The sequence below is a fragment of the Blastomyces gilchristii genome (assembly GCF_000003855.2).
Source record: "Blastomyces gilchristii SLH14081 genomic scaffold supercont1.33, whole genome shotgun sequence".
Taxonomy (NCBI): domain Eukaryota; kingdom Fungi; phylum Ascomycota; class Eurotiomycetes; order Onygenales; family Ajellomycetaceae; genus Blastomyces; species Blastomyces gilchristii.
In genome coordinates, this window is record NW_003101650.1 from 19,902 (window position 1) to 162,785 (window position 142,884).

The 142,884-nt window shown below is 37.2% G+C and overlaps 16 protein-coding genes, 2 non-coding genes and 1 pseudogene across 25 annotated transcripts; 6 read left to right on the forward strand and 13 right to left on the reverse strand.

Annotated features, from left to right (window-relative positions):
- Positions 1-6,636: 6,636 nt before the first annotated feature.
- On the reverse strand, positions 6,637-6,725 carry BDBG_17928. The gene has a single exon. It is a non-coding gene; the product is annotated as a tRNA-Asp (tRNA).
- A 1,743-nt stretch (positions 6,726-8,468) lies between these two features.
- BDBG_08997 (uncharacterized protein) lies at positions 8,469-12,490 on the forward strand. The gene has a single exon (XM_002620540.2). The coding sequence runs from the start codon at positions 9,366-9,368 to the stop codon at positions 11,637-11,639; it is 2,274 nt and encodes a 757-aa protein (XP_002620586.2). The 5' UTR covers positions 8,469-9,365; the 3' UTR covers positions 11,640-12,490.
- A 4-nt stretch (positions 12,491-12,494) lies between these two features.
- Positions 12,495-15,545, forward strand: BDBG_08998 (small COPII coat GTPase sar1). Its single transcript, XM_002620541.2, has 5 exons — positions 12,495-12,993; positions 13,249-13,352; positions 13,577-13,682; positions 13,801-14,100; positions 14,186-15,545. The coding sequence occupies exons 1-5, from the start codon at positions 12,975-12,977 to the stop codon at positions 14,224-14,226; spliced, it is 570 nt and encodes a 189-aa protein (XP_002620587.1). The 5' UTR covers positions 12,495-12,974; the 3' UTR covers positions 14,227-15,545.
- Positions 15,103-19,175, reverse strand: BDBG_08999. Of its 2 annotated transcripts, XM_031723826.1 has the most exons (6): positions 18,422-19,105; positions 17,916-18,287; positions 17,341-17,742; positions 16,915-17,214; positions 16,787-16,815; positions 15,192-16,684 (listed from the first exon to the last, which is right to left on the reverse strand). In XM_031723826.1, the coding sequence occupies exons 2-6, from the start codon at positions 18,093-18,095 to the stop codon at positions 16,669-16,671; spliced, it is 927 nt and encodes a 308-aa protein (XP_031581163.1). In that variant the 5' UTR covers positions 18,096-18,287; positions 18,422-19,105; the 3' UTR covers positions 15,192-16,668. The 2 variants fall into 2 exon arrangements, with proteins under 2 accessions (XP_002620588.1, XP_031581163.1); XM_002620542.2 differs by having other exon boundaries at positions 15,103-16,815; positions 18,422-19,175.
- Positions 19,176-19,857: 682 nt separating this feature from the next.
- Positions 19,858-19,928, reverse strand: BDBG_17929. Its single transcript has one exon. It is a non-coding gene; the product is annotated as a tRNA-His (tRNA).
- Positions 19,929-20,186: 258 nt separating this feature from the next.
- BDBG_09000 (leucine Rich Repeat domain-containing protein) lies at positions 20,187-26,852 on the reverse strand. The gene is made up of 2 exons (XM_002620543.2): positions 24,138-26,852; positions 20,187-24,041 (listed from the first exon to the last, which is right to left on the reverse strand). Exons 1-2 carry the CDS (start codon positions 24,177-24,179, stop codon positions 21,660-21,662), a joined length of 2,424 nt encoding a protein of 807 aa, XP_002620589.1. The 5' UTR covers positions 24,180-26,852; the 3' UTR covers positions 20,187-21,659.
- A 1,451-nt stretch (positions 26,853-28,303) lies between these two features.
- Positions 28,304-28,392, reverse strand: BDBG_17930 (annotated as a pseudogene). The gene has a single exon. The product of its transcript is annotated as a tRNA-OTHER (tRNA).
- Positions 28,393-28,656: 264 nt separating this feature from the next.
- On the reverse strand, positions 28,657-41,241 carry BDBG_09002. Of its 3 annotated transcripts, none has more exons than XM_031723829.1 (7): positions 40,026-41,241; positions 38,915-39,959; positions 37,993-38,860; positions 37,730-37,939; positions 32,034-37,668; positions 28,990-31,938; positions 28,657-28,928 (listed from the first exon to the last, which is right to left on the reverse strand). In XM_031723829.1, the coding sequence occupies exons 1-5, from the start codon at positions 40,313-40,315 to the stop codon at positions 36,800-36,802; spliced, it is 3,282 nt and encodes a 1,093-aa protein (XP_031581166.1). In that variant the 5' UTR covers positions 40,316-41,241; the 3' UTR covers positions 28,657-28,928; positions 28,990-31,938; positions 32,034-36,799. The 3 variants fall into 3 exon arrangements, with proteins under 3 accessions (XP_031581166.1, XP_031581165.1, XP_002620591.2); XM_031723828.1 differs by having other exon boundaries at positions 28,990-31,955; XM_002620545.2 differs by having other exon boundaries at positions 28,990-37,668.
- BDBG_09001 lies at positions 30,069-36,505 on the forward strand. 2 transcript variants are annotated; one of them, XM_031723827.1, is made up of 4 exons: positions 30,069-30,092; positions 30,216-31,911; positions 32,012-35,682; positions 35,742-36,504. In XM_031723827.1, exons 3-4 carry the CDS (start codon positions 34,261-34,263, stop codon positions 36,420-36,422), a joined length of 2,103 nt encoding a protein of 700 aa, XP_031581164.1. In that variant the 5' UTR covers positions 30,069-30,092; positions 30,216-31,911; positions 32,012-34,260; the 3' UTR covers positions 36,423-36,504. The 2 variants fall into 2 exon arrangements, with proteins under 2 accessions (XP_031581164.1, XP_002620590.1); XM_002620544.2 differs by having other exon boundaries at positions 30,160-35,682; positions 35,742-36,505.
- Positions 41,242-41,437: 196 nt separating the features above from the next.
- BDBG_09003 (uncharacterized protein) lies at positions 41,438-44,192 on the forward strand. The gene is made up of 2 exons (XM_002620546.2): positions 41,438-42,342; positions 42,410-44,192. Exons 1-2 carry the CDS (start codon positions 42,223-42,225, stop codon positions 43,484-43,486), a joined length of 1,197 nt encoding a protein of 398 aa, XP_002620592.1. The 5' UTR covers positions 41,438-42,222; the 3' UTR covers positions 43,487-44,192.
- Positions 44,193-44,333: 141 nt separating this feature from the next.
- Positions 44,334-47,955, forward strand: BDBG_09004 (protein vts1). The gene is made up of 3 exons (XM_002620547.2): positions 44,334-45,474; positions 45,535-46,844; positions 46,904-47,955. Exons 1-3 carry the CDS (start codon positions 44,979-44,981, stop codon positions 46,958-46,960), a joined length of 1,863 nt encoding a protein of 620 aa, XP_002620593.1. The 5' UTR covers positions 44,334-44,978; the 3' UTR covers positions 46,961-47,955.
- Positions 47,956-47,972: 17 nt separating this feature from the next.
- Positions 47,973-49,542, forward strand: BDBG_09005. 2 transcript variants are annotated; one of them, XM_031723830.1, is made up of 3 exons: positions 48,025-48,059; positions 48,130-48,399; positions 48,526-49,252. In XM_031723830.1, the coding sequence occupies exons 2-3, from the start codon at positions 48,325-48,327 to the stop codon at positions 48,880-48,882; spliced, it is 432 nt and encodes a 143-aa protein (XP_031581167.1). In that variant the 5' UTR covers positions 48,025-48,059; positions 48,130-48,324; the 3' UTR covers positions 48,883-49,252. The 2 variants fall into 2 exon arrangements, with proteins under 2 accessions (XP_002620594.1, XP_031581167.1); XM_002620548.2 differs by having other exon boundaries at positions 47,973-48,399; positions 48,526-49,542.
- BDBG_09006 (MFS multidrug transporter) lies at positions 49,517-52,125 on the reverse strand (the record flags this gene model as incomplete). Its single annotated transcript, XM_031723831.1, has 7 exons — positions 49,517-49,645; positions 49,761-50,419; positions 50,691-51,081; positions 51,163-51,198; positions 51,260-51,272; positions 51,340-51,679; positions 51,744-52,125. The coding sequence occupies 7 exons, from the start codon at positions 52,123-52,125 to the stop codon at positions 49,517-49,519; spliced, it is 1,950 nt and encodes a 649-aa protein (XP_031581168.1).
- A 4,056-nt stretch (positions 52,126-56,181) lies between these two features.
- On the reverse strand, positions 56,182-61,833 carry BDBG_09008 (SulP family sulfate permease). Its single transcript, XM_031723832.1, has 4 exons — positions 59,521-61,833; positions 59,309-59,454; positions 58,713-59,253; positions 56,182-58,606 (listed from the first exon to the last, which is right to left on the reverse strand). The coding sequence occupies exons 1-4, from the start codon at positions 59,822-59,824 to the stop codon at positions 57,045-57,047; spliced, it is 2,553 nt and encodes an 850-aa protein (XP_031581169.1). The 5' UTR covers positions 59,825-61,833; the 3' UTR covers positions 56,182-57,044.
- A 1,883-nt stretch (positions 61,834-63,716) lies between these two features.
- BDBG_09009 lies at positions 63,717-68,866 on the reverse strand. 2 transcript variants are annotated; one of them, XM_031723833.1, is made up of 6 exons: positions 68,087-68,866; positions 67,925-67,994; positions 67,031-67,846; positions 65,507-66,932; positions 64,811-65,437; positions 63,717-64,706 (listed from the first exon to the last, which is right to left on the reverse strand). In XM_031723833.1, exons 1-4 carry the CDS (start codon positions 68,120-68,122, stop codon positions 66,622-66,624), a joined length of 1,233 nt encoding a protein of 410 aa, XP_031581170.1. In that variant the 5' UTR covers positions 68,123-68,866; the 3' UTR covers positions 63,717-64,706; positions 64,811-65,437; positions 65,507-66,621. The 2 variants fall into 2 exon arrangements, with proteins under 2 accessions (XP_031581170.1, XP_002620598.1); XM_002620552.2 differs by having other exon boundaries at positions 63,717-64,712; positions 64,811-66,932; positions 68,087-68,755.
- An 11,943-nt stretch (positions 68,867-80,809) lies between these two features.
- On the reverse strand, positions 80,810-81,097 carry BDBG_17931 (uncharacterized protein; the record flags this gene model as incomplete). Its single annotated transcript, XM_031725546.1, has 1 exon — positions 80,810-81,097. The coding sequence occupies one exon, from the start codon at positions 81,095-81,097 to the stop codon at positions 80,810-80,812; it is 288 nt and encodes a 95-aa protein (XP_031581171.1).
- Positions 81,098-92,186: 11,089 nt separating this feature from the next.
- Positions 92,187-92,510, reverse strand: BDBG_09010 (uncharacterized protein; the record flags this gene model as incomplete). The annotated part of the gene is made up of 1 exon (XM_002620553.1): positions 92,187-92,510. The coding sequence occupies one exon, from the start codon at positions 92,508-92,510 to the stop codon at positions 92,187-92,189; it is 324 nt and encodes a 107-aa protein (XP_002620599.1).
- Positions 92,511-97,687: 5,177 nt separating this feature from the next.
- BDBG_09011 (uncharacterized protein) lies at positions 97,688-98,047 on the reverse strand (the record flags this gene model as incomplete). The annotated part of the gene is made up of 1 exon (XM_002620554.1): positions 97,688-98,047. One exon carries the CDS (start codon positions 98,045-98,047, stop codon positions 97,688-97,690), a length of 360 nt encoding a protein of 119 aa, XP_002620600.1.
- Positions 98,048-124,178: 26,131 nt separating this feature from the next.
- Positions 124,179-124,391, reverse strand: BDBG_17932 (uncharacterized protein; the record flags this gene model as incomplete). Its single annotated transcript, XM_031725547.1, has 1 exon — positions 124,179-124,391. One exon carries the CDS (start codon positions 124,389-124,391, stop codon positions 124,179-124,181), a length of 213 nt encoding a protein of 70 aa, XP_031581172.1.
- Positions 124,392-142,884: the final 18,493 nt, after the last annotated feature.

Sequence of the window (142,884 nt, forward strand, 5' to 3'; positions counted from 1 at the left end):
TTTAAGTTATATAAAATACTTAAATCACATTCTCTGAGAATATATGCATTGAAAGAATCAGAGAGATAGATCTTATATAACTTAATAAATAATTCATAACTTATAAAAGTAAAGATATAAGATCTGAGTAGATTATAATCATCTGCAGCACTATTATCAGTATTGAAAAAGAAGAGACTTATAATTAAAAAGTCTCATAAAGTAAGAGAAATCATAGATACTTACAAATCAGATAATCTCACTTATTTCAATCTTTTCACAATTATAAGAAAAGAATAAGAAGAAATGAAGAAATCAGATAAATATCACACTTTAATAAGTAATAAGACTGTAGCTGATCATATAATAATATGCTGCAGATAGTAAGTGTAACATAGTAAAGAGTAGTCTCAAAGTAACAGACTTACACATGAGTCAGATTACAGAAGAAAAAGAAATTCAGAGTTGAATTTAACTGTCTATATCAGTTCAATTACAGAGATAATAAAGGACAAAGTATCTGAAACATTCACAGACACATGAGATCAAGTCATCTCAATCTCTGAGAACACTCAGAGATCAGGTAAGATTAGTTTTAATAAGCTATTCACTGTAGTGATCTGAGTGAGTGAAGAGAGACAGTATAATATGTGAGATAGAATTATAAAAGATGAAAGCTGTTGAATCTAGTTACTGAATACTGTATTATATAGAGATTATGTAAGAGTAGTGACTAGCAGACAAAGAAAAAGTGTAAGAAAAGAGAAATGAATTGATCATCAACTGTAAGAATCAGCTGCAAAAAGATAAATGTTATTATATATATCTCATTTATTTTTATACATTACATATTTAATCTATTTTCAACATCATATCACTCAAAAAACATCAAAAATAAAGAAAATCTTAAAACTTAAGATCTGTAAGAAATTCAAGAGCTGTAAGCTACTCTTATAACAATGTTATATATATCTTCAATTTCTCTACTACTCTGTATATAACATTAATGTTATTTATCACAAGATTGACTGGAATATCAATATAGAAATGTGTATATAAATATATAGAAAAATTAAAGAAGAGTGTGAGACTCACAGAATCAGAAGTCAGAGCAGAAGAGATAAAGATGAAAGAAATGAAAGAAGAAGAAGATACAGAACTGAATAAATAACAGCAGAAGTCATCTAAGACTGAATACTTATAATCTGATATATACACAATCTTCTCTGCAGAGAAGAAAGAGAAAGTAATAAGAGAAGCTTAAGAGTGAAAGAGAGTAGTCTTGATAGTATTATTATCTTTGATTAGAATGATCTCTGATATCAGAGCAACTAAGAATCATTATTAGTATATAAAAACTACAAAATCAGAGATGAGAATAGTTACTGAATGAACACTCACTGATCTTAGAGTTATATACATAATTATAACATGTACAAGGCTTCTCAGAAAGAGAGAGAGAAACACAGAGAAATACAGAAAGCAGAATACAGTGTGTGAACAGCTCATTCTTATAATAATATTTCAGACAAGATGTACAAGTCTCATATCTGTGAGTGTAAAAGAGTATAATATTCACATTCTCATTCTCAAAAACACAGATATCTTTTATCTGCATTATGAAGTCAGACAACAGATATCAGAGAATAGACTAATACAGATTTATCATTTTAAAGAAATTCATTAGAGTAGATATTTCTGTGATATTAAACTTTATAGTTGTAAAAAGTTTCTTAGTGTCTGTGAATATGATGACTTTATATATAATAAAACTCATAATGATTTTCTCTAAGAACAGAAAAATCAGTATCAGAAAGAAAAGATGAAAAGAAAAAAGACTTACAATTTTAACACTGTTGAAGAGAGAAGTGATTCTCTGATATAAATGAATAATTATCTCATTATAAATATTTAAAATAAATGTAATAATCAGTATCTGTGACTGAGCTTTAGATAGTTGTGTTATACACTGTCTTTATATAATAAATCATTCTAGAGATTGATAAGAAGAGCAGAAGTGTATATACTGAGAAATGTGATTCACTGAGTCTATACAATATCTTCTTGAAATGAGAAGAGCTAGTAATGAAGACAGTAGTGAGAGCAGAAGTAGCAGGAGTAGAAGTCACAGAAACAGAGATAGCAGAAGCAGAAGAACCAGACACAGAGACAGATATAGAAGATTGAGAAGAAGTGACAGAGAAAGAAACAGTAGCAGAAGAGATAGAGAGAGATGCAGAAGACTCAGTTATATATAATACAGATAATTTCTTCATTATTACATTCTTTAAGTTCTTGATCAATGATTTAATATTGAGTTTACTATCATCAGTGAATATGAATCTATCAATGTATGAAAATTCTATATAAATAAAAACAAATATATCAGTATCTGCATTTATATAAATTGTGTTAGAAAACATGATCAGAAACTCACTGAGAAGAAAAACAGTTAAGAGTGTATAAGAAGATGAAGAAGATATATCATTTATGATAATATATTCTGATAATTGTTAGAAGATAAACAAGTTCTGATCATATTTCACAACATATTACACTTACTACTAACAAACTGCCTGATATAAGCACTATGATGACACCTGTTGTGGGAATGAGAGACCATTGTCAGAAACATATATAATGTAATAGATAAACAGATAGAAAGAGTTAAATAGAAGAAGAAGTAGAAATCTTGAATAATAATAGCATTCAATGATGATGATGATGAAGAAGATAATTGAAGAATAAGAAAAGTTAGTAAATGAGAGATATAATATAGTGAAAGTTTCTTTGTGAGAGTGTATGTAAGATGCTAGCTGAATCAGAGATAGATCACAAGATTGTAAATACTAGTGATGTGCTAATCCGCATAAAGCTAGAATGAATGTCATGATCACATAAGTGTGACTGAATCTGATGAGAGAGAATGTGATTTAAAAGAACATACAACTGTCAGATAATAACACAGTCACTTCTGAACTTACTTACAAGTGTAAAGAGGTTATAGCAGCTACTAATTAATTTAGTGTACAATATATAAGAAGCCGGCGTACGCCTGTAATTGTACACTGACTCAAGCAATCTTTGAATCACATTACTACTGATTTACATTTATTTAATTTAAAATAAGTTTTTAAAAAACTTATAGTATAGTTTTATACTCTTTCAGATATATAATATTAATCAAAAACTTTTATTTTTATTATTAATATATAGAAATTAATAAAGTAAGTTAAATAATAATAATATTAAATATTTAATAATTTCAACTGAGTGATTTATACAGAGAAAAATCTTACTCTTAATAAAAAAGTCTTTTTAATAAAAAATGGATAATTACAGTAAGTTTTTAATTAAGAGAGAAAATATTACAAATATAACTAGACTGACTGTGTGACCGTGTCTGAGACCAGAATTAGATTTTTTAATAGTTTCATTATCAATTCAACTGATCTCATTACATAGTTTTAACATTAGATAGTAGTTTCATACTGTCTCAGTGAGACTTACTGTCTACTCTTATCACATTTTTCAAATGAGATCATGATTTTCACTTCTCAATTTAAATTATTTTTATTACTTTAAATGACTTTAAATCTCATTTGAGCATTATCAAAAAGTGTTACTTTTTAAAAAATTAAAAATAGTTCAAAAAAAACCTTAAAATGTCTAAAAATAGTAACTTTATACTAAGAATGAGACTAAATGAAATCAAATGAAATCACTTTCTTATTTTTTTCAAGTCATGATTTCATTTTAAGATCTGATATATAGTCACTTTACATGTTTTTTTAATGACTAGTCTCAGCAGAATTCACATCAAGAAATGTATGAGATCAGATTAAATGAGATTAAATATGAAATTCATAGTCTCAGTAGCCAGTCTAAATATAACAGAGTAATAAAATTATTAAATTTTTCAAATTTATTATTAATACAGTTCTTTTCATCAGCAAAGATATAAATTATATATAAAAAAATAACAACTTTTAAAACTGTTAAAAAAATAAATAAACTTATAAGAAGAATATCAAGTTATAATATATTATTTTTAAAAAATAGAAAAAAACAGATATTATAAAAAAGAAAATAAAATAGAAAATAATTTATCAGATAATAAAATAGTAAAAAGATATAAATAAAACTATAAAAGCTATTTAATAGCAGATTGAAAAAAATTTAAAAATATAAGAAAGATTTAAGAGTAAAAAGAGAAAAAAAATAAACTGCTGTATAATAATAATCACAATTAAATAAGAAACAAATTAAAGAATTTAAAAATTATTTTTTTAATCAGAAAAATACACTCTTAATTTTATAAAAAGTGACTAAATTATATTTTCAGAGCTCTGTCAGAGTACTCACAGATTTATTATCAGAGAAATCTGATAATATTATAATTTTTACTGATTTAATAACTGCTTACTCACTGAATCTATTATCATTCAAAATTTCATATTTTAGATAAGTTGTTAAGTTAAATATCTACAGAATTAGCTGTATATTTTTATATGTAATTTTCTATATATATTTTCATTATATAATATATCATCTTAAAATCTAATTGTATTGTTGAGATATCATTGAAAATATTTCATCATAGTGATAGCGAAATGACAGGTGTTAAGTGTAAGTAAGTGTTGAGTGATTAATTATATTAACTGTACATATCTACTTTAATAACTGAATGATTAATATGATCACTCAGTAACATCTTAACATGAGAAATCAAAAACATGAAGGTTTAAAACTCACAGAGAATACATTAAATTTAGAACTCAAGACATCTCAGATTTCTAATAAATAAAAAAATGTACAAATTGCTTCAATTAATTGCTCTATGTTTCTAAGCTAAGAAGTTACTATTGCATGTATCTAGTTGTCACTTATTTATATTTTCTATGTTCTTATAAGTTATGTTATCTTAGCATAGTCTTAACATGTATTTTCTTCTGCATAATCAATTACAGAAATAGGTGTTGAGTGGTTGATCACATTAGTGCAGATAACAGATGCATTGAAAGTGGTTCTGAGACATATTTAATTAGAGAGAATAGAACGTTAAAAAAAAGTTTCCAGTTCATACCCTCTACATACTGAAAAATGAATAAACCAATCTACGTAAATCGAGGAAGTACGGGCCCAAACATTGATGGTTAGTGTTTACACCGCTAGACTGCCAGGCCATCATCGTCAGCGGCTTCAGGAGGCAGGTGCCTGGTTGGCTGGCTCAGAGATAGATGACATCATGGGCCGAGCAGCTTGTCTTCCCGGGCCAAACACATGGAGCAAGTTGGAAGTGTTTCCCCCGCCTTCTCTCGGGTTGTATATATACTGTAGATATACTTACCATGTGTGGGCTTGCTCGTAGTGGTGCGGCGGGAAAGAATCCGCAGTACAGTAAACAGAGAGGGCCCTTGAAAGGCACAGGGAAGAAATGAGACTAATTAATTAGAGGATATGTAGGATCCGCGATCGCGATATATAATCCGTAACTGAGTGGATGAGGGATCTGCCGGTTTTCAGACCCTTTTTTGCCTTGTAGATGTATTGAGGTTACCTATCCTGTAGCATGTTCGCTGGAGAAGCAGGAAGCTTCGTCTCAGATGTATGCTGCTCCTCGGACGAAAATAATACCATACCCACAGAACTAACATCACTGCCTGCACTCGTTAAGCCCTGAAAGGAGAGTAAGTAAAAATCCTCCCTCCACCTGTTGAAAATAACACAGTGATGCGGAGAGCGGCAGCTCTACCGCATTCAAGATATCCAGAGGCCCATGGTACTTACTGTACCTTGGAATTGCTCCTGACTGTGCCATGCTCAGCAAAACAACGAGTAGAAGAACGGACCACGTTTCATGACCATCACCAATTCTAGCTGCATGACTGGCATATGGCCGGGTTAAAACAAGAGATGGACCAGTTTGGTCATGCCATGGCAGTTGTCGTCATGGTCGCCCTGAAGGCCAATATCTTCGGTGGTGAATCGGGATGGTTAGAGTTTGTGTTTTTTTATGGGAGGTGGCTATCTAATTACTCCCCGCGGCCAGGGCTTTTTAACCACAAGCCACCAAGCCAACCCCGCGCTACAACAGTCGCGGGGTAGGTATGGTAAGGCAAAGGCAAGATTAGTTTCTCGTCAGAAACACTACTCCGTAACAGCTCGTGAACAAAAATCCCTCATACAAGAGCAACACTACCTAGGTATGGTATGGTATGAGACAACCTCTCCTTGCACGTGGTCCGATCTCAAACCAGCCCTGGGATAGTTATTCAATAGGCTCCAAATCCATAGTCTGGTACCGACACCCCACCCACACGATAACGGGACAGAAGAACAAACATCTCAAGCAATAATGTCGGTGAGAGTAGAATGGCAACAGCTAAGCAAGGCACAAGCAGAGCTCAGAATTTCTAGTCTCATTGTGAAAGAATTAATGTTGAAATATATGTGTTTGCTCCCGTATAATGCTCAATGGAGATAGGAGGAACTATGCTCTGTTGATTCTCTCTATACAATACCAAAATGAAAGAGTCTCATAGGTGGCTGGAGCTTGGTCTAGATTAATTGTCACTGAACTGAAAGTATCAACATGGAAAAATGAAAAGTGAAAAAGCAAAAGAAAAAAAAAAAAAAGAAACAATAGAGAAAGATCTCCCCGACAGGGAATCGAACCCTGGTCTCCCGCGCTTGGCAAATTTTCAAATGACAAGCGGAAATCATCACCACTAGACCATCGAGGATGAATTTCTGCTTTCCCAGCCCAGAGGCCAGTCTGTTAAGTCTGCTAAGTTACAAGCTTAATACAGCTTTGTAGTAAAAAGTCTGAATGAGTTGATTTGAAGTAGAGATAATATATATCTATCATCAGGCTGCGAATCAATGACTGTTTCAAAGGGATTGACTGAATATCAAGCCCAGTTTGATCTCAATGCTTTTGCTTTGCTTTTGTAATTAGTTTTATTCTCTAGTCTGGCTAATTTAGTACTTGCTTTCAAACTCGTTTCCTCTCTTTCTCTTTCTCTCTCTCCCCCTCTTTTATTTTTTATTTTATTTTTTGTCCAATTAAGGTTGTTTGTTTTGGCAAATGACCAGGAGGCTGTTGGGCATCAGTAGTGTTTTACCAATTATTGTCCACCTAAACGGGCCAACAAAACGACACCTGGACAAGCTACGGCTTAGCATTTTCGCCTTGCATACGTTTGATTGTTTGGGGGAAACAGCTTGCATATATGGATGATGCAAGTCATCACAACACTTCAAATAAAAAGAAGCTAAGATTACCAAGCTAGTTATTAAATCCTCGAATGGTGGTGTGTGGCCGCGAATCTGGTTGTAGTTTCGTTTCGTTTCGTGTCGTTTCCTTTCAAGTATATAAATGCGCATTTGTTCGCGGTTAGGGACAAGGGATAGATGTTTAAAGTCGACGTTATATTTCGAGCCTGTATGCTGGACGACTACCCTACCATTGAAAACGAATGCCTTGCTTTCTCTTTCAGAATAACTTGTGATCCAGCGTTGATTCCGAATTATTATTGCAACAGTACAGAGTAAGTACAGAGTATTCCCATTATTGGTTATGGAGGGTTATGCAGGCTTTCCGGCCATGTAGCGCCATGCAGCACCATGCTGATATGTGTGGTATTATGGATCACCAACCATGGTCGTCAAATTGACCTGCAACTGCACAGTCTGCACTGCACGTCGTTCAATTTCGCGTGTTCTCGTTGGGTGGGGTGTTGCACAGCAGCCGGGTTAACCCCCACCCAGCATATGAAATTCTTGGATTGCAGATAATTATGTCGAGCAACATTGGTGCAACGCGTGCGGCTTGCGCGGATCACTCCCGACAATTAACTGACTTATTAACGATCTTCCAGCCAAGTCACCAGGGCATGTGTACATGTAAATAATACCTAGGTAGGGGCAGTCGACTTGTGCTCGTTGCCCGACTTTCGAGGAGGTGTTGCTACAGGCTTTGTGAGCTTGAATCTCGATGGCTGCTCTTTGTTGATGGTAGCGGCTATGACGGAAACGACTCGTGATACATATAATAATTATTAAAGACTTGGTCTAATGGTTCGATCTACGCAGTATGCACCGGGAAATTGTTTTTTGCTTCGTTGTTAGGCCCCTTGTTCGCCTCGTAAATAGCAGGTTGTCGTGGTTGCTGTCGCTGTCGTTATGTGGATTAGTTCGCTGGCAAGACGGGGCCAACCTCCACCCGGTCTGGCTTCAACTGAGGGGTATTATTATTATTATTATTATTATTATATATTATAGTACGGAGTATGACAAAGCTAAACATCCTCCCTCCTATATATAAAATAAGAATCAAATCAATCCCAACTGTTGACTTATGGAATCAATATACTATGGTTCATAGGTAGGATTATTTATCGCTGCTGTGATTAGTTAGAGTTTGGCTGGGTATTTGTTGATACGCGGTAAGTTATCTATTATTATTAATACTGCGTATTATTATTACCGGATCAGGGCTTCAGGGCTCAGGCTCAGGGCGGCTTAGTCAACACGCCCCATCGAGTCCCCCCTTCAAGAACTTCTCGCTTTCTTCCTCTTCTCCTCCTCGCTCTCTCTCACATTCTCTCATCTCTCTTCTCCCATCCCATCCTAGGCTCGTTCTATCACCTATCTGCTTTCTTGTTTCCATCAATTCCATCGTCTATCTTTCCCTTCTGACTGAATACTCTGTGTTGGTGTCCACAACACCGTCACGCCCCGTTACTGTGACTTGGTTCCCGTGTTTGTTTGCCCAACCCTGCACCAGGAAAATCGCAACGCCCTGTGGCGACTTACCTCGGCTTGGCGATTTTTACCGCCATCGCCCTCTGTCCCTCTGTCCGCCAACACGCCTAGAAGCCACTTGATCTAGCTTTATTCTCCGCCGTCTATTATTACCTCCGCTGTGAAAATATACCTAGATAGTTATTATCGTGCGGTCTCTACTACGACAGCCATCGACCTTGCTTTGGCTTCGTGCCTCGTCTCCTCTCCCCTCCGGTAATTTTGTTGACATTCACGGCCTCTTCCGCGTCCTTCAGGTCAAGATGACGATTTACCTCTTATGACAATAACTTTTTGACGGGCATTTCCCTTGCTCCTCAATAGTCTTCCAGAGGACAACAAAGCATCAACTCGACATTGCCCGGTTTAACTTCACATTATCAGCAATCATCTAGGTCGCGCATCACTTTTCCTTATTGCAATCTGGGAGGCCTTTCGATTTTTTTTCTCGTCGTTTTTCTCACTACCATTTACGATACGCCCTACGTTGATTTGCTCTTGTTTCTTTAAATTGGGACTTGATTAAAATACTTCAGCATCCGATCGGAAGGAACCCGCGCCTCTTGTGGTAGTCAGCTATGATCGGTGCCCTAACCAAGATGTTGCGTTTATCCAACACACCGGGCGCTCCCACAAGCGATGGTGAGGAGATTTCTGCCGACGCAGACGAACCACCAGACGATCGAAAACTTAAACTGTACTCGAATTTGCAGAATAATGCATCTCAACCATATGCCAAGGCGAAACTTATCATTCCAGACGCAAAGAAAGAATCACTGCTTACCCGAGCTCTGCTCAGCAGTCCCGAACCTTCACCTATTGATTCCCCACATCAGGCTTCACATTCGAATGACTTGAATAGAAATTACCCGCCTTCGACCTATAGCAACATCAGCGGACCTTCGACGGCAGAATTGACCAGCGATGGGGAAACCAAAACACCACCTCGGCCTGAGTCACCAAGCCCACCCATTCCCTCCGCCTTTACCCATATGGCCCCCACAACCCAGGGGCGTTTGCAATTTAAGGCTCTTATAGCCCCTCCTACCGACACTCCCGGTTCGGAAATCGAAGCCAATCTCGGACGGAAGCGCCTGATAACATTTGCTTGTGGACAGAAATTTGACGAAGAGACGAAAGCTTCCAGCGAACCAGTGAAGGATACAAACCATGGGCCCAAACGTAAATCCATGCTGACTTTCGTTTGTCCTTCACGGCTGGCCGGCGATAGTGAGGGCAACCTTGAACGAACAAACCATCGCAAAGATTCTTTAAGCCAACGAAATGGAAACTCGCCTCTCTCTCTACGCAAGTTCAGTTCCGACTCCTCATCGTCGTCACAGGATAAGCCCGATAGAAGCGACCCTCCTTCAAAGAATGCACAGTGTGCTCCTCGTGTTGCGGGCCTTGGTGGGTTTGAACTTTCCGATGCTACTCGTTTTCACGAATTCGGGAGTTCTTTGGAAGACGATGATTGGGTAAACCAAAGGACGGATTATAAGGACAAAATGACGCTGAATGATTGCATGAAGAAGGAGCTTGCGATTAGAAAACTTGGCGAGGAAGCGGAAGAAGAAGCCCGACAAGACGAGGAGGATGCGGAAAATGACGAAGACGATGATGATGACGATGATGACGATGACGACGATGACGACGATAACGACGATGATGATGATGGGGACGATGGGGACGATGGGGACGATGGAGATGATTCTACACTACAGGATGGTTTTTCGGACGCTGGCAACGAGAGCGACAATGAGGCCGGGTTTGCAGACTCTGACGAAAGTGATAACGAATCGGAATACGAATTCTGGGCCCCGTCGATGGCAACCGCAGCTACAAGCGTTGACAACGTCGATTTCACTCGCCAAGATCCTGGACGACGAGGTTCACATTCTTCGATTGAGTCTTCAGAGGAACGTGAGAACGACCGCGAAAAAATGCCACCCCCTCCGCAACCCAGGCCCTGCCAAAGACGCCGTCGGTCGGGCAAACTCCAGAAGCATCGCCCTGGCACACCAAACCTTCCTGATAGCACCGACTTCGTATGCGGAACCTTTGACGAGGACCGTCCGTTGGAAGCGGCGTATATTTCCTGCATGGAAGAGCGTCGCCGGGCAAAACATATCCTTATTCCGCAGGACATTGACCCAAGTTTCCCCACCACAGACCCCGAGGATGAAGATGGAGACGATGATGACAATGACGATGACAATAATGACACCATCGAAAACCTAGATACGTATGACTCCGAAGGTCTTCGTGGAAGGCAGAAAGCCAGCAGCCGTAAGACCAGTCCAAGTCGCTCTCCAAAACGCCTTCAGTCGCCGCCTCCTCCTCGGCGAGTCTATGGGAATTCTCCGCGACGTCTACGATCGCCGCCGCCAACCATGAGATTGAAATCTCCTACCCTGTCGCGTCATCCTCCTCTCGCCACTGCAGCCCTCCACCCTGTCGGCATGAACATCACTGGCCTTTCACAGAGGACCAACCGGCGCCGTACCAGGTCGCTCCCTCGCACCCCGAATCCCTTCTTCGCTCGCCTAGAACGCCGTCGATTGTCGAAGGCAATGCATAATATAACCAGCACTAGTGATTCCAGCAGCCACGACATGCACACCCGCGGACCCATCGATATTGTTGTAGGTCTCGAAAAGAAACGCCAGAAGCGGAAAGAAAAATTCTGGCGCCAGCACTGCCGGAAAGCTGCAAAGGAAAGTCTTGAGCGCAGACCCTTACCCGGTAAAGGTGCCGAACGCATGAAAGAACTTGGACTCGAAGCCGCGGAACGCTTTAAGGCGTATGGCGTTGGCGTTGGACAAGGTGCTCATCTTGTGCTTTCGATATAAAATTTATCCATGCTGCATTCGTGTCGTTATTTTATTTTCCACCCAAAAAGCCCCTATTCAAGAGCATACTTTTTGATTTTGTATTTATGCTGTTTAAAGACAGTTTTCGTAAAATTTGTTTTTAGCTTTTCTTGCGTTACTCTTTCGTCTGTATATACCTTTATTTTATACTCACTACTGTTCTTTTTTATATATATCGTTTTCGATATCCCCTACATCCGGTACATATTTTACGAAAGATCATACTCGTTTACGATTTGATTTTTTTTCGAAACATGATTGATTCCCCTCACGCTATCATGTTTTTATTCTGCCTGGGAAGTACTCTTGTATACCTATTTCCATATCTCTAGCTTACTCTACAACTATTAGACTAGAAAGGGAAAGGCTTTCATTATTTCTGATGCATTTCGCGCGGCCATCTTAACTTCGTTTATTACGCCCCCTTTCTGTTGTTGTTATTGCGTAACGAGATCATGAACTTAGCTTTATCTTTGCATTTTTCATTCACTACGTTCGTTACGTTTTTTTTTATATATTTTCTTTTTATATGTTCATTTTCTACTTGTACTTGGCGGATGTACTCATTAAAGACTGTCTTCTTTTGAGTCGAAGAAAAGGCATCTGAAAGATTAAGGGTCAGGCACCTAAGAATATCAAATAATCGCTGATCAGGTGTTGCTTTTGACATCTATAGATATGAAATTTTCCAATATATAGTGTTTGGAAATGCATGCGCTTCATAAAGCCAAGACCAATCGTATATACTGCCAACATTCCCTGCTGCTCAATCCACACTAGCCCCAATAAGCATTTCAAGCGAGATCCGCGGCTCATGCAGTTATCACGTGTGTGCTGAGTCAGCATAAGGACACTTCTTTCTCTCTCATCGTTCAACATCAGAACGACGACGACGATGATGTTGATGTTGATGAAGAGAGACAGAATATAGCAACATCAGTACACACAATAATCGAGGGTCTCTCGCTATATATACCCACATATACCTTCGAGCAGCCACCAGCCAACAAGCTTCTAGCAAGCTTCCAACAAGCAAACCATCGCCTACCAACCTACCAAAAGCCGTGGATTCCCTCTCATAAGACCCTGTCCTTGTTCCAGGAAGCTCATCCAAACACAGATTACGCTTAGATAGAGGGAGAGCAGCTTCTCGATCCGTTGTCGATTCGATTTTCATACGGCTTGATATAATATAACTATTGAATCCGGAACCCCTCTACTCCACATTCGTCCTTCGATAGCTCCTTTTCATCCTGCCTTACCTCACCCTCACTCACCCTCATTCTCCGCCTCTTTCATTTGTCTGTTACCACGATGTGGATTGTTAACTGGTGTATGTATAACCCTTCACCATATCACTCGCCATGACCAAATGCGGAAATTTGGCCAACTGGGGCAGTTTCTCTTTTCTCCTAACGGCCAACTGCCCAATTGCCTCAAGCTCCATCCACCTCTTGCTTTTTTGGGCAAATAGTCAAAACAGAAGAGGAGAGGGGGCCGACGGTGGCACCCATACTGGCAAACTTACTTCTACGGATATGTATAATGGATGATGATGGATAGCTGACGTGATGGTATATCTATACAGTTTATGATATCCTCGCCTCCCTCGGGCTGCTGAACAAGCATGCAAAGCTCCTCTTCCTCGGTCTGGATAACGCGGGAAAAACTACGCTGCTGCATATGTTGAAGGTGGGTTGACATATATGCATTTTGGTTTTGTTTGGATTGGCAGGCCTCGTTTTTTGTGGTTATGCGTGTGGACGGAGCCCTTGAAGGGGGAAATGTGTCGAGAAGATTGATATATGTGCTGGCTACATGAGATATAGGGGGCGGGTGACTGCTCCGGGACTATTTGTGAAAGGTTGTCGTGTGGTGGAATAATTGCATTTCGCTAACATGTTACGTTTTCTTAGAATGATCGAGTGGCCATCCTCCAACCTACCGCACATCCCACATCCGAAGAACTAGCCATTGGTAACAACAGATTCACAACATTCGATCTAGGTGGTCACATGCAAGGTGAGAAACCATCGATTCCCTTTTGCTGTCTCTTCCTACAATACATATGATGAATGCATCTATCAGCAATTCTTCCCCCACAACCACTTACTAATATACCACGTCCGTTCCCTCACAGCCCGTCGTCTTTGGAAAGATTACTTCCCAGAAGTAAGCGGCATCGTCTTCCTCATCGATGCCAAGGACCCCGACCGTTTCCCCGAAGCTAGGGCCGAACTGAGCGCCCTCCTGGCCATGGAGGAGCTTGCCAAGGTTCCATTCCTCATCCTCGGCAATAAAATCGATCACCCGGGCGCCGTGCCTGAGGATGAGCTTCGGCACCAAATGGGCCTTTTCCAGACCACCGGCAAGGGCAAGGTGCCTTTGGAGGGTATCCGGCCTATTGAATTGTTCATGTGCAGCGTGGTTATGCGGCAAGGTATGTTTTGAAAGGAAACCCTCTCCAAAACGAAAAACATTTAGTTCCGTAGCTAAGCACCTTTTTTTTCCCTTCTCCCCAATAGGTTATGGTGAAGGTATCAGATGGATGTCTCAATATGTCTAAATTGCGTAGAAAAGCCTTCGCGTTTGCATTATAATCGTATTATCATGCCTTGTCTTGTCTTGTCTTGTCTTGTCCTGTCTTGTCTTGTCCTTTAACCAGGTTCATTTCTATGCCCGTCAAGTCTATGCAAATCTTGTTTTTTGTGTGTTCCACTCAGCCATCCAAAGCCACTTTTCCTTTTTATTTCATAACTCTCTATTTTAAGAAAAAAAGAGAGAGACCATCAGCTTCCTCCGTCTCTCTCTTCGCTCATGATTTGTTGAATATGAGGGAAAAAAGGATAAATTTCGGGAACTAAGTTCCTCCCTTTCCCCAACCCCCAGATCAATCAATCAGTCAGATCTATCATTGCATCAATCCATTCACATTTCCCTACTCTCATCCATTTTTGTTTGTTGCTGTTTAGGCGTCCAGTACAGAAAAAAAACACAGAAATCTTTTCTTCTTTCTCTCCATGATGTACAGAACTCTCATGACAAACAGCTCCTTTCCCATTTGTTCTCCCGGTTTTTTTTTTTTTTTTTTTTTTTTTTTTTTTGGTTCACACTCTTATTAGCTAGCCTACATTTATATTTCCTTCTTTCCGCCACTAATTATACAAGTCCACTCTCATCTACCTCAATGGCCGTCAGGAGAGGGAATAGTCTTTTATAGTCTTTTAGGTCCCCCCCCCCGGCCAAAAAATATAAAGTAATCAGGAAAAAAGATACAATTACAATTACGAATTCCCAGTCTCCGCTTTCGTTTATCGTTAACTTATTCTTACCCTCCTTCCCTCCCTCCCTATTTGTTACATGGGAGACAGACAGTTCATAAAGCATGGATAGACCTTTAGGAAGTTTCTCCGCCCTCCTCCTTCCACCCCTCCCCCCACTTACCACCCCCAGTCCGTTCCGCTCTGGCCCGCGGAATAGCGACCAAAGGCATATACATATACATATCATACAGGCGCACATGGAGGCTTAAAATGGGCGAATGCGATGGGCAACCCTCTGCTCACTGTCATATATATAATGTTTTTCATTCAGCTTGTAAAACTGCTCTTTTGCTTGCCTGCTGCTAGCTACAGTATCTCACTGAAAATGACCACTTGACACTTGAGCCAGAAAAATAAACACTTCATGAACCCTGAGAATACGAATGCTGTGTCTAACTATCATCTCCTCCCCCCCCCCCCGGGCTTTTACCTAAGTACGATACCTTCAACCTAATTGAGAAGCCCGATGTCCTACACTGCAAAGCCCGCTCTACCTGTCGTCATGTCCCCCTTGGAAGGAAATAAAAAGAGATTCCACAATCCCTCCCAAGTAAACCTTAACAGTGATTTTAATTTTATAATCCTTTTTTTTTTCTTTTTTTTTTCTTTTTCTTTTTCTTTTTCTTTAATGTTTCGCGCATCTTCCTACGGGTGACGGGCGAGGAATACAGGAATACAGGAATACAGGAATACAGGAATACAGTAGATGCCTAAGGAGGGGCAGGGGAAAAGGCAGGGAGAGAAGAAAAAGGAAAAGGAAACAAAACTTAATCGGATCTGGGAAGAGAAAATGGAAAGGAAACAAGAGACAGCAAGGAGAAACGCAGAGAGAAGAATACAATAAAAAAAATAAAAAGAAAAAAAGCATTTGTTAAGATTTTTTGCTCTTTCAAACGGAAACGGAATGCGACCTAAATCAACGATCACCCGCCATGCTCGTCTCTTCTCTCTTACTCTCTCTCTCTTCATATATATATATATATATATCTGTCGTGGGAAAACGAAAAAATAGAGGTGAACAGGAAACGCAGAAATGGAACAAATAGAGAACAGTCGTATCTGAAAAGAGAAGAGGGTGCGTGGCCGAAAGAGAGAAGGGGGCCAGAGAGAGCAGAGAGGGGGATGATAAAAGAAAGAGGGGCGGGATGACTAGATCGAGGAAGATTCTTCTTTCTCAAGACGACTACGACGACGATTGACGGGAGCATTGATTATTATCAGCTACAGTATACGTTTTAAAAAGAATGCGCAGAGAGCAGGAAAAAAGGTAATTGAAAATAACTAAAAAAAGGGAAAAAGCAAGTACCGAATAGTTAAGTCGAGACCTATTACTGAAAGATAAAAGAGAAAGAAAAACAACCGTAGGAGCGTACAAGAAAAAAAAGAAGGAAACGGCCCTTGCGAAGTTCCAATGCTCTGTTCCATGTCGGTTAAGCTGGCGATGAAGGGAGAAAAAATCGAGGTGAAAAGACAAAAAGGTGGCAGGGAAGGCGGCGGCGCATACAAGCTGATACTATTATTATTGGTGTCGCGGTGTGTCGTGTGTTGAGGTTGGGTGTGAGGGTGGGTTGGCTGGTTCGTTTTTTTGTCGTCCCCCCCCGCCAAGATTATCATCTATCTTTCTCTATCTCTCGCGCACGTGCGTGTTTTTGATATATCGTGGTCGGAAGTTTTGACTAGAGTTTTTATCTCCGCCCGAACCTACTACAAATGGGAAAGCTCGTATGATTTCTTGATCACTTCTTCTTTTGTTTCCTAGGAGGAGTGATGGGTCTGCCACTGCTCATGCCACCGTAGACGTACTTTTGTTTTTTTTCGGCTGGTTTCAGGATCTGCAGGTAGGAGTTGGTGTTAGTTATCTGTGCGTCCTGTATGGTATTTTATGGCACCAGCGGTGACACCGCGGAACAGAGCGGCCGGGGGCATCATACCTGGAATGAACATAATAGGCTCTCATCAACGCTCATCATGGCTCCAGCATTGTCGAACTCTCCGCAATAGTTGGGTGCGCTAAAGAGTGTGACCAGCTGCCGTTTCGAGAAGAATTCATAGCCATCCTCGACAACCTGATGTGCACGACATATAAGGTCCATATCGTGCTTTTGTAGGAATCGTGAAACAACGTCTGGTCCGAACGTGAATGACACGCCTCGATCGTTTTCGCTCCACCCTGTTATATCCTTGTCTGGATCGGACCACAGAAGATCGCAGAGTAGACCGCAGTCCGGAATCTATATTGGTCAGCGGATACTGAGCCTCGCGGAGCTCGGAGACTTTTCATCGTGAAAGAAGTCCCATGAATTACGGACGCTAAATTTAGCAAGAGCGAGAGGGCAACGAAAAATGCGAGCACTTACATCAGTAGGGCGCATTACACGACGGATCTGTTCCATAGAGTTTAAGTCGGGACTTAGACCACCATGCATGGTGAAAATTTTTTCGTCAATGATAGCGGCAATTGGCAAGCAGTTGAAGCAGTCGGTAAACGTCTTCCACAGCTTGATGTTATATCTCCGTTTGCACTCATCGTAGAAACCGTAGATACGGTTGATCGACGCGCACTCGTGGTTTCCGCGGAGGATGAAAAAATTCTCTGGATACTTGATTTTGTACGCCAACAGGAGACAGATTGTCTCAAGCGACTGCTTACCTCTATCTACATAGTCTCCAAGGAAGAGGTAGTTAGCCTCGGGAGGGAAGCCGCCGTATTCAAACAAACGCAGGAGATCATAGTATTGTCCATGAATATCGCCACATATCTAGTTGTCGTTCACGTTAAAAAATTAGCCATATGCGCTATTACGTCGCATGGTGAGGTATGAATTTAAACGATTGGTGTTCCCCAAAGGTTTATAGCCACCACATTGCCAAGTTTTGATAGGAGAAGGGTGGCAAAAAGAGAACGAAATAAATTGTAGTGTCAGAAACGAACCTTAATTGGCGCTTCGAGCTCGAGAAGTATAGGCTGAGAGATAAAGATCTCTCTTGCCTTGGTGCAGAGATGGCGAATCTCAGACTCGAGTAATTGAACTTGCTTTCCTGGTCGACTGCCCCTCACCTCCAACAGCCGGTCGATGATGGAATCGAGATCGATTTCATTCAGGTCAGCCATGTCTTGCTGCCGCTAGCAAGAAAGTTATCCGAAAAGAACGTAACGGATGCAGAAAAAGCGGAACGAGGAGGACGAAACGGCGAGAGAAAAATGCGAGGGAAAGGGGGTCGCGGCGGAGGAGGAGGGGGGAAAGGGAGGCGGGAAATTCGGGAGGCTTGGATGTATTGAGGAAGTTCACACAATCCTAGATATCTTAGAGAGAGTCAGTATACAAGTGCGACCCAAGATGGCTGTGTTAATGTTGGGTAGAGTTGGGATAAAGACGCGCCGGCGGCTTGGGGGTCGCAACATGCAGGGCGTTTAGCATGAAAAGGCGAGCGGCTTACGAAGAGGGAAAACCTAATATGGCAGGGAGAAAATACGGCCGTGAAGGACTGAGCCAACGTGCCTCCAATCCAGACTCCTCGCGCAGATACTGATTAACGGCCTAGATACTTATTCTGCGATGGCGGAGGGGATGGTGCGGGCTGCAGTCGAAGAGGGTTGTTGATGGAGCGAAGGGCTGAGTGAAAGGCCGTTCGTTGGTGTGTTAGATCAACGGATGAGGCTCTATCTGGGTTTTACCACAGCAGAATCCAGGCACGGTGTCGACAACAGCAAAGGCTCTGGCAATCTCTGGACCTTGCGATAAAAAAATAAAAAAATATGGTTGTAGTCGACGAGAAAATCCCTATCGGGAGCGTAGTCTAGCTGGAGGTTTTCAAGTTGTGGTTTTTTTTTTTTTTTTTTTTTTTTTTTTTTTTTTTCCGGGAGCGTTGGTGGATATAACGGTGGCGGTGGACGAAGGAATTGTTGCTAGAAAATTAGGGTGCAGAGCAGTCTGTTCTGGGTAGCCGGAAGAAGTCCAAAGGCAGTCTAAATCTTTAATAGCAGCAAGTCGACAACGAAGCAGGTCTTCAGCAGCGAAGAATAGCGATCGAGAGACACGGTTGGTTGGTGGTTGAGGCCAGAGGGGGAGATGGTTGCAGAAGGTTGTGGTTGACTTGGAATGGAGGAGGAGAGTTGAGACGAGTTTTGGCGGAAGAAGACTTGGGGGACGAATACATTATTACATACATACATACATACATACCTACATACATACATACATACACACGGCGGTACGGTACGCATCTATCACTAATACGCAGCCCAGAAACTATCTTGCTCTTATTATTATTCCAGTGATTATTTCTATATTTCTATATTATTATTATTATTATTCCTCTCCCTTCTACGAGCAAAATACTTATTATAATGATAACAATCCATCGCCTGGCTGCCCGATTCTGTGTATCAATGAGGCGGCTGCTGATGTTCTACCTGGGCGATATTAATACGGATTTTTTTGCCTTGTTTTGCCAATAAACTCGCTCTTGAGCAAATGATATATGGTTATGCGCCGGAATTTTATGAGAACAATTATATGTGCGATACAATGAAACTCCTGCAATCGTACAACCGGCCAATAGGAGCAAGGAATAGCTAAAAATAGAGATATTTTGTCTGCGTTACGAATAAAACTGATCGGACTACCGTTGTACTCTGTATGGAGTGAGTGATTGTAAGAATTCAATAGCAAGCGGGGGGGAATGCAGCTTCATTTTGCCACGGCTTCCAAGAAACAAAATGACAAAGATAAATCCCCCCCTTTCCTAGCGCCTCGCCTGACTTAATTTGTCTTGTTTTTTAAGAAAAGTTGAGACATCAGGGAACTGCATAAGTCTGCTGGGTGGAGAGGGAGGAAGAAGAAAAAAAAAACCACATAAAAATTAATTACTTCTGACGGTGCTGGGAATCGAACCCAGGCTGGCACGGCCACAACGTGACGTCTTACCACTCGACCACACCGTCTATTTGTTATACGGCGGCCAAGGCTTCCATTCATCCATCAAACTCATCGACCCTTGCCCCTTATCTACATTCCAATCCCTCTATGATTTTACAGAGTATGCTCGGAGTGATCTCCTTTTACTGATACTATTCTAATGTTTATAGTGGTGGTATGTATGTTATGCTCCTTGAACTCGAACCAAATATGTGAAAAAAAAAAAAAAAGAAAAAAAAGAAAAAAAAAAAAAAAAAAAAAAAAAGAAAAGAAAATCAAAATCAAAACCTCCATCTCCCTTTCCATACGTGCCCGGCCTATCAAGAGGGTAACGAGCTATATAGCTAATATTCACCACCAATGGGGCCTCATATGGGTATTTCGCACGGATGCATCAACGCAAAAGAATATATACACAAAATATATAACTATATATAAGCAAAAAAGGCAGCACCCCGGCCTTCGAAATTGCCTTGCCCGCACGCTTGGGAAGGTCTGCCTCTGAGCTCTGCCTGGCTGATGTAGGTGCATCCCTTAGTTGGATATCCCATATGACATCGAGTTCCGGATAGTGTTTTTAAACGGTAATAAGGATAGAGTTAGTGCAAGTGGGTGGTCCTCTTTGCCTACCCCCTTACACAAGGCCTCGATATACTACACCTCTATACGCTTACTATAATGACCGGAGGAGAGCAGTGAGAAAGAAAAAAGCATCACAGCGCGAGTATATTAATAAAATAGAGCATGATCTGAGAAAGTTGCATTTAGAGAAGAGAAAGAAAATAGCATATTTTAATGTTGTTAACCAAAGTCTGTTAACGCAAAACCTCCCGCCCGACACACATTGATTGGGAAATCAAGAAAAACATTATACAACGCTATTAGCGTTTTCTGTTCGCAGCACCAAAGACCCAACCAAAAAATCGGTACGAAAAAGAAGAAGGGAAAATAGCACAAAGAATAGAAATACTCGCTATGTGAAACGCCGGAGTGCTCGAAAATTTAGGGGAAAAAAGACGCAAAAACAAATAACCATGAAAAGGTAAAAACAAGCCGCCTCTCCAGTCCGTAAAAGTAGAGTACAAAAGCGGTCTAACAATATGAGCAAAAGGGAGGGATGATCCTCTCACTCATATACCTCCCTGGACGAGGCCTGAACTCACAGGGATAGGTAAACAACAACAGTGACAAAAGCGGAGACAGGAAGCCACCCAAAATCAGTTAGCGCCATACACATGCAAATAAAAGAACTAAAGCCCAAAAAAATTATCATACAGGCTGGAAACAACAGTGGTATATTTCATGCAAAAAGAAACGAACATGCAGACATATATCCCATTAGGGGAAAAGCACAAGGCTGCCTCGCAGAAGAAAGAAAGGGAGAAGAAAAGGGAAAATTTAAAGAGTTGAAAACGATCATGATGGGTTTCTGTGAAAATGGAAAAATCGCTCCTCAAAACACTTTTCTCTCTTTCTCTCACTTTTTGGTTTCTCAACTTTTTTGTGTGTAGAAGGGGGATGACAAGATATCTGCCCGCCGGGTTTTCGCAATTTATTTCCTCGCGATTTGGAAAATAGAGTCTATACCTCTCAAATCTTATATCGTATTTCGTGCAACAAGATCACATATGTGGTTTCGATTTTGGATTTTAGATCGGCGTTCTCGGGGGGTCTCGGGGGGCGAAGGGAGGTAATGTAGGAGAGAGGAGTGGAAAGAAGACATCCAACGTGAAGAAAAATATCGATTCGTCCGATATTTAGCCCAACATTCGACCTCCAGTGGCGATGGCTTGGCTACTAGTTCTAGCAATGAGCGCGGGTCGAAGTGACCCAACTGGATCGTATTCTGTTCCCCCCCCTGTATGAGAATTGATATTCTTTTGTGAAGTGTCCCAGGATTCATCGCCAAGCACTGTCAGCCAGTTTGTTCCAACTTCTTGCTTCAACGCTTCGAGTCGTTGACGATAGGAGTCCCCGTTGGCGCTCCAGTCGAGATTTTGGACAGCAGGAAGTAAGTGGGGATTCTTGGCGGATTCGAAGGCAGGACTGCTTTGCGATTCTTTTGGGGGTGGGATAGTAGCAATAGTGGTCTTCTGAAGCGGCTTGGGGTCAGAGATTCTGCTGTATATCCTATTTGAGCTTGGAGATTGCTCTGCTGTAGCTGCGGGGTTCGTAGCTGGGTGTTCGAGGATAGGTTGCTGGAAAACAGAACCGACGGTTTCCACGCCGCCAGTCACCATGTTAAAAGAAGGATCATCGTTGGAGAGCTCGACAATTTTTCGTCTGTGGACTTTTTTCCGCCTACTAGAGCCTATCGCATATTCTGCTTGAACAGGAGCGGCAGATGCTGATGTATCTGCACGAATTGCAGCGACTGACGAGGCAACTGAAATATCTTGGGTTTTATCCGCAAGTTCGTTACCAGGTTCTGGACGTCGAATAACAGGAGCCCCTTCCGGTTCTGCGACACGAGTCACAAGTTGTTTCTTTTCCGAATATCCGGGGCCCGTAGTATCAATAGTAATATCCTCAGAGAATCCTGGAGTTTGTCTGAATAGGTTGAATATGGAAACCCTGTATCCCGAAAATGTTTTGGTGAAAGGATTCCCAGACACCCAAATTTCGCGTAGGTATGGGATACCAGTGAGCCGGGCGATTTCGGTGGGATCACTTAGTTCATTGTCTCGTAAATCAAGGCGCTCTAAAGACAATAACCGTTCGATTCCTGCGAGTGATCGGAGACGGTTTCCTCGAAGATTAAGCGCAGTGATGGCAGGCAACGGGTTCCTAGAAAGAGAATGGAGAGAGTCTATCATGCAGTGAGATAGGTTTAAAGATCTCAAAGCTGTCAAGGATGCAAGGCTGTCGGGGACTTCGGTGAAAAGGTTCCAGGACAAATCCAATGAATGGAGAGTATTGGCAACAGGAGCAAGACTGGAGACACTGACACTAGTCATCGAGTTGTCTGTCAAGCTGAGGTGGCGCAGGAACCGCCATTTGGATGGAGGAAGGATGCCAGCAGCCAATAAATTCGACATGCTTCCATTCCTCTGGTGGGAGGAAGCCTCGCTAGAATTGGAACTCCCAGACCCAGATCTGCGTATTTTGGAAGACGTTCCTCTGCGATGAGACTGGTGTCTTGAACTAGTGGGGCGTGTGGGTGAAATGCTTTCTGTTCGAGCATGTCTTCTCCCACCCTCAGAGAAACCCCTGACCATGGAGGCGCTGCCTTTTGGGCTGGAACTTGTGCTTAAACTGGGCTCAGCTACTGGAGAACCAGGTGCCGACATGGATTTCGCCAGGTCTGGTTTATTGAATGTCTGGGGGTTGGAAGAAGCCCCGAGAACTGGAGATGATTGATATTTGGAGGATCTCCGTCTCCGTTTGTCAAGGTCATCCAGAACGATCCCGGTCAAGAGGTCCGTAGGGTCATCAATACTGGCACGTTTAAGAGTAAGGGATCTTAACTGTTCAGCTAGACGATCCCAGCCATAAAAGGAACGGAAATCTACATCGATAATCTCCAGGGCGCTGAGGTTTTTAAACGAATGGAGTGGGACAGCTGTGTCAAAGGGGAATTCCTCGTATCCACGAATAAGGCGAGCTCTGTGATCCGGGGCAAGTCTCAAACAGGGGATTTTAGTAAAGGCCGAATACAAATATTTTAGGTCATTTTCAATGGCTAGTTTGGCTTTTTCCGATTTGGAGACAGAGTCTTTGGATCCTAGGCCAAATGAGGACCAGAGCGAGCTCATACCGGACATGACACTACGCACACTGGATACAGAATGGATCGAGTCTCTGTCTCCCTTGGAGCGACGTGGTTTGCTTAAGAAAGACACATATGCAGACGAAGCCTCTGTATTGATGTTTTCCAAGCGGATGTTCATGGGCCCCACGGGAATGGATATGTCCTCAAACCGGGATAAAAGGTAGAAAAGATGATGGCTAGTCAGGGTGAGTTTTGCAGGTTTAATGTTGTGGGATGTGAAACTCAGTGTCCCCAAGGATAACGCAGCAGCTAGTGTAGAGGAAGTAGCGGAACGGGTGGAAGAGTCTGATGCTTTGGAGGGTTGACGCTTCATCTGCAAAGCGTTGGCGAGGGCCTTCTCATGAGTACGGACGAAGCTGGCCAGGTTCTAGCAAGCACGTTTAACAAGTTAGGCATGTAAATTAACCACTTGATGAGAGAACCCGCTGCAATAGAGGGTTTTGGCGAGAAATAGGGCACTTACTTTGATGAAGAGCTGGCCATCTTCAGTGTTGAGTTTCTCCATAATGACGAGGTCGCTGCCCAAGGAGTTCTGGGTCCAGTCTAAAGGAGAAAGCGGGACTTGTTCACTGACAGAACGAGACTATATATGGATGAGAGGACATTTTGAGCGCATCCAAGAAGATATAGGGCGTCGTGGTGGGAGGGTGGGCTGAGGAAGATGCGGATGTTGCGGTTGCGAGACGGAAAGGAGGGAGAAGGCTGCCACCAACACCGGAGATTGTTTTGATGACAACAGGAGGCTCAAAATGGACGCGCACACCACAACAGTGACTTTGAAGCTTGAGTGACTCAAAATGCCCGCACTTTCCAACAAGACACTCGGGGCAAGGGCTTAAAAGGAACGAGTCAAGAAAGAGTCAAGAACGAGGATTCTCTTAAGGAAAATCAAATTGACTGCACAGGAATATTACGAAGCCCGTGGCGAAGTGGTCAAAGGATCACGTCTTTTGGGTTCATGTGCACGGAGAGAACTGGGCGGGGGGGTTTTGGGTTTGGTCACCGGGACAGCCCCAAGGGAAAAAAAGGCAAAAAAGAAGGCAGAAACTAGAGACGGACTGTGGAAAACAGATACCCGTCTCCGACAAGAGAAGAATGAAAATCCACAATACAATACAAATAATCCCAACACGATGCTGCTGGGCTTTGGGGGAAGCGGGAGAGAGAAAAGACCGATGAGGTTCGTCGACTCAATTGGCCAGTCAACAGAAGGGAAGAGGGAGAGAGGGAGAGGGAGAGAGGGAGAGGGAGAGGGATAAGTGTTGGTCCTAGCACGATTCCTCCAACCGAGTTGTCCGCTGTTCAAAAAGAGACAGGGTAAAGGGAAAACAAAAGAGCAGAAGAGAAGAGAAGGGAGAAAGGAGGAAGACGAGAGGAAGAGGACGAGGAGGGAAAAATAAAGAGGTGGGTGTGCGGGATAGGAACCACAGGGAGGAGGAAACTACCCAGAGCGGAAAACACTGAAAGGGATGATGGGCTGGTCAAGAGCTGATATTTCTTACTGTGTATTTCTCCATACTACGTACATAATTCACCTCGCCGCCGCCTCTGATTGGGGAGGGGCAGTCAGCCAAGGGCAAGCCTGCACCGTGCATGGGACCGGACTGCCAGACGAGGGATTTGTAGTGGATGCAACAGACTGCATACGGGCATGATAGCGCCAGAGGACCGCCCCCTTCACACTAGCTGCTGCACGCTCCCAGTTAGTCTGCCTGCCCCGGTTTGCCCCTCGGAATCCCTGCTTCCTCAAATCTGTTCCCAGCCCATGCTTACTACTGTGTACAGGCTGTTATTTAACGACTGGCACTCGGCCCCCCTCACCCAGCGCAGTGTTACGGCGCGGACTTTGCTATCTTCGGAGCCATTCTCGGAGGGGCCCTCGTAGGCTGGTTAAGCCTATCTTGGGAAGGAAACAGCAAGCTGGCGGGGCTTGCTTGGCCTGTCTTGTCTGCCCTCGGGCCTGCGCGTGTGGTTGGTGGCTGGCGAGATTAAGAGTTCTTCGGCTGGCAGTTGAACGCCGCTGATGTACCGCGAGGTACCCATCATTATTTGACGGAATTCTTCCCTTCATGTGGCACAAATCACCCACATTCACGCGGCCAACCACTAAGAAGGTTCACGATGCAGATGATCACTCCATGGATTCAACATTCACCCAATTGTTCCTCACTTCAACTCCCCCTCGTTCCCACATGGCCTAGGAATGACGATATATATCATACATATTTAATCACCTGGCTCATGGGAAGCCCTGGAATAACCCTACAATGTGTTGATCTGTTGGCCACCCTTCTGTTTCCTGTCGTCATCCTCATCAGAGTCATCACCCCCCCTCAAAATCATTAGATGTGGTGGTTATTGACTGCGTAAAGAGCTGGCGAAACGACGGCTCTTTATCCTGGTCAGACAGTTTCGTTATTTTCCCCTGGCGCCGGAACTGTATACGGGATTACCCAATTTGGTCAGTCTGGGAGTTTACTTACGGTCATTCCCAGACTACCAGTAACTTTTCCTGTGAAACGGGTTTCGCCAATTCAGAATAAACATGCTCTCTTCCCAGTGGTTGACATTAAAAAATATCAATCCAACTCAAAGAGAGAGAAACAAAACAGCGAAGCTTCGTTCGAAACTTGTCCCACAAAACCGAGGCCGTACGAGGGTTGAGGTGAAAATTAAAAAAAATTGGGAAGCTGTCCCGTCAGTTTGGTTTCTTTCTATTCATGAAAAATGAATTGATGGACCTAACTAGCCAGTCCAGCACACCCATGCATCCATTGCCGGGCTGCCACTTCGACGTATTTTGAGTTGAGACCGTTCCGTGACTTGCGGAGGTGAAACGAGACTTCCATGGGACAAGATCATCCTGCACTCCCTGCACACTACGCTCAGGTGAAATTGATACTACTAGTCGTGCCTAGGGCTACATGGTTCGGTCTTCGAAGTCATCGAGCTGGTGAGTGGTGACACCTACAATGATGATACGATTTGATAAGGTTAAAATTTTTATAATGGATCCATGCTCCTCAATCGTTCAGGGAATAGATACTCCGTGAGAGAGTGGAGATTGCTGTTCATGATTTTCTTTTTCGGACTTCTGAGGACTATATTATTCTTGCCGAGTTGGTTTGTCTTCGCTTATCGGGTTCTTGCTTGAGGCGGCTGGCAGATACAATATTCGTAATCCTGTTTTCCAACTGTTCGACCTAAAAAGGAAAAAGAAAAAATATATTATCCGATGGACGGGACGGACGTAAGCATGTTTGAGTTCACCAAAGCTCTGGAGAGAGCCCTTGTTGCGAGCGGCTGTGGGCCCGCTAACTCTAAGCGCGCCTACACTTCAACCCACCTTTTGATGACGTTATTGGGGTTGGTTTTGCGGCTCAATCCTTCCCATCCCCGCTTAATCAATCAATGATGTTCCGATAAGAGCAACATATCATCCCGCCGGGACAAGTGGCATGTCTCCAATAAGTTTCGGTCAGAACAGAGGCGCCAATAATTAAGTTAGGGTAGAAAAGACCCAACAGACCAATTTTACACAATATGGGTTCCGGAAAGAGAGACAGGAATTTGTCTTAACCACATAACTTTCAGCAGAAATTTGGAGTTACATGGAGGTACATGTACAAGGGCCTCAGTAACAGCTTTCATCGCTCTGAGAGGAGATTCAGGATACACTCAAAACTAGGCATGTAAGAAATCATACTGGTTGTTTCCAACCCGTGGTGGTTTGACATCGATTGATTAATCCTGCAATATTCAGCTTACCTCGCGCATTCAACACAAACCCGCCCTCAAACCACCAGTGGTCCCTCTTTTGGGTGTCACAAGGCTACTTTTATGCTGCGACGATGAAGGGACCGGTGGCGAAATACTGTTCCTCAAACGTCATTCGTCGGCGGTGGTTGCTATTCTCGCTAAGGCTAACATGAGGATAGCTAGGTATCGCCGACGTTGGAATAAAGAACCATGACATTGGTTCATTTGATTGGGAACACTCCCAAGAGCCAAATACACGGTAAATTTATTCCATCAAGTTTGACAAGAGACGAAGAGAGTTGCAATAGTAATACTTTACCTAGGTATGTTGTCCGGTTAATAATACCAGAAGCACTAATATGATATCATGCCAGGAGATCGCTAATAAGCCGTCTACAAATTTTCGCAATTTTTTTCACGAGTCTCATGAATTATGCAACATGTCAGACAAGCCACAAGGCTAGGGCGCTTACACTGATTTAATTCGAGGCTGGGTAGCCAAAGCGCTCCCACTCACAGGCTGGTCGATCCCCGTAACTAGTGCATAAATTATCAGCACCTCATCGCCATATTGTGCCGCATATTATTATTATTATTATTATTATTCTTCCATTATACTCATATGCAAGCGGAGCTTATGATGAGTCCTTGCGTGATGTTAAATACAGGTCAAGTGTTGGTTATACAGGAGGAAATACAGGTGTTGAGACCACGCCAAGATAACAAGAACATAGGAAAATACAAAGGAGTGACAATTAGATACATGCGATAATAACTTCCCAGCCCAGGAACATAGAGCAATTCATTGGAGCGATTTGTACACCTCTGTATTTATTAGGAACCTGAGGTGCTTGAGTTCCGGATTTAATGTATCCCCTGCGGGTTTCGAACCCACGCGCCTTGGTTTCCCACGCCAAGGTGCTACCGGGTGGCCGCATTAACCATTCGGCCACCGGGGCATATTGTGCCGCATAAATACATACAACCGGAATTGATTCACAACTAATCGCAGTGAGAAAGTCATGTTGCGCTAATTTTACGTGCAGAATAACACCCCCGTCTGATAATTATAATAATTATAATAATAATACACAATACTAAATTCCGGCCCTTGATTGAGTCTGACATTTCTGCATATGCGGGCGGAATAGATATGATCCGCTGCGAATGGCAGTCCCGGTTCCCTTGTCCTCTTGTTCTACCGTTTTACCCCATTTGTCAAGGCGCAGCTGCGTCCGAGGGCAAGGCTGCGTGTCAATAATCAGAACATTAATAGATTGAAAATGCAGTAAGCAGATATCAAAAGCTCCCTTCTTTATTTCTTCACCGCTATTGCTCCGCACGGCGGTGCTGGTCTTCCACTTGCTGCGATTTGATGACCACACCCATCAAATTGTGCCCCTCTCTAACACATCCGACCCTTGTCTCCATGGATGCGGGATATCCCTCCAACAAAGACAATATTATTTAAGCTTTTGGTGCACACTGACATCGGCTAACTATAATGAGCAGTGCGTAAACGAAGGCAACGAAGGGGGTCCGAAATCGCTGCTCACTTTCCAGTACCCACACCCACAATGTCTAATTATAATTGGACTCGTCAAGCTAGTCTGGCGGTTGCATTTTCACAAAATGTTGTGATTTTCCAGAAATCTGGATGATCCGACAGCCAAGGTATATAATATTAATTTAATCAGATAATCCGTTTTGCACGGCTCTGTTATTAGTGATATTGGTTGATCAGGCCGTGCCATACCTTGGGATGGCAGGAAGAAATAAAAATAAAAAGAAAAAAGAAAAAAGAAAAATTGAAGGAACGAGAAGGAAAGTTCTCAAAAGCCAATATTGATAGTTAAATACCTAACTACCTTTTTGACTAGTGACAAACACACTCATGTGGATTATCAACAACCCAGTTCGCCAGAGCCACACACGGTTTCTGTTCCATGGCCTTATATCTTTCAAATCCCAGTTGGTTTCCGCTACCTCCAATAATTAATTAAATAATGGTTATCTCGCCACTTTAAATGATAGAGAAAGACGCCATAGACTCATCACCGTGCAATTTCTATCAAACTCTCCCAGGACAACTACTCCAAACCCGAGAAAATCCACCAGGGCCACCACACAACAATCGCAAACAATATGATCTCAAATAGTTAACCTATTGGCTAATTTATCTATTGTGGAGCACACCCATAAATAGCTTACAGCGCCAGGGAAGTTTCTTCGCCCTCTTGTTCATATATATCTACTACTCCGGTGTGGCTTATCTTCCGCCATTTTACTACACATGGCTTTGGTCCGTGCCATAGAACAGCGGGGAAGAATCAACAAGAAAAGGGCACAAGAAGGATTTTTCCTTTTGTTCCCCTTTTTCCTTCCCACCTTCTTCTCTTTTCACCAGAGCAGGAAACGTTTGGTCCTGAAATACGGAGAAAATACAGGATAATGCAACAGGGCTATATTCTGCGGTTACCGCGGCGCGCTAACCAATAGGTTGGTCACCCCTCATCCACACTCCCACACCCGAATTCCTTGCATTGTCCGTCGTGAGGGATCAAAACAGGGTCCTCTGATGATGTGACCGTGTGACATTTTCTTTTATGTATTTCCCTCCCACCAAGAAGGGAAAATATACAAAAGGAAGAAGCTAAAAGTAGGCCGAAAAAAGCGCTTCCACCGTTCAAACTAGATGAAATAAGCCCCACCCTAACCTTTTCAAGATTTTCGACACCAAATCCTGCGGTTCATCCTTGCTGATTTCTGCGCTATTGCTTAGTGCATACATCCACATCCACATGCACATACATATGTACTACTGCGCAGCAACCCGGCATTCGAATATCTTATCTCCTTGGTCGCGGGTTTCCTGTCGGCCCGCGTGGCCCGGAAATTAGCGCTAGCTCATCTGCCAATACGCCCCCCTGGGCAACTATAAAAGAACTTTCAAACCAGCACCTCCGCTCTCTGCACATAACGACATACCATTAACTCTGGGCAATAGTGGAACAAGCTATGAAGGGAGCTCGAGCCCTCCTAATCCTGCTATATACAGACAAACTGCCACTCAATTCATTGTACGGAGTAATGCAGCGCTGGTTGTTGAGAAGATCTAAGGTTGGATCGGGAATGTGTCTTGCAGGAACTTAAGGAGACAGCACGATTGTTGACCTAGGCATACTAGTGCTTCCAACATCCTCAGGAATATCACTAGCCTTCAAAATAATGATGTAGTATGAACACATGAAATGGCATATCGTTCCACAACATGGCTCATCATTTGGTTTTTGACTCGTTCTCACGCCCAATTATCGATTTCCGGACACATGTTTGCTCAATATATCCAATTCCGAAAAATTTCAGACACGAAATTTATGTCCATCCCAATATATCTAGACGATTTCCCCCAATCATCCCACGTGACAGCCATGCCAACTTCCAAGGTTTGACCACACGCCATGCTTGAATAGTTGGTGAAATTAGAATCCTGGCGCTCCATCCTTTACTCACGTGGAAGAAGGAAAAATATAAAATTTGAGAGAACTGTAACATGTGTGCGTACGCATTCGCACAATAAAACGTATCGGATTTTATGCAAGCAGTGGTTCAAACTGTTTTGCCTGAATGATCACGGTTGGAAATCCCTGACACCTTGGCTATTTTGGCCCCTGTTGCCTAATTTTTCCGAGCGGCCGCCCCCCCGCCCCCCCCCCCCGGTGCTGTGCTTAGCGTTGTCATCCTGCCTCTGTACATGATGCGCCCCTCTGGAAGTCTTCCCCGGCAATATAGCGTAGGTTGACGTTTTATCAGTCTTGGGAGTCTGAAATGCACTCCTTTCACCCCACCTACCCAAGATAGAGGCGAAGGGAGAGTCTTGTGTCCGTTCACCTGGGCGTGGAATTTCGGATTGTGCGAAGCCTAACCGGTGTTAGTTTGTGGGAAGAGGAAGTCTGACTGGTATCTGCCCTGAGACTGTGGTGGGATATCATGCTTATATTGGATTGAAGTAACCACCGAGCGAGCTGCCTTGGCACTTTCTAGTCAGGAGAGAAAATCGACGAAAAATAAAAATATGAAGACAAGGTACTGGTGAAGAAACTTCCCAATCATGAATTCAGGACTTTGTCATTTTCACTGGCAACGTTGCCCCAACCCCCCCCCTATCTTTGCCGATGATATTCGATTTTCCGCATTTTCATGCCCTTCTCCCCCGCTTCTCCTTCACTAGACTTGTGATGAGATGACCTGGGGGTCGTCTCCCCCCGGTCAACCAACCTTCTTCTCTAGTGTGGGGTCAATTTTCGTCCACCCACCCCGCTCAAAACGACAAGTGGTTGCTAGTTGGTTGATTGTGTTTCATTGCATGGAAATCATTGAGGCTAGTCACTAGTAACTAAGTGAGGAGGATGCAGCAGTAACTAATGCAAACCAGTTAACATTCCTTCTTCAGGAATCAGCACGGTGTGCTGCCCGGTGTGCGTTTGATGAGACTCCACTATTAACTAACGACGTTCGAAATCTCTCCAACGTTAGTCGGAGTTTAACTGGATTGAATCTTACTAAGTGTATATCCAGTTGAATATGATAAACAACCTACTTGATCTACCCCACATCATTCTTTGAATTCCGTGCTTTTGGCAGCTGGATGATCAGCTCTCAGAAACAACTTTCCGGTGGCATTGTGTGATATGGAAGTCTTTAAGGAATAGGGCAAAAGTTTGAATCTCGAATACATGGCCATTTCGTCTATCGCCGTTTCTGACTACCTACGGAGTACTTTATCGTTGAGATGGGGCCAACATTAGGGTTGGAGGGGTTGGCGTTAATCCTTGAACTTCGGAGAAAACATTTTGCCCCATCGCGAACTTCACCCTCTTTGACCTTGGCCCCCACGGGGAAGCAGATGCCAAGCCGACCCGTGTGTTAAAGGCTGACCACGCTTCGCACTCGAATTGCAGTCAGATTTTGTTGGAATGGTGGGGGGGGGGGGGGGGGTATGGGGGTATGCGAATGGCATGGATAGAGTGGTGGAAATATATTTATGGTTATTGGCAGGGTAGTTAGCCTCTAAAAGCGTCACGGCGAGAGGTTGTTGGCTAATCCTATGATTCATCGTGAGATTAAATTGATTGACATTGCCTTAGCCGGTAGTAAGGGTTTTGTTCATCATTTTAGCTCGTCGTTGGTAGTAAGTTATCGCGGATATTCGTCATGTGAGAATATCACCTTCGATCAGGACTATTGTGATAGGCCAAGTAATATATAGTTATGACGGTCACCATCCGACCTGAACCAAAGCTCTCCTTCACCTATCGCTTTGCGGCCTTCTAAGGCTATCTCTCAGAGATATTATGGACCAATTTATCGAAAAGTTTGCGGCTTCCCATTGATTAACGGTGAGCACTAAGCCCCATAAAATCTAAACCTGCGGGTATGAAAATATCGAAAACTTGTGCGAATCATGACGCTATCCCCGGATCACAAGTGTATCTCAACTGCGCGATGACGTCGCAAGCACATCTGTCAATGTCCCAATTGAGCAATTTGGCCATCTGGTATTTCGTATTAGGTAAAACCGGAGTGAATGCGGGCACATATATCGTTATTAAACATCTGCGGTTGGCAATATCCTCTTTCCATTGTGCGACACTCTTTTTCATCGGTAACTTAGCAAACAAACAGACGTTACCTAGTAGTGGATAAATACTATGCTTCCAATACTTGGGGCCTCAGCATACAATGGACCCGCAAGTACTAATTTTAAAAATTGTGAACTTGGATGAAAAGGAGTAAATATGCTTTTGGCACCGAACATTGTTGGACTGAATATAGGTGGCGCAAGGCTTAGCTGAGCTGTAGTTAGACTTTTCTCGCCGTCTGTCTTTTTATTCTTATTATTCGCTTCCATAGGGTATGATCATTTCTTCTCAAATGCATGTATCAAAAATGCAAGTATGCAGGCTCTGCCTCTCATATTTTGAAGGATGGTGATCTGGGAAGCTCGCAGGACAGGGACCTAGGTGGCTGGCTGTGTCCTCTGTCCCGATTTGAAAAATATTCCAGGCCGCACTTTATCCTCCCTTCATCTGTATTTTCTTTTTCTTTTCCTTCTTATAGTTTTTAAAGCTTTGCAATCAGCATTCATTTGTGATTGTAGTCCTTCTCTCATTTTTGACGCGACAGATATCTATTTCGCTGACATCATTGGCACGGAATACCCTGTGGAAAGCTAGCCACGGGCAGGTTAAACCTGCGACAGCGGAGCTTTGTTCACCGTCTTTTTATATCTTTGCCTGCATCTGCTCCCCGTTCATGTCGATAACTGAGTTTGATGTGTCACAGCTGTATATCAATGAATGTAGTGGACAGACCAGTGGCGATGACATCCTGAAATCGGTCAAATATGTAACATCTCTCTCGCCCAGGTTATGTATACGCAGCGTAAAGTATGAGCGGCTTTAATAGTTTCCTGTTGCAATTCGGTTTATACCACCTGTAATGGGATGCTCACAGCTAATAAGCTTCAACGAAGGGATTATAGGCCCATATTAACATTGGGGGGGATATGACAGAGGTCTCGGCCTTGATAATAAAGTTTCATAGAGCGGTAATAAACATTCGGGCTGCAGGCATGTCACGTGAGATATGTGGCTGAAATATGAAATGACGCTGAGCATACTCCGTTATGACTTGACGTGGCTGTGCACTTCAACCTCGATTTTGAGAAGCTATCAGCAGTTTTTGACGTTACGTTAGACCTGCAAAAATGGATTGATTCCATTTTGAGAAATAAATTTTGGATCGAGTGTACGTGCGAAAAAGGGATGGGTTCATCGCAGGAGGATGAGGAGACCTATGGGCTTCCCGACTTCAACAAGAGGTTCATCAAGGACGAGGAGCTCGAGCACTTCGAGAACGCCCTCAGCGCGCCGGAAGCTGCACCTCTCGTTGCGATTAATGACTGGCGCCCCATACATCAGAGAGTGCGGAAACCAGGACAGCGTCGCAAGGCCAACAGAACAGTTGACGAAACGAGGGAAGGGTATTTGTATACAATCCTAAAATGGCCCTTGCTTTCGCTCGCCTTGGGTTGGATTTCGGTTCTCAGCGTTCTCTACATTCTCACTCGGCTATATATTTACCTCTACGAGCATTTAATCACTTGGAGAGGAAAGAGGCAAACGTTGAGAAGGCAGATGAGAACTACAAGAAACTATGGCGAATGGAAGGAGGCAGCCAAGAAGCTGGACTCCTATTTGGGGAATGACAAATGGAAAGACGTGAACGAGTATGCATATTACGACCATGGAACCGTCAGTAGGGTCAAAAGCCAGCTGGAGGCGCTAAGGGCCAAGGTGGAACAATCGCAAACAAAGGGCGATGATTCTGTAAAGCTCGGCCCGTTGCTGGAAGACCTCCGTGTGTTGCTGGAAGGATGTGTCAAGCATAATTTCGCTGGTGTTGAGAACCCACGTCTGTACAGCGAGACATATTTTGGAACCAAGCACCTAGTTCAACAATTCATCGACGAAGTACATGCCTCGTTGCAGCTCATCCTTAGAACCAAAGATATCCCTCAGGAGACGAAGGAAGCTTTTTTCAAGCACCTGGAGACTAACTATGGTCGCACGGCGTTGTGTCTTTCTGGAGGAGCTACATTCTCATACTATCATTTTGGGGTCGCCAAAGCTCTCCTTGATAATGGTGTGCTCCCTGATATTATTTCGGGGACTTCTGGAGGGGCCCTTGTAGCCGCGCTGGTAGCAACTAGGACCGATGAGGAGCTTAAAAAGTTACTTGTACCAGAGCTGGCCTATAAGATTAAGGCCTGTGAAGACCCGTTACAAGTTTGGATACGGCGATGGTGGCGAACGGGAGCTAGGTTTGACACGCTCGACTGGGCTGAAAAATGCAGCTGGTTCTGCAGAGGCTCTACTACATTCTTGGAGGCGTATCAGCGCACCGGACGGATTTTAAACGTCTCATGCGTTCCGTCGGATCCTCACTCTCCTACAATTCTGGCAAACTATCTCACATCGCCCCATTGTGTCATATGGAGCGCAGTCATTGCCTCCGCAGCTGTTCCCGGTATACTAAATCCTGTCGTGCTGATGATGAAGAAGCCTGATGGAACGCTCGCCCCCTATTCCTTTGGCCATAAATGGAAAGACGGTAGTCTCCGGACTGACATACCGCTGAAGGCATTGGATATACATTTCAATGCCAACTTTCCTATCGTGTCTCAAGTAAGTATTTAATTTGCCCTTGGTGCCATGCTAGAATGCTGGGACTAATTTCATTCTAGGTTAATCCCCACATAAGTTTATTCTTTTTCAGTTCCAGGGGGAGCGTTGGCCGTCCTGTCACACATCGTAAAGGCCGTGGTTGGCGCGGGGGTTTCCTAGGATCGGCCACAGAACAATACATTAAATTGGACCTCAACAAATGGCTCAAAGTCCTCAGACATCTCGAACTTCTTCCTCGGCCACTGGGTCAGGACTGGAGTGAAATATGGCTGCAACGGTTCAGCGGAATTGTTACTATTTGGCCAAAAACTAGTCTCTCTGATCTATATTACATCCTGACTGACCCTACCCCGGATCGATTATCGCACATGATACAAGAAGGCCAACATAGCACCTTCCCGAAGATACAATTTATCAAGAACAGGATGAAGCTCGAGAAGGTGATCTCCGAGGCGCTGAAGCGCGATGGTCGTGCTTTTGCTCGCCATATTAATACGCCTTTGCCACCTGAAATTGACGCATCCGCCAACGACGGTGAATTGGACCAACAGGTTGGTAGCTATTTGCAGGAAGACTTGGATAAGTGGCAGGATGGGTATGGCGGCACAGGCAATGCACGAGTTCCAGAGTCAGATAATAGACCACATCTAAAACGTCGCAGCAGCGTTCTTGAAGAGATTCGACGGCAGTCAGCTGTTTTTTTCGATGACCTTGACGAGGCTGGGCCGAGTGAGGATTGAACAGCTGCTAAGAAGTCAAGAAAGAGGGATGAGAGTTGGATGATTGATTTTTTACATCCTGTGGGACTGTCTGAACTTTTTTTTTTTTTTTTTTTTTTTTTTTTTCCCAATGTCAGCAAGCTGGGCCAATTTGGAGAGCGATTCTAATGTCACAGTAGGTGTCGAATGTCTGGCATATACGCTTGATGCGGGATTGGACATTGATATTTAGCATACCTGTGCAGTCCGTTTTTGAGTATATCTATATACCCCACAAGTCTTCAGGCTATTTTGTTAACGAGTTAGAAGAGTAAGTCAAGAACAACTTATTCCATCGTGGCGTCATATATTCTGGCGCGTGAGATTCGTGTACCATATCATACAATGAGATGCTATATTCAAATGACAAGCCACCTATCGGTAATCTCCTTCGCCAGTTTTGTTTCGCCGTTGAATGAATAGAGGCATTGCAAAGCAAAGGAAGCTTCACGAGTAAAATCTTCCACCCAGACGCGCTCATCTGGACGCCCGCCGCCACCAACAACCGCCGGCATATTTTTCCGCTTCTTAAATTTCTCTCGCTCAGCCTCTATCTCCCCACTGAGCGCAAGACATCGCTGATAACCCTGTACAGCCAGATGCGTCAGACCCAGCATCTGCCAGACCCGCGCGAAATTGAATTCCACCTCCTGCCGCTCTTGTGGAATTGGGCTTGTTTCTCTCACACGTCGGTATTCTTGCATGAACGAGAGTCCTTGCATGATGAGATAGTGTCGGTTGTCAGATTGTCGCTTGAGAGAGTGGTGGATGTAACTCAGGCCGATAGATAAGAGTACGACGGGGTTTTCTGGTGCTAGCGCATATGCGCGGAAAAAGTAGTTGAGCGCGTTTGTGAAACTTGTCCCGGCGTAGAGTATATGTCCGTATAGCACTAGGAGTGGGACATCCATATCCTCTGCAGGAATGGGTTGACCAGATTCGTCTTTGGTGGTAAGAGTGGCACGCTCTTGGAAAACAGAAGCTCGGGTGCGGCGGGCTTGGGTAGGCCGCAGGGGGTCATCCGGGAGAGTATAGTCAATCGCTTTTATTTGGCGCAGCATGAATTTCATGCTGGGGGACGAATGAAAGAGGGATTTTCGCGGGTCACCACAAAGTCGGCTAAGTGTTGCGAACAGGCGGTATGTGTCAGTTACGAATTGGTACTCTTTCATGAACCAGCGGGAGATGTTGGAGAGCGTTTCTTCGTCCTTGAGCCGGAGCGCGCAAGCTGTTACTGGCAGTTAGAGTCATACGACATAAAGTTTGAGGGCCGAAAGTAATCTACGTACTGAACCAGCAGGTGTAAATTTGGAATTTGTTGTGTTTGGAATGATACCAAACGCTAGCATCGGCTGCAGCAGAGAGGGTGTCGTAGACTTCTTCTGATTGGCCTTGCCCTGAAAGGACAAGAGCATACTCCAGAAATATGTCCAACCACTGATCGAATGATATAGAGTGATAATCATTTGGGATCGTCGCAGGATCAATTTCGGGGGTTCCTAGATCTCTAGTCAATGGTATTTCAGCAATATCAAACGATGGTAATGCTCACCTAATGTGGCTTGAAGCCGTCCAGCCATTTCCTCTACTTCATCCATGATGGTTGTTGATTTCAGGCGTCCAGCTTTCCGTTGGGCTTCTCTAGAATATCCCAGAAACATCATATGTCTTTGCATGGGGAAAAAGACGCGATTTGACCGAAAATCCCGCAACAGAGCATCCGCGATATCCAACCAATCCTCGGTCGCATCCTCATGGCCTTCTCTCATTGCTGCTTCAAGATCTAACAATTTAGAGTACAAATACCTTATATGGTCGGTGCTGACATACTCTTCTTTTGCTTGCCTCCGTTTCTTAGAAAGGGGTACAGTAGAAGTCATAAGTCCACCAGACACACTGGGAGAAGGGGTGGGAGATCTCCAGCCTTCGTTTTCTGCCCCAATCGGGCCCTCATACGTTGCCATCACAGCCCCCCCAGATTCCGTTGAGCGAAACTCTCTCGCAAGCTGTAGAGCTCTGGAACCAAACCTTCGCCTTCGCCTTGGCATCGACTCCTGCCTTCCTAATTCAATCGCTTCGTTGACATATTTCAAAGCTTGTTCAATCAATCCTAAGTTTTCGTAAAATTTTGCTAATTTGGCACGGGCTTCAATATCGTTTTCATCATATTCAACCACTGTTAAGTAACAGTTCTCAGCTGCTTCATCATTTTCGCAGGCGATATAACATTCGGCCATGGACATAAAAAGACTAGTATCTGCGTATTCACGGGTCCTCTGAAGTGGCACGTAAAACTGTAGTGCATCTTGATATAATTTAGCATCTTTTAGCGCATCTCCCACCTCCCTAAACAGATCACCGAAATCATAGAGCAGAGCGCCTTCCGAGGAGTCATCCGGGTTTAGCCACGAAAAATGAGACTAATTGGCAATTAGCTTCGCTACTCGAGAAAACGACTAAATAGGAGCACTTACCAACGCCTCTTCTCTATACTGGAGGCCCAATTTTAACCTATATATCCCAAGTTTCACGCGAAGCTCCAAGGGTAGACCCGCCCCGTAAACCTCGATGGGATATTGATTTGGGACAAAGAATGTGATGTCTGCTCGACGAGGGGAGTCTTCGGCATCAAACTCCCGGTCGTCTTCAACAATATTGTCCCACTCCGCATCTTCTTTCCGGCCCAGCAGCCACCTAGAAAGTGATTTTAACATAAATATTCCTTGTTCATAGTCGTTCAGATAGCCAAAAAATTCAACGTAAATGTTCACATCGGACCAGGTAAAGTCGGTGGCTTCCTCCAAACTTAGGGACATGTAATATGCGATGCTTTCGTCGTATCGACTTTTTGCTTTATCGACTTCGTTGAGATCAATATATGTCTCCGCGAGAAGACGGAGCGCTGTTGTATTGTGCGGTAGATCCTTTAGTAATCTTTCATACTCCTGAGCAGCCTTCCCATTATGACCCAATTCGCGGTATACCGCAGCTCTTTCAAATCGGATATCGTAATTTTTTTGATCGATCTCAATGACACGGCTATAACAGTAGATTACATCTTGTAATGCTGATGTCCGATCTTCCCCCGCTCTTTCTAAGATCAATTTCGCAACTTTCATCCAGACGGACGGATCTTTTGGTCGCGTATGTGCGCCACTGAATAGTGCAGCAAGAGCCTTATCCTCTTGGCCTTGCGCAAGAAATATTTCCGATAAGAGAGAATGGGCAGCAAACATTTCAGGATTTATCTGAATGGCCTGCTTCACAAGAACGGTGGCTCTCTCATAGTCGGCATCAATAAACGCCGATGTTGCCTCAGAGTGTAAATTTTTGAACTCCAAGCTGGGTTCTAACGGCTTCCTGGGGCCTCTTTTGATGCCTTTCCCACCTCGTGCACCGAAATTATATGGCCTGCCAATAGATTGGCGGCCCCTTCTACCCCTACGGCCATACAACCCCAAGTCGGGGTCGACATCTTCCCCGAAATGATCGGGTTCTTCAAGGCTTTCAGATTCACTCCTACCAGATCAAGTTAGTTTAACATATAACTGTGCAAGGGTTTTCAACATGTATCTATCATCTTACAGGCTTTGTTCAGAAATATGAAAGTCTGGATTGTCCGTGGGCGGCTCTAGTTCACTTGAATACCTCTGGTGTCTCCTTCTGCTGAAATAATCATGGCCTCCATGTCCGTAATGTGTATCGCTAGCAGAAGGTTCGGATTCACTCCCCGAAACCATGTCAACATCTTCAGCCCCAGCCACGGCGTACTGCATATTTGGTGGCAGCGCTTGTGGAGAACTGGAGGAGATATCGGGATGGGTGCTATGATATCGATGCTGCTCAGTTGTATTATTACTCTGGGTACCCTCCATCACTAATACTTTAAGCTATTCTGGGATATTCAGTATCGTGTCTTATCATCCTCCTTAGAAGGATGACCATGCTACTCCTGAGAAGAGTTCAGTAGGAGCAGTAACAAACGGAGAACTGAGATAATAGGGCAGCTAAGGGGCATAAGCCCGGGCACTGGATAAAAAAGGAAGTTAAATCTCTGATGGACGTGAAATAGCGTTAGTTCTTATACATGTTACTCCGTAACAAGTGCAAGAGTCGAGCGGAGCCTGATGAAGTCCGCGCCTGTTTCGGAAGCTCACCGATCACGTTACCGCGCCAGACTTCCAAGGAATTTCTTAGCTCCGCGCCAGCACGCAAAGGTGAGAGAGGCTGCGAGGCCACAATTTTATACGCTGTATAACTAACTATGTATATTTTTATTTGCGGAGCGAAGCGAAGCAATATGTTAGGTGCTTTCAAAACCTGATTAGAATAGAAGGTGCGATCTTGCAGGCCCCCTACCACTCTCTTCCACCCCGTATCACCTCTATCACCATCATCAGATTAATCAGAGCCATACAGAACTGCAGAGCCAGCTGTTCAATCCCATCTGAATTCAAAGGGGTGCACATGACATCACATGAGATCATGTTACAGAGAATTTAGCAGTGCATGCCATGAATCACAGAGATCAAAAATAAATATAGAGAAAAGTATAAGGAATGTAAATACTGTAGAGAATGTATGAAAAGAGCAGAATGAAAAAAACGAATGAAGATTTGAAGATTGATCTGAGCTGTATGAGTCAGAGCATTCAAATATTTTTGATGGGGTGCACATGGAAAAGTTGGTTTTTCTATAATAAATAGAGAGAAGAGATAGAGAGATAATAAATGAATGGAGGCTGTTCAAATGCACTGAGAGGATGAGAATTCCCACGCACTGAGCAGCAGTGCATGAAATGAGTATATTAATGAATGTATAGATTGTAATGAATGTAGAGAAGAGTACTCCGTATAAAGAATGTAAATACAGTAGAGAACATCTGTAAAGGAAAGAATGAAGATTAATAGAGTCTTACAGCCACACATTACAGGGCATTTTGCTCAGAAAAGTTGGTTTTTCTATAATATATAGGTGCAGGCAAAAGTTCCATGTCACACTTGGCGTTGCAGGATCCCTGCCCTGCTCTTGCTCTCATATCACACACAATTCTACTCCGTACGCAGTTTCCCGTCCTGCCTGGGCTGGGAGGCGGCTTGTCTTTGCTGTGTCCTCAAGATCCGAGTTGTTTTTGATCCAGAGTACTCCGTACGGAGTATGCTTACAGCGTAGGACGATTTTGCTCGTGTCTTCCTGGGCGGGTAAAGTAGCCAAGATGAAGAGAGGATCATTTACAAAGTAGGTTGTTTTCAAGTTCGTTGAATTTTAACCCGAACTATCACTCCTCCTCATGTAACTACGGAGTACAGAGAGAGAGCAAGGATCCCTTGAACTCAAAAAAATGCACTCCTAAGACATCCGCCCTGGACGCATTCTTTTAGGCTGTCATCGAATTGAATGATACTCAGACGGTCTTCATTTGGCCTTATAAATCGTCCCTGTCAAACCATGAATTGATGAATTGGATACTTGTGTATGTCCGATCAAGAATCCTGGTCAATTTCCATTAGCCGCTGAGCTACCAATCCTGACCAATTCAACCAATGCCGAGATTTTCTTCAAAGGTGGTGGTGGTGGTGGTGGTGTGTGGCTTGCACTCCGTACAGATTACTGGCCACACTACACCGTAACGAGCCTGGAGGCTACGCCGTGTAGGGGCTCAACTGGGAATTTCTCTCCCAGGATCAGAAACACCTCTCCCAAATTCACCCAGAGGAGCCAACATTTTTACTTTTGGCCAAAGAAGGACGTTATCGATGATCGGTCATTTATAATCGAAATCATGAGATGGCCTCTCCGCGGCCTCGTGCTTGCAGCAATCCTTCTCGTTACAATAACGCTTTTCTATTTGCCTCAATGGAGACAGCCTCTGGTTCACACTGGCGTCCAAAAATATTTCACTGTACGGGCACTTCCATGCTCATGGATAATGGATACGGTTACGCTGACTTTTTTGCGTAAATTTATAGTGGGATAACCCAGATTTCGCATATTTCAATAATCAGTTCATCCTTCACCTTGCATCGGCAGTTAACAACCCTCTTCCAACACGAAGACTGCTCTCGCCGGGAATTACTTGTCCGGCTGTCCGAGGTGTTGCTACATCACAGCTGATACCCGTCACTGATGTTTTCGACGCAGCCGGGCTTGAAAAACTGGGATACGATGCGAGGCCCCAACTCGCTACCAGTTTACAAAACGCATCTACTCTGGTCGTGGACTTCGCGAGCGAAATCACCGAGGCGCCAGAGCAAGTTGTACGCATTACTGCTCCAAGTGAATCATACTGGCAGCGTTCTGCGTTCAACTTTGTACGGGACTCGTTCATTCTTCCACTTCGAGCTGGGCCATGGAGAAAGGCCGCACGCTTCTTCAGACTTGCAGAGCCTCTCGATGCCTGCGTGAAGGACATGCTACCTGACCTTCTCCCCCAGGCAGTTGCGTTGCATATTCGAACTTGGCCGTCTGACCTTTCCTTTGGCCAGAAGGATCCTTGTCATCAGAATGAAATTCCCGTGCTCCGCAATGTATTTGGCAAATGCGATTGGACGGGCTCCTACCTTTATGACAATGTGAAACGTACCCAGCTAAACCCGGACCAACCTGTGGTTATTGCGACAGATGATCGTGAAGGTGAAGTTATCCGCGACCTCGTCAAATTACTAGATGGGCGAGCGCATTTCATGGAGATGTCACACAAATGCAAGGAAGCCATTAGGGCGGCACATCCGGAGGAGGAACACGACTGGCGCTTGGCAACTTACTGGCCGATTATTGAGGCAACGGCTCTGACACGAGCTGAGTCTTTCGTTGGATCCTTTTGGTCGACCCTCTCGCAACTTGTTGCTGTCCGTCGAAGTACCAAACGCACTTTTTTTTTCCAAACACGTTTGCAAGCGTTTATCTGGGATTCTCGAGTGGCCCTTGGTATACTTGTGATCGTCGGGATAACATACGTGGGATACACGTATTCCCGTCGTATACTGACGAACCGGCGGAACCGTCTGGCAGCTGCTAGGAAGTCCGAGTTTGCTGCTTCTCCGTAGTACACCGTTTCGGGGATATTCTTTCGGACACATTGGGTTTTAGGGTTGACTTCTTGGAGTTGGTTGGATATATTCATTTTTGAGGCATATTGGTACATATCAACCCTATCATTTTTCTCATCCCCGTTCTAATTCGACAACCGGCATTATTTTCGGATATTTTTCGGATATTTTTTCGTTTACGGCGTTGACGTCATTTATAGCATTGTTCGGATGGAGTTATGTATTTCATGACCTGGATATTTCCTCTTTGTTTAGAAATCTACGTTGGGCATATATGACATGTAACCACCATGAACAAACGAAGTATATAGACAGGAATAAGATGTTACTTGACCCGATTTGCTACAGAATTTCTATATCTCTACGTGACTGCTTATTTTGCCAGCCTTAATTCCGTGGACTGTAAGAGATATCCATATGGTATCTGTATCTATATTGCTTGCTGGAAGGTGTGCAGTAACTTTGCCCGTTGAGTTCAGCATCCCGCCAAATGTATAGTTAAAGTTTCCATTGGACTTTCGACTTTCCCATGGTTTGACCTGATAGACAGAAAGCCCTAAGAAGGAAAACTCGATCCTATCTTCACTCTGTAGAACAAAGAATTGCACATATCTGTGAATTAAAATATAACAGCAGCGATGTCAAAGAAAAGCAACGATCATGCGTTTGCCTTGAAATTAAAAGAGGGTCTTTTCTAGGTTGGAAGTTAACATGAAAGGTTTCGTTTCTCTCAAACTGGAGAGTCAGCTGATCCAGGCACTAAACTTTATCGGGAAACCAGGCATCTGGGTCCACCTGGACTTAGTCAGCAGGGCCAGTTCGCTCCACCAAAATCCTCATCTCGATCAACTTCAACTTTCAGTGTCAACCCCGTCCCTTTCCAGCTTCATCCTCTCCGTCTTTCCCTTCTCCCCCTTCTTCCATCCTCGTTCGTTCTCCGTCCAGCTTCACTTCTTTCTCTCTAATTCCGGACTCTGCTTTTTCTGGTGGCTAACCTTCTGCCTGTCTTTCGCTGCTGTGTTTGACACACTGCTGTCTGATTTCGTATCTTCTCATTCGCAGCTTGCTCCACCAAATCAGCTCTTAATCACCCTTCGTCTTCCTTCTATTTCCACATATTTGTGCTTTTTTGACAACTTTATCTCCGTTGTATCCTTTACCTCTTACCCCCAATCAGTACAGCCACTGGACTGGCCTGTCTTTAATCCCTAGCCCAATCGGAACTATCTTGTTCAGCGTCGGCCTGAGATTGGAAATCCGTCAGCCTCCTTTCTTCTCTCCCTCCGATTTCCCATCAAGCGACTGGTAAATCGGTTAAACCGTTTCTTGGCCTCGAACGTAATATACATACGCAAAGTCAGCCGGTGCTGCAGGAGCTTTGTACTAATCACACTTGTGCTTTTAATAATTCTTCCGTCTAATCACCCCTCCCAAAACCGTCCATTCACTAGAGCGCCCAAATTCCCCACAACCGCTCTTACATTTAGCTATGGCTAGCCACATTATTGGAAACAGAAACAGTACTCCAGAAGCATCAAAATCCTCGCTCCGCCCTCCATCCTCCCGTGCACTTGGTGGTTCCCATCAGCTGCGTGCTTCCGCCGACATGTCATCATTTGCTTCGCCTCTTTCTGCTCGGAGCATTCGGCCCTCCTCCGAAGTCTTCTATAACCAGCAATCTCACTCTCAGAATAATGATGACATCGACAAGGCTGCCCAGCAGTGGATCGCAGATATTGATCAGTATGAGACAACTCTGGAGGAGATGGCGGCTGCTACCTTGGATCAGGATTTCAAAGATGAATTAAGCGCTATTGAGCAGTGGTTCCGAGTCCTCAGTGAGGCAGAGAGAACCGCTGCTCTTTATGCACTTCTTCAACAAACGACTCAGGTCCAGATCCGCTTTTTCATCCAGGTTCTTCAGCAAATGTCGAAAAGCCACCCAATGTCGAGTGTCTTGTCCCCCGCCAACTTCGGTGAAAAAGGTAAAGACCACCAATCCTGTCACGTCTAGGTATCAAAAATAAACTAACACATTTTCCCAGATCCCATGAACAACCGCCTTACTGATGCAATGTCGAAATTGAACGTCGAGGGTTCTCGTAATTCTTTTAGCCGCCCGCCTCTTTCTCCTGGAAACAAACGTAACTCAGGGCTAGATTCATCCACAATCAATGCCATGTTCCCAGATGCTGCTGCAGCTATTGCAAAACAGAAAGCTGAATTTACTCAACAAACTGGAACTGCCCCTTCTGCGAATCGGAATAGTGCTGTATTTGGGGATCGTTCTTCCCTAATTGCACCAACAATCTCGGCGCCGGATAGTGGTAAAGATAATTTGCCTCAACCACCGTCATCTCCTTGGATTCAACGTACCCCTGAGCCCCAACCTCCAATTGCGCGACCTAAATCATCCTCTGGGCAACAGCACCCACCCATGGGTCAATTTGTTCAACCGCCTCAGTCAGCAGGCCTTCGGTCTCCGCGATCCATGCCTCCAGGCCCATCTAACATCCAAAGCACCATCGTGACTGCTCCGGATCTTTCGACGGAACCGCATTTCTTTTCTCCATACAACGGCGCTAGCTGGGCGTCAATGACAAACACACCCAATGTGGCGGCCTTTAACCAACAACAGAATGCCCCATCCCAAGCAGATATGGTGGCTAATGCGACAGCTATGAAGCTGGCGGCCTTGTCCACCGTAAATAACCGGATTGCATTAGATGATGCACGGAAGTATCGCCGTGCACGTTCTAATGATGGACAGGGCAAAAGCCCGAACATGAACCAGCAACCGCTCTCCCCTGGCATCCCTAACAATAACCTGCCGGGGACAAATCTGATCATGGTCAATGACGTTGGCCAGATATTGAATGCCCAACAAATTGCTGCTTTACAGGCCCAGCAACAAGCTGCCATGGCTGGTCGTCGGTCCCGCCCCAATTCTCCAGGGATCGCGATGCAAGGAGGTGGCATGGGCCACATGACTTTCGCTCCTCCACAGAACAACGGATTTCTGGCTGCGTATGATACGAATGCATTGTTGAACAATGGTTTCGGTGGGCTCAATATGGCCCAGTTTAGTGGCAATCCCGAGGGCTATCTCTCTGATCACTCTGAGATTGCACGAGGCCGGTCTCCACGTGGAAGACGAGGCAGCTCCAAGCCACCAGAGGATCCGACTGATCCTCATCTGCTTCAGGATATTCCCAGCTGGCTTAGGTCCCTTCGTCTTCACAAATATACAGAAAACCTTAAGGACCTCAAGTGGACCGAGCTGATCGAATTGGATGATAAAGGGCTAGAGGAACGAGGAGTGAATGCTCTTGGAGCAAGAAATAAGATGCTTAAGGTCAGTTTTAGATATAATACCGTAAACATCACCGGCGTTTGAATTAACCCATTTCATAGGTATTTGACCAAGTCAAAGAAGCCAAGGCGGAGGGCAAACTCAATTCCGCTCTTTGAATTTTTTGACGCCGTGCGGACGGGTGAATCCAGAATCACCGGTACGGGAACGTATCCCAATATACTTTGTTTTTGAATTGCGATTCTTAATGCACGAAACGGCTTTGGCTTTTTACATGAGGTAAAAAACGGTTTTGTTATTACGGAGCAGATCATACTGCTAAGATAGTTTGGTACTAGTGTTAGTTTTCACACTCAAATTTCCTTGCCTTATGGGCCATATATTCTATTTTATCTTATGTCCAGCTTGGAAAAGGATCACCGGATGAGTGACTATCGATTAGGGAAGCGACTGAGGAGCATGAAGAGAGAAAGTAATTCGTTCTTATCAACTGTGTATTGTTCTTCTCAGTGGATGTCCTGTTCTAACATTTTGCGCAAAACTCCTTTATATCGTGTGATTTTCAAATTTTACCCCTGAATTATTTCCTGTTCTCCTCACCTTTGTTATTATGTTGTAACGTTGGTTTCTCCCCTCCTTATTTCCGTCCTTGTTTGTGCTTCTTGCCATGTCATGATTGTGTATTTACCTAGCTACGAAAGTTTAGAGGCTCATTTTTATTTTCTTTCTGTGCTTCTTTGGCTTCTCATCGCCTTTCTCGGCTATTTTTTATTAAAAAAAAAAAAAAAAAAAAAAAAAAAAAAAAAAAACCAAAAGCAGCTTGCCATTCTTTAATCGTCGGTACGATGATAGGGATAGTTGTGCTTCCCAGTGCTCTTTTCCCTCAAGCCTCTATAAACAGTAGCAAATTCGTGGTAAAACATCTTGACAGAAAGAATCAGAGAACCTCCTTGGCAGCCTGAGGGAAAAGTGGCTGTGATTCTCAGCTTCACCATCTTACACCATACTGTTAAGAAATGTAATTGTTCCAATTTATATAACAATAACCCAATGCAATGAGAGTGTGCAGGAGACATTGGAATTCGATGTAGGGTGTGGGAAATCACATGACACGATGGCAACCTGGGAACTTTCCAACCTTGGAAGGTTTGATCCGTCCTACTACTGTCGTCATGTGATTTGATACCAATCTCGAGCCTGAATCTCTTGCTTCTGGCGCATACTGCATCCGAACAATTTACAGCACATCTGTAATAGGTGAGAGCGCATCCGGAATAGGGAGGCTACTATCTAATGTTGTTATTGCGCATGCTAACGCCATTATTAGTTTTTTTTGATGATTGCTATGGGCTAAGGAAACGTCGAGGAGCTCACGAGGACGTGGCACATTTTCGATATCTAATTGCAACGAAGGCCCAATCTACGATCACCTGGACATAATTGGGAGTGAAAGACGAAAAGGGACAGCAATATTAGTAGGACAGAGGGGAGAGGAAGCGAAAAGAAACCTAATACCGCCACAATGCCTCCAACACCACAAGAACTCTCCCTCCTCATAAACCCTCTCGTTCCGGACTCAGTCATACATAATAACCGCGTGCGTATTGCCCCAAGCTGCCCAAAGGGGAGCCAGCTTATTGCTGCACCCCTTTCTCTTCGAGCTCCTCCAAAACCTAAAAGTTAAACAACCAAACCCTAAACTAAACATATCTATGCCCACCAGACTCTCTCAACCCTCCACTCCCTAACCGCTTTCCTCCTCGGCATCTGCGCCGGAATCCTCGGCCTGCAATCATCGTATGGCTTCCTCTTCTACCTCATCGGCACAATACTCGTCTCCTTCCTGTTCCATGCGGTTTTAATCGGGTTCGGAAACAGCGGGATGGGAGTTGGCGCATACTTCCCCGGCACAGGAGAGATTACTACGGAGGAAGTAGATGGATCTTCGGGGGGGGATAAAAGGAGTCTGCAGTCGAGAAAGGGTGCTTGGAGGGATCTTTGGTTTGGCGGTGGGGTTATGGGAGAGGCGCTTAGTGGCTTTGTGCTTGGGTGGGCTGGGGTTGGGGGTGTGTTGAGGTAGTTTACATCCGGATTCCTCTGTCTCTGTATTATGTATCGCGTTGAAAGGAATATATGTATGACTTTTTTGAGCTCGTATAGCCGTATATATCGCGGTCAGCTCTCGTGAGCTGTCTGAAATTTTCAAGTCCTCGGGCAGCATCTGTTCAATTCATATTTTGATGCAATAGTGACAGCATCTGGGATTGAGCTCTTCTTGTAATCATATGGGAGTGATATTTTCCCTGCTCCACTACAGTACCTCGCTACCGTTTTCAAAAAATTTCTGCACGCCTAGGCCGATTTGGCTTGCGTAGAGGTTTCAGAAGAAATGGCCGAAGCACTAGATCCACATAGAATAACTTGAGCAAGGGGCATATTCACTACTGTGGACGTAAAACATATATCTACTCTATAATGCATCAAAATATCGAGAAGAAATGCGGAAAACATGTACAAGAAGGGATATATGTGTGTGCTATGAATACGCCCATAACAAGAAAAAAGTCGTAAGGCTGAAAAGGGGGACGGATGAAAAAAATAATCGGAAACCAAATTCCCACTTAACATACGGGGATAGGATAAAACTGGACTGTTTGACAAGAACCTAAGAAGAGGCAAGGCGCTGATGAGGGTTGGGAGTAAGCATGTGATTTTCAACGTCTGATGGTTCGTCTCTGAGCTTTGCCCGCTGCTGTTTTTGCTTCGAGCAAGGCTGCAGCCTGTCTTTGCTTTTCGGCTTTGGTAAGGGGTCTGGTGATGCGTTTTTTCTCGTCTAAGGTTCCCTGTTGGCTTGTAGGTTAGAATACTTGATATATTTGCTCAATTAAGCTTGACTATAATTTGGAAGAAAGAGAGAGGAGAAAGTGTGAATTTTAGATAGATGAAAGGAAAGCATACCGTTACCCGTGCCCAAAGGTACGAGACGTACACAACCTCATTACTTTCGATATCTTCGTCATCGTCAGCTGGAGAAGTAGAAGCGTCTTTCCCGATCTGGTCTTCGCTTCCTTCGCCCTTCTTTTTAATCCACACATTACCCAGAAAGATTCCGGTAACAAAGCTAATCGCCATAATCGGCATTATCGATATAAAAGCCCACATAACCGCGTCTTTTCCTGTAGTACGGATATGCTCTTGCACCTCTAGCGGAAGCTTGCTGATATCATCCAAACTCTGGCTCGATTGAATGTCAATACCACCATTTTGAGACTCCGAATTTGGATGGAAAATGCTAGTCATCTTGTTGTTGAAAACACTACCCATGATAGCGAGTGCCAATGTGCCTCCAAAGGGAAGACAAAATCTCATGATGGACATGGCGGGCGCAATTTTGTCTGGCCAGATCCCAGCTGCGTGTAATGAAGAGGGCATGAATCGAAGACCTGTCCCGGCACCGGCAACAGCCATCATTCCATTGACCAGAGGTATATTGCGTGTGGTGACAGCCCAGGTGATAAGGGCAACGCCCACGGTTTCGATTAATGTACCCGCACTAAGCGGTGTGAAGGTTTGCGCTGGCCAGACATTACACGCGAACATGGCCAAGTATATACCGACTAGAAATCCCGCGTTAGCACGTAAACATGACCTCGGAAAGGCGTTGATTTTTGGAGGGCGGAAAATCTGATATTACCTCCGATACCAGGGATATAGAACAGTAGTTGGATACCTGCCTTCCCGGAGGGGTAAGCTTCGACAAGCGTGAAATATATTCCAATGAAATAAAACACCGAATAAAGAGCTAGAACAAAAGTCAGTAAACTATATGTATAAGTCTGGGATGAATGAAGTCCGGCGAATGCGGGCCCCTTTCTCCAATCTTCTTACCTGCTCCGGTAGCGAACTCAAGAATAGCTAGAAGCGATGTATCCTTTACTTTGAACATGGGGAACGGAACCATGGGAGTTTGTTGTGGGAAGACCCTTGAAAGTACTCGTCCCGGTTCGAGGTAGTACTCATAAACAAAAAAGAGCGAAAATAAAATCGACCCAGAAATCAAGGGAACAAGAACAGCGGCTGAAGTCCATGGGTACGTTGCGCCTCCCCAACTAGTGCCTAAGATGATAAGGCCGATTCCAAGAATGAACAGTACGGTACCGCCGGAGTCAATGGTGGCGAGTCCTGATAAAATGGATGAAGAACTTCTCGCGAGATGTGTGCCCCTGACTAGCTCCTTACGGAGTAAGAAGAATATTGCGAAATGGGCAAAAACAGCGATCTAATCAACCAAGCACAAAGCAAAGAGACATTAGCGTATTGATAAATAATAAATTATATTAGAAGAACTGATCAGACGTACTGGTATACTTATAACAAAACAGTAGCGCCAATTAGCCTGTTGACTGTTAGGGAACTCTCATACAATACCGACACAAGATATTATAGGGTTGTTATACATCAGTTAAATACCTGAAAACTAGTTAGTTGAGTATCTTCGACAAATGAATAAGATTTCGCTAGATGAAGTGTAGCTTACCCTCCAATGACTGGGCCCACACCATAACTGACCCCAGATACGAATTGAAAAATAGTGGTGTTCTTCGCATTCTCTTTCAGTGACACATTATCCGCCAGCACGATCTCAATCAAATTCATGATTCCCGCAGAGCTTGTTCCCTGCAACGCTCTGCCAAAAAGTAACATCCCCCAAGTCCGGGCCGCGGCGCAGAACACACTGCCAACGAGCATTAAGAACATGGCGAGTTGCAGAACAAAATGGCGGCCATAAACATCAGCTAGTTGGCCGAAAGCTGGGATGAACGCCGTGGAAGTCAATGTAAATGAAGTGACGATCCAGTTGAGCTGGTCCAGCTTATCTGGTTGGGAATATCAGACACGACCAAAATCTTAGCCACGAAAGGATGAAGGGTGTTTACTTACTGAAATGGGAAGCTATGAAAGGCATTGCAGACGCAACGATAGTCAAATCGACTGATGCGAGGAAATATGGGAATACCAGACCGGCAATCAACTTTGAACGGTAAACCCTCGCATCGTGCTTCTCCTTTTTGCATTTCTCACATGGTCCATTTGAGGGGATTTGTTCATGGGCCGGATCTGGGGATGAAAGTAGATTTGCGCTTGTCGGATCATGTTGATTTCCAGATTCATCAAAAGGAACAGGATCCAACTCGGTTGCCTGGATTTGATTTCGCCTTTGGTGCCGACATGGGCGCTTTTGCTTCGCCTTTTCTGCTTTGTCCGCCCTTTCTTCTGGGTGCTGTCTGGCACGAAACTGCTTTTTTATAAAGTAATATAACATTACGCAAATAAGTGAATAATTTTGGAAGAAGAAATAGAAAATCTGACCTCTGATGGATGTTGGAAGCTAGAGGTGATGCCATAGATTTTATAGAAGTTCACAGGATACAGATCTAGCTCGAAAAGTCAAGCCCTCGTTCCACAGCCACACCAGCAAGCTAGGGTGAGAGAGCTTGGCCTTGGGCGATCTCCACCCCGTATTCGGTGGATTCTCCCCTTACCGAAAGAGGGAAAAGCATCGTTTTCGTTTGAAGCAATACAGCGTAGTACAGCAGTTGTTGTGGGGCTGCCTGATGCTGGGGAAATAATCGAAAAAATAACAAGGTAAGTTCAGTTGAAACTCAATGCCTTATTGTTTTGCAAACCCTGAAACCATTATCATACTATTTAGGGCCGCGCATGACCGACATGAAAAGTCGGCTCGACTTTAATAGTTCTGATGTTGCAGAATGTTGATCAAAAATGAGTCAAGCAGTCACCTATGTGCAAATTCGTCTGTAGCTCAATGGGTAGCCCGATTCTGCAAGTCATTCCTTCTTAAGCCAGCAGCGGAGTGCCCAGTGAGAGGCACACGCTACATACAGGGCTAACCTGATTGGACAGCTTAGAGACGTTGATTTGAGCTACCGACGCAGCGCACTGCCTCTCCGTTTCTACCTCAGACGAACCCAACTTCTCTCTTGGTACTTAAATATCGCAACTGCCATACTTTCATGTAGCATTCAAATCCAATGACCCCGCAAATTGAACCTTAGGTCTCCGCTAGGTAGGTCTTGTGGCATCAGATGAAAGTCCATCCCACTGCAGGGAGTCGGATCTGATTCACCCATCAATGCGGCAACCCAATGTCCCCAATCAACAAAGCCAATATTCATTGTACTAGGGTCTTTTTCAGTCGTGATATTTCCTGGTAAAGGCCCATAGGGTAAAGGACCTCACTCATGTATACCATGCTCATTTTCCAGCACAATTGTTCCGGATTGCAGGGATATAATTTTTGACGGCTCCGTGCTTCATGGGAGATTGCTCAGGCATACTTTTTAACGATCGACACTAGCGAAAAATGTGCCTTATTCAACCCGTGAAATTTTGTAGATTTCTACAAAGGCCAATTTCACACAAGGCAGTCAATAGTGCTCAGCAAGACTGAGACACATTCGCATAAGAGTCTGGCCTGGCGCCCCGTTAGCAAACAGACAGTATTCCAGTGCGGAAAAAGGAAAATTTTCCATGACCAGTGCCCTTTATGTACAGTAGTAGTGCGGGCTCTTTTGATATCCGAAAACCCCCGAGGTTGGTGGTCATGTAAAAACCCCCGTGGTGGCAGCTTCAGAGGATGTCTGTTCAGCATCCAATTTAACATTGCAGGAAGGGTTAATTCACATAGGCTAGGTCATGGAGCTATTGGAAGCATCACATACCGATGAATATGGAATCATCTAAAGGCAGAGGGTTTGTAGGCGTAAGGGCCTCGGATGATTATCGCAATTTGGATTCCATTATCCTTCCATTTTGCAGTCGTAGCAGACACACGAAGATCATGTAATGAGGCCAGATGTCAATCAGCCAAGTGTATGTATTCACCTGCTTCACAGACCGCCAAGCGACGCCCACCAACACCAAGGGAACAGATATAAAATAGATGTCCAGCTTGGTGATGACAGCAGCCAAGGTGGACAACGACACGTGACCGATCAGACAAATTGTTCCACAGATAGGGTTCTCGGTGGTTGAGGGTGAGACACCTATGAGGAGTACAGAACAAGACGTCCTCAATCTCAAGTAGTTCCTCCAAGGCTACTAAGTGCGAAATCATAACCTAAAGTGGAAAGAGAGGCATTGGACAGCATTGCCTAGGTGGGCACCAAGCATTATTATCGTCATTGATATTCTGACCGACAGCACCGCTTCGCAGGGCTGGAGTGCGGTATGGTCCTGGCTTTGTTGCCTAAAAAGCAACCAACAACATGCTCACAGAGTAGAAGAGCCCAGTTTCGAGGATCTGCTTGACGTGCAAGTCGAGGGATGGTGTTGTGGAGGTCTCTTTCTCAGCTCCAGCTTCCCTGTAACTTATGCCGAACAAGCCACAATACCACCAGTCAACATGCCAACTTCCAGGCCAATTACCTCGCAAAAAGATAGGCATTGAGTCTGGTATGCGAGGGATTATTCTTATTGGTAAGATTTGATATGCTTGCTGTTGTCATGCTAAACAATGGCGAGATGCCCCGAGAACGTTCACAGAGCGGATGTGATGTGTGTGCCACCACCACTCGTTGAGGTGGAGAGGAGTTGATATTGGCGCCAAGATCACACCTTGGTTAGCGCGGGGCCCCACTCGCGCGCTAAGCCCAACACCAGGTGGAGTGCTCCTCCAAGGACCATTATTCACTTAGCCGTGATGCGGCTACCAAACCCGTCAGCAAAATGATTCCATATTAACCTCCAAAATGATGACCGTACCAGATCTAGCCGAGCCTGCCCTTTCATCATTTGGCTAGAAATATGGTATTAGCCGCCCTTCGTTTAGGTATCTGAGAGTATGAGTGAATCGCTCTATACTAGCACATATTCCGCAGCCCGGTCTCCGCTAACTATATCTTCGTCCATTCTCAGACTTGAAGTTCAGAACGGACGATGTTATGGAAGTAGTGGAGCTGGAATCACTTCAAATTGGAACGATTGAAGTTAGCATACTTGATAGATGTCTAACCCCTTGCTGACCACATAGAGAAGCATACAGGATAAATTGACGTTAGGGCAATATATAACATACAAAGTTCCCAATGCTGAATCTTCATATAACCGGATGGGTCAGTCTGGAGTTTGGATTGTTAGACTTTTTCCGGAAGTTGTTGATGATTTATGGTGGCAAGGGGGGTAGTATACTGTACATACCTCCGGTGCGATATCGACATCTGGATCAGGGACGATACATCTCTGCGGCTCTGCGAACGACTGTGTGCGCAGTTGCGGCTTCCGTCGTGATGTGAGATGACCGACCTACTTCTGTTTGGAATTGACGTCCATCCTGAGAGAGAGAAGGGGGAAGAGAAGGGAATCCTACTGGAATTCGATGACTGAGACTAATCATATAACGCAGGTGTACTCAACTCCCCAAGGCAAATATAGGTAATTGGGGCTATATATATGTACCACTCACATGGTAGATTATTAACCACATCCGTCATTCCTATGCATGCCTCAACGTTGCAATGCATCATCGCCTAGGCTTCCGTGCGCTATCGTTAGGCACACGCCAAAACGGCCGCCTACATTTCAGCAGCTTGTCCCCAGTCCTGACACAATTGTTAGCTCGATCTCTGGCATGATTCATCTGGTTAGCGCGCGGAAGGGGGAATAGTTCCCGGAAGCCGGCGCTACGCATACATAGTACTTTGCGTGAACGATTCGATAATCCCTTTCATACCTACAGTTAAAAATTTGGGTCGGGCGAATAAGCAACAAAGGGAAACATGGCAAAGATGCCTGCAGATGACAGTGTTGCGGGGAGCGGGATGAGCGCGGGAATGAATGTGGTTCAAGGAACGACCGTGCATATTTTCCTTAACTACCCCTGCACTCAATCTTTTTTCGACAATTAAGTTAGTGAAAAAAAAAAAAAAAAAGTATTTAACTAACGTTATTTAGTGGCGTGTCAGTACTGCGTACAAGACCGAACCAATGTGCTGAAGAGCATAACAACAGATCGAACCATCACGGCTGAAAACAACACGTACATTACATGGATACCGCGCCTGCTCGATTTTCCTCCAATCTCTAGAAATTCCATAGCGCACGAATTCACCGCAGGAAAATTCGCACCAGAGAGCTTCGCTAAGTAAAGCTGGAAACCGCTAGCAACATTGAACCCCTTCTATAACTCTATGTACAGTCCACGCAGCGCAGCCTCTGCATTTCAAACACACAAAGTGCTAATGATACACACGCAGCGGTTCCTGATTTTCGAATGGACACAGATGATCTCCGATTAATGTGACTGCTCTTTGCACATAATATTTAATCCCCAGATTGACGTGATTTTGCTTCATGAGTCTCTGTATGTATGTATGTATGTATGTATTTGTCCGTGCGATGTAAGACTAGATATTTTGAATTGCCTGAAGAGAGCATGACTGACTGACAGACGTAGGTGGAAATTGAATAAGAGGCAGCGCCAGCTTGTCCAGGAATAACTATTGATAGCCAAGGGAGAGAGGTGCTAAAAGTAAATAGATAAATAATAAGAAACCATAACGCAAAAACTAAATATTTTATAAAGATGGTAAAATTTTTATCGTCTGACGATTTCTATCAATAATGACAGACATATAAGACGGCGCTCCAATTCTAGAGGAAGAAGATTAACTAAACACGTGGAAGGGAATAAGGCGAAATGATCACCGATATCTTGAACCAGGGTTGGGGGGGTTGCAGGGTTCCGTTTCATGGATTGGAGGAGTTGGAGAGGGAGTAAAGATAACGAAGAAAGAAATATATGATCCCGAAATTCAAACTCATCTCCCAAATATCATAATATAGAAATTGCTATGAGCCACTTAGAGAGGCCCTCTCTTACTTCAAAAGAGGCTCTGTGTCAACGAACAGATGCAAACAAACAGAGGGACAAGTAAGTAGTGGCGGCAACATCATTCAATCAAATCAAAGTTATAATGTCACCCCGAGAAAGCATCGAACAGAACAAAGACGCAAAAGCCAAAGCCGCCCCACCTTCTATAGGCGCTGACTAAAAAATATCAAAGACCAAATCACAAAGGATAGAGGTGGATATGGGGTGGGTATTGAGAAAACAAAAACAAGAGAGAACCCTTGCATTCGAAATATTGGGTATATTATGCCACTCCCTCCGACGCCTACCTCGCTCATAAATTTTTAATTCATAATGCGCATACTCCACATTCATTCTTCTCCTGAAACTTTGTTTTCAGCAGCAGTGGCCGCAGAGTTTGCAAGCGCACTCTGAAGTGCACTGGTAAGGTCCATATGGAAAAGGGGCCTGTTGAGACCGTGGACCGCAACAATTCTCCGGCTGGCAACGTTGTACACTTTACTAGAATTCAATTCCTTTCCAAGCTCATTTCCAGACTCGGTGCTGGAAGTCTCTTCGACGACATCCTCGGCGCCAGTTCTATGGGCAGTTTGCTCACTCCTCGCTTGTCCTGCCGCCGCCTCGACATCTTGTTGAATTCTGGAACTGGATTGTTCCGATTCCCGTCGTCTCTCAAGCGCCTCATGGGCAGCAGCGGAATTACTACCACCCAACTCCGCAACGCTGAAGATCGCTTTCCATCGTGTATTTCCCCCAGGGCTGGGTGTTGGATAGCCAAAGCCAGCAGAAACAAGAGCGCGTTTGGCCCACCGGTTGTTGATATGAGCAAAGTGCCAGTGGACAGGTTGCGGAGCAGCGTACCTATCGAGCTGGTTGCGAACATCGATTAAGTTTTGAATAGAAGTGACGTCAACGTTGTTAACGGAGGAGAAGTCAAGAATGATAGCTTTGAGAGTGGAAAGATGCGAACGATCCTCTTCGACCTGGCCCTTACGAGGGCCGGGGTCACACCATGGCCGGTCACCCAAACGAGGGTAGCTGTCGAGGTTTGTTCGTCGTGTATGCTTGTAGATTGTAGAGACGAGGTGATCCAAGTAGTGATTTGCGTTAGGATAATTGAACCCTTCGGAGAATTGATAGATAAAAATTCCTGGAGAAGGTTGTTCAACTTCGATCTCAGGGTTTGAACCGTCGTTATGGTTAATCGGAAGGAAAATGTTTCGGGCTGAAGATGGGTCATTGGCTCTGGAATCGCTGAACTCATTCGCTTCAAATGAATGACCATGTTTCCCATCGCTTCCTTGAACATGGTCTCCAATTACAGAATGGATTTTGACTCTTCCAAGGAACTGCCCCTGGGCTTTAACGACACGGAAAAGCAGAATGGCGAGCGATATGCAGACGGTACAGTAGATGCCGTTTTCAATTGAGGAAAAAACGGTGACAAAGACTCCGGCAAAGAAAATCAGGACTTCGAGAGGCGAGACTCTCCAAAATTGATAGATGGTATTTGGTGGTGTGATCAGATCTCCCACAGCGTGGATAATGACAGCCGACAAGGACGAGTTGGGGATGTAGAAGAAAACTGCGGGAAGGGCGTAAATAGCAAGCAGAACAACAACAGCTGTGATGACTCCAGCAAATGGTGTACGCACTCCCGCTTTAGATTTAATAGCCGTTCTTGAGAAGGATCCCGTGGCAGGATACCCTCCAAGGAAAGGTCCAAGAAGGTTGGTCACGCCAATAGCAACCAATTCCTGAGACGGGTCAATGGTGTAATTATTGATGCGTCCGAAAGACTTTGAAATGGCAATATGTTCAATTAGAAGAACAATGACCGCTGCGGGGATTTCGCCTGCAAAACTTTTGACGAGTTTGGTATTCATTTTCGGCACAGCTGCGTTTTGGAACCCTATTTATTCCCTTTGTAAGTAAATGTCATTTGCGATATTTACACGGGTAAACAGAGTAATGGAACAGAACGATCGCTATTATTAGGAGAGATGGGTATTACACACCTCTAGGAACTGAACCCAATATTCTGAAGATTGGCTTCTCGCGATGGTTTCGATTGGCTAGCCAGCTGATCATGACGTATAGAAGAATGACGAACGCGGTCCGCAAGGTAGACAGGAAGAAAAAGAGCTTTTGCTTGTTCGGGTTTTTTCTGGCACTGAAATTACAGGCCCAGCGGATGAGGTAGAGGAGGAATAGGGCAGTCAAACCCATTGCGGCATCTATTTTTGTGTCCGGTAGATGTTTGAAAGTATTGATGATCACCTTGAAAGTAGCATCACGAGTGTCGAAACCACGAATGCCCATCATAGAAGGAACTTGGCCGGCAGCAATGCTAATGGCAGAGCCTGTCATAAAAGCAGTGATGGCGGTCAAGGGGATGAAATCCACGATCCAACCACATCGGATCAGGCCGATGAAAGTGATAATCCCGCCACAGATGATCGCAAGGGCACTCGCAACAAAATGCGCTGGGATCTCCGGGTTATTTTCCTTGACCCTGAGGACAACCTGGCCAACCAAAGTTGACATTACCGCGACAGGCTTGGATCAAATTAGCTTCTAGAGTAGCAAGCAAGCGACATGGCTAAAGACTCACTCCGATTGTAATATCCTTCGAGGTTGCAAAAAACCAGTAGATTAGTACGCCCATGAATGACGAATACAGGCCAAACTGAGGTTCTAATTCAGCTAGCTTTGCGTATGCCATGCTTTGAGGCACGACAACTGCGCCCACAGTGATGCCTATAAAAGGGTTATTAAAATCACATACGTTCACTTATTATGGTATAGTATGGTAACGGAACTTACCAGCCACAAGGTCTCCAATCAACCATTGAAGGTTGTATCGGGTAATCCAGCGCAAAAAGGGGAAGAGATTGATGAAGTATTCTACAACCTGCTGACCAGTAGGGAGCAATTCACGCAACCAATCTGCCGAGGATGGTTCTTCTTCGACATAGGCATAGGTATCCGATGTGCCAACAGAAAACGTTGATTCCCCGCGGGTAACAGGGTCTGCGTCGATGGGGTCCCGATAGTTCTTTTTGATACCCACCCATTTGGCAAGGGTATTTCCAACTTTAATTGACGTTTTACCCTTAGAGTCCGCCATGCCGCCGTTTTCGAGACAAGTATGAGGAACGAGCAAACGAATTGGGCTCCTGGGGATTGGGTCGCGGATGGACGAATCTCTTGGAATGGTAGACTCGAAGTGAGTGTGTAACCTGAAGGTGTGTGCGGACCTAGGTATGTGTGTGTAGGTATGTGTGTCGACTTAAAGTAATGGGAACGACAACCGACAGGGTAGCAAAAAGAAACAACGAAGCGAGAAGAGTAAATATTTATATGGATATGAAAGGGCTTTGGAGAATGGGGTATCGAATCGATTAGAAATAAAAAAGAGAAAAAAAAGCCAGCTTTAAAAGGAGCAATGGCTCACAATTTCAGGATATCAGAATCAGGAGTCCATTTTCGGCTTGGAAGGAATATATGGAAGGAGTAAAAAGGAAACCAGGCAGTAAGTACACTTGGGTTCTGAGAAAATAAATATCAACCCTACTAATGCCGGAATTGATGACAAAAGGACCCCCTTCAAAGAGAACAAGTAGGATCTGTAAACTCGGGAGGGAATATGTAAGTGTAGAAGAGGGAGTATATTAGAGAGCGTGTCGAGAATGAAGAAAACCCGAGATGAAGAGTGTAATTAATATTCTTTCCTTCTTTTTTCCTTTCTCTTTTCTCTTTTTATTTTTTATTTATTTTGTATTTGTATTATTTTCCCCGTTCGAATGGTTGTAAATTTGTGATGAGACGATATGGTTGACAAAGCAGACTCGTCAGGCCAGGGCAGCATCACGCAATCGTCAGCGAAGTGGAGAGAGCGCCGCAAATTCCAAGCTCCTTGACGTTACCAGGGTCGAGTCGGTGTTTTTTAGAAGCTGTTGCCCCAAGACAATAGATAAAGTTAAGTTCAAACTTTGGGAGAGGAACCAACTCTGAGCTCCAAAAAGACTCTGAGCTCCCAGCCAAGCGATCAGAAGTTAAGGCCCGAAAATAGAGGAGGGAGGGACAGGATCGACATTCATATATATATATATATATACCTATTTATATATATGTCGTATTTTTTGCACCGCTTTTCCTTTCTCTTTTCTTTTTCCTTCCTGGTTCTTTTCCTCCCTGGCATTTCTGCCTCTTGCCAGCGCTGACCCGCGGACAGGGTAAATGTCCATCTCAACCGCATCCTCAGCATCCGCATAAATTGTCATTGGTTAAGCTAAACCTGCCGATGATGATATATATGCCTGTTGAACATATGGAACACGCACGTGGGAAGCAACGGGGCCAACTCAAAAAGAGATACTGCAGTGTGGCTGGAGGAATCTCAGCTATGTGCGATGTTATCATCACCCGGATAGAGATATATTCATCGACTGGGGTTAATAAATCTACCCGTCCGAGGATTATTCTTGTCGCGTTTTCCGCAGCCTATGAAAAATGGAAGCCACCGGCAGCACAGCACCCCAGCACCCCAGCACCACAGCACCACACCATCTGACATGACTGTGGGATCCAAGCTAACCACAGTAAAGGGCTCGGGGAAGGAGAGGGGAGGGTTATCCCGCCAAAAGGCTTGGGGACCCTTCACACATGCGAAAACCCTTGTCATACATACCCCGTCATTCATATCAAAATCCCGAGGGCCTACAGCAAGCGTAACAAAGCACAAACCGGGATATATTAGTGTTTGTTTGCTGGATGCTGGCGGGCTTGGAATTATGATATCATTTGTGTCGTCAACAACCTAACTACGGAGTACTCCGTACTGTACTGTACTTGTGTAGGAAGTTGTGGAGAGGGACAAGGGTTGGCACCGACTGCGACCGGATGGTGTGGCTAGCTAGCTCCCAGCTCAGCCCTCATGCTTGGTTTGAGGGATGATTTTTTTAGGGATCCGAATCAAAATTGCAGCTGAGTTGTCAGAGAACCACGCAGCAGCAATAGTAGTAGCCTAAATAATGGTAAATGTTTTGATATCTCTCCCCCCGTCCACGAAGCCATAAACGCATAAAACCAGCCGCTTCCGGCTGCAAAGAAGCCGTAGTTCGCTTAGTGTTCCGTAATTGGACTAGCGACCGCCATGGCCGGCGGCCAATCACAAGCTGATGGAAAGACGCCATATCAACCTGAGATGATGAGGAAATGCATACTATCTCTATCTACAAAAAAATATTAGAGCTGAAGGACTTGAAGAAACCAACCATCCTGCAACAATTATCAATATAGTTATCAAGATTTATCAGTTTTTATTGATTTCAAGGGTGTGCCGCGCTACGCTCCCACAGGGATAACTCAGATCGGGCCCGGGATGCTAGATAATCTCGATCGATAGCTGGTTACCGGATTCTCGCCCGGAAGAATGGCATTGTCCGTCTAGACTACATAGAAGATGATTCCGCCAGCTCTACGGAGTATTGCGTATGAGAAATATTTCCAAAATAAATTCAGAATGATCATCTCTCTCTAACCCGTCCCTGTCGTCATCACTCTTCCTCTTCCTTGCGTTCTCTCAAGGCCAAAGCACCAATGATTGCTCATCCCAAAAAGCCACAAAAAATGATTTTTGAGGCTTCGAATTGCGAAACAGCTGTGCAAGTAAAACGCATAGCGTTCGCAAGGCCCCTTCTCAAACTTCAGGTCCCTTTCCCGCGGCCAATCCTTGCTCGTTCTCGTGCTTGGACAGGCGTGCTGGGAACGGCTCTTCTTGCATACGCCCCGCCTTGGCGGCCCCTTGCCCTGGAAACAGATATGATTGACACAGTGAAGATGCCATTCTTCTGATGATCACGAAAACAGAGACAAAAAAGCGATGCCGAAATGACACCAATTGACTAGTTACCGTCGCCAAGTCCCGAAACCATCGCACCTTTCTGCTAACTCGCCCTCCGGATTATCTCTCATCGTCCTGTAACCCCTCACTTGTGCCGGACCTTATCGTGACAAGCAATGGCCAACCATATTGATTCTTCATCTCCAACTACTTTTTCTGCTCTGTCATATAGCATATATCTGTGTTGCATGAGGTGGAGCTGTGAGACCTTTTCATAACAGAAGCTCTCTCTCTCTCACTTGTCCTTTTTCGCATGGCAATGGCAAATCCCTTCTCGCTTGACAACCAATATCTCTCCATTATCGCTTACAGGCCCGAGATTGCCTCATAGAGCCATATTCTGTGTCAATTGGGAGCATGTTTGTCAAACCTATACATGCAAAACTAAATTGAACGGGTTAGTTGAGGAGATTCTATCCATTTGATCTTGAACACATGACACAACAGGAATAGGAATGTCGATCCCAAGGTCGCCGTTTCATCTCACTACCCCGTGCGACGTGGGATGTCGATGGATGTTTCTTGTATATGCATTTTGGCTCTATGGTGCCGCCTCTCTCTCTCTGCATCCAAGTTGTACTGTACAACATCTTGGAAACGGAAAATTGATCAACTTCTCCCCATTTTCGGGACCCCGTCGCAGCATCTGCTACTACGGAGTCTACACAGAGTCTACAATTAGAGATTAAATGGTGCAAAAGGGCCACAGAACCAAATTTTTCATGCTGGAAGAAATTTCTCTCTATCCTATGATCTCCCACCCCCGCATCCCTACCATTTGTTAGGGTTTGGCAATGCTGGCACTTCCTAACTCAAGGCCAAACACTCCAATTATATAGGATTAGATAATGCTGGCCAGCAACGCTGTCAGAGGAATCATACTCGATACACCTGGTACACTCATGTCGTCCAATTGCAAAGAGATGAAAAGAGCAGCGGTGGGAAATTACTATTGGAGATGCAACGGTTTCATTTTGATAGCTATTTGATATGAAAAGAACCAATGCTGGCCCTCCGCCGACATAACGCTGTGCGACGAATATCAAAACTCTGCTAGGATGATAACCCGTTAAAAATAAAAATAAAATAATAAAAAATAAAAATACTAACAATCCTTCCATGTATCTAAATCTTAAGTAAAAAGTGTTCTAAACTCTAGCATTCCCACCACATAGCTTCTCTCCTCTCACTATCCAACCATAGTCTGTCATACTCCCTTCTGCCCTACAGATATCCCTCAAAAGGAACCAGGCCATCTGTCGTATCATGGTTTCTCTGTTTGTAAATTCCTAATCGATCGTATCTGAACCACCACCACCACCCCCCAGGGCCCATCCGGACATACCACCAACCCATCATCCCCTCACTCCTCCTCATTCCCCCCTTCACCTCCTCTCCCCCTCTCTCTTTATCTATGTGCGTTCAAGATCCACGTCAAATTTCAATTTGCGCAACCTTCTGCTCTCTCCCCTCTCTCCCCCTCCCCCTTTATACGTCATCCAAGCCTTCCCTCAAAATCCCCATCACCGTCACCTCACCACACATTACCCGATGAAACCCTCGATCAAAAACCCGGGTTGAAAAGAGGGGATCTAGATCACATTTTCTACGCACTGTCATACATGTACATGTACAGACACACTTATATATATATATATACATGTCGCAGTAGCAGCTTAGATCCCCACCCGCCATGCCGGCGAGTAGAAGGGAGGAATGAAGAAAAAAGAGGAAGGAGAAGAAACGAAGGAACGATCAGATATGTAAGGAAGAAGAAGAGGAACGGATAGGGTAAAAGAGGCGACATTGTACACCACCAGTCGAGTGCAGTTCACAATTCTCTCTGTACGCGGTAAAAGAGAGCAGCATGTGTAGTTATTTATCGTATCATTACACAACAGGTTGTGAAGGGAATCCAACGCTTTTTTCCCCTTTCTAGAACCCTTCCAAGGGTCCTTCCCCTGCCGGATTCCGAGCTGGCCGCGGAGAAAGATAGAAACGGCGCTTCTCCTGCTTCTATTTTCATTTGCTCTATTTCTCTTTTTGTAAAAAGCACTACTGGCAGTGGTGGTGGTGGTGGTGGTCCATGTAGTAGTAGCCTGACCTAATACTGCATCAGTTCAATATCACGCTCAGGAGGCGATCAGGGAAAACCATGCGGTTCTACTGGTCGGATATCCACGTAATACATAGTTCCTATATACACACCTGGATACTTAAAGTACTCATATGGATCAAAAGAAGTAAAACTCCCGCCCGTATCATATGGCTTTCATTGGTTTGAATGACAGCCGGTAGAACTCTAGACTCCAGTTTTATAGTCGGGCATACATATTTTACATCCATATTAATTTTGCTCTTCACAATACAATCCTAGCATTGGAAATCAATATATAGTTATACCTAGGTATATATCAACCCCCTTGTTTTACATTAACTTCTGTCTCCCATTCCTTTATTTTTTCTCTCTTCTAGGCTCCCATGCCAAGTGAAAAACTATATTTACATATATATATCCCTCTATTTGTTCCCTAAGATCTTGATGTGAGTCAATCTCTTACGATGCTACCATGCACTGTCCACCGTGCCTCTGTACGCCATGCTGTGCCCGATCATTCATTCATCCATCTCTCTCGAGGTTCTGGACACATAGGAACGGGGGCGGAAGGGGGAAAATGAAAGAATGAAAGAAAGAAAGAAATCTGGAAATGGCCGCCATATGTATATATCTATTCTATATTACGAAGATGATAACAAAATTGGACTGGAAGGAAACTAACAGCTAAAAAAAAATATTCGATGAAGCACACTCACACTCTCTCTCTCACACACCACCTGTTCCGTACAACGTTCGTTAGCTAGCCAGAAACGACCAGACACATACTGACCTACAAATATACTGACCTACATATATTTGCACCGAGCACGAACGAACAAATGAAGATGACCCGGGGGCGCGCGGGGTAATCATGAAGTGACATGAAATGTTAAAGGGCTAGACCAACGCAGGTGGGAGACACTTTGGCCTTCTTAAACCTGGGTTTATTATTAAATATTGGTTTGGTGGAAGGGAGGTGTTGAAGGAGGAGAGGAGATGAGGGGGGGATTAAGATATTAGAGAGGAGAGTACTTTGCACAATCCAATCCGCCATTTGGTGCAAGAATATTTGCTCCGGTTAGCCCCTTTGTTCTTCTCTTATTTATTGTTTGTTGTATTGTTTTAGAATAAGGATAGGCAAAGAATAAGAAACGGAGCGGAACTTTTTCGTCATTTTGAGCAATTGTAAGTTTTCTCACTGCTGCTGCTTGCTGATTTTGGGGTGAATAACGGCTGAACGGAGGGCAAGGATTTTTTTTAAGAACAGGAAGACGGATAAAAAGTTATGAGAATAAAAAGGTAAGTGAAATGAAATAAAAAAAAAATCGAAAAAATCGTCTAATCCATCCATTTCATTTCAATCCATCGTTAAACCAGTTATATAAATAAAAAAATTTGCAAAAAAAGGGAAAAAAGGGAAAAAAGAAAGGATAAAAAAGCCTCTCCCCACGTGCAGTGCGGTGGACGTTATGTGATGATGATGATGATAGCAATAGGAAAGGAAATATAGAAAAAAGTTATGAATAGAAGAACAGACATAGAAAAGAGCATGAAACTAATCGGAGGTGCTTCGGAAGACAGAGGGAAAAACAAGATGAAGTATAAATAACGGGAGAGAAAGAGACGATTAAGAGATTGGATAAAAACAGCCCTAACCAGCTCTTGTAGCAAAACATGGTAAAAAAGGAAGAGGATGAGGGAAAATCATTGGATGGGAAGCGGGCGTGGGATGATAAGTATTAAACCAGCCAGATGAAAAGGGTGGGAACCAGGAAAATAAAAGGAGCAGAAGAAATGGTTTCCCTTTTTCTGACGCTAAGTCCGCTCGACTCCCCTTTTGCATTACTGGAAAGCCCTCCTAAAAAAATGCAAGCCTCCCACAAACTCCAAACTCTCCCGCAAAATGTCGGGAAGAAAACTTCTATTGAGACGCGCACTGCATCCGCTCAGCACCGGGAGGAATATCATCATCGTCTTCATCACCCATGTGTACAGCTCCATGCGCTCTCGCCCGGCCACTATCCTCAACATCCTCTAGGTTGAAATCTTCCACCATCGAGTCCGCAGGGGGCTGCGGTTGTAGGGGACGGGGCGGCAGCACCTGCTCGAGAAGTTCTACGTTACGAATATCTTCCTTTTCGGGGAACTTGACGTTGAATTGGATGTATAAGTTGCCGAAATCGTGGTGGCGGAAGGAGGGCATTCCCTGGCCCTTGATAACTTTGATTTGCCCTACAGAAAAAAAAAAAAAAGAAAAAAAAAGGTTAGCTCAAGCCATAGATGAAGGAAGTGGATGGGAGTAGATCGGGAGGGTTGTGGTGGAAGCTTACCAGGCGTGATTGGTTCGCCGGGAGCGATTTGTACTGTCAGCCATCGGTCGTCCAGATGTTCGACATTGATTGTGCCGCCAGCGAGAGCAGTTAAGAGATCAATATCAGCCTGGTAGAAGAGGTCGTCATCTTTGCGCTGGAATCTTGGATGTGGTTGCTGGTCTATTTCGAACTGAACATCACCCGTTATAACGCCTGGCGCCTGGTCACCTTCACCACGGAAATCAATCTTGTGCCCTGGCTTAACACCCCGGTCGATATGCACATGTAGGACTTTTCTTTCAATAATGACTTTGTTGCCTTTGCACTTCTTGCAACGATCACGTTCGTTGATGACCTGTCCCGTCCTGTCGCAGTCCGAACACTCCACAACGAATCGCTGAATCATAGGCCCCATCTGGCGCATCATGGTCCGTTTACCCGTACCACCGCAGGGACCACACTGCTTGACAGATCCTGGCTTGCCGCCAATTCCATCGCATCCCGGACAAATAACGGATTTCTTCAAAGCCAACTTTGAGATCTTGCCTCGGTAGATATCCTCCAGAGAGACTTTGAGGGGATGGACAATGGTGCGCGCCTTCTTGGGGCCCGTGTCTCTCATTCCACCACCAAACATACCACCAAAGGCGCTTCCACCAAAGAACTGGGCGAAGAGGTCTTCCGCCTGCATTCCACCTCCGGCACCGCCTTGCTCCAAGCCTTCTTCGCCATACTGGTCGTATATCTGCCGTTTCTGGGAATCTGAGAGAATTTCATAGGCGTGAGAGAGATCCTTGAATTTCTCTGCAGCTTCGGGATTATGGGCATTCTTGTCTAGAAGAGTGAAAATGCATCAGAATTAAGTTAAAAGAAAGGCTACATCGCGTAATATAACAAACAGTTGTAACGCACCAGGATGATGTTTCAAAGCACCCTTCTTATAGGCGGTTTTCAGTTCCGCATCAGTAGCGTTGGGGGACACCTAATCGTTTCAAAGTTAGAACGCCTTTCCATATCTTGAATGTGCACGCTGCAACACTTTTCCTCAAGGGAAATAGCAAAGGTCCCACGTACCCCTAGGATATCATAGTACTTGGTTTCCTTCACCATGTTGGCGCAAGTCCAAAAATATGCTTTTCAAATTGGGGAAAAGGGAAAACGGAGGAGAGGAAGATGAGGGATGTAGTCAGGTATTGAGGCAAACAAGCCGTTTGTTATCGACCTGCTTCTTTAATTTTCAGAGGGGCGAAATCTCATACGGCTTGAATGAACGGTTACAAGGAGGAGCGTGGTGTGGTGAATTGGTGTGGATTCGGCTAAATAGATGTGATGAAGGGAGGTAATTCTTGAGAACAGGAACAAAGGGTATCTCAACAGAAGGTTTTACTTTGCACCGCACTGGTAGCAAGGGATCAAAGATAATGAGGATGGGAGCGAAGTGAGGAAGATGGGATGGTGTAGGTGGTTGATCTCAGAGGGGGAAGACACGACGAAGAATAATAAATGTTGGTTAAGGAAAAAAAAAAGCTCTGGGGTGATAGACCTTGATGTATTGGGCTGGTAACAGGGCAGATTTTTGCCTGGTACCGTACAACGGTAATGGCAAAAGAGCGTAAAATTGAAAGATTACACAAGGTATCTCGAAAACACCGCCGACTACTTTCATTTTCATACAGTAACGATATCACCCTCTTTTCCTTTGAAACTGAAGGAATATGAGCTTTAGGTTAAGGGGATAAATAGTACCGGTTATATCTAACATTTGCTCTTATCTTACATTGCTAGGCGCTTCTATCCGAAATATAGATGGTGTTTATTGTATTCACAGTATTTGCGGTACCTGAAAAATACCAAATATTCCAGAGCCCCAAACCGGGGTCTTACTGCATCGGGCAAGGCGCTCCCTTCTATACGGGGCTTAGCGCCGCCGAGCGCTGATTCCGAAGCTTTCGAAGTGTTTCCATCGCTGTTGGGCGCTGCTCCAGGGCTGTCTCTAGCTAGATCCACGCGTTTCTGCGGCCTTCCATGATCCCGTCGCCCACTGTTGTTGCCTTGGCTGAGCGAGAAAGTGGAAGAATAATAGAGAAGAAAACAATCAACGCAGAGTACGAGTGGCGACGAGGAAGGGATTGAACACTACCACATAACTTCTTTTATATTTTTGTTATTTTGATGATCTACAGCCAGGATGTTATTTTACGCCGTATGTATTTTTGATTGTCTAGCCTCGGTATTAAAGTAGTAGTCTAATCGTGCTGCTTACTCACTCACCTCTAGTGAGTGTATCATATCAAAACAATAAAAATCTTGTAAATTCTTAATCTGCATCTTCATTAATTAATTAATAATCATCACAATATTGAATAAAGATAAAAATATTGAAAAGTGTATTTAATAAGCTATTACTATCTGTAAGAGATCTACACTAAATAGATTAGTATAATATTTATATTATTATTATTATTCTTTAATTATAGATATATATAGTCAGAGACTATAATATCTATCTGAGAACTCTTAGTTCTCAGGGTTTTTCCTATATCTATAAAGTTAACTATTATACATTTATTAATTTCAGATATATAAAATCAGAAAATTCCAGCTCAGAATATAAAAACTGTTTATAAATTACAGTATTTTAACATCTTCTAATACTTTGAAATCATTTGATAATATCATGACAAAAGATGTCACGCTCCCGGCCGCGTCAAGACTCTGCTGTGGTTTTACACAGCTTATCACTTTCATACAGATAATTTTATTCTGTCTGAACTGGTTTCTAATTACTCTATAACATCATTCAGATATATCATAGAAAGATTTAATTGATAAATATAAGAACTCTGCTTCTATACAAGATTAGTAGATTACTCTTTCTTAATAGTAAGATACTGCTAAGATATTACTCTGACTATTCTTACTTATAAAATAAGAGAAGAGTATCTATTCATTATCTATATAAAATAATTAGATACTAACTTTTTATTAAAGAAACTAGTGATTTATTTTTCTTCTACTGAAATATATATAAGAGTTACTATATATCTTATATAATTTTCTTAATATACTAAGTATTATATCTATAATATTCTTATAATAACTCTGTAGTCTACAAGCTCACTATTTAAGTAAGATAGTTAAGCTTACTTATATAGTTTCTTAAATAACTATTTCTATACAATATTATTAGCTAGTCACTGCTTTGATTCTATTATATTACAATTTAAATTACTTAATCTAATTATAAGTTTGAATCAGTCAAGCTCTAATAGACTGATATAATCTTATATATTTATACTGAGACTGACTTAATTTCATTCTCTGAAGAAAATATTATATTATTTTCTAGAGTATGTATATCTCTACTCTAATAGAAATCTGAGATTTCTAAATCTATTGTATATTTTAATATAAGCTTTTTAACTGCTCTATCACTGCTGTGATCACTGATCTCTACACATCTATATTTATTATAAAGATAGAGAGATTAAGATTGAAGATTTTTTAAAATATAAGAGAAACATCTTATCTGAATTTCTCAGCTTTATCTGTATTCTTAAATGAAAATTTTATGGTTTGAAAGAACGTATAACTGTCGGATAATAACACAGCCGCTTCTGAACTTGCTTACAAATGTAAAGAAGGTCATAGCAGCCACTAATTAATTTAGTATATAATATATAAGAAGTCAGTGTATATCTGTAATTATACACTGACTTAAGCAACCTTTGAATCATATCTGATAGCATGTCTAAAAACTGATGAGAAGTGCAGACTTCTTCAGAATATGATAATTTCATCTATGAAGTGATTTGTAGTTATTATGTCAGTGTGATTCTAGAACATCTCAAAAGATAATGTATAAAGAGTAGTAAGTAGAAGAGTATCTGATTAATACTGCTTTACTTATAGAGAGAAAACTTCACACTCAGATGAATGTCATGTATAGTACATGAACAGATAAGATGTGAGAAAGAGAATAAGAGTGATAAATGAGATTCAAAGAAGTTCACTCTCTACTCAAAAGAAGAATAAAAAGAAAAGAGTGATTATCACTGAAGTTATATAATAACAATAGAAATCATATAATAATATAGTGATATAATAATATAGTGATATAATAATAGTGATATAATAATAGACATTATATAATCAATGAGAAATCACTGAAATGAATATCTTTTCTAGTTAATATAAACAATATTCTTCTCTGCTATCTGAACTGAAAGATATGCAGAATCTCTCAGAGAGTTTACTTAAAGTAGTAAGAAAAGTAGCTGAAATCACTGAACTGAAATTGAAGCTCTGTATATGTATGAGAATTCTAAACAAAATTAAGACCTTATGTATACAGTGACAGACTGAGACAGAAGTTAAACAACAATTAACATTTGCTGCAGATCAAGCATTCACTATGAAGAGCTTCACTGATATAATTATCATTATTAATAAGAATAGAGAAAATCAGATCTTAGATCTGCAGTGAGAGATTGAATGTTTATATAGATAGATAACTACACTGAATCTGAAGATCTTATCATAATTATTCACAATCTCTTCAAAAGTATACATATCATTGAAGACTGCTGTGCAGAATGAGAATCTGAGTATGAGATATATCAAGTCAGAAGATCTACTGAAGTTATTAAGCTTTAATAATAACTGAAAAAATGATGCTGCAATCAGCTGACTAAGTCAGATATAATTATATTATTAAATCAAACATGAACTCATAGACAGACAGTTAACAGAATTTCAACAAGTTTTAAAATCTGTCACATTTCTATATAAAAAAGTGAAGTCATTATAAATAGCTGATGAAAAGATAAGTCTTGCAGATTTGAAGTGATATTTATTCTTACAAACATGAAATGAGTTTTTCAAATAAATCTTACACAACTTTAAGAAAGTGAATATATAAGATAAGTGTTATAAATACTTCACTGAGTGTAGACAAGTGAGTGACCTTACATTATACTTTACATACTTCAGCTTATACTATCTTATACTGAATGAAGAGCTTTCAATATCTTTCTATTTACAGATCTTTATTCATAATCTTATACCTGAGTTAAGAGTGAAATGAAAATACTTAATCTTATAATCAGATACAGTGAAAGAAGCATATAATATTCTTATTATATAGAAATAAATAAGTCAATTGTAATAGAAAATACTGCAATTGAGTATATCTCAGTAAAGAACAGATAATCAGACTTCTACAATATAAGTTATATACTTAGACATGATAAATCTGGATCTGAATATCATTGTTAAAGCACTGAATTCAATGAAAAAGAAATTCTCTAAGTGAAAATCTTGATATCATGAGTATCAAGCTTACTTCAACTATGAATATCAAAATCATGATACAAAAGATTGCACACAGTGTACATAGTCAAGAAAAGCAAGAGAGTTAAAAAACTAGCAGAATCAGTGAGCTTGAAGACACTTGCTGATATTTTATGAAAAGTCTTCAAAGTGAAAGATATATCTGTGTTAGAAGACTCTCTGAATTCTGTAAATATCAAGAAAAAGCAGATGTCTGACTGAGATGTGAGTGAGAATGAAGTGAACACTCATCTCAATGTCTTAAGATCTGAAATATTAATGTATAAGAGACACTTGAGTAAGAATCAAGAGATGACTGTAAAAGTATTAACAGACACATAAGCTTCTATATAATATATTAATGATTATATAATTTAAAGACTGAAAGAGATCTGCTGAGTGAAGAATCTCTGATATATAAAATTATCTAATAACTGATATTTAATATTATCTGTAAGAGTAAGAGTTCTCTTGTACTTCAGAGAATGATCTTGCTATATTTGAGTATAAGAGCTGCAGAATGTGAAATACAATCTTATTTTTAAACTTAATTAATTTCAAAGATTCAATTCACAGATTCAATGATGTACATGTTATATGTAATTAACTAATAGAAAGAAAATGATTCATACAATTCTATCAACTGATATGAGAAGAACATTTCATGTCTCTGATATAGAAGAATTAAATCTGCTTACACATTAAGAAGTAAAGAGAATGATTTATAAGATCTCATCTAAAAGCATTCTATATATCATACAGAATCTGAAAGTGAAGAAAATCAAGAGAAAGAATATACAGAAGAATAAACATATGAAGAAGCTTCTGAAGAAGTATGAAAAGATCTTTCAAATAGATCTTTTACTGAAATTACTGCTGAAATAAGAATTCATACATGAGATTGATATGAGAGATGTAAAATCAGTCAATCAGAATGTATATTCTCTGTCATAAATATATCTTGAAGAACAGAAGTGTCAGATCACAGATCTTCTAGAACATGATCTCATATAATTCTCATTAAGTATGTGAGACTTTTCAGTTCTATTTATGAAAAAGATGAGTGAGAAGTGATGAATATGTATTGATTATTAAGCACTCAACAAGCTTATAATCAAGAATAAATATTCATTATTATAGATTTAATAACAGTTGAATACAATTGAAAATATCTGATATCTATTGAAGATTGATCTTCTCTCAGAATACTGACAGATCTGTGTAGATGAACTGTCAGTCTCATAAATCACATTTAATATATAATAGAGAAAGTTTGAATTTCTGATAATATTATTCAGTCTGATAAATATATCTGTCATCTTTCAAATAATGATGAATACAATTCTTTATAAACAGAATGAAATCTCATATCTTATATATCTCAATGATATTCTAGTCTTTTCAAACTCATATAATAAACATCTGAAGTATTTTGATAAAGTGCTTATAACACTGACAGAGTATAAGCTCTATATCAAATCAATCAAGTGTGTGTTTAAAATGAAAGAGTTGAAGTTTATAGAATATGTAGTAAGTGATGACTGTATACATTTTACCTCAAAAGTCTGAGATAAAGTCAAGAGTAGTGATCTATGAAAGAAAGAGATCAAGATATCAATTTAATCTAAGATTTGATATCATGTCTGACCCTGATATTCTGATGAGTGATATTATAGATAAAGAAAATGAGTTTGATACTATACAGCTCATAAATATCTATAATGAAAAGTCATTGAAGGAAAATAACAATATCTGAACAATTGATAGAGGATTTCTGAACATAACTTCATCAAGAAACTCTATAATTGCAGGAGATTTCAATGCACATCATCTCTGATGAAATTCAGAATGCAAGAGAGCAGTGAGAGCTGATAATCTGATTGAATGAATCTTTGAGCATTCAATAGATTTAGTTAATAAGTCTGATCAACAAACATTCTTTAGAAAAGGCATGAAATAGAAGTCTATTATAGATCTAATCTTCATGTCACAAAATCTAATGAAAAGAAGACTTGTAAACTGGTTTATTAATTCAAATGAGACATCAGAATCAGGTCATGAGATTATTCAATTTGATATTGAACTGAGTGAAAAATAAATGAGTGAAAATCCTCTTCTCTCTAATCAGTATAACTTTGAAAAAGCTGATTGAAAAGCAGTTAAAGAAAGCATAAAACTGTTAAAATCTGAAAGACAGAATGAGCTATATTGAAATTCTGGTCAAGATATCTCAAATGAAATGCTTGAGAATAGAGTGAAGCTTATTACATCTATTATTCTAACAAGTGTTAGAGATAATATTTCAAAGAGAAAATCTTCTGAGTATTCAAAACCTTGATGAAATGAGAATATCTCATTTAAAAGGAAAGAATTAGCTACTGCAAGAAGAGATTGAAAGAATGATATAATATCTGATAAAGAGTTCAAAGCTGTCAGAAATGAATAATTTTCAGATATTAAAAGAGCTAAAACAGACTACTGAAATAAATTTCTTGAAGAAGCACAAGAAAAGAAAGTTTTTAAAGCTTTTAACTATACTAAAACAAGAAGTGTAGCAAAACTTTCAGCCTTAGAATATGAGTTTCAGAATGAATCATATACAGCAAACTCTTTTGAGAAAAAATGTCAAGCTTTCATGAGAATTCTCTTTCAGAACTCACCAGATTCAGATTCAGATTCAGAGGAAGAGAATATATCACTTCTCAACTATATTCATGAAAATGACTGAGAATGACCTGATCTTACATAAGATGAATTAGAGTCAGCTATCTTCTCAAGTTCTGGTAAAACTGCTACAGATCCTGATTCAATTAATCACTTGATTATTCAAAATACATATTTCTACTTAAAGAATGAATATTTTGAGCTCTTTTTCAATCTCTTAAAAAATGAATATCATTCTGAATGCTGGAGAGAAGCCACTGAAGTGATTCTTGCAAAACCTAATAGAAAAACTTCAATTTCTAAGTCATATAGAGTAATATCTCTATTGAACTGCCTAGGAAAGGTTTTAGAAAAGATAATAACTACTTAACTATCTTTTATAAGCTCTATAAGTAATTCTCTTTTATTCAGTGAACAAATGAAAGATAGAAAACAGTGTTCTGCAATTGACACTATTCTCTCAGTTGTTCATGATATTCAAATAGCAAAGCATGAGAATCTGGTCTCAACTGCAGTTTTTATTGATATAAAAGAAGCATTTAATCATGTTTCAAAGTCAAAGTTAATTCAGACATTGAAGATATTAAAACTGCCACTTTCTCTAATAAAATGAGTTAACTGTTTTATATCTAAAAGAATTATACAACTCTTCTTTGATGAAATGAAACAAGACAAGACTGAGATAAAAATAGAAGTATCATAGAGATCTTCAATCTCACTCATTTTATTTACAATATACACTGCATATCTATTCAAAAATAGAAATATGAGAATAGTGCAATCTTTAAGTTATATGAATGATATTGATCTAGTCTACAGCTCAAAAACTATCAAAGAGAATTTGAAAGTAATTGAAGAAGCTGTAAAGAAAATCTTTATTAGAGCAGATATCAATCAAATTCAATTTAATATGAATAAAACTGAGTTAATTCATTTCTTTTCTAGATTCAATATGAAAGAACTATCTCTAACTCTTTTAAATAGAGAGATTAAACCCAGTGTAAATATCAAATGATTAGAAGTATAGTTAAACTCCAAGTTGAATTTTAAATATCACATTCAACAAAGAACTGTCAAGACAGAAAGACTATTGAATAACATAATCAGACTATTAAATACAGAGAGAGGTCTATCCTTCCAGGCTATGAGACAGTTATATATAGCCTGTATTACATCAGTAGCTGATTATGAAGTTCAAGTTTGATGAAATAATCAAGAGAATTTCACTGAACTCTTTCAAAGTCTGTAAAACAGAGCCTTGAGAAGAATTCTGAGAGCATTCAAATCATCTTCTATTAAAGTAATGAAAATTGAAGCTTCAATTCCTTCTTCTGCTATTAAATTTGAAAAGGCCTGTATGAACTATGCTCTGAGAGTTATAAAGATGAGCTCAAATCATATAATCAGAGAAAGAGTCTCATCTTCATTTTCATCAATTAACTCTGGAAATGAACTGGATTGGAATAGATTTCTTGATTGAAATGAAAATGATTCTTCAAAGAAAATGCCTTCTCAACTTTACAGACTATACTCTCTGATTAAAAATCAATTTTCTTCTTTAAATGTTGAAAAAGTGAATCATGAGAAGTTATCTCTCTGAAGAGAAAAGCTTGAATCTCTTATAGACTTACAAATAAGTGAACTATCAAAAGAGAAAGAATATGAACAGCATTTGAAGAGAATTTCTAAAATCAATATAAAAGACTCTATTCTGATTTATTCAGATAACTTAAAAAATGAGAACTTGAATAGATTAGACACAGGCATTGCTTATACTGAAGATAATATCAATTTTATCTCAGATTTCTAGAATCTAGGCTGTGAATGTGAAGTCTTTAATACTGAACTATTTGTAATAGTGAAAGCTTTCAAACTCATTGAAATAAAATCTCATAAAAGAGAAAATTATTTGAAAGAGATATGAATATTCTCTGATAGTCAAGCTGCTTTAAAAAGACTTAGAAATAGTCAGATTTATAATGATCAAATGAATCTTGAACTGATCTTAAACTCTGTTTTAAAAATTTAAAAGAGAAGAATATCAAAGCTGATAATTCATCTGCACTGAGTTCCTACTCATATGAATATTCATGACAATGAATTGGCTGATTCAGCTGTAAAAAAGGGTGTAGAATTAAGCAGATCTATTCAAAAAATTATATTCTGATCTTTTATAAAGAGAAAAATAAAAGAATCTTGTTTAGATAAGTGAAATGAAAGCTGGCAGAAATAAAAGAAGAGTATATATTATTCAAGATTTGAAATAAAACCCAAGTAGAAATCTTGTTCAATTAAATGTAAAAAGAAAATATTCTCATCTATAATACAGCTGAAACTAGAACATGACTATTTCAAATCTTATATACAAAGATTTGATGATAGATTTGACTCAATAGAATGCTCATTCTGCAATACAAATGAGAATTCTAAGCATATTGTAATGCACTGTGCATTATACAATAGTCTCAGAGCCAGATTGAAAGAGAAGTATGATCTAAATCAATTAAATATGAGATTCTTATTCTCAACTGAGACAGGAATTAAATACTTAATAGACTTTCTATCAGAAACTCAAGCAGCTACAAGAAAATGGCTAAATTCAGAATTATCTAAATATGAAGAGAAGGAAATCAACTAGATATAGTCTGTTAAAACAGCTATATACTATCTTTTAATAATTTGTTTTGTTACAGTCTTTCTTTACTTTATCTTTTCCTTTCAATTTCTTTCTGTCTATCTATTTAATGTGTCTATCTTTAAGACTGTGTTCTCTTTTCCTTTGTCATGATATTGTCAAATGATTTCAAAGTATCAGAAGATGTTAAAACACTGTAATTTGTAAACAGTTTTTATATTCTGAGCTGAAATTTTCTGATTTTGCATATCTGAAATTGATGAATGTATAATAGTTAACTTTACAGATATAGAAAAAACTCTGAGAACTAAAAGTTCTCAGGTAGATGTCATAGTCTCTGACTGCATACATCTATAATTGAAGAATAATAATAATAATAACTGTATACATTTCATTCTGAAGAAATTGAATGTTATAGTGAATTGACTATAGCTGAGAAATATACATCATGTATAACAGTTTCTTGAATTAATCTTATATTATCATAGATTTATTAAGAATTTTATATGAATATCTACATCACTCTCAGATCTCTTAAGAGAAATGAATATAAATCTGTAAAAGAAGAAGTTTCATTCAATTATCTGAAATACTGTGTGTGAAGAGGCTTTTCTCACACTGAGAGAATGTGTAATAACATTCTCAGTACTTATTTAAATAGATTGTGATAAATCTTTCTACATTGAGATAAATGCATCTGAATGAGCTATCAGAGATATTCTTCTACAGATAAGCAAGAACAGCAAGCTGTACTTAGTAATATATAATGATAGAAAACTATCAGACACTGAGCTCAATTATTCAGTGTATGAAAAGAAATTACTAGTAATTAAGTACATACTGATGTTATGAGATAGATATATTGATAATAAGTATATAACAATGATGATTATGAATTACAAAAGTCTTCTCTATCTACAATTGATGATAAAATCTTTCAAATACTTAGTATGTTGAATCTCAGATTTTCAAGTGTATAATCTTCATATTAAATACTGAAAGAGATCAGACACTGTGATATCTAATGCAATCAGTTACAGACTCAATTTCATGAGTGAGAGTTCTGTGAATCAGATATAAGAGAAGTTCATGTTAAATATACTGAGAGAGTGTAAGAAATCAGAATGAGTAAACACAATGATCTTCTACTTAGAGAATAGCAAGATATCAGATAACAAGTATCTTATGAAAGTAGTAGAAGAGATGCTTTCAAACTTCAAGCTGAGAAAATTGAAAAATAATGTTATCCTTTACTAGACTGACCGCCGGGATCATGAATTTCACATTTGATCTCATTTGATCTGGTCTCATACATTTCTTGGCGTGAATCCCGCTGGGACTGGCTATTAAAAAAACATGCAAAGTGACTATATATCAGATTTTAAAATGAGATCATGACTTGAAAAAAATGAGAAAGTGATTTCATTTGGTTTCATTTAGTCTCATTCTTAGCATAAAGTTACTATTTTTAGACATTTTATGGTTTTTTTTAGACTATTTTTAATTTTTTAAAAAGTAATGCTTTTTGATAACACTCAAATGAGATTTAAAGTCATTTAAAGCAATAAAAATAATTTAAATTGAGAAGTGGAAATCATGATCTCATTTGAAAAATGTGATAAGAGTAGACAGTAAGTCTCACTGAGACAGTATGAAACTACTATCTAATGTCAAAACTGTGTAATGAGATCAGTTGAATTGATAATGAAACTATCAAAAAATCTGATTCTGGTCTTAGACACGGTCACACAGTCAGTCTAATCTATACTTTACTGTGATTTAGAATATGTAGAAGCTCTCTATCTAGAATCTTTATTTAGATATAACTTAGTAGCTTACATATATAAGGAATTCAGTCACTTAGAAAGCTCTGAACTCATGAGTGTACTTAAATCAAGAGTATACTGATTAAGTATGACTGAGAACATTCAGATATACAGTCACAAGTGTCTGAATTATCAGATTATAAAAGAATCTAAGAAAGAATTAGTATATGAGAAAGTATAATATCAGATAAAGTATATAATACAATTATTTAAATAATGAGAAATGAATCTCATAGACATATTACTATGAATATCAAATGAAAATTGATGAATAATCACTACTATTGATTACACTACTAGCTGACTAGTTATAAAAGCAGTTTCAGAGATAATAGAGAAGATGATAGTGAAGTTTCTATATAATGAGATCTATGTTAACTATGAAATACTGTGTAACATGGCAGAACCGAAGTGATGACTAGTTAGCAGCATTATATAGAAGTAGTTGTTTGAGAAGCTGTATAAGTGAGCTTGACTATCTTACTTGAATAGTGAGCTTATAGACTACAGAGTTATTATGAGAATATCACAGATATGATACTTAGTATACTAAGAAGATTGTATAAGATACATAGTAACTCTTATATATATTTCAGTAGAAGAAAAAATAAATCACTGACTTCTTTTATAAGAAGTCAGTATCTAGCTATTCTATATAGATAATAAGCAGATACTTTCTCTCATTTCATGAGTGAGAATAGCTGAAGTGATATCTCAGCAGTGTCTCACTATCAAGAAAAAGTAATCTGCTGATCTTGTATAGAAGCAGAGTTCTTATATTTATTAATCAGATCTTTCTATGATATATCTGAATAATATTATAGAGTGATTAAAAACTAGTTTGAATGAGATAAAATCATCTGTATGAAAGTAATAAGCTGTGTGAAATCATAATAAGATCTTGATACAGCTGAGAGTGTGATAATATTCTTCTCTTTAAGAGTATAGTCTCTATACTCTTAAGATTACTGAATTAGAAATTATCTTTGTTATATAGTAATAGTTATCAACTGATTAACAGTATATATACTGCATGTGATATAAAGAAATAGATAAGTTTTTCTACTGACTGTATAGATCTTTCTTTATTCATCTTCATTCAAATCAAATATGTGATAAGTGAGTTTCTTATATATCAATTTGAAATGAAGAAAACATAGTTAATAAGTAACTTACAGATCTCTTATCATATTTCATTCTATATATGAAATTCTCTGCAAAAGTGATGTATTTTAGAGACAAAGCTAACAGTAGTGACAGAATTTTTTAAAAAGATCTCTCTCTCTATGAAATATTTTTCTTTCTCTTCTTCTCAATTATAATAGTGAGTGTATAAGAGTATCATTCTTGAAGAATAATAAAGAGCTTATTCTGACATTTTCTAGTGAATAAATGTCTTTGTGATGCAGCTGTAGTCTTTATAACTGCTAAGAAAGCCTGGTTGAAGGTGAAGATGATAGTGTTAACAGACTGCAGAAGCATTACTCTCATTGTCACATCTTCTTCTTCTTCTTCTTCTACTTCTCTTACAGCTGTGGTGATAGTTGCTGTGTCTTGCAGTGAGGTGTCATTCTCTCTGCTGATTGATTTGTCTGTGTTCAGTTCTTTCTCTGTCTTCTTCACTGCCATTGCAACACCACTCTCTCTCTCAATCAACACAGTGATGTATGACCCTGTGTGATTATTCAGAGAGAATTCTGAGAAGAGCTTGATTTCAGAGACAACAGCTCTGAGAAGCTCAGTCTGTAGTTTCTCTCTCATGACATGTCTGAGCTCTGCTCAGAATGCTGCTGAGTTAAGTTCACAGAATTCTGTGATTTCTTTATCTTCTTTCTATAAAGAGGCTTCAGTGTGACTTCTGATCAGTACTGCTACTTGTCTGCACTGCACTAAGCAGCTGAAGAAGAGAGAGATCTTATATATCTATCTCTTCTCTCACTCTTATTATTTTCATTGTATCTGTAATAATAACTTCTATCTCTCTGTAAGTATTATCTATTCTACAAGAAGATATTGTATCAGCTCTGATAGTACAGAGTGAGAGTCTCAGAGCTTCAAGTATTGATAGATTTCATCAAGACTGAGAAGTTTTCTCTTACTCATCTATAAAAGAAGATGAAAGTGTGAATCTCTGAGATGAAAAAATATCTCAGAATGACTGACTTTAAGAAGAAATCAGTCAGTACTGCTGTTGAAAGTGTTATAAAGATTAATTACTGATTAAAGAGAATCTCACTTCAGTTGAAGTAGATAACTAAGATACTTTATAAGTTAATAAGTTAATACTTTCAGTATCTTTTATACTTCTCTACAGCATACTCTTCTGTAATACTACAGTACTAACTTCTCAGCAGATAAAGATACTAATATCAGAGACTTCAACAGTGAAGAATAAGTTTGATAAGAGTGTGATTATTAATAAGTAGATTCTGAGATTTCTTCTTTTTACTTTTTCAGTGAGCTGCAGTCTCATTAGAATAGCAGTAGTCTGTAAGTTAATAATATCAATCTTTTTTATTAATTTTAAATATTTCTTTCTTTTCTTATTAATCACTTCAGGAATTTTATACTTGTATAGTCTCATTAAACTTTTAAAAAATCTCTTTAGAAGAAAATAGAAGAAGAGTACTACAGAGTCTATAAGACACTGACTCATCACTGTGAGATTATCTCTAAAAAATTCTTTAAAAAAAATAAGAAGTCTTAAGTAGTATTTCTTATTCAATGTCTCTGATATATAACAGAGTAGTCTCTACTAACTGTCTTATAGCTTACAATCTCTTTCTCAGCATTTTTCAAATACTTAAGCAGTTCTCATAAATTCTCTGATAATGAATAATCTTCTTATTTAATAAGATATTAAAGCTTACTGTAATATATTCACTTATTTAATATTTTCTTCACAAGATATTTGATATCTCTCTCAATCTTGATATCATTCAGTCAAGATAGCTCTGTTTCAGAGTGTTACTTATAGAACTTTAAATAGAAAATGTGAAAAATAGAATGAATTAATTTTAATTCTGTGAGTAATTTTAACTTATATATCTGCTTACTTATTACTCTTGTTACTGAGAAAGATTCTAGTCATCACTCACTGAGCTTCTTACACAGTCTCATTGTCTTAATATTTTTTACTGAAAATAGTACTTGATTCTCTATCAAGAACTTTATTAAAAGATGTTTTTAATTATAGTATTTTATCTATTACTTCTGAGTGTGATGAATGCTTTTTATCATCTTCTTATGAATTTTATTTAAAAGTTTCAATCTCACTTTTACTTCTGATACTGAGAAATACTCTATTCTCTATATCTGTTCAATATTCTGACTGTCTATTTCTCTTTTTGAAATGTCATCTGTGACATCACTGAGTAATGAAGAATTATATTTATAATAAGTATAGAAAGAGAATATCTTTAAGATTACATTCTTTACATTGTTATATACAAATTCAGTAGTTAGAAGATGTTTGAGTTAATCATTCTAATAATATGAATAGAACACTCAAAGATACTATACTAGTGTCTGATTCTAGTGTTCAGTCTGATCATCTGTCTACAGATGAAATACAGTACTGAGAAGACATCTTATTATAAGATGATAGTAAAAAGCTGATCAGTATTTACTGATGAAGAGAAATTCTTAATCTGTTACTAATAATTTCAGAGCACTGTGATTATGAATGATAATATCTAAAAACAGGTCAGTTAATTCAGAGGCTTTAATCTTTTTATAAGTAGAAATATATCTGATCATCTTCATAAAGCAGTTAATAATAATTAAAATTAAGTCATATTCTTTGACTCTTGTCAACTTTAATAGATTAACTATGAAATTTATTGATAGATTCTATTATAAGTTCTTTAAAACAGACAGTGATATCAACTTACTGTATTACTTATATCACAGAATCTTTATTCTTTGATAGATATTATAAGTCTTAATATACTCTTTGACATCTATTCAGAGCTTGTCTTAAATATATTTACATTTTAGAAGCTTCTCAGTCTTCTCTAATCTGAAGTGTTCTGTATAAGAATTATTATAATGAATTCTTAATAACTTCTGATGCATCACTCTGCTACAAGAGACAAAGACTGAATCATTCAGCAGTAGAAGTTCATATTCTTCTAGTTATCAGTGACTTGATTTCTTAGCAGCACTGTTCTGCTCAGAGTCTGTCTCTTTCAAGTTTAAATCAGATTCTTTCTTCTTCAACTTCTGAATTCAAGCTGCAGTAGAGATGTCTCTCTTCTGTAATTTATCAATAAATTTCAAAAGTAGTCAGATTGAAAGATTGTAGACTATTTCATTCTTTATCAATTTAATGATTATAAAATATAACATGAGAAGCTTATAATCTTCAGTGTCAGTTCTCTGCAGAGACTCAGATTTTCTTTTATCTTCTATACTGAGTTACACAGCTGTCTTTTCAGCACTGTTTCTGAGCTTCAGAGAATCTCAATTCTCTGCAGTCAGCTTCTTCTGCAGTGATGACAGAGATTCTTTTATAGAATTCTTCTTCACATTAATAATATTATAATCAGACTGTCTAGATAATGTGTTAATAAGATTAAGCTGATCTGAACAGTATTAGATATAGAAATCATACTCTGAAAGCAGCTTCACTCACCTGACTTGACATTCTGTCAAGCTTTTTATTGTTAAGAAATAATGCAGATTTGCATGATCAGTGAGAACTTACACTGAGTACTTACTATTCTAAAGATAATGTCACTAGATCTTAAAGAATTCAATAATTACTAACATCTTCTGATTATGAGTATCATATCTTCTCTGCATGAGTGATAACTTCTTGAAGAAGAAGATCACTGATCTTCATTCACAGTATCTTATAGACTTTATAAAAAAGTCTTCTTTTACAGACAATTCATTGTCTGTTTCTTCAGAAGTAATTATTCTCTGATTCTTTTAATATTGAAAGATCTTCAGTGTCAACTGTGAAAAGATTTCACAGATCTTATTTCTGAATACATCAGTCTTATACTGACTGAGTAAGTCAGAGTTAAAGTGATTCAGTATTGTAGCATTTGTGAAAGCTTGTTTTAATTTCATAAACATCTGTACAGTATCTTGAATAAGAGTAAATAATCTCATTTTTCTATCTTTCACACTTCTCTTTAACAGATCTGTAAGAGAGACAGTAATCTGTGAATATATATAGATAAATCATCTGTAGAAATTTATAAATTCTAGAAACATCTGCATCTCACAGTATGTCTGCAGTGTTGATCAGTTCTCAATGATGAAGATCTGACTTCTGTTCATTGAAATGCTATTCATCTCAATAATATAATCTAAGAAATCAATCTTCTGCATGTAGAATGAGCATTTTTCAGTGTTTACATAGAGTTAATACTGTCTCAAGTGACTCAATACTTCTTAAACATGTAAGAATAAGTGCTCGCAGGCGATTATTCGAGTGTTTGCAGCTTGGCGTGATATGTACTGTTAACTACTAGAAGTATTCACAGTAGAAAGATAAAATGTAGAGGTTAAATCTATAATAGCATTCAAGCTGAGTTGTGAATAGTATTCATGAACTTCAGTCTATATAGTTGTGTGTAGTCAAGAGCTGCTAACTCTATTAATTATACAAGAGATAGAAATAGAGATAAAGAATTCATGAGAAGTGAGATTTCTTATATATCTCCTTCTCTCTAAGGCTTTGTCTGTGAAGCCTTTTACTGAGTTACTTTATAGAATCAGCTCAGCACTGCAGTGATACTCACTAAAAATTCTTCATATCTATAAAAAACCTCAGTGAGAAAAAATCCCTTGTTATTATAAAGAGAAAAGAGTCTGTCACTCAGTTTCTTATTCTATGAGATTCTTTGTAATCTACAGATTCTTCTCTGACTATTATACAGATTCATCTTACATCTTTCATACAGAAGAGTTTCAGTTGACTCTTAATCATTTTCATAAAATTCTTGTATAACTATCACACAGATTCATCTCACAGATGAATCACTCTCTGTGAGATCACTCTCATCAAAGAGAAGTATTCAGGAGTTAATCTTTCACTCATTCTCATGAATCATTGTTCTTTGACACTGTAGAATTGTGAGAAATTTTTCATTCTTTCATTAACTCTGTAGAATTGTAGAATCATGATGTCTACAGTCTGTAATTACTCTTTATAGTTATATAGAAAGATTCAGATCTGTGATTTATAATCACTCTTATTTACTAGAGTGATCTGACTGTTTTATAGAATCACTTATAGTGTAAGTAAATCTCTCTAGAGTAGTATAAATATCTCAGATCTGTCTGTAAAATCTCATCTTCTTTTCTCTTTTTTTATAACAGCTCTTATTCTTATAAACTGTGAGTATTCTCATTCATCTGTGAAGTGTTTTTACTCAGATGATAGAGAGAGAGTGTTTCTGACAATGTTTATATATTGATTCAAGAACTTTTCAAGAATAAAAATTTTTTCAATTTCAATATCTTTGTAAATGATGTCTGACTGCTGCTGAGCTTCTTATGAGCATCTCTGTGACTTCTCTGATCACTTTTTACTGGCTGATGAAGCAGAGATGCTGCTGCTCATGACTGTATCTTCACTTCTCTCAGTCTCATCATCACATCTGATCTTCAGGCCAGCAGCTCACCTCATTCCTCTCTCAGATCAGTTCCTGGCTTCAAGCAGTGCAGTCTCTCTCTTTGCTGTAAGTCTTCTCATAAGTAATTTCTTACAGACTCTAGCTAACAGTTCTTACAAAGCTCTCAGTGTTGTCAGTGTCTTCTGCAGCTCTGCAGGTCTACAATCACTTTCTCTCTGCTCACACAATCTCTGATCAGATATATGCAAATATGTCTAGGTTCTCTATCAATGATTCTCACATCACAGCGCATTTCTGCAATTTCATTGTTAATAGAAGATGAGTCTCTGAGTATCTGCAAAATCTGAGTAATCAAGACAATGTAAATGTCATGAATTCATGATGAAAGTTGATCTGAGCAGATGAGTCTTCTCTTTATATCTCAATTATTTCCAGGCTGAATACTTCAGCACAACTGAGAAAGTGAACACAGCTTTATAAGAGATATCTAGTCACACACACAGATAATCAGCTCTCAAGACTCTGCTGCAACTGTATACACTCTGATATTCAGCTTCTCTGAAGTCTGTGCATTTCTGACAGTCTTCATATTAAATGCAACAATTGTCTATACTATAGATATAATACTCTCTGCTTCTTTGAAGAGAGAAATTAATAGTTATGAGAGAATTGAGTATTGTAGATGTTAAGAGTGTGAGTGTGAGTTTTCTTTATTTTTTCTTTATTAATCTCTAAATTGTGTTTACAGTTCTGTTTATTTTCTGTTTTTTAACTTTAATAAGAATATGATTTCTTCTTCTCTTATATATACTGCAGACTGTTCATTTCAGTAGAAACTCATTATCTTATAGACTAGGGTTTGCAAATGACAGTATTAATGTCTTTATTATAATCAGATTCTTAGTGAAGATTATATCATTCTGACTTGTTAGAATTCATAGTATGAAAGTCATGTCTCAGCTTCTACAGATATCTTATCTGTCTGAATAATTCTTAAGTGAACTTATTCATCTTATCAGAATATTCTTATCACTGAACCTTGAATCAGAGCTTATAATCTCACTTCTCTGAGTCAATAATTTCTTTAATCTGATATTCTTCTTCACTCTCTAGTACTTTATGAACAGAGTGATAAGTCACAGAGTTCTCTTCTAAGAATTTCTTATATTTACAGAGTAAAGAGATATGAAAAATATTATATATCTATAACTCAGATAATAGTTTCAATCTGTAGAACTGTGAGTTAATTTTCTTCATAATCTTATAAGACTCTATTTATAAGAGATTCAGCTTCTTACTAAATCTTCATATAATAATGTTTTCTAGACTTAGTCAGACTCTATCATCTTTCTTGAAACTCTTTATAATATACTTGAAGTCATAGTATCTCTTCTGATACTCTTAAGTCTTTCTCAAGAATTTACAGACTTTCTCTCAGATCTTCTGAATTCTCTCAGCCTGTTCACAGACATTATCACACTCTATAGTGTACTCTTACAGATTTATCAAGATCATTTATAAATAAGTCTCAGTAAGCATCTCAAAGAGAGTTTTATCTGTGCTGATATGCTTTGAGTTATTATATATAAACTCTGTGAGTGATAGTTAATACACTCAGTCATTCTGATTATAATTGACAAAACATCACAGATACTATTTCAATATACTTATCAGATATTCTATCTAATTATCTGTCTGTTGATAAAAAATCATGCTTAGATCTTGCAAGATCTTCAGTATAGTTATCAGATCAGATTAAAACTCTTCTATGAAGATTAATTCTCTATCTGAGACAATGTTTACAGGCAATTTATGCAACTGAATCATATCATAGATGAAGATATAAGTTAAATTCTTTGACTTCAAGTTCTTATAGATGAGTATAAAGTGTGCTATCTTAATAAAGTAATTCACTATCATCAGTACACTATTAAAGCAGGTATTATATATGTTCTTGCTTTCTGAGAGACTTATAAGAGTATTCATTTCTAGCTATTTTCAAGGTTTCTGTGAGATGAGTAGAGAAGTAAGTTCTTTATATAATCTGAATCACACTATCTGTGAATTCTGATAAATAGTATAAGAATTCACTATCTTCTTCATAAGTTCTTGTATCTTCAGTTAGAAGTATTTTCTTATAAGTAACTTATGAGTTCTAGTATCTATAAAATGACCTGCTAGAGAAGAGTCATGATGCCTTTTAATAAGTTCTATATATAGAAACTCATTTATAAGTATATAAATTCAGCTCTCTCTTTATAAGAGATTATTTAAGTCTCTTCAATTCTTTATTTCTGCAGAGTTGATTTCTGCTGTAAGCAGTTTCTGAATATACTGAGTATATTCATTCTTTAGTTATAGTTCAGACAATCTGAATAGAAGACCTTGTAAAGACTTATACTCTGTTTTTTCTTATATCAGATTTTCTGCAGCACTTCTCAAAGTCTACAAACTCTTCAGACTATAGATACTCTCTTCAAGAATTCTCACAGAGATTCTCAGAGTGTTAACTCTCAGTGTTATAGAGAGTAGTTGTACAGGCTTCTTCTCTTTCTTCTCTCTCTTCTCTTACAGAAGATTGAGAGACTCTTCAGTTAATCTCTTTATAACACTTAGTCTGAGCATCTTATAAAGCTTTTCTATCTTCTCTAGTCTCTCTGTGTCTGTCACTCTGATCTTCTTAACATAGTCTGATCTGTAAGAGAGTCTGTCTACTGAGTTCTTAGTTTTCTTGATATATTCTATCTTGAATCAGAACTCACTCAGTCTCTGAACTCAGTGAATCTATCACTGTGAGAGTTTCTTGATTGAAGTAAACTATTATAAGCTATTATAATCAGTTCTAATAGTAATCACTGTCACAAGGCTCTTAAAGTAGTGATATCAGTGATAGAAGAATTTCACTATTATAAGAAGCTTCTGATTATAAATGTTATAATTAATCTCTGTGAGTTACATCTTCTATGAGAAAAAGATCACTGAAACCTAGTTCTCATTTAACTATAGTTATAAAACTATTTCTGAAATTATAAAGAAGAAGATATCTATCTTCAATCTGATTAAGAGTAAGAAATTAAAATGAAACAGTATCACTGTATCTATGAATATCTGTTTTAATCTTGTAAAGACTCTGTAAGCTTCTGAGATAAGAAAGTTCTCACAGTTCTCTCTTCTTAATAATCTTTTCATTCTCTATTTATGAGATGACTTCTTCTTATTTTCACTCTTCAGCATGTTTGTAAGAGTCAAGAAGATTCTCATAAATGCAAAGATAAATCATCTATAGAAATTCACAAAGTTCAGAAAGATCTGAATTTTATAAATACTAGTTAACTTTAGTTATAATAGAATAGTTTTAATCTGTGAAGATTTTATCTGAATACTATCTACAGTAATTATATATTCTAGGAAATTAATCTAACAGATACTGAAGTTATACTTTATAAGCTTAATATACAGTTCTGTCTTATCTAAGACCTTCAACACACTTTACATATACTCAGTGTGTTCTTCCTTCTTTGCAGAGTACATCATCACATTATTCAGATATATTATCATGAAGACATTCAGATATATATGAAGTATTTTATTAATAAAAGACTGAAATACTGTGAGAATATTAGTCAGATTAAAAGACATCACTAGATATTCAAACAATCTCAGTACAGTTCTAAAGACAGTCTTTTATTCATTCTCAGATTATATTCACAGCTGTGTATATACATTGATTACATTCAGTTATGTGAATATGACAGCTCTCATGAGACAGTTGATTACATTCTCAATCAGAGATAGAGAATAGTGACTCTTTATTATCTTGAAGTTCAGATTGTAATAATCTATACATAATCTGAGATCTTCATTCTTCTTCTTTATGAATATCACAGAGACTTTCACAGAGGCCTGTGAAGATCAGATGAAGTCATTCTTCAGATTCTTCTTCACATAGATCTGTAAGATCTCTGTCTCATAATAAAAGAGCTTATAGATTAATTCTTAGAAGAGTTTCTATTCTTCTATTAAATCTATTATCAGATTCTTCTCACAGTGAGAAGAAAGCTTAGCTGTCTTTGCTGAGCTGAATATCTCTGCAAGATCTCAGTATTTCTCTGATATCTGAAGCTCAGTTTTCATGACTGTGAGATTCTCAGACACTTACAAAGTTATTATATAGATAAGCTTGTCTTCTCTAATCAACTCTACAGCATCAACTGATTCTATCTTTATAAGTGAGTCTGCTAACACTGATTGAAAGTATAAACCTGACTCATGAACAGCTATGTGTGAATTATGTCTTTAAAGTCATGCAAGTCTTAAGTACATGTCATCTTTAATGTCTGTGATAATCACAGTTTCTGTAAATCTTCTTCAGATTTCAGAGAGATCTTGTAATTCAAAGATAATTTTTATAAGTCTCTCAGTTCTCAGGTCTGAGTTCTCATATTCTGCTTGTTATAAGAGTAGGTTCTCAATCTTCATCTTTCAGCTCATTCACTCTGTGAGCTTTAGAAACATTACAGTGACCTGAGATTCTGAGTTTATTAATACTTTTCATACTTGCAGAGTAGCAGTACTGTGATGCAGTCTCTCTCTGTAAGTAAGCATCTTCATCAGAGAAGCAACAGATTCAGATGTCAGCTTCAAGACTCTTAAAAAGGCTGTTACTGACTCTGTCTGCAACTTCTCAAATTTCTATTTTGATTTATTCAGACAGTTTGTGTGAAGATATTCTGATTTAGAACAGATGAAGCAGAGTCTCTTTTTCTTGATCTCTCTGTTATACACTCTGTTCACAGGAGCTTATAAAGCTCTCTCTCTCTACTCAGCAGTCAGATATGAATCTCTCTATATCTTGTTATCTTTTTCTGATAAATCTGTTCTCTGTTGTTCTGACTCTTGCAGAACTGGTCAGTGATCTGCTCTCTGCAGATCTGTGACTCTCACAGTAATCTATAAGTGATAAATGAGAGTTATCAGTTTCTTCAGAGTCAAGAACTTAGAGTCTTACTCAATGAGCTTGTTCTGTATATCTGTAAGAATAAGTGCTCGCGGCGATTATTCAGGTGTTTGCAGCTTGGCGTGATATGTACTGTTAACTACTAGAAGTGTTCACAGTAGGAAGATAAATGTAGAGGTCAAGTGTATAATAGCATTCAAGCTGAGTTGTGAATAGTATTCACAAACTTCAGTCTATATAGTTGTGTGTAGCCAAGGGCCACTAGCCCTATTGATTACATGAGAGATAGAAATAGAGATAAAGAATTCATGAGAAGTGGGATTTCTTACATATCCCCTTCTCTCTAAGGCTTTGTCCGTGAAGCCTTTCACTGAGTGACTTCATAGTCAGCTCAGCACTGCAGTGATACTCACTAAAAACCCTTCACATCTGTAAAAAACCTCAGTGAGGAAAAATCCCTTGTTATCATGAAAGAAAAAGAGTCTGTCACTCAGTTCCTTGTTCTGTGAGATTCTTTGTGATCTACAGATTCTTCTCTGACTATCATACAGATTCATCTCACATCTTTCATACAGGAGAGTTTCAGTTGACTCTCAATCATTTTCACAAGATTCTTATGTGATCATCACACAGATTCATCTCACAGGTGAATCACTCTCTGTGAGATCATTCTCATCAAAGAGAAACATTTGTGAGTTAATCTTTCATTCATTCTCACAAATCATTGCTCTTTGACACTGTAGAATTGTGAGGAATTTTTCATTCTTTCATCAACTCTGTAGAATTGTAGAATCAAGATGTCTGCAGTCTGCAATCATTCTTTATAGTCATATAGAAAGATTCAGGTCTGTGATTCATAATCACTCTTGTTTACTAGAGTGATCTGACTGTTCTGTGAAATCACTCACAGTGTAAGCAAATCTCTCTAGAGTAGTATAAATATCTCAGATCTGTCTGCAGAATCTCATCTTCTTTTCTCTTTTTCTGTAACAGCTCTCATTCTTATAAACTGTGAGTATTCTCATCCATCTGTGAAGTGTTTTCACTCAGATGATAGAGAGAGAGTGTTTCTGACAATGTTCATATATTGATTCAAGAACTTCTCAAGAATAAAAATTTTTTCAATTCCAATATCTTTGCAAACAATGTCTGGCTGCTGCTGAGCTTCTCATGAGCATCCCCATGACTCCTCTGATTGCTTTTTACCAGCTGGTGGAGCAGGGGTGCTGCCGCCCACAACTGTGCCTCCATTCTTCCCAGCCCCACCACCGCACCTGATCTTCAGGCCAGCGGCCCACCCCATCCCTCTCCCAGGCCAGCCCCTGGCTCCAAGCAGCGCAGTCCCTCCCTTTGCTGTAAGTCTTCTCACAAGTAATTTCTTACAGACTCTAGCTGACAGTTCTTGCAAAGCTTTCAGTGTTGCCAGTGTCTCCTGCGGCTCTGCAGGCCTATGATCACCCCTCCCCTGCCCGCACAATCTCTGACCAGGCATATGCAAATATGCCTAGGTTTCCTACCAATGGTCCTCGCGCCGCGGCGCATTTCCACAATCTCATTGTCAATGAGAGATGAGTCCCCAGATACCTGCAAAATCTGGGTAGTCAAGGCAATGCAAATGTCATGAATTCATAACAGGAGTTGACCTGAGCAGATGAGCTCTCTCTTCATATTCTCATTGTTTTCAGGCTGAATACTTCAGCACAACTGAGAGAGTGAACACAGCTTCATAAGAAGTATCTGGTCACATGCACAGATAATCAGTCTTCAAGATTCTGCTACAACTGTATGTGCCCTGGTGTTCAGCTTCTCTGAAGTCTGTGCATTTCTGACAGTCTTCACATCAAATGCAACAATTGTCTGTATCACAGGCATGATGCTTTCTGCTTCTTTGAAGAGAGAAATTGGTAGTTGTAAGAAAGTTGAGTGTCATGAATATTGATGATATGAGTGTGAGTTTTCTTTGTTTTTTCTTTATTAATCTCTAAATTGCATTCACAGCCCTGTTTATTTTCTTGTTTTTTAGCTTTAATGAGAATATGTTTTCTTCTTTTCTTGTGTACACTGCAGACTGTTCATCCCAGTAGAAACTCATCATCTTGTAGACTAGAATTCACAAATGACAGTGTTAATGTCTTTGTCATAACCAGGTTCTTAGTGAAGACTGTGTCATTCTGGCTTATCAGAATTCACAGCATGAAAGTCATGTCTCAGCTTCTGCAGATGTCTTATCTGTCTGAATGATTCTCAAGTGAACTCATTCATCTTATCAGAATACTCTTGTCACTGAATCTTGAACCAGAGCTTGCAATCTCACTTCTCTGAGTCAATAATTTCTTTAATCTGATATTCTCTTTCACTCTCTAGTACTTCACAGACAGAGTGATGAGTCACAGAGTTCTCTCCTGAGAATTCCTTATATTTATGAAGTAAAGAGACATGAAAAACATTGTACATCTACAACTCAGATGACAGTTTCAATCTGTAGAACTGTGAGCTAACTTTCTTCATAATCTTACAAGACTCTGTCTGTAAGAGATTCAGCTTCTTACTAGGTCTCTGTATGATAATGTTTTCTAGACTCAGTCAGACTCTATCATCTTTCTTGAAACTCTTCATAATGTGCTTGAAGTCATAGTATCTCTTCTGATACTCTTAGATCTTTCTCAAGAATTCACAGGCTTTCTCTCTGATCTTCTGAATTCTCTCAGCCTGTTCACAGGCATCACCACACTCTATAGTGTACTCTCACGGGTTCATCAAGATCATTCACAGATGAGTCTCAGTGAGCATCTCAAAGAGGGTTTTATCTGTGCTGACATGCTTTGAGTTGTTGTATACAAACTTCATGAGTGATAATCAATGCACTCAGTCATTCTGATTATAATTGACAAAGCACTGCAGATACTGTTTCAATATACTTATCAGATGTTCTGTCTGATCATCTGTCTGTTGATGAAAAGCTGTGCTTAGATCTTGTGAGATCTTCAGTATAGTCATCAGATCAGATCAGAACTCTTCTATAAAGATTGATTCTCTATCTGAGACAATGTTCACAGACAATTCATGCAACTGGATCACATTGCAGACAAAGATGTGAGTCAAATCCTTTGACTTCAAGTTCTTGTGAGTGAATATAAAGTGTGTCATCTTGATGAAGCAATTCACTATCATCAGCACACTGTCAAAGCAGGTATCATATATGTCCTTGCTTTCAGAGAGGCTCACAAGGGCATTTATTCCTAGCTGTTCTCAAGGTTTCCATGGGATGAGTAGAGAAGTAAGTTCTTCATATGGTCTGAACTATACTACCCATGAATCCTGACAAACAGTACAAGAATTCACTATCTTCTTCACAAGTTCTTACATCTTCAGTCAGAAGTATTTCCTTGTAAGCAGCTCATGAGTTCTAGTGTCTGCAAAATAACTCACTAGAGAAGAGTCATGATGCCTTTTGATGAGTTCTACATATAGAAACTCATTCACAGGCACATAAATCCAGCCCTCTCTTCACAAGAGGTTATTTAAGTCTCTTCAATTCTTTATTTCTGCAGGATTGATCCCTGCTGCAAGCAGTTTTCAAATATACTGAGCATATTCATTCTTCAGTTGCAGTTCAGATAATCTGAATAGAAGATCTTGTGAAGACTTATACTCTGTTTCTTCTTGCACCAGATCTTTCACAGCACTTCTCAAAGCCTGCAAACTCTTCAGATTATAGATACTCTCTTCAAGGATTCTCACAGAGATCCTCAGAGTGTTGACTCTTAGTGTTATAGAGAGTAGTTGTGCAGGCTTCTTCTCTCTCTCTCTTCTCTTCTCTCACAGGGGATTGAGAGACTCTTCAGTCAATCTCTTCACAACACTCAGTTCAAGCATCTTATAAAGCTTTTCTGCCTTCTCTAGTCTCTCTGTATCTGTCACCCTGGCCTTCTTAACATAGTCTGGCCTGTGAGAGGATTCATTCACTGAGTTCTTAGTTCTCTTGATATGTTCTATCTTGAATCAGAACTCACTCAGTCTCTGAGCTCAGTAAATCTGTCACTGCAAGAGTTCCTTGATTGAAGCAAACTGTCACAAGCTGTCATGATCAGTTCTAACAGTAATCACTGTCACAAGGTCCTTGAAGTAGTGACATCAGTAATGAAAGAATTCCACTATTATAAGAAGCTTCTGATCATGAATGTCATAGTTGATCTTCACAGGTTGCATCTTTCATGAGAAAAAGGTCACTGAAACCCAGTTCTCATTTGACTGTAGTTGCAAGACTATTTCTGAAATCACAAAGAAGAAGACATCTGTCTTCAATCTGATTAAGAGTAAGAAATCAAAGTGAAACAGCATCACTGTGTCTGTGAATACCTGTTTCAACCTTGTAAAGGCTCTGTGAGCTTCTGAGATAAGAAAGTCCTCACAGTTCTCTCTTCTCAACAATCTTTTCATTCTTCATTTGCAGGATGACTTCTTCTTATTTTCATTCTTCAGTATGTCTGTAAGAGTCAAGAAGATTCTTGCAAACACAAAGATAAATTATCTATAGAAATTCACAAAGCTCAGAAAGATCTGAATCTCATGAATACTAGTTGACTTCAGCTATAATAGAATAGTCTCAATTCATGAAGATTTCATCTGAATATCATTCATGATGATTACATATTCTAGGAAATTAATCCAGCAAGCACTGAAGTTGCACTTCACAAGCTTAACATACAGTCCTGCCTCATCTAAGATCTTCAACATGCTTCACACATACTCAGTGTGTTCTTCCTTCTTCATGGAGTACATCACCACATCATTCAGATATATTATCACAAAGACATTCAGATATGCATGAAGTGTTTTGTTGATGAAAGACTGAAATATCACAGGGACATTAGTCAGACCAAAAGACATCACTAGATATTCAAACAATCTCAGTGCAGTTTTAAAGGCAGTCTTTCATTCATTCTCAGATCATATTCACAGTCATGCATATGTATTGATCACATTCAGTTGTGTGAATATGACAGCTTCTGCAAGACAGTTGATCACATTCTCAATCAGAGACAGAAGATAGCAGCTCTTTGTTATCTTGAAGTTCAGGTTGTGATAGTCTACATACAATCTGAGATCTTTATTCTTCTTCTTCATAAACATCACAGAGGCTTCTGTGAAGATCTGTGAAGATCAGATGAAGTCATTCTTCAGATTCTTCTTCACATAGGTTCACAAGACCTCTGTCTCATGATGAGAGAGCTTATAGATTGATTCTCAGAAGGGTTTCTGCTCTTCTATCAAATCTATTATCAGATTCTCCTCACAGTGAGAAGAAAGCTCAGCTGCCTTAGCTGGGCTGAACATCTCTGCAAGATCTCAGTATTTCTCTGATATCTGAAGCTCAGTTTCCATGACTGCAAGGTCCTCAGACACTCACAAAGTCATTATATAGATGGGCTTGTCTCCTCTAATCAACTCTGCAGCATCAACTGCTTCTACCTCTGTGAGTGAGTCTGTCAACACTGATCAGAAGTATAAACCTGACTCATAGACAGCTATGTGTGGATTGTGTCTTTAAAGTCATGCAAGTCTCAAATACATGTCATCTGTGATATCTGCAACAATCACAGTTTTCACAAATCTTCTTCAGGTTTCAGAGAGATCTTGCAATTCAAAGATAACTCTCATGAGTCTCTCAGCTCTCAGATCTGAGTTCTCATACTCTGCTTATTATAAGAGCAGGTTCTCAGTCTTCATCTTTCAGCTCATTCACTCTGTGAGCTTTAGAGACATCACAGTGACCTGGGATCCTGAGTTCATCAATGCTTTTCATGCTTGTGAGACAGCAGCACTGCGGCGCGGTCTCTTCTCATGAGCAAGCATTTTCATTGAAGAAGCAACAGATTCAGATGTCAGCTTCAAGGCCCTTAAGAAGGCTGTTACTGACTCTGTCTGTGACTTCTCAAATTCCTATTTTGATTTGTTCAGACAGTTTGCACAGAGATGTTCTGATTTAGAACAGATGAAGCAGAGTCTCTTTTTCTTGATCTCTCTGTTATGCACTCTGTTCATAGAAGCTTATGAAGCTCTCTCTCTCTGCTCAGCAGTCAGACACAAATCTCTCTGTGTCTTGTCATCTTTTCCTGACAAACCTGTCCTCTGTTGTTCTGGCTCTCACAGGGCCAGTTGATAATCCACTCTCTGCAGGTCTGTGGCTCTCACAGTGATCTGCAAGTGATGAATGAGAGTCATCAGTTCCTTCAGAGTCAAGAGCTTAGAGCCTTGCTCAATGAGCTTGTTCTGCATATCTTTATCCAGTCTCTTCATGAACATCATCATCCAGGTCTTGTTTCAGGGCCCTGTTTTCACAGGTCTCAATTCACACCACAATTTCATGAAGTGCTGTGAGTAGTCTTCATCAGATTTCTCACCTCTTTTTCTAATATTGATGATCACAGCTCAGATGTTCTCTGTCTGGCTTGCAGAGTCTCTTAACTTGTTCTCTAGATAGGTCTTGAGAACAGATCATCAGAATCTCTCATGATCATTCCCTAGATGATTCAGTCAGTTCTTGGCTTCAGTGTAATAGAGGCCTGTTATCATGTAAATGACAGCTTCTTCATCTTCCATGTCACACAGCCGGGCTTGTGAGTCAATTTCAAATACAAACTCACAAAAGTTTTTATAGATTGTGATTCAATAGATGATCTTAAGTGATTGCAGCTTGAGAAAGTTTCTTTTCAGTTCACAGGTGTCTCTGAAGATCATGTCTAGAGACTCAGTTTGAGAGTGTTTGCAGGCAGTAAGCATTTCTTGTAGAAAAATAGCTTGATTCTGTGAGAGGTGCTCAAGAATGTTCTTCACTGAGATTGGTTCATTTGTGGGTTCAGAGAGTTCCTCTGTCACAGATGCAGAGAATGATGTCCCGCAAGTGGTTGGTAAGTCCTCTGGGACTTCTTCCATGGGGGTTATCCATGGTTCGGGTGGCTGCTTCTGAGTGTCTGCAGTAGGGTTCGCAGGGGTTGAAGCATGTGAGTTTCTAGTTCTTTCAGTCATAACAGGCAGTTGCTGACTGACTGAGCTTGAAATGTAAGAATAAGTGCTTGCAGTGATTATTCAGGTGTTTGCAGCTTGATGTGATATGTACTGTTAACTACTAGAAGTGTTCACAGTAGAAAGATAAATGTAGAGGTCAAGTGTATAATAGCATTCAAGCTGAGTTGTAAATAGTATTCGCGAACTCCAGTCTATATAGTTGTGTGTAGCCAAGGGCCGCTAGCCCTATTGGTTACATGAGAGATAGGAATAGGGGTAAAGAATCCGTGAGGAGCGGGATTTCTTACAATATCTTTATTCAGCTTTTTCATGAATATCATCATTCAGATCTTATTTCAGAGCTCTGTTTTCACAGACTTTAATTCATATCATAATTTCATAAAGTACTGTGAGTAGTCTTTATCAGATTTCTTATCTCTTTTTCTAATATTAATGATTGCAGCTCAGATATTCTCTGTTCAGCTTGTGAAGTCTTTCAACTTGTTCTCTAGATAGGTCTTGAGAACAGATCAGTGAGATCTCTCATAATTATTCTCTAGATGATTCAGCCAGTTCTTGACTTCAGTGTAATAGAGGTCTGTTATTGTATAGATGACAGTGTCTTCATCTTTCATGTTACACAGTCAGACTTGTGAGTCAATTTTAAATATAAACTTGTAAAAGCTTTTATAGATTGTGATTTGATAAGTGGCCTTAAGTGATCACAGCTTAAGAAAGTTTCTTTTCAGTTTATAAGTATCTCTGAAGATCATGTCTAGAGACTCAGTTTGAGAGTGTTTACAGACAGTAAGCATTTCTTGTAGAAAAATAGCTTAATTCTGTAGAAGATGCTCAAGAATGTTCTTCACTGAGATTGATTTGTTTGTGAGTTCAGAGGGTTTCTCTGTCACAGATACAGAGAATGATGTCTTATGAGTGATTGATAAGTCCTCTGAGACTTCTTTTATAGAAATTATTCATAGTTCAGATGACTACTTCTGAGTGTCTGCAGTAGAGTTCACAGGAATTGAAGCATGTGAGTTTCTAGTTCTTTCAGTCATAACAGATGATTGCTGACTGACTGAGCTTGAAATGTAAGAATAAGTACTCACAGGCAATTATTCAGGTGTTTACAGCTTGATGTAATATGTACTGTTAACTACTAGAAGTATTTACAGTAGAAAGATAAAATGTAGAAGTTAAATCTATAATAGCATTTAAGCTGAGTTGTAAATAGTATTTGTGAACTCCAGTCTATATAGTTGTGTGTAGCCAAGGGCCGCTAGCTCTATTGATTACATGAGAGATAGAAATAGGGGTAAAGAATCCGCGAGAAGCGGGATTTCTTACAAAACATGAGTATCATGTTCTTTCTCTGATTTTAAGAAGATTAGAATGTTGTTCAGGTATACTATGCAGAAGATGTTAACAAGTGTCTCATTTATATAGATCTGAAAGATGACTGAAGTGTTATAAAGACTAAAAGATAAAACAAGATATTCAAAATTGTCATACTTGATATAAAAAGCTATTTTTCAAACATTATCTTTATTAACTCTGATTCTATGATAGACATTCTGTATATCAATCTTTGAGAATATCTTTGCTTCAGATAATTAATCAATCATCTCATTAATTAACAGTAATGAATAGTAATTCTTAACTATTATCTTATTGAGATCTCTGTAGTCTACACATAGATGTAGTCTATCATTCTTCTTGAGTATAAAGAGTATAGATGTCTCTGCTGAACTCTTTGATAAATATATTCAGTTCTTTAATTACACTTCTTCAAGATATTTATGCAGAATATTCAATTCCTTTATAGATAAGTTATAAAGAGGCTTGTACAGCACTGTTGCACTGTCTTCAAGGCAAATCTTATATTATATCTTGATATCAGAAAACTTCACTGCTTCTCTTTTTAAAAAGACATTTTTAAAATCTGTAAAGAGATGTTGTGTATATCTGTCTTTAATAACAGATACTGCTATTAATCTTGCAGTAAGAGTGATAGCTTCTTCATCTATTCTCAAGTTTCAATCATCTGCTACACAGTATATCAACTCAATCTTTTTCTCAAGATTCTTTCAATGAAACTCTTCAGATTTCTCTATCACTGTCTTTTCATTAGTAAGATAGTACTGTCACATCTGAGTGACTCAGTTAATGAGAGAATTGTTTTCTCTCAATTATGAAAGATCTAGAATGACATTCTCATCTATGATATTAACTGTGTGAAGAAGCAGACTGCTCTTCTTGAAGATTTCTTCTGAGTCTGTGATTACACACTTTGCTTAAATTGTGTCAAAATAATGATATTTTATTTCATTGATAAATTTTGCATGATCTGATAGATCTATCTTCTTTCAATTCTTCATTAAAGAAAAGAAATAGAATATGAAGTTAATATCTACTCTGAAGTTAAGTAGGCATCTCACTAGTATCTTCTCATTCAGAGTATGCATTGTGATTATAATATGAACTCAGAGATATGAGAATTATCAATTCTTCATTTCTTTCTCTTCTTTATCTTTCATGAATATGTTTATCAGAAGAGAAGTTAACTTTGAGAAGATATCTTCTCAGTTTCTTCTCTTCTTCAGCTTCTTATAATCACTGATATAGTGATCATCAGCTCTGCAGTTAAAATAGAGATTTTTATCAAATCTTTTTTAATGTTTCTTCACAGTGAGTGAAGAATCAGAATACTTGAAATTCTTCTTTACTTTCTTTATACTGAAGTCATCACAGCACTGTTTAGATCTCATTATAAGTTACTTAGAAGAGATCTTATTAATCTTTTTCTCAGAGAATTGATTATTCAAATAGATCTGAGAAGTCAGGTTGATAAGCTCAGTGTAATTAATTGATGAACTCTGATATTATAATATCATTGTTCATATCTTATGAGTCAGCTTCATAAGATAAAGCTGTGTTTTTAATTGATTCAAATTATCAGTCAATTTCTTCTAATATTCTTCAAATCTTGCATTGAAATCAGAAGAATTCTCATTATCTTGTTAATATAATAAGTTGAATCACTGTACTGCTGTGAAGCTGCAGTTGCAGTAATCTTTAATTTAATTCAGTAGAAAGTTCTTGAATTCTTCTCAAGTTATAACAGTATTAATATGCTCAAGCTCTCTCTTCTTGATGACTCAAGTAGTCACAGAGATGTCTTCAAGAAGGTTGATAGTGTATATTACTTATATCTTATGAGTATTATACTGACTCAGATTAAGACAGAATTTCTGTTCAAGAATATAAGTAAAGCTGTGAAATTCAGATAAGATGTTTCTCTTGTATCTCAGAGAATCTCTGATCTTAATCTCTCTATCTTTATAATAGATGTAGGTGTGTAGAGGCTGCAGTGATAATAAAGCAGTTGAAGAGCTCATATTAAAATATACAGTGAGTTCAGAAATCTCAGATTTCTGCTAAGATAGAGATGTACATACTTTAGAGAATGATGTAGCATTTCCCTTAGAGAGTGAGATCAGATCAGTCTCAGTGCAGATGTATGAGATTATATCAGTCTGTTAGAGCTTGACTGATTCAAATATATAATCAGATTAAGTGATTTGAATTGTAATATAACAGAACTGAAGTGATGACTAGTCAGTGATATTATATAGAGATAGTTGTTTAAGAAGCTGTATAGATGAACTTGACTATCTTGCTTAAATAGTGAGCTTATAGACTACAGAGTTATTGTGAGAATATCACAGATATAATACTTAGTATACTAAGAAGATTGTATAAGACATGCAGTAACTCTTATATATATTTCAGTAGAAGAAAAAATGAATTACTGACTTCTTTTATAAGAAGCCAGCATCTAGTTATTCTATATAGATAATGAGCAGATACCTTCTCTCATTTCATGAGTGAGAATAGCTGAAGTGATATCTCAGCAGCATCTCACTGCTAAGAAAAAGTAATCTGCTGACCTTATATAGAAGCAGAGTTCTTATATTCATCAATCAGATCTTTCTATGATATATCTGAATAATGTCATAGAGTGATTGAAAACCGGTTCAGACAGGATGAAATCATCTGTATGAAAGCGATGAGCCGTGTGAAACCGCAACAGGGCCTTGGCGCGGCCGGGAGCGTGACATACTGTGTGAGATTCTAACTGATAACAGTGCAAATCTTGTAAGAGAAGTGATGAGACATTTCATGAGCTAGTTACAGACAAGATATTGTAGAATAATGTCATATCTAGACTGGTCAGTGAGATTATGAATTTCACATTTAATCTCATTTAATCTGATCTCATACATTTCTTGGCGTGAGTCCCACCAGAATCAAGTCTCAAAAAAATCTGAAAATGAATCATTTATGACAGAAATGATGTGAAAAATGACCAGATTTAATTCAAGAACAGTGAAATGAGAGTAATTTCTCAGAATAAACTGTGAAAGATAATTATTCTTTCAAAATCAGAATGAGACTGAGACTGAAGATTAAAATCAGTCTCATTCAGTTCATTCAGTGATTGCTTATATAATCAGAATTTGATAACAATTATTGATAATGCTTATGAAACAACTAAATACATTCTTGTGTAAGTTTATTCTTCATTTTCTTATAAAAACTACACTTCTCTGATATACTGTGATCAGAGGTATTAAACTGTCTGATAATTCTATATTTTACAATCATGAGTTTCTTGATTGTTTCTTCTTGTAATTGTCTCTGATAATAGTGATAAATATCTCAACTTGAGTTGAACTTTCACTTCATTTTCATCTCTGTCAATGAAATTGTCAGAATATCACATATTATCAGTGTAATAGTTAAATATGTACTCTTAACAATTTTCTATAACTCTAGAATTGATTTAATGTGTAAATTTGTCAGATTATCTTAAAGATAGTGATCAAATTCAGTTTTATAAGTATATAGTTTTGCCTGATTTTCAGTTGTAATCAATGTATGCAAGTTCTGTTTTAAAGTTAGTATTATAGTTCTATGAAATATGAAGTGTTATCAAAGATCATTACTTACTAGGAAATTGTATTTCACTGTCTTCATATCTTGAACATCTGCTTATTCAAATCTCTGATAGTTGACATTGTAGTAGTCTCAGGCTAATTTAATATATAAGTCTTATTTCTTCTCTGTTCAATCTTGAGAAGTGTAGATATTAACTCAACAGAAGAGATCTAGTAGAGCTGCTACAGCATAGTACTCTGTAAAAGATTGTTCAGTTTTACTGTAGTAATATGTCAGTTTATTTCTTACAGTAATAATAGTCTGTGCTATAGCATTATCTCAGACTAAATTTCTTTTTAAGTGATTCAACTGCTTCTCAAGATAAGTAAATAAACTGTTATACACTCATCAGACTGACTGCAGCATTGATGTATAAGTGATTAAGACTGTCTTTATTATCTTATAAAACTGAAACAGTAAATCAATCATATATTTCAACTGAGTTCACTTCATATTAGAAAGTTTCAATATCTGAATCTTTTCTTAATCAGAGTGTTGCACTCAATGATCAATCATCTGATATAATTGAAGAGTCTGAACAGTTATCTCATATATTGAACTTCACTGTGTTCTAACATTCTGTATCATATTCAGTGATGTGACTGATTTGTTTATTTATTGAATATTATAAAATTATTATTATTGTTTAGAGAAGATATAAATTATATTAGTAATATTTTAAATCTGTGATATTTAAATTATTAGTCAATCTATTCAAAATTAACAGTAGTGTTATCAAAAAGTATTATTAAAAAGCAATATTAAAAAGTGTTATCAAAAAACATTATCTTTTGTAAAGTGAATACAAAAGTTACTTGAGTAATCACTTTCATCTCATTCTCATCTCAAGAATCAGCTATCTTATTATTCTTTATCTTGATATTAAGATTCTTTATCAGTGTTTGTATCACAAGTTGAATCACATGAGTAATGTAGAGAATATGATCTTGTTTATTATTTCAGAAATGCAAAGTCAATTTTTACTCTAAGCTGTTTATCATAGTGTAGTTATTTACAGCATTATCAGTTGTAATTGTAAGAAGACTGAGACTAATATCTCAATAGTCATTTTTAATCACAGTTATTAATATCTCTGTCATATAATTCTCAGTATGACTACTGATCAATGATTCAAATTCAATTAATATCTCTTAATAAGTTCAGTTCTCATCAATGTAATAACATATAACTCTTATAAATGTAAGATTGTTTGTACTAGTTCATGCATTTACTGTGAGAGACACTCTTCAATGATTCTTCAACTCTGATTTTAAATATTGTATATTGACTTTGTAGTATATCTCAAGATTGAACTGAAGACAGAATTGATATGAAATATGAAGATTTAAATTAAGCATTTGAAGAAGTGTTCAGAATTTAGAGTTTTCAATTGATTGAAGAGAAAGATTCAGAGATATATATATATAAAGTAATTGTTTATGAAAGTTATCAGATGAGAGTTATGAAATCAGAGTACTGATATATAATCATTTTCACATGATTTTCTTCAAATTAGAAAGTTAGTATTATCAAAAATTGTTATCTGATAGAGTAACTTATCAGCTCAGTAGTAATTTTCTGATTATTTTTCTTTTATTATCTGCATTCTGATAACTTCAGATATCAGGAAATTTCTTCAGAGTTATAATCAGTTCATGATGAATGTTTCTGAATGAAGTTACAGTAATTATATTAGAGAGATAACTCTTCAGTAATCTGTAATACAATCTATTGATAATTATTTTATAGTTCATCTTAGTGTTTCTGTTGAGTTTTTCATAAATTTTATAACCTGAAATCAGATGTGCAGAATGAAGTAATTATTTATTATAATTGAAAGAGAGCATTCTGTGTTGAATTATAAACAACATAGACTTTGTGATTCACAGTGATTTCTTGAAGAGTTTATGAATCTTCAATAGAAGTAAAAGAAGTGAAAGAAGTGAATTCAGAAGATATAATAATAATTTAAGAAAGATGATAATTTATTTTCAATAACTAATCACTGATATATGTAAGAAGAATTAATATAAGAGAAAATAATCTTCTTTCTTAGCTTAGTTATAATTTTAGTACTAACTCAGATTGAATATCATCAATGTATAAAAGTAAATAAATAATCTTGATTAATCTCTGTCATATTTCTTGAAATATATTAATATTATGAAAGAGAGTGTTACCAAATTGTATTATCAGATGATATTATTAAAAATATATTAATATTATAAATATCAATGTTGAAAAAATGTTGATACTTATACATTATAGTGACATGATAGTTAAATATATATATATATATTATTTCTGATATTGATAATTGATTACAACTTGTACAATAATTTTTGAAAACTCAAAATTAATTTCAATTATTAACTAATAGTTACAAACTTATAACTAACTAATATAAAAAGAAAAAAACTTTTTCTACTTATTATCTTTCTTCTCTTTCTCATTCTTCTTATCATTCTTCACAATTCACTTCTCATTCTCATTCTTCTTCTTCTTCTTCTCATCTAAGATGATAATCATCTTAAAATCTCTCTCTGCTACCTTCTCAGAGAAGAGTTCTCACTGCTTCTTCTCAGTCAGATTAACCTGTATCTCAAAATCTCGCATTTTCTGATCTGCTGTCTCGGGTTTCATCTCAGCAGTAAGCAGATTGACATGCTCAGAGAGCAGAACTGTCTTCTCAATATTCTGAATTATGAAGTGCATTCAAGACCTGAATAAGACTCTAATCTCCTTCTCTGTCAGCTTCTGCTAATCAATTAGAGAACAGAAGTATTATTAAAAATCATTATCTCTCAATAAAAAACTTATCAGTTTTGACTTCTTTGTCTCTCACTTCAATACCTTCTCAATCTTCTTCTATCACTGCTTATTTACAGTAACACTCTTCTTCTCTCTCTCTCTCTTTATCTTGATCTCAAATCATTCTCAGAACTTCTTCTGATCTCACTGCTGCTGTATGAGACTCTTCACTGTCTTCTTTTTCAATCTCTCACAGATGATGTCATTCACATTATTTCTATACTTAGTTCAGTCTAAATCTATCAGAAGTGTTACTTAAAATCATTATCATTCTACTCTCTTACAGAGTCTCTTTAAGGTATTATAATATGCCTTGCAATCTGTCTCTCTGTGCTTGAACACCTTCTTCTTCTCTTCCTTCAATCTGTGACAGCGCTCACGCGCCTTGATGATCCGCAGAACCGCAGAATATTTGAAGAGAGATAACATAATTGATTTTGATAAGTATTGAGAGAGAAGTGAAGACAGGCAATGATATGATGATGATAATAATGATAATGATGATAATAATGATGATAATAATGATAATGATGATAATAATGATGATAATGATAATAATGAAATGAGAAGTGCATCAGAATATATTATTGACATATTAAATATAAAGAGACAAAGAAACTATTAACAGTTTTCAGAGATGTACAGAAATAGCTACAGTATTATATAGCAATATTATCTTTATTCAATACATGCACTATTGATATTCTTTGTATACATTTATCATATAATCTATATCAGAAATATATACAGAAAACAGATCTTTGTTACTAGAGAGAATAATTGCAGTGATTCTCTGTTTTCATATTATAAAGATAAGTTATTCTCATTTCTTTCTTCTCTCTTTTCTCTTCTTCTTCAATTCATCACTAAGTTCAAGCTGGTATGAAAACTATTAAAACACTCATAGAAATCCTCAAATTGAAGAGTATAGACTAATTAAATTTTAAATACAGATGAATCAAATTACATTCAATAATACTAATTATTCATTTCTTTCTCAATAAAACAACAGTCACATCTTTCCTCTTCTCTTCAAATGAAACATGGCTTGTGAAAAGCAAGTATCACATCAGGTTATAATGACTAACACAGCTTCAGCACACAGGGCTGTATACATGCAGCATATGCTGAACTGAGAGACTGTGTGAGTTGTAAACTGATGACAGCATCTCAGAGAGAGCTGTGCAGTGTGAGAAAGCTGCAACCCTCAGCTATATACACAGAGAGTGAATCATCACAGTAAGTGTATATACATTGCATGAAAGTAACACTTTTTGATAATACTCAGTCTCTGATATCATGAAAATAGAGTCTCTCTGTGAGATTCATTTTTATCAGAAGTTAGAGAATCTTATATTTCTCAAGATCATCTTCACACAGCTTGTCTGTGAAATCAATGAAGAAAATCATTGATTTCAGTATTCTGCTCTTGATGTTATTCAAGTGACAGCAGAGTTCACTCTGATCATACTTTTTAAGTGTATATTTTCTAATTATTCACATTTATACAGATATATACTGATTATTTATTAGATGATGTTAAGATAATAACTCATTGCAGCTGTGTTACTCTCACTGTGAGAGATACACAGTTAATGATAAATATTGCAAAGACTCTGAGAAGTGAGTATTTTAAGAGTACTGCAGCCCTGTGATCTTGATTTTTTTTTGTTTTTATTTTTTGTTTTTTTCTTTTTCTTTTCTTTTTTTTCTTGTGTTTGTTTTGTTTTTTATTTTTTGTTTTTTTTTTGTATTTTATGTTTTTTTTATAATTAAAATTATATGAATTATAATCTGTGTTCAGAAAAGTAATGATATTTGATAATACTCTCTATTGAATTTTCAACAAATGAGCACTATGTTATGATATTATGTAAGTGAGAAATGATTTCATAGTCTCATTTAATGTTATTCTCAATAATGAGATCAGAATGAAAATGTGACTAAGAATTCAAACATATTCTTTATCTGAGACTAGATTTTTATTTGAAAAGTGAATCTAAGATCTTTAATATTTGAAATAATGTGATTTGAAATCAATGTGATGAATATAAACCATGATCAGAAGTAATGCTTTTAGACAACATGACAACTGTAAAGTTTGATTCTGGTCTCAGACACGGTCACACGGTCAGTCTAGTCATATCATCTGTGAATAAATGAGAAGATGAAATACTTGAATGAAATCTTGAACAACATGCTGATGAAATATCTAGTGAGTAAGTCTATAAGACTATGAGATGAATATCTCAGGCAGGCACTATTGGCCACGCGGATTCAACAGCATGCAGTCTTCAAGTGTTCATCATTCTATCTGTTGTATAAATTGCATCCGCACATTCTGAAAAATGCTTTGAAAAAGATGAGAGAGAGAACAGCAGTTGCAGATACAACAGTTGCAGATGTAACAGTTGCAGATACAACAGTCACAGATGCAGTAGAAACAGCAGTTACAGATATAGCAGTAGCAGTTGCAGACACAATAGTCACAGATGTGAAATCAAGATTGAAAGAGATCAGTCACACACATGTAAAAGTTAATAAGTTACTTCTGAACTGAGAAATTCAATTGAAAAGAATATAAGACTCACTAGTTAAGAAATTAAGTCTTAAGATAAGAATATAAGTTCTCATATATAATAAGAATTCTGAGAAGTTTAAATTTAGATAATTTAAGTTATATAAAATACTTAAATCACATTCTCTGAGAATATATATATTGAAAGAATCAGAGAGACAGATCTTACATAAATTAATTAATAATTTATAACTTGTAAAAGTAAAGATGTAAGATCTAAGTAAATTAGAATTATTCACAACACTATTATCAGTGTTGAAAAAGAAGAGACTTATAATTGAAAAGTCTTATAAAGTAAGAGAAATTATAGATACTTATGAATCAGATAATCTCACTTATTTCAATCTTTTCACAATTATAAAAAAAGAATGAGAAGTAATAGAGAAATCAGATGAATATCATACTTTAATAAGTAATAAGACTGTAGTCAGTTATATGATAATGTACTGCAGATAGCAGATGTAATATGATAAAGAGCAGTCTCAAAGCAGCAGACTTATACATGAGTCAGATTACAGAAGAAAAAGAGATTCAGAGTTAAATTTAACTGTTTATATCAGTTCAATTGCAGAGATTACAGAGAATGAACTATCTGAAATATCTGTGAATATATAAGATTAAGTCATCTCAATCTCTGAGAATGCTCAGAGATCAGATGAGATTAGTTTTAATAAGCTGTTCACTGTAGTGATCTGAGTAGGTGAAGAGAGACAGTATAATATATAAGACAGAATTATAAAAGATGAAAGCTGCTGAATCTAGTCACTGAATACTGTATTATATAGAGATTATGTAAGAGTAGTGACTAGCAGATAAAGAAAAAGTGTAAGAAAAGAAAAGAGATAATGAATTGATTATCAACTGTAAGAATTAACTGTAAAAGATAAATATTATCATACACATCTCATTCATTTTCATATATTACATATTTAATCTATTTCCAACATCACATCATCTGAAAAAACATTAAAAAACAAAGAAAATCTCAAAACTCAAGATCTATAAGAGATTTAAGAGCTGTAAGTCACTCTTATAACAATATTATACATGTCTCTGATTTCTCTACTGCTCTGCATATGACATTAATGTCATTTATTACAAGATTGACTGAAATGCCAATATAGAAATATGTATGTATATGTGTAGAGAAATTGAAGAAGAGCACAGAACTCACAGAATCAGAAGTCAGAGTAGAGAGAATAGAGACAGAAGAAATGAAAGAAGAAGACACAGAATCAGATAAATAATAGTGAGAGCTACTCAGAGCTGAACACTTACAACTCAGTGTGTGCACAATCTTCTCTGCAGAGAAGGAAGAGAAAGTGACAGAAGAAGTATAAGAGTGAGAGAGAATAGTCTCAGCAGTATTATCATCTTCAATTAAAATGATCTCTGATGCCAGAGTAACTAAGAACTATTATTAGTATATAAAACTGTAAAAGCAGAGATAATAATTACTGAATAAACATCCGCTGATCTTAAAATTGTACATGTAATTACAACATGTACAAGGCTTCTCAGAAAGAGAGAGAGAGATATGAGAAAATGTAGAAAGTAGAACACAGTATATGAACAGCTCATTCTTATAATAACATCTCAGACAAGATGTACAAGTAGACTGGCCGCTGTGTGGTTCGGAAGAACGTACGACCATCGGATAATAACACGGCCGCTTCCGAACTTGCTTACGAGTATAAAGGGGCCATAGCGGCCACTAATTAATTTAGCATATGATATCATGATATATAAGAAGCCGGTGTACGCCTGTAATTGTACACTGGCTTAAGCAACCTTTGAATCACATCTGATAGCATGTTTAAAAACTGGTGAGAAGCACAGACTTCTTCAGAGCATGATAATTTCATCTATAAAGTGATTTGTAGTTATTATATCAGTGTAGTTCTAGAATGTCTTAAAAGATAGTGTATAAAGAGTGATGAGCAGAAGAGCATCTGATTAATACTGCTTTACTTATTAAGGAAAAACTTCATACTCAGGCAAATGCCATGTATGCAAACAGATAAGATGTGAGAAAAGAAATGAGAGTAATAAATCAGATTCAAAGAAGATTACTCTTCACTTAAAGAAATAAAAGAGAAGATGATCATCACTGAAGTTGTATAATAATAACAGAAATTATATAATAATATAGTAATATAATGATATAGTAATATAATAATACAGTGATATAATAATAGACATTGTATAATTAATAAGAAATTACTGAAATGAATATCTTCTCTAGCTAATATAAATAACACTCTTCTCTGCTATCTGAACTGAAAGATATGCAGAATCTCTTAGAGAGTTTACTCAAAGCAGTAAGAAAAGCAGCTGAAACTGCTGAACTGAAATCAAAGCTCTGTATATATATGAGAATTCTAAACAAGATTGAGGCCTTGTATACACAGTGACAGGCTGAGATGAAAGTCAAATAATAATTGACATTCACTGTGAATTAAGTATTCACTATGAAGAGCTTCATCAACACAATCATCATTATTAATAAGAATAGAGAAAATCAGATCTTAGATTTATAGTGAGAGATTGAATGTTTATATAAATAGATGACTATACTGAATCTGAAGATCTTATCACAATTATTCACAATCTCTTTAAAAGTATACACATCATCAGAGATTACTGTACAGAATGAGAATTTAAGTATAAAATATATTAAGTCAGAAAATCTGCTGAAGTTATTAAGCTTTAATAATGATTAAAAAAATAATACTGCAATCAGCTGACTAAGTCAGATGTAATCATATTATCAGATTAAATATAAACTCATAGATAGATAGTTAACAGAATTTTAACAAGTCTTAAGATCTGCTATGTTTCTATACAGAAAAGTGAAGTTATTATAAATGACTGATAAAAAGATAAATCTTACAGATCTGAAGTGATATTCATTCTTATAAATATAAAATGAGTTTTTCAAATGAATCTTGTATAACTTTGAGAAAGTGAATATATAAGATAAGTATTATAAACACTTCACTGAGTATAGATAAGTGAGTAATCTTATATCATACTTTATATACTTCAGCTTATACTATCTTGTGTTGAATGAAGAGCTTTTAACATCTTTCTGTTTACAGATCTTCATTCATAATCTTATACCTGAGTTAAGAGTAAAATGAAAATGCTTAATCTCATAGTCAAGCACAGTGAAGAAAGTATATAATATTCTTATTATACAGAAATAAGTAAGTTAATTATAATAGAAAATACTGTAATCAAGTATATCTCAGTGAAGAACAGATAATCAGACTTCTATAATACAAGCTACACACTCAGATATAATGAATCTAGATCTGAATATTATTACTAAAGTACTGAATTCTCTGAAAAAGAAATTCTCTAAGTGAAAATCTTGATATTATAAGTATTGAGCTTGCTTCAACTGCAGATGCTAAAATCATGATATAAAAGATTACACTCAGTATACACAGTCAAGAGAAATAAGAGAGTTAAAAAACTAGCAGAATTAGTGAGCTCAGAGACACTTACTGATATTCTATGAAAAGTCTTCAAAGTAAAAGAGATATTCATGTTAGATAACTCTCTGAATTCTGTAAATATAAAGAAGAAGCAGGCTTCTGAATGAGATGTGAGTGAGAATGATGAAGTAAATACTTATCTCAATGTCTTAAGACCTGAAATGTTAATATATAAGAGACACTTGAATAAGAATTGAGAGATGACTGTAAAAGTATTAGCAGACACAGAAGCTTCTATACAATATATTAATAATTATATAATTCAAAGACTGAAAGAAGTCTGCTGAGTGAAGAATTCTCAATATATAAAATTATCTAATAACTGATATTTGATATTATCTGAAAGAGTAAGAGTTCTCTTACACTTTGAAGAATAATCTTACTATATTTGAGTGTAAGAGCTGCAGAATGTGAAATACAATCTTATTCTTAAACTCAATTGATTTCAAAGATTCAATCTGCAGATTCAATGATATATATGCTATATATAGTTGACTGATAGAAAGAAAATGATTTATACAATTCTATCAACTGATATGAGAAGAACATTTCATGTCTCTGATATAGAAGAATTAAATCTGCTTATATATTAATAAGTAAAGAGAATGATTTGCAAGACCTCATTCAAAAGTATTCTGTATGTTATACAGAATCTGAAAGTGAAGAAAACTAAGATAAAAGATATGTAGAAGAACAAGTGTATAAAGAAGCTTCTGAAGAAGTATAAGAAGATCTTCTAAACAGATCTTTCATTGAAACTGTCACTGAAATAAGAATTTATACATGAGATTGATATGAGAGATGCAAAACCAGTCAATCAGAATATGTACTCTCTGTTATAAACACATCTCAAAGAATAGAAGTGTTAGATCACAGATCTTCTAGAATATGATCTCATATAATTCTTATCAAGTGTGTGAGGCTTTCCAGTTCTATTTGTGAAAAAGATGAGTGAGAAGTAATGAATGTGTATTAATTATCAAGCACTTAATAAGCTTATAATCAAGAATGAATATTCATTATCATGAATTCAATAATAGTTGAATACAGTTGAAAATATCTGATATCTATTAAAGATTGATCTTCTCTCAGAATACTGACAGATCTGTGTAGATGAACTATCAGTTCTGTGAACTGTGTTTAATATATAATAAAGAAAGTTTGAATTTCTGATAATATCATTTAATCTGATAAATGCATCTGTTATCTTTCAAATGATGATGAATACAATTCTTTATAAACAGAATAAAACCTTATATCTTATATATCTCAATGATATTCTAGTCTTTTCAAACTTATACAACAAATATCTGAAGTATCTTGATAAAGTGCTTATAACTCTGATAGAGTATAAGCTCTATATTAAATTAATAAAGTGTGTGTTTGAAATAAAAGAGTTGAAGTTCATAGAATATATAGTGAGTGATGACTGTATACACTTCATTCTGAAGAAATTGAATATTATAGTGAATTAACTACAGCTGAGAAACATGCATTATATATAATAGTTTCTTAAGTTAGTCTCATATTACTATAGATTTATCAAGAGTTTCATACAAATATCTGCATCACTCTCAGATCTCTTAAGAGAAATAAATACAAATCTGTAAAAGAAGAAGTTTCATTCAATTATCTAAAATGTCACATGTGAAGAGACTTTTCTCATACTGAGAGAATGTATAATAACATTCTCAGTACTTATTCAATCAGATTATAATAAACCTTTCTACATTGAGATAGATACATTTGAATGAGCTATCAAAGACACTCTTCTACAGATGAGTAAGAACAGCAAGCTGCATCTGATAATATATGATGATAGAAAACTATCAGACATTAAGCTCAATTACTCAGTGTATGAAAAGAAATTGCTAGTAATTAAGTATGCACTGATATTATGAGATAGATATATTAATAATGAGTATATGACAACAGTGATTACAGATCACAAAAGTCTCATCTATCTATAATTAATAATAAAACCTTTCAAATACTTAGCACATTGAATCTCAGAGTTTCAAGTGTATAATCTTCATATCAAATACTAAAAGAAATCAGACACTGTGATGTCTGATATAATTAGTCACAGACTTGATTTCATAAGTGAGAGTTCTGTGAACCAGATATAAGAGACATTTATATTAAATATGCTAAGAGAATGTAAGAAATCAGAATAAGTGAACATTATAATCTCTCACTTGAAGAATGATAAGATGTTGAATGATAAGTGTCTCACAAGAGTAGTAGAAGAGATGCTTTCAAACTTCAAGCTGAGAAAATTGAAAAATAATGTTGTGCTTTACTGTGATCTAGAATATACAGAAGCTTTCTATCTAGAATCTTTATTTAGACATGACTTAATAACTCATATATACAAGGAATTTGATCACTTAGAAAGCTCTGAACTCATGAATATACTTGAATCAAGAGTATACTGATCAAACATGACTGAGAACATTCAGATGTATACTCATGAGTGCCTGAATTGCCAGATTACAAAAGAATCTAAGAAAGAGTTAGAATATAAGAAAGTATAATATCAGATGAAGTGTATAATACAACTGTTTAAATAATGAGAAATGAATCTCATAGACATATTACTGCAGACATTAAATAAAAATTAATGAATAATCACTGCTATTGATTACACTACTGACTGGCCAGTTGTGAAAGCAGTTTCAGAGGTGATAGAGAAGATGATGATGAAGTTTCTACATAATAAGATCTATGTTAACTATGAAATACTGCATGAGATTCTAACTAATAACAGTGTGAATCTCATAGAAGAAGCAGTGAGACATTTTATAAGTCAGTTACAAATAAGATATTATAGAACAATACTATATTATTCATGAATGAACAGAAAGATAGAACACTTGAATAAAATCTTGAGCAATATGCTGATGAAATATCTAGTGAGTAAGTCTACAAGACTATGAGATGAATATCTTGAGCAGGTGCTACTAGTTACACGGATTTGACAGCATGCAGTCTCTAAGTATTCATCATTCTATCTGTTGTATGAATTGCATCCGCGCATTCTGAAGAATGCTTCAAAAAAGATGAGAGAGAGAACAGCAGTTACAGATGCAGCAGTAGCAGTTGTGAACACAACAGTTGCAGACACAGAATCAAGATTGAAAGAGATCAGTCATGTATATATAAAAGTGAATGAGTTACTTCTGAATCAAGCAATTCAATTGAAAAGAATACAAGACTCACTAGTTAAGAAATTGAGTCTCAAGATAAGAATGTGAGTTCTCATATATAATGAGAGTTCTGAGAAGTTTCAACCTAGATGATTTGAGTTATATAAAATACTTAAATCACATTCTCTGAGAATATATACATTGAAAGAATCAGAGAGACAAGTCTTATACAACTTAATCAATAATTCATAACTTATGAAAGCAAAGATATAAGACTTAAGTGAATTATAATTATTCATAGCACTATTATCAGTATTGAAAAAGAAGAGACTTATAATTGAAAAGTCTCATAAAGTAAGAGAAATCATAGATACTTATAAATCAGATAATCTCACTTATTCTGATCTTTTCACAATTATAAGAAAAGAATAAGAAGAAATGAAGAAATCAGATGAATATTATACTCTGATAAGTAATAAGACTGTAGCTGATCATATAATAACACACTACAGACAGTGAGTGTAATACAGTAAAGAGCAGTCTCAAAGCAGCAGACTTATACATAGATTAGATTACAGAAGAAAAAGAAATTCAGAGTTGAATTCAACTGTTTACATCAGTTCAATCATGAAGATCACAGAGAATAAACTATCTGAAATATTTACAGATATGTGAGATTAAGCTATCTCAACTTCTGAGAACACTCAGAGATTGAGTGAGATTAATTTCAATGAGCTGTTCACTGTAGTGATCTGAACAGGTGAAGAGAGACAGTATAATACATGAGACAGAATTATAAAAGATGAAAGCTGCTGAATCTAGTCACTAAATACTGTATTATATAGAGATCATGTAAGAGTAGTGACTAGTAGATAAAGAAAAAGTGTAAGAAAAGAAAAGAAATAATGAATTGATTATCAATTATAAGAGTCAGCTGTAAAAGATGAATGTTATTATATATACTTTATTCATTTTCATATGTCACATGTTTAATCTATTTTCAACATCACATCACCTGAAAAACACTAAAAATAAAGGAAATCTCAAAACTCAAGATTCATAAGAGATTTAAGAACTGCAAGTCACTCTTATAACAACACTGTGTATATCTTTGATTTCTCTATCACTCTGCATACAACATTAATGTCATTTATCACAAGATTGACTGAAATGCCAATATAGAAATGTGTATGTGTATGTGTAGAGAAATTGAAGAAGAGTGTAAGACCTGCAGAATCAAAAGCCAGGACAGAGAGAGTGAAGATAGAAGAAATGAAAGAAGAAAATACAGAACTGAATGAATAATAATGAGAGTCACTCAGTGCTGAATGCTTATAACTCAGTGTATGTACAATCTTTCTCACAGAGAAGAGAGAGAAAGTGACAGAAGAAGCTTAAGAATGAAAGAGAGTAGTCTTAGTAGTATTATTATCTTCAATTAGAATGGCCTCTGATGCTGAAGCAACTAAGAATTATTATTAGTGTATAAAAATTGCAAAATCAGAGATAGAAATAGTTACTGAATAAACACTTACTGATCTTAGAGTTGTATATGTAATTACAACATATATAAGGCTTCTCAGAAAGAGAGAGAGAGACACAGAGAAATGTAGAAAGCAGAATATAGTATGTAAACAGCTCATTCTTATAATAATATCTCAGATAAGATATACAAGTCTTATATTTATGAGTATAAAAGAGTACAATATTTATATTCTCATTTCTGAAAACATAGATATTCTTCATCTGTATCACAAAGTCAGATAATAAATGTCAAAGAATAGACTGATACAGATTAATTATTCTAAAGATATTTATCAGAGTGAATATACTCACAATATTGAATTTAACAGTTATGAAAAGTTTCTTAGTATCTGTGAATATCATGACTTCATATATAGCAAAACTCATAACAATTTTCTCTAAGAACAGAAAAATCAGTGTCAGAAAGAAAAGATGAAAAGAAAAAGACTTATAATCTTAACACTGTTGAGAAGAAGAGTGATTCTCTGATATAAATGAATAATTATCTTATTATAAATATTTAAAATAAACATAATAATCAGTGTCTGTGACTGAGCTTTAGATCATTGTGTTATACACAGTCTTCATATAATAAATCATTCTAGAAGTCAGTAAGAAGAGTGAGAGTGTACACACTGATAAACATGATTCATTAAGTCTATGCAACATCTTCTTAAAACAGAGAGAACTGATAATGAAAGCAGAGACAGTAAAATCAGAGAGAGCAGAAGTAGTGAAAGTGAGAGTCACAGAAACAGAAGTAGCGGGAGCGGGAGAATCAGACACAGAGGCAGGTGTAGAAGATTGAGAGACAGTGACAGAAGAAATAGAGAAGAACGCGGGAGACTCAGTCATATATAACATGAGCAATTTCTTCATTATTGTATTCTTCAAGTTCTTGATCAATGATTTAACATTGAGTTCACTATCATTGATGAACATGAATCTGTCAACATATGAAGATTCTACATGAATAAAAACAAATATCAGCATCTGCATTCATGCAAAATTGTGCCAGAAAACATGATCAGAAACTCACTGAGAAGAAAAATAGTTGAGAATGTATAAGAAGATAAAGAAGATGTGTTATTCATAGTAATACATTCTGGTGATTGTTAGAAGATAAACAAGTTCTGATCATATACATTTCACAATGTGTTACACTTACTGCTAATGAACTGCCTGGTATGAGCACTATGATAATACTTATTATGAGAATGAGAGGTCATTGCCAGAAACATGTACAATGTGATAGATAAATGAATAGAAGGTATTGAACAGAAGAAGAAACAGTAATCTTGAATAAGATGATAATAATGTTTGATGATAATAATGATAGAGAAGATGGTTGAAGAATGAGAAAAGTTAGTGAATGAGTGATGTAATATAGTGAAAGTTTCTTTGTGAGGGCGTACAACATGGTCACGTGAGCGTGACTGAATCTGATGAGGGAGAATGTGATTCAGAAGAATGTACAACTGTCGGATAATAATGCAGCCGCTTCTGAACTTGCTTATGAGTATAAAGGGGCTATAGCGGCCACTAATTAATTTAGTGTACGATATCATGATATATAAGAAGCCGGCGTACGCCTGTAATCGTACGCTGGCTCAAGCAACCTTTGAATCACAGCTGGAATCATGAATTTCACATTTGATCTCATTTGGTCTGGTCTCATACATTTCTTGGCGTGAATCCTGCTGGGACTAATTATTAAATAAACATGCAAAGTGACTATATATCAGATCTCAAAATGAAATCATGACTTGAAAAAAATGAGAAAGTGATTTCATTTAGTCTCATTTAGTCTCATTCTTGACATAAAGTTACTATTTTTAGACATTTTAAGGTTTTTTTTAGACTATTTTTAATTTTTTAAAAAGTAACACTTTTTGATAACACTCAAATGAGATTTAAAGTCATTTAAAGCAATAAAAATAATTTAAATTGAGAAGTGAAAATCATGATTCTATTTGAAAAATGTGACAAGAGTAGATAGTAAGTTTCACTGAGATAGTATAAGACTACTATCTAATGTTAGAACTGTGTAATGAAATCTGTCAAATTGGCAATGAGACTATCAAAAATTCTGGTCCTGATCTCAGACACAGTCACACAGTCAGTCTATGTACAAGTCTCATATCTGTGAGTGTAAAAGAGTACAATATTCATATTCTTATTTCTGAAAATATGAATATTCTTCATCTGTACTATGAAGTCAGATAATAAATATCAAAGAATAGACTGATACAGATCAATCATTTCAAAGATATTTATCAGAGTGAATGTATCTGCAATATTGAATTTAACAGTCATGAAAAGTTTCTTAATATCTGTGAATATCATGACTTCATGTACAGTAAAACTCATAATAATTTTCTTTTTTAAGAACAGAAAAATCAGCATCAGAAAGAAAAGATGAAAAGAAAAAGACTTATAATCTTAACACTGTTAAAGAGAGAAGTGATTCTCTGATATAAATGAATAATTATCTTATTATAAATATTTAAAATAAATATAATAATCAGTGTCTGTGACTGAGCTTTAGATAGTTATATTATACACAGTCTTTGTATAATAAATTGTTCTAGAAGTTAGTAAGAAAGATAAGAGTATACACACTGATAAACATAATTTATTAAGTCTATACAACATCTTCTTGAAACAGGGAGAGCTGATAATGAAAGCAGAGATGATAAAATCAGAGAGAGTAGAAGTAGCAGAAGTAAGAGTTACAGAAACAGAGATAGCAGAAGCAGGAGAATCAGACATAGAGATAAGTGTAGAAGATTGAGAGAGAGCAGTACAGAAAGAAGTAATAGAAGAGATAGAAGAGAATATAGAAGACTCAGTTATATATAATATAAGTAATTTCTTTATTATCACATTCTTCAAGTTCTTAATCAATGATTCAATATTGAATTCACTATCATTGATAAATATGAATCTGTCAACACATGAAGATTCTATACAAATAAAAACAAATATATCAGCATCTGCATTTATATAAATTTGTGTCAGAAAACATGATCAGAAGCTCACTGAGAAGAAAAAACAGTCAATGATATATAAGAAGATGAAGAAGATGTGTCATTCATAATTATACATTCTGATAATCATTAGAAGATAAACAAGTTCTGATTATATTTCTCAATGTATTACACTTACTGCTAATGAACTGTCTGATATAAGTACTATAATGATACTTATTATGAGAACAGAGAACCATTGCCAGAAATATGTACAATATAATGAATAGATAGATAGAAAGAGTTGAATAGAAGAAAGAGATAGAAATCTTGAATGAGATAATGACATTTAATAATAATAATGATGAAGAAGATGATTGAAGAATGAGAAGAGTTAGTAAATAAGTGATATAATATAGTGAAAGTTTCTTTGTGAGAGTGTACACAGAACACTAGCTGAATCAGAGATAGATTACAGAATTGTGAACACTAGTGACATGCTAATCTGCATGAAGCTAGAACAGATATCATGATTATATGAGTGTGACTGAATCTGATAAGAGAGAATGTGATTTGAAAGAATGTACAACTGTCAGATAATAACACAGCTGCTTCTGAACTTGCTTACAAATGTAAAGAGAGTCATAGCAGTCACTAATTAATTTAGTATATAATATATAAGAAGCTGGTGTACATCTGTAATTATACACTGACTCAAGCAATCTTTGAATCACAATTTCATCTTAATCTAAGTCAGTATAATACTTATAAGATATGAGTAATATACACTGTCAATTTTCTTGAAGATATCTCTGCAACTACTTAAGCTATTAAGAAGAGAGAGCTTAAGTATATCAATACTGCTATAACTTGAGAAGAATTCAAGAACTTTCTACTGAATTAAATTGAAGATTACTATAACTGCAGCTTCATAGTAATACAGTGATTCAACTTATTATATTAGTAAGATAATAAGAATTCTTTTAATTTCAATATAAGATTTGAAGAATATTGAGAGAAATTAACTGATAATTTAAATTAATTAAAAACACAGCTTTATCTCATGAAGCTGACTTATAAGATATGAATAATAATATCACAGTATCAGAGTTTATTAATTAATTATACTGAGCTTGTTAATCTGACTTTCTGAATCTATTTGAATAATCAATTCTCTGAGAAAAAGACTAATAAGATCTCTTCTAAGTAATTAATAATAAGATCTAAACAGCACTATGATAACTTCAGTGTGAAGAAAGTAAAGAAGAATTTCAAGTATTCTAATTCTTCACTCACTGTGAAGAAATATTAAAAAAGATTTAATAAAGATCTCTGTTTCAACTGTGAAGCTGATAATTATTATATCAGTGATTATAAGAAGCTGAAGAAGAAAAGAAACTGAGAAGATATCTTTTCAAAGTTAACTTCTCTTCTGATAAATATATCTAGACTGGCTGCTGAGATCATGAATTTCATGTTTAATTTCATTTAATCTGATCTCATACATTTCTTGATGTGAATCCCGCTGGGACTGACTATTAAAAAAACAGATAAAGTGACTATATATTAGATCTTAAAATGAAACCATGACTTGAAAAAAATGAGAAAGTGATTTCATTTGATCCCATTTAGTCTCATTCTTGGCATAAAGTTACTATTTTTAGACATTTTAAGGTTTTTTTTAGAGTATTTTTAATTTTTTAAAAAGTAACACTTTTTGATAATGCTTCAATGAGATTTAAAGTCATTTAAAGCAATAAAAATAATTTAAATTGAGAAGTGAAAATCATGATTCTATTTGAAAAATGTGACAAGAGTAGACAGTAAGTTTCACTGAAATAGTATGAGACTACTATCTAATGTTAGAACTGTGTAATGAAATCTGTTGAATTGACAATGAGACTATCAAAAATTCTGGTTCTGATCTCAGATATGATTACATAGTCAGTCTATATACAAGTCTCACATCTGTGAGTGTAAAAGAGTACAATATTCATATTCTTATTTCTGAAAATATGAATATTCTTCACCTGTACTATGAAGTCAGATAATAAATATCAAAGAATAGACTGATACAGATCAATTATTTCAAAGATATTTATCAGAGTGAATATATCTATAATATTGAATTTAACAGTCATGAAAAGTTTCTTAATATCTGTGAATATCCTGACTTTATGTACAGTAAAACTCATAATAATTTTCTTTAAAAACAGAAAAATCAGCATTAGAAAGAAAAGATGAAAAGAAAAAGACTTACAATCTCAACACTGTTGAAGAGAGAAGTGATTCTCTGATATAAATGAATAATTATCTTATTATAAATATTTAAAATAAATATAATAATCAGTGTCTGTGACTGAGCTTTAGATAGTTATATTATACACAGTCTTTGTATAATAAATTGTTCTAGAAGTTAGTAAGAAAGATAAGAGTATACACACTGATAAATATAATTTATTAAGTCTATACAACATCTTCTTGCAACAGGGAGAGCTGATAATGAAAGCAGAGATGATAAAATCAGAGAGAGTAGAAGTAGTAGAAGTGAGAGTTACAGAAACAGAGATAGCAGAAGCAGGAGAATCCGACACAGAGATAAGTGTAGAAGATTGAGAGAGAGTAGTACAGAAAGAGGTGACAGAAGAGATAGAAGAGAATATAGAAGACTCAGTCATATATAATATAAGTAATTTCTTTATTATCACATTCTTCAAGTTCTTAATCAATGATTCAATATTGAATTCACTATCATTGATAAATATGAATCTGTCAACACATGAAGATTCTATATAAATAAAAACAAATATATCAGCATCTGCATTTATATAAAATTATGTCAGAAAACATGATCAGAAGCTCACTGAGAAGAAAAAACAGTTAATAATATATATGAAGATGAAGAAGATGTGTCATTCATAATCATACATTCTGATAATTATTAGAAGATAAACAAGTTCTGATTATGTTTCATAATGTATTATACTTACTGCTAATGAACTGTCTGATATAAGTACTATGATAACACTTGTTATGAGAACAGAGAATCATTGCCAGAAATATGTATAATATAATAGATAGATAGATAGAAAGAGTTGAAGAGAAGAAAGAGATAGAAATCTTGAATGAGATAATAATATTCAATAATGATAATAATGAAGAAGATGATTGAAGAATGAGAAAAGTTAGTAAATAAGTAATATAATATAGTGAAAGTTTCTTTGTGAGAGTGTACACAGAACACTAGCTGAATCAGAGATAGATCACAGAATTGTGAACACTAGTAACATGCTAATTTACATAAAGCTAGAATGAACATTATAATTATATAAGTGTGACTGAATCTGATGAGAGAGAATGTGATTTGAAAGAATGTACAACTATCAGATAATAACACAGCCACTTCTGAACTTGCTTATAAATGTAAAGAGAGTCATAGCAGTCACTAATTAATTTAGTATATAATATATAAGAAGTCAGTGTACATCTGTAATTGTACACTGACTCAAGCAATCTTTGAATTATAATTTCATCTTAATCTAAGTCAGTATAATACTCATAAGATATCAGTAATATACACTGTCAATTTTCTTAAAGATATCTCTGTGTAACGTGGCGGAACCGAAGCAGTGGCTAGTTAGCGGCGACATGTAGAGGTAGTTGTTTAGAAAGCTGTATAAGTGAGCTTGACTATCTTGCTTGAATAGTGAGCTTGTAGGCTACAGAGTTATTGCAAGAATATCACAGATATAATACTTAGTATACTAAGAAGATTGTATAAGATACACAGTAACTCTTGTATATATTTCAGTAGAAGAAAAATGAATCACTGACTTCTTTGATAAGAAGTCAGCATCTAGCTATTCTATATAAATAATAAGTGAATACTCTTCTTCTATTTCATAAGTGAGAATAGCTGAAGTGATACCTCAGCAGTATCTCATTGTCAAGAAAGAGTAATCTGCTAATCTTATATAGAAGCAGAGTTCTTATATTTATTAATTGAATCTTTCTATGATATATCTGAATAATATCATAGAGTGATTGAAAACTGATTTGAATAAAATGAAATCATTCACATGAAAGCAATGAGCTGTATGAAATTATAACAGAGTCTTGACACAGTCAGAAGTATAATAATACTCTTCTTTTTAAAAGCATAGTTCTGATATTCTTAAGATTACTAGATTAGAAATTATCTTTATTATATAGCAATGATTGTCAACTGATTTGACAGTATATATACTACACATGATATAAAGAAATAGATGAGTTTTTCTGCTAACTGTGTAGATCTTTCTTTCTCATCTTCATTTAAATCAAACATGTGATAAGTGAGTTTCTTATATATTAATTTGAAATGTGAAAAATATGATTAATAAGTAACTTACAGATCTTTCAATATATTCTGTTCTATATATGAAATTCTCTGCAAAAGTGATGTATTTTTAGAGACAAAGTTAACAGTAGTGACAGGATTTTTTGAAAAGATCTTCTCTCTCTGTAACACATTCTTCTTCCCTTCTTCTCATCTGTAATAGTGAGTGCATGAGAGCATTATTCTTGAGAGATAATAAGAGACTTATTCTGATGTTTTCTAGTGAGTAAACATCTTCATGATGCAGCTGCAGCCTCCGTGACTGTCAAGAAAGCCAGATTGAAGGTAGTAATGTTAATGAGCTGCAGAAGCACTGCTCTCATTGTCACACCTTCTTCTACTTCTCTTGCAGCTGTGACAGTAGTTGCTGTATCTTGCAGTGAGATGTCATCCCTTCTACTGATCAGTGTGTCTGTGTTCAGTTCATTTCCTATCTCTCTCACTGCCATTGCAATGCCGCCCTCTCTCTCAGTTAATACAGTGATATATGACCTCATGTGATCATTCAGAGAGAAACTCAGAAAGAGCTTGATTTCAGAGACAGTGACTCTGAGAAGCTCAATCTGTAGTTTCTCTTTCACAGCACACTTGAGCTCTACTCAGACTACTACTGAGTTGAGTCTACAGAGTTCTGCAGTTTCTTTATCTTCTCTCTGTGAGAAGGCTCTGATACAATCTCTGACTGACACTACTACTTATCTACACTGTGTTAAACAGCTGAAGAAGAGAAGAATTTTATATATCTATCTCTTCTCTTACTCTTATTATTTTTATTATATCTGTAATAATGACTTCTGTCTCTCTATAAGTATTATCTTATAGAAAGATATTATATTAGCTCTAATAAAAAGTCTAGATACTTAAGCAGTATAGAGTGAGAATCTTAGAGCTTTAAGTATTGATAGATTCTGTCAAGACTGAGAAGATTCTTCTCACTTATCTATAAAAGAAGATGAAAGTGTGAATCTCTGAGATGAAAAAACATCTCAGAATGACTGATCTTAAGAAGACATCAGCTGACACTGCTATTAAAAGTATTATAGAGATTAATTACTGATTAAAGAGAATCTTACTTTAATTAAAACAGATAACTGAGATACTTTATAAATTAATAAGTTAATACTTCAAGTATCTCTTATGCTCTTCTACAGCATGCTTCTCTATAATACTACAGTACTAACTTCTCAGCAGATAAAGATACTAGTACTGAAGACTTTAATAATGAAGAATGAGTTTGATGAGAATGTGATTATTAATAAGTAAACTCTGAGATTTCTCTTTTTACTTTTTCAGTGAGCTATAGCTCTATTAGAATAGTAGCAGTCTGCAGATTAATAATATTAATCTTTTTATTAATTTTTAATATCTCTTTTCTCTAACTACTTCAGGAATTTTACACTTGTATAGTCTTATTAAACTTCTAAAAAATTCTTTAAGAGAAAATAGAAGAAGAGTGCTACAAAGTTTATAAGACATCAGCTCATCACTGCAAGATTATCTCTAAAAAACTCTTTAAGAAAAATGAGAAGTTTTAAGTAGTATTTCTTATTCAATATCTCTAATATATAACAGAACAGTCTCTACTAGCTGTCTTATCACTTATAATCTCTTTCTCAGCATTTTTCAAATACTTAAGCAGTTCTTATGAAATCTCTGATAATAAATAATCTTCTTATTTAATAAGATATTGAAGCTTACTATAATATATTTATTTATTCAATATTTTCTTCATAAGATATTTAATATCACTCTCAATCTTAATATTATTCAGCTGAGATGACTCTGCTGCAGAGTATTACTTATAGAGCTTTAAATAGAAAATGTGAAAAATAGAATGAATTGATTTCAATTCTGTAAGTAATTTCAACTCATATATTCACTTATTTATCACTTTTATTACAATTAAGTAAAGATCATTATCAATAATCAACCGCTCCACCACGAACTCGCTCGATTTTTCGAATAAGAACCCGCCGATAGATCCATCGAAAAGCCCTCGATCATATGAGCATTTTGACCCCATCGCCGACCGCATACCCCGTGTGGTGGTGGAGTTATCCAGCCAAACGTGAACCAGACGTCGTTCGGAACTCCTGCGTGGGATTATCCCCCATTCTCCCCCACCACACCACAACCCCGGGCCAAATTGCCATACAAATTGTAAGGTGAAGAGACCTAGCCGTATGCACCAATCTTCTCGATTTTGGAAGATCCCCGATCTGTAGTTGTGGAGATATCTGAGGTGCGACCTCCGCGAAAACCCTGTCCATCTTTGATGTTCCAAAACACCAACACCAAGTCCCACCCTCGTACCGCCCTTCCCAATCTGGCCCATCCCCGGCAGAAAAATACAAAAAGATACCTCGGCGATAATATCAAGCACATAATCAACAGACAACAAGTCAACAGCACATCAACAACTATAAAATCAGTATACTTCAAGGTCTGACTGAGCCTTTGATCCCTGCACAGTGAGATATATTAAATCTAGTTTTAATACCTCAATATTCAATAGATTCTGCAAGGGATTGAGAACAGCAACACTAGGTTTCTATTGAATTTGAGAATTAACTCTATATTGATATAATCATTGACAAAGTCTTCTATTTTAAGATATAAATAACCAGTTTCTCTACATCCCGCTGACAATATTTACATTATCATATAGAAACAGACTTATATTCTCTATAATATCAAGACTCTGAAGAGAGAAAGTCTTGATAGAGAGTATACAGTAGTGCATATCTTAGCAGTTTCTATCTCATTCTTCTGCAGCAGTTAATGCAAAAAAAAAAAGATCTTAGAAATAGTTTTTTACTTCTCTTGAAAAAGTAAGATGTTTTTCTCTGAGTTTTACACAATATTCTTATAAAGAATTAAAAATAGAGTTGTTTTCTGTCATAATTTCATATTCTTTTAAGTAAGAATTACTTTTTCAGTGATTGAAGAGCTTTCATTAATACTTAATTCTTTTTTACACTCTTTATTAACTGATTTGAGTTGCACACTTGTTGTGTGAGGAGAATTAGATGATTTAGAATAAAATTAAATAGTTTTAATCAATTTCTCTGCAAAAAATTGATTTATTTTTTGTTAGTTTTTCTCTCAAAAACTGTCATATCATCTGATTTACTATCAATTGATATCATACTTTTTCTCACTGTATCTTAAGAAAGAGATTGTAAAGATTTTATTGATTTATCTTAAAAATCAATTTTAGTTTATTAGATTCTCTTCAAAAATCTAACCTAGTTACTGAACTAGAGTGAAAAAAATCAGGTGTTTTATACACAAAAGTCTGCTATTCTTCTTTTAAAATAGTCTGACTAACTTTTCAATTGAAAACAGACTTAGAAACCTCTTAATTGAAACAGTCTGACCAACTTTTCAATTCAAAAGAGTTTAATAAATATCTCAAGTGAATTAGTCTGACCAACTTTTCATTGAGTAAGAATAATGAGTTCAAAAGTACACTCAGTTGATGTGGAAAAAGATGCTTTCTCAAATGCTATTCCTGAGATTGAAATTCTGAAGAGAAGAAAGAAAGAAGAAATAGAGAAACAATAAGTTCTTGAAATACAGAAACTTGAAAAAGCAAGTAAAATTCTTGGAAAGCAGTGTCTGAGTGAGATGAATGAAGAAGTTCTGTTAATTCTTCATACTCAGACTAGACAACTACAGGAAGTGATCAAGTTCAAACTTGGAATTTCAAACACAGTTCAAAAAATTTTGAAAATTTCTAATACAATCACTGACTCTTCAGTTTGCTCTTCTTTCTTTTCTACTTCTTCTTCTTCTTCTTCTTTAAATCAGAAGAAAATATATGCTCAAGCAGCTGAATCTGCTGCCTCTAAACCTGCTGTCTCTAAATCTGCTATCTCAAAACCTGCTCAAAATTCTGAGAAAACTGAGAAGAATACTGCTCATACTTCTAGTGATAGAAGAGTGAAGAAAAAAATATAAAAAGAGAAAAATCTTCAAATCTCCAGAAATAGAAGACTTATTCTCAAAGTCTCAAATCAGAACATATTGCAGAGAAATAAGCTAAACTCAAACCTTATTTTCAGAATTAGAAATGAAATCAATCAGCAGTTCTTTTCTCAGTTAATGACTGATATTAAAGTTCAAAAATCAGTTATAGCTTCAATTGAGTCATTCTTCTTTGAAAACTCCATCATTCTGACTACAATGTCTGAATTCAGTGCTGAATTTCTTATTCAGAATGACAATCTCTGAAAATCAGTAGTAGAATCTTTGTTAAACACAACAATTCTATCTAAAAGAGATGAAAAGTGAGATAAATTCATTCTTCATGATATTTCAGTTGAAATTTTTGACTGTGAAGAAGAAATGCTACTTCTCAAAAATGAATTAGAAGAATACAACTCTATTCAACTGAGAAAGAAGCCTGTATGACTAAATTCAATTAAGTTCAGACAAAGCAGAAGAAATGTCTCTGTTCTAGTATATACAAAGACAATATAACAGTCAAAGATCTCTGAAGTAAAAGTAGCAGGTTTGAAAATGAGAGTTCATGAATACAAAGACTCAAGAATGAATCTCAAAGCTCAAACACAGTGTTCAAACTGTCAAAGATATGAATACTTTGCAATCTCCTGTTTCAGAGACTCAAAATGTGCATTCTGTGCCAGAGATCATAAAACTAGTGAGCATAAATGTGAAACATGTTTAAAAAGAGGTGAAATATGTCAACACACTCTGCTTAAATACTCTAATTGCAAAGAAAAACATGCATCTAGCTTAAAAGAATGTATATTTGCTTCAAGAACTCAAAAGAACTGGAGAAAAGATGAAGCTCAGAGTAAATCTAGAACTGAAGAGAATAGTCAAGCCAGTAAACTCACAACTGCAAGCTCAAAAAGAAGAAACTCTCAACTGTCTAAGTCTTCAAACTTCAATTCTCCAGCTAAATGTAAACAGAATTTGAATTCTTAAACTTCTGTTAAGATTAGAGAATTGAGAAATGACTCTGATAATAAACTAGATATAATGCAAGCAGTTGAGATTTCTACTTTTCAGAACAGTTATAATCTACTATCTGATAATAGTGCTTAGATTCTACTCTACTCTCTTTTAGTATGAATATACAATAAAAACAACAAAAAAAGTTTAAAAACTCTTCAAAAATCATATTTATTCAAAATAATATGAATAGAAACTCAAATTGCATTTATTCTTGTCTTTAAATTGCATTTGAATAAAAAGTTGATTTTATACTGCTTCAGGAGCCGAACTTTGATACTGAGTAAAAATATGTTATTTCTCATTCAAGCTACTACTGCTTTTTACCTCAAAAGTCTGAGATAAAGTCAAGAGTAGTGATCTATGAAAGAAAGAGATCAAGATATTAATTTAATCTAAGATTTGATATCATGTCTGACTCTGATATTCTGGTGAGTGACATTATAGATAAAGAAAATGAGTTTAATACTATACAGCTCATAAATATCTATAATGAAAAGTCATTGAAGAAATATAATAATATCTGAACAATTGATAGAGAATTTCTGAACATAACTCTATTAAGAAACTCTATAATTGTAGAAGACTTCAATGCACATCATCTCTGATGAAATTCAGAATGTAAGAGAGCAGTGAGAGCTGATAATCTGATTGAATGAATCTTTAAGCATTCAATAGATTTGGTTAATAAGTCTGATCAATAAACATTCTTTAGAAAAGGCATGAAACAGAAGTCTATTATAGATCTAACCTTCATATCATAAAATCTAATGAAAAGAAGACTTGTAAACTGGTTCATTGATTCAAATGAGACATCAGAATCAGGTCATGAGATTATTCAATTTGATATTGAACTGAGTGAAAAACAAATGAGTGAAAATCCTCTTCTCTCTAATCAGTATAACTTTGAAAAAGCTGATTGAAAAGCAGTTGAAGAAAGTATAAAACTGTTAAAATCTGAAAGACAGAATGAGCTATATTGAAATTCTGATCAAGATATCTCAAATGAAATGCTTGAGAATAGAGTGAAGCTTATTACATCTATTATTCTAACAAGTGTTAAAGATAATATCTCAAAGAGAAAATCTTCTGAGTATTCAAAATCTTGATGAAATGAGAATATCTCATCTAAAAGAAAAGAATTAGCTACTGCTAGAAGAGATTGAAAGAATGATGTAATATCTGATGAAGAGTTCAAAGCTGTCAGAAATGAATATTTTTCAGATATTAAAAGAGTTAAAACAGACTGCTGAAATAAATTTCTTGAAGAAGCATAAGAAAAGAAAGTTTTTAAAGCTTTTAACTATACTAAAACAAGAAGTGTAGCAAAACTTCCAGTCTTAGAATATGAGTTTCAGAATGAATCATATACAGTAAACTCTTTTGAGAAAAAATGTCATGCTTTCATGAGAATTCTCTTTCAGAACTCACCAGATTCAGATTCAGATTCAGAGGAAGAGAATATATCACTTCTCAACTACATTGATGAAAATGACTGAGAATGGCCTGATCTTACACAAGATGAATTAGAGTCAGCTATCTTCTCAAGTTCTGTTAAAACTGCTGCAGATTCTGATTCAATTAATCACTTGATTATTCAGAATACATATTCCTACTTAAAGAATGAGTATTTTGAGCTCTTTTTCAATCTCTTGAAAAATGAATATAATTCTGAATGCTGGAGAGAAGTCACTGGAGTGATTCTTGCAAAACCTAATAGAAAAACTTCAATTTCTAAGTCATATAGAGTAATATCTCTATTGAACTGCCTAGGAAAGGTTTTAGAAAAGATAATAGCTACTCAACTATTTTTTATAAGCTCTATAGATGATTCTCTTTTATTCAGTGAATAAATGAGAGATAGAAAACAGTGTTCTGCAATTGACACTGTTCTCTCAGTTGTTCATGATATTCAAATAGCAAAGCATGAGAGTCTGGTCTCAACTGCAGTTTTCATTGATATAAAAGAAGCATTTAATCATGTTTCAAAGTCAAAGTTAATTCAGATATTGAAGATATTAAAACTGTCACTTTCTCTAATAAAATGAGTTAACTGTTTTATATCTAAAAGAAGTATAAAACTCTTCTTTGATGAAATGAAATAAGACAAGACTGAGATAAAAATAGAAGTATCACAGGAATCTTCAATCTCACTCATTTTATTTGCAATATACACTGCATATCTATTTAAAAATAGAAATATGAGAATAGTGCAATCTTCAAGTTATATGAATGATATTGATCTAGTCTACAGCTCAAAAACTATCAAAGAGAATTTGAAAGTAATTGAAGAAGCTGTAAAGGAAATCTTTGTTAGAGCAGATATCAATCAAATTCAATTTAATAGAAATAAAACTGAGTTAATTCACTTCTTTCTGAGATTCAATGAGAAAGGACTATCTCTAACTCTTTTAAATAGAGAGATTAAACCCAGTGTAAATATCAAATGATTAGAAGTATGGTTAAACTTCAAGTTGAATTTTAAATATCATATTCAACAAAGAACTGTCAAGGCAGAAAGACTATTGAACAACATAATCAGACTATCAAATACAGAGAGGGGTCTATCCTTCCAGGCTATGAGACAGTTATATATAGCCTGTATTACATCAGTAGCTGATTATAAAGTTCAAGTTTGATGGAATAATCAAGGGAATTTCACTGAACTCTTTCAAAGTCTGCAAAACAGAGTCTTGAGAAGAATTCTAAGAGCATTCAAATCATCTTCTATTAAAGTAATGAAAATTGAAGCTTCAATTCCTTCTCCTACTATTAGATTTAAAAAGGCCTGTATGAACTATGCTCTGAGAGTTGTAAAGATGAGCTCAAATCATATAATCAGAGAAAGAGTCTCTTCTTCATTTTCATCAATTAACTCTGATAATGAACTGGATTGAAATAGATTTCTTGATTGAAATGAAAATAATTCTTCAAAGAAAATGTCTTCTCAACTGTACAGACTATACTCTCTGATTAAAAATCAATTTTCTTCTTTAAATATTGAAAAAGTTGATCATGAGAAGTTATCTCTCTGAAGAGAAAAGCTTGAATCTCTTATAGACTTACAAATAAGTGAACTATTAAAAGAGAAAGAATATGAACAGCATTTGAAGAGAATTTCTACAATCAATATAAAAGACTCTATTCTGATTTATTCAGATGACTCAAAAAATGAGAACTTGAATAGATTAGACACAGAAATTGCTTATACTGAAGATAATATCAATTTTATCTCAGATTTCTGAAATCTAGGCTCTGAATGTGAAGTCTTTGATGCTGAACTATTTGTAATAGTGAAAGCTTTCAAACTCATTGAAATAAAATCTCATAAAAGAGGAAATTGTTTGAAAGAGATATGAATATTCTCTGATAGTCAAGCTGCTTTAAAAAGACTTAGAAATAGTCAGATTTATAATGATCAAATGAATCTTGAACTGATCTTAAACTCTATTTTGAAAATTCAAAAGAGAAGAATATCAAAGCTGATAATTCATCTGCACTGGGTTCCTGCTTATATGAATATTCATGGCAATGAATTGGCTGATTCAGCTGTAAAAAAGAGTGCAGAATTAAGCAGATCTATTCAAAAAATTATATTCTGATCTTTTATAAAGAGAAAAATAAAAGAATCTTGTTTAGACAAGTGAAATGAAAGCTGGCAGAAATAAAAGAAGAGTATACATTATTCAAGATTTGAAATAAAACCCAAGTGAAAATCTTGTTCAATTAAATGTAAAAAGAAAATATTCTCATCTATAATACAGCTGAAACTAGGACATGGCTATTTCAAATCTTATATACAAAGATTTAATGATAGATTTGACTCAATAGAATGCTTATTCTGCAATACAAATGAGAATTCTGAGCATATTATAATGCACTGTGCATTATATAATAGTCTCAGAGCCAGATTGAAAGAGAAGTATGATCTAAATCAATTAAATATGAGATTCTTATTCTCAACTGAGACAGGAATTAAATACTTAATAGACTTTCTATCAGAAACTCAAGCAGCTATAAGAAAATGACTAAATTCAGAATTATCTAAATATGAAGAGGAGGAAATCAATCAGATATAGTCTGTTAAAACAGCTATATACTCTCTTTTAATAACTTGTTTTGTTATAGTCTCTCTTTACTTTATCTTTTTCTTTCAATTTCTTTCTATCTATCTATTTAATGTGTCTATCTTTGAGACTGTGTTCTTTTTCTCTTTTCCTTTGTCATGATATTGTCAAATGGTTTCAAAGTATCAAAAGATGTTAAAACACTGCAATTTGTAAACAGTTTTTATATTCTGGGCTGAAATTTTCTGATTTTGTATATCTGAAATTGATGAATGTATAATAGTTAACTTTACAGACATAGAAAAAACCCTGAGAACTAAAAGTTCTCAGGTAGATGTCATAGTCTCTGACTGCATACATCTATAATTGAAGAATAATAATAATAATAATAATAAAACAAATCACTGACTTCTTTGATAAGAAGTCAGCATCTAGCTATTCTATATAGACAATGAGTGAATACTCTTCTTTCATTCCATGAGTAAGAATAGCTGAAGTGATACCTCAGCGGCATCTCATTGCCAAGAAAGAGTAATCTGCTGATCTCATATAGAAGTGAGGTTCTCATATCCATCAATCAGATCTTTCTATGATATATCCGAATGATGTCATAGAGTGGTTGGAAACCGGTTTGAATGGGATGAAATCATCCGCATGAAAGTGATGAGCCGTGTGGAACCGCAACGGGGCCTTGGCGCGGCCGGGAGCGTGACACTCTGCAACTACTTAAGCTATTAAGAAGAGAGAGCTTAAGCATATTAATACTACTATAACTTGAGAAGAATTCAAGAACTTTTTACTGAATTAAATTGAAGATTACTATAACTGCAGCTTCATAATAATACAGTGATTCAACTTATTATATTAATAAGATAATAAGAATTCTTTTAATTTCAATATAAGATTTGAAGAATATTGAGAGAAATTAACTGATAATTTAAATTAATTAAAAACACAGCTTTATCTCATGAAGCTGACTTATAAGATATGAATAATAATATCACAGTATCAGAGTTTATTAATTAATTACACTGAGCTTGTTAATCTGACTTTCTGAATCTATTTGAATAATCAATTCTCTGAGAAAAAGACTAATAAGATCTCTTCTAAGTAATTAATAATAAGATCTAAACAGCACTATGATAACTTCAGTGTGAAGAAAGTAAAGAAGAATTTCAAGTATTCTAATTCTTCACTCACTGTGAAGAAATATTAAAAAAGATTTAATAAAGATCTCTATTTCAACTGTGAAGCTGATAATTACTATATCAGTGATTATAAGAAGCTGAAGAAGAAAAGAAACTGAGAAGATATCTTTTCAAAGTTAACTTCTCTTCTGATAAATATATCTAGACTGGCTGCTGAGATTATGAATTTCATGTTTAATTTCATTTGATCTGATCTCATACATTTCTTGGCGTGAATCCCGCTGGGACTGGCTATTAAAAAAACAGATAAAGTGACTATATAGCAGATCTTAAAATGGAACCATGACTTGAAAAAAATAAGAAAGTGGTTTCATTTGATTCCATTTAGTCTCATTCTTGACATAAAGTTACTATTTTTAGACATTTTAAGGTTTTTTTTAGACTATTTTTAATTTTTTAAAAAGTAACACTTTTTGATAATACTCAAATGAGATTTAAAGTCATTTAAAGCAATAAAAATAATTTAAATTGAGAAGTGGAAATCATGGTCTCATTTGAAAAATGTGACAAGAGTAGACAGTAAGTCTCACTGGAACAGTATGAGACTACTATCTAATGTTAAAACCGTGTAATGAGATCAGTCGAATTGGTAATGAAACTATCAAAAAATCTGGTCCTGGTAGTCACACGGTCAGTCTAAATATATCTATAGAAGATAAAGAAGAGAAAGAAATGAAGAATTAATAATTCTTATATCTCTGAGTTCATATTATAATTACAATGTATACTCTGAATGAGAAGATATTAATAAGATATCTACTTGACTTCAGAATGAATACTAACTTCATATTCTATTTCTTTTCTTTAATAAAGAGTTGAAAGAAGATAGATCTGTCAGACTATATAAAATTTACTGATGAAATGAAATGTCACTGTTTTAATATAATTTAAGTGAAGTGTGTGATCACAGACTTAGAAGAAATCTTTAAGAAAAGCAGTCTGCTTCTTCATACAGTTAATATTATAGATGAGAATGTCATTCTAAATCTTTTATAATTAAGAAAAAACAATTCTCTCATTGACTGAGTCACTCAGATGTGATGATATCATCTCACTGATAAAGAGACAGTGATAGAGAAATCTGAAGAGTTTTATTGAAAGAATCTTGAGAAAAAGATAGAGTTAATATACTGTGTAGCAGATGACTGAGACTTGAGAATAGATGAAAAAGCTATTACTCTTACTACAAGATTAGCAGCAGTATCTGTTATTAAAGATAAATAAATATAATATCTCTTTACAGATTATAAGAATGTCTTTTTGAAAAGAGAAGCAGTGAAGTTTTCTGATATCAAGATATGATATAAGATTTATCTTAAAGATAATGTAATAATGCTGTATAAGTCTCTTTATAACTTATCTATAAAGAAATTGCATATTCTGCATAAATATCTTAAAGAAGTGTAATTAAAGAACTGAATATATTTATCAAAGAGTTCAGCAGAGATGTCTATACTCTTTGTACTTAAGAAGAATAATAGACTACATCTATATGTAGACTACAGAGGTCTTAATAAAGTGATGATTAAGAATTACTATTCATTACTGTTAATTAATGAGATAATTGATTGATTATCTGAAGCAAAGATATTCTCAAAGATTAATATATAAAATATCTATCATAGAATCAAAGTTAATGAAGATAATATTTAAAAAATGACTTTTTATATCAAGTATGATAATTTTAAATATCTTGTTTTATCTTTTAATCTTTATAATACTTCAGTTATCTTTCAGATCTATATAAATAAAATGCTGTGAGGTCTTGTTAATGTCTTCTACATAGTATATCTAAATGACATTCTAATCTTCTTAAAATCAGAGAAAGAACATGATATTCATGTTTGAGAAGTATTGAGTTACTTAAGACAGTATTAACTCTATATAAACACCGAAAAATGCTTGTTCTACATGCAGAAGATTGATTTCTTAGATTATATTATTGAGATAAATGACATTTCAATGAACAGAAGTCAGGTCTTCATTATTAAGAACTGATCAGCACTGCAGATATACTGTGAGATACAGATATTTCTAGAATTTATAAATTTCTACAGATAATTCATCTATACATATTCATGAATTACTGCTTTTCTTACAGATCTGTTAAAGAGAAGTGTGAAAGACAGAAAAATAAGACTGTTTATTCTCACTCAAGATACTGTGCAGATATTTATAGAATTGAAACAAGCTTTTACAGATGTTATAATACTGAATCACTTTAACTCTGACTTACTCAGTCAGTGTGAGACTGATATATCTGAGAATAAGATCTATGAAATCTTTTCACAGTTGACACTGAAGATCTTTCAATATTAAAAGAATCAGAAGATAATCACTTCTGAGAATATAGATAATGAATTATCTATAAAAGAAGACTTTTTCACAGAGTCTATAAGATACTGTGAATGAAGATCAGTGACCTTCTTCTTCAAGAAGTTATCACTCATACAGAGAAGATATAATACTCATGATTAGAAAATATTAGTAATTATTGAATTCTTTAAAATCTGATAATATTATCTTCAGAGTAGTAAGTACTCAGTGCAAGTTCTCACTGATTATATAAATCTGTGTTACTTCTTAATAATAAAGAGCTTGACAGAATGTTAAGTTAGATGAGTGAAGCTGCTTTCAGAGTATGATTTCTATATCTGATACTATTCAGATCAGCTTAACTCTGTTAATATACTGTTTAAATGACCTGATTATAATATCATTAATATGAAGAAGAATTCTATAAAAGAATCTCTGTTATTACTGTAGTGTGATTCGGAAGAATGTACGACCGTCGGATAATAACGCGGCCGCTTCCGAACTACTAGCGTACGAATGTAAAGGGGGGCCATAGCAGCCACTAATTAATTTAGCGTACAAGATTCAATATATAAGAAGCCGGTGTACGCCTGTAATCATACACTGGCTTAAGCAACCTTTGAATCACATCTGATAGCATGTCTAAAAACTGATGAGAAGCACAGGCTTCTTCAGAACATGATAATTCTGTCTACAAAGTGATTTATAGTTATCATGCCAGTGTGGTCCTAGAACACCTCAAAAGATAGCATATAAAGAGCAGTGAGTGGAAGAGCATCTAATTGATGCTGCTTTGCTTGTTGAAGAAAAACTCCACACTCAGGCAAATGCCATGTATGTGAATAGATGAGATGTGAGAAAAGGAATGAGAGCAGTGAACCAGATTCAAAGAAGACCACTCTTCACTCAAAGAGATAAAAGAAGGGGGTGGCCACCACCGGAGTCATATGATGATAACAGAAATCATATAACAATATAGTGATAGAATGATACAGTGATATAATGATAGACATTATATAATCAATAAGAAAACCATCAAAATAAATATCTCTTCTAGCTGATATAAACAACATTCTTCTCTGCTATCTGAATCAGAAGATATGCAGAACCTCTCAGAGAGTTTACTTAAAGCAGTAAGAAAAGCAGCTGAAACTGCTGAACTGAAATCAAAGCTCTGTACATATATGAGAATTCTAAATGAGATCAAGATCTTGTATATGCAGTAGCAGGCTGAGATGAAAGTCAAACATCAATTAATATTTACTGTGAATCAAGTATTCTCTATGAAGAGCTTCACTGATGCAATCATCATCATCAATAAAAATAGAGAAAATCAGATCTTAGGCCTGCAGCAGAAGATTGAACATTTATACAGACAGATAACTACACTGAATCTGAAGATCTTATTATAATTGTTCATAATCTCTTCAGAAGTATACACATCATCAGAGATCACTGTGCAGAATGAGAATCTGAGTATGAAATATATCAAGCTGAGAGATCTGCTGAAGTTATCAAGCTTTAATAGCAACTGAAAAAATGATGCTGCAATCAGCTGGCTAAGTCAGATGCAATCATATTATCAGATTAAACATGAACTCATAGACAGACAGTTAACAGAATTTCAACAAGTCTTAAGATCTGTCATGTTTCTATGCAGAAAAGTAAAGTCATTATAAATGACTGATGAAAAGATAAATCTTACAGATTCAGAGTGATATTTATTCTTATAAACATGAAATGAGTTTTTCAAATGAATCTTACACAACTTTGAGAAAGTGAATATATAAGATAAGTATTATAAACACTTCACTGAGTGTAGATAAATAAGTGATCTTATATTATACTTCACACACTTCAGCTTATACTATCTTATATTGAATGAAAAGCTTTCAACATCTTTCTGTTTACAGATCTTCATTCATAGTCTTACATCTGAGTTGAGAGTGAAATGAAAATGCTTAATCTCATAATCAGACACAGTGAAAGAATTATACAACATTCTCATTATACAGAAATAAGTAAGTTAATTGTGACAGAAAATACTGTAATCAAGTATATCTCAGTGAAGAATAAGTAATCAGACTTCTATAACATAAGTTACACACTCAGATATGATGAATCTAGATCTGAATGTCATTGCTAAAGCACTGAATTCTCTGAAAAAGGAATTCTCTGAGTGAAAATCTTGATATCATGAGCATTAAGCTTGCTTCAACTGTAAATACTAAAATCATGATGTAAAAGATTACACTCAGCATGCACAGTCAAGAGAAGCAAGAGAGTTAAAAAACTAGCAGAATCAGTGAGCTCAGAGATACTCACTGATGTTCTATGAAAAGTCTTCAAAGTGAAAGAGATGCTCATATTAGATGACTCTCTGAATCCTGTAAATATCAAGAGAAAGCAGGCTTCTGACTGAGATGCAGGTGAGAATGAAGTGAATACTCATCTCAATGTCTTAAGACCTGAAATGTTAATGTATAAGAAACACTTGAATAAGAATTAAGAGATGACTGTAAAAGTGTTAGCAGATATAGAAGCTTCTACACAATATATTAATAATTATATAATTCAAAGATTGAAAGGAGTTCACTGAGTGAAGAATTCTCAATATATAAGATTATCTGATAACTGATATTTGATATCACCTGTAAAAGTAAGAGTTTCCTTGCACTTCAAAGAATGATCTTGCTATATTTAGATGTGAGAGCTGCAGAATATGAAATATGATCTTATTCTTGAACTTGATTGATTTCAAAGATTCAATTCACAGATTCAATGATGTACATATCATATACAGTTGACTGATAGAAAGAAAATGATTCATACAATTCTATCAACTGATATGAGAAGAACATTTCATATCTCTAATATAGAAGAATTAAATCTGCTTACACATTAATAAGTAAAGAGAATGATTTACAAGACCTTATTCAAAAGCATTCTGTATATCATATGAGATCTGAAAGTGAAGAAAACTAAGATAAAGAATATACAGAAGAACAAGTGTATGAAGAAGCTTCTAAAGAAGTATGAAAAGATCTTCTGAACAGATCTTTCACTGAAATTGTTACTGAAATGAGAATTCATACATGAGATTGACATAGAGGATGCAAAACCAGTTAATCAGAATGTATACTCTCTGTTACAAATGTATCTTGAAGAACAGAAGCATCAGATCACTGACCTTCTAGAATGTGATCTCATATAATTCTTATCAAGCACATGAGGCTTTTCAGTCTTATTCATGAAAAAGACAGAGAGAGAGTGACAAATATGTAGCAATTATCAAACACTCAATAAGCTTATGATTAAGAATGAATACTCACTGTCACAGATTCTATAACAGTTGAATACAGTCAGAAACACCTGATATCTATTGAAGATTAATCTTCTCTCAGAATACTGACAGATCTGTGTAGATGAACTGTCAGTTCTGCAAATCACATTTAATATATAATGAGAGAAGTTCAAATTTCTGACAATGTCATTCAGTCTGATAAATGTGTCTGTCATCTTTCAAATAATGATGAATACAATTCTTTATAAACAGAATGAAACCTTATATCTTATATATCTTAATAATATTCTAGTCTTTTCAAACTTATATGATAAATATCTGAAGCATCTCAATGAAGTGCTTATAACTCTGACAGAGTATAAGCTCTATATCAAATCAATCAAGTTTGTGTTTGAAATAGAAGAGTTGAAGTTTATAGAATATATAGTGAGTGATGACTGTATATATCTCATTCTGAAGAAATTGAATGTTATAGTGAATTAGCTGTGACTGAGAAATATACATCATGTATAACAGTTTCTTAAGTTAGTCTCATACTACTGCAGATTCATCAAGAATTTCACATGAATATCTGTATCACTCTCAGATCTCTTAAGAGAAACAGATGCAAATCTGCAAAAGAAGAAGTTTTATTCAATCATCTGAAATACTATATGCAAAGAGGCTTTTCTCACACTGAGAAAATGTGTAACAACATTCTCAGTGCTTATTTAATCAGATCATAATAAATCTTTCTATATCAAGATAAACACATCTGAATGAGCTATTGAAGATGCTCTTCTACAGATGAGTAAGAACAGCAAGCTGCACTCAATAGCATACAATGATAGAAAACTATCAGATGCTGAGCTCAATTACTCAGTATATGAAAAGAAATTACTAGTGAGTAAGCACATACTAATGTTATGAGATAGATATATTGACAATAAATATATAACAACAGTGATTACAGATCATAAAAGTCTCATCTATCTACAATTGATGATAAAATCTTTCAAACACTTAGCATATTGAATCTCAGAGTTTTAAGTGTACAATCTTAATATTAAATACTGAAAGAAATTGAATACTGTGATATCTAATACAATCAGTCACAGACCTGATTTCATGAGTAAGAATTCTGTGAATCAGGTACAAGAAACATTCACATTAAATGCACTAAGAAGATGTAAGAAATCAGAATGAGTGAATATCATAATCTCTTACTTAAAGAATAATAAGATATCAGATAATAAGTGTCTTATGAAAGTAGTAGAAGAGATACTTCTGAACTTCAAGCTGAGAAAATTGAAAAATAATATTATGCTTTATTATAATCTAGAATATGCAGAAGCTCTCTATCTAGAATCTTCATTTAGATGTAACTTGATGACTTATATACACAAGGAATTCAGTCACTTAGAAAGCTCTGAACTCATGAGCATACTCAAATCAAGAGCATACTGGCCAAGCATGACTGAGGACATTCAGATGTATACTTATAAGTGTCTGAATTATCAGGTTGTGAAAGAATCTAAGAAAGAGTTAGAATGTGAAAAAGTACAATATTAGATAAAGTGTATGATACAACTGTTTAAATAATGAGAGATGAACCTTATAGACATATTACTGCAAACATTAAATAGAAATCAATGAATAATCACTGCTATTGATTATGCTACTGACTGATCAGTTGTGAAAGCAGTTTCAGAGATGACAGAGAAGATGATAATGAAGTTTCTATATAATGAGATCTATATTAACTATGAAATGCTGTGTGAGATTCTAACTGATAATGATGTGAATCTCATAGAAGAAGTGATGAGGCATTTCATGAGCTAGTTACAGACAAGACATTGTAGAACAATGTCATATCATTCACAGATGAATAGAAAGATGAAACACTTGAATGAAATCTTGAGCAATATGCTAATGAAATATCTAGTGAGCAAGCCTACAAGACTATGAGATGAATATCTCAGACAGGTGCTATTGGCCACGCGGATTCAACAGCATGCAGTCTTCAAGTGTTCATCATTCTATCTGTTGTATGAATTGCATCCGCGCATCCTGAAGAATGCTTTGAAAAAGGTGAGAGAGAAAGCAGTTGTGAATGCAGCAGAAACAGCAGTTGTGAACACAGCAGAAACAGCAGTTATGAATGTAGTAGTAGCAGTTGCAGACACAGCAGTCACAGATGTGAAATCAAGATTGAAAGAGATCAGCTATACATGTGCAAAAGCTAATGAGTTACTTCTGAACTGAGCAATTCAATTGAAAAGAATATGAGACTCACTAGTTAAGAAATCAAGTCTCAAGATAAGAATGTGAGTTCTTATACACAATGAGAGTTCTGAGAAGTTTCAACCTAGATGATTTGAGTCATATAAAATACTCAAATCACATTCTCTGAAAATATACACATTGAAAGAACTAGAGAGACAGATCTTACATAACTTAATAAATAATTCACAACTTATAAAAGCAAAAATGTAAGACTTAAGTGAATTATAATTATTCACAGCACTATTATCAGTGTTGAAAAAGAAGAGACTTATAATTGAAAAGTCTTATAAAGTAAGAGAAATCATAGACACTTATAAATCAGATAATCTCACTTATTCTGATCTTTTCACAATTATAAGAAAAGAATGAGAAGAAATGAAGAAATCAGATAAATATCACACTTCAATAAGTGATGAGACTGTAGCTGATCATATAATAACACACTGCAGATAGCAGATATAACATGGTAAAGAGCAGTCTCAAAGCAACAGACTTGTACATGAGTCAGATTACAGAAGAAAAAGGAATTCAGAGCTGAATTCAACTGTTTACATCAGTTCAATCATGAAGATCACAGAGAATAAACTATCTGAAATATTCATAGACATATGAAATCAAGTCATCTTGATCTCTGAGAACACTCAGAGATCAGATAAGATTAGTTTCAATGAGCTGTTCACTGTAGTGATCTGAGTGAGTGAAGAGAGACAGTATAATACATGAGACAGAATTATAAAAGATAAAAGCTGCTGAATCTAGTCACTGAACACTGTATCATATAGAGATTGTATAAGAGTAG

Excerpts from the sequence above, each read along its gene's own strand:
- BDBG_09001 (XM_002620544.2), top strand. The coding sequence starts at position 34,261 with ATGGGTTCATCGCAGGAGGATGAGGAGACCTATGGGCTTCCCGACTTC. Across the intron at positions 35,683-35,741 it reads ACTTTCCTATCGTGTCTCAA|GTTAATCCCCACATAAGTTT; the intron begins GTAAGTATTTAA and ends ATTTCATTCTAG.
- BDBG_08998 (XM_002620541.2), top strand. Across the intron at positions 13,353-13,576 it reads CGCTGCTGCATATGTTGAAG|AATGATCGAGTGGCCATCCT; the intron begins GTGGGTTGACAT and ends ACGTTTTCTTAG. Across the intron at positions 13,683-13,800 it reads TCTAGGTGGTCACATGCAAG|CCCGTCGTCTTTGGAAAGAT; the intron begins GTGAGAAACCAT and ends GTTCCCTCACAG.
- BDBG_09004 (XM_002620547.2), top strand. The coding sequence starts at position 44,979 with ATGGCTAGCCACATTATTGGAAACAGAAACAGTACTCCAGAAGCATCA. Across the intron at positions 45,475-45,534 it reads CGCCAACTTCGGTGAAAAAG|ATCCCATGAACAACCGCCTT; the intron begins GTAAAGACCACC and ends ACATTTTCCCAG. Across the intron at positions 46,845-46,903 it reads CAAGAAATAAGATGCTTAAG|GTATTTGACCAAGTCAAAGA; the intron begins GTCAGTTTTAGA and ends CCCATTTCATAG.
- BDBG_09000 (XM_002620543.2), bottom strand. The coding sequence starts at position 24,179 with ATGGAGAAACTCAACACTGAAGATGGCCAGCTCTTCATCAAA. Across the intron at positions 24,042-24,137 it reads ATGGCCAGCTCTTCATCAAA|AACCTGGCCAGCTTCGTCCG; the intron begins GTAAGTGCCCTA and ends CGTGCTTGCTAG.
- BDBG_09005 (XM_002620548.2), top strand. The coding sequence starts at position 48,325 with ATGCCTCCAACACCACAAGAACTCTCCCTCCTCATAAACCCTCTCGTT. Across the intron at positions 48,400-48,525 it reads CAGTCATACATAATAACCGC|ACTCTCTCAACCCTCCACTC; the intron begins GTGCGTATTGCC and ends TATGCCCACCAG.
- BDBG_09002 (XM_031723829.1), bottom strand. The coding sequence starts at position 40,315 with ATGGAGGGTACCCAGAGTAATAATACAACTGAGCAGCATCGATATCAT. Across the intron at positions 37,940-37,992 it reads ACGGCTTCAAGCCACATTAG|GAACCCCCGAAATTGATCCT; the intron begins GTGAGCATTACC and ends CTAGAGATCTAG. Across the intron at positions 37,669-37,729 it reads AATTTACACCTGCTGGTTCA|CTTGCGCGCTCCGGCTCAAG; the intron begins GTACGTAGATTA and ends TGCCAGTAACAG.
- BDBG_09003 (XM_002620546.2), top strand. The coding sequence starts at position 42,223 with ATGAGATGGCCTCTCCGCGGCCTCGTGCTTGCAGCAATCCTTCTCGTT. Across the intron at positions 42,343-42,409 it reads GCGTCCAAAAATATTTCACT|TGGGATAACCCAGATTTCGC; the intron begins GTACGGGCACTT and ends GTAAATTTATAG.
- BDBG_09009 (XM_031723833.1), bottom strand. The coding sequence starts at position 68,122 with ATGGTGAAGGAAACCAAGTACTATGATATCCTAGGG. Across the intron at positions 67,995-68,086 it reads AGTACTATGATATCCTAGGG|GTGTCCCCCAACGCTACTGA; the intron begins GTACGTGGGACC and ends TGAAACGATTAG. Across the intron at positions 66,933-67,030 it reads CGGCGAACCAATCACGCCTG|GGCAAATCAAAGTTATCAAG; the intron begins GTAAGCTTCCAC and ends TTTTTTCTGTAG.
- BDBG_09008 (XM_031723832.1), bottom strand. The coding sequence starts at position 59,824 with ATGGCGGACTCTAAGGGTAAAACGTCAATTAAAGTTGGAAATACCCTT. Across the intron at positions 59,254-59,308 it reads CGAAGGATATTACAATCGGA|CCTGTCGCGGTAATGTCAAC; the intron begins GTGAGTCTTTAG and ends ATTTGATCCAAG. Across the intron at positions 58,607-58,712 it reads ATTGGGTTCAGTTCCTAGAG|GGTTCCAAAACGCAGCTGTG; the intron begins GTGTGTAATACC and ends GGGAATAAATAG.
- BDBG_08999 (XM_002620542.2), bottom strand. The coding sequence starts at position 18,095 with ATGGCTGACCTGAATGAAATCGATCTCGATTCCATCATCGACCGGCTG. Across the intron at positions 17,743-17,915 it reads AGCTCGAAGCGCCAATTAAG|ATATGTGGCGATATTCATGG; the intron begins GTTCGTTTCTGA and ends AACGACAACTAG. Across the intron at positions 16,816-16,914 it reads GCCTATTATGTTCATTCCAG|ATCCTGAAACCAGCCGAAAA; the intron begins GTATGATGCCCC and ends TCCTACCTGCAG.
- BDBG_08997 (XM_002620540.2), top strand. The coding sequence starts at position 9,366 with ATGATCGGTGCCCTAACCAAGATGTTGCGTTTATCCAACACACCGGGC.